A 143,723-nucleotide genomic window follows, 5' to 3' on the forward strand; every position below is an offset into this window, starting at 1 on the left:
GAAGAGGAGAGACTGGATTGGTACCCATGATCCCTCTAGATGTCTAACAGGAAAGGCCATATATTCCAAACTAGTGTGTGCAAAGAAACCCATGTTGGAGATTCAGTAAGAGTCAAGTTTCTTGGATGTCAATCTTGTTTTTGACTGGAAAAACCCAGCAGGTACTGAAACTACAGCAGTTTGGGGTCTCTGAGAACTAACTGAGGACGGAGCAGGTTATGACCCAGTTTTAGCTCTTGGAGCACAGGTCTTACTTAGATCTGATTGCTTTTATCTTTAATGCAGAGTATCTAAGCACCAGAAAAATTGTTGCCTTCAGTGCACGTCTCTCTTGCTGCATGGAGTGAATGTTTTTTGTTAAATGGAGTCTTGTTAAATGGGCTGCTCTTACTTCCCTAAATACAGACACAATCGTGGTAAGCCTCGTAGCTGTGGCTTGTATCCATGACTGATCTTAGGAGAGGCTCATGGCCCTGAAAAAGCTGTGCATCCCCATCCTTGTGTGTGTGCTAAACTGACCCATGGATGCCACGAGGACTTGTTTGCTGCTCTGCTTCGTGCAGGTTGCTGGGAAGGTCTGTGGCCCAGACCTTGCAGTCCTCTTTCCTGCTGTTAACCTGGGAGCAGGCCATGAAAAAGACAAATTATTCTGGCAGTGGGAGATCCCTTCTGACTGACATCTATCCCACGGAGAGAGCAGGCTGTGCATCTGGTGTGTTACAGGAGCGCTGTGAGCTCACGTTCACACCCAGTGACCTGACTGTGGAGCATTATTAATTAACCCCCTTGTGGAGCCATGCAGGGATTGGGGTGCACATTGGTTTTCTGCCATGGGGGGAACGCTGCTCTGTCTATCCCAAAGGGTTCAGCCCTGATCATGATTGTTTTCTAGGGTTCGCATGCTTTAATTCTAGCTATCTGTCTCTCCAAGAAAGAAACTAAAGAACTCTGTCTCCCTCATCCTGAAAGCTAACATGGGTCTGTTGTTGCTGTTCAGCTCTTTATCCAGTGGTGACTTGTTTGTGGGACTTTTGCTGGAGACAGTATGTTGGTGTGTCCTTAATGTCAGTCAGGAAAAATAGTTTAACTCTGGAGGTGTTTTCTCCAATGGCCTGGAGGAAGCAAACACAGCTTTAGAGCAGGGTGCAGGTCTGTGGTGTAGTTGCTACTTGGTGTGACCAGGTCTAGACTGATGATGAACTTATTTGGCTCTGTCTGGGCTCATCGTGAACACCCAACCTTTTCCGTGAAGCACAGCAAACGATAGCATGGCCTAAAATAAATATTTATTTCTGCCTTCCGTGCCTGTTTGCCCTGTCTTTCTGCCTTTGGGCTTTAGAATATGATTCAGAACCTGTTTGCCTGGCATTTTACAACTTTGCTTTTGTAACCAATGTCTCAATGCTCTTGGTTTCACTCTGCTTTCCTCCTCTTCCCAGCCTGGCATGTCACTGTTTTTTTTTTTGGTCAGGATTTTTGACTGGAAAAAGCAGGCTGTGCCTTCTCCCTTACACACCTGCCCTCATCTGCGTTGGCCACTCTGGTATTTTAATTTCTTTTTCATTGGCCCATTGCACACGTGTTGATTGGCTTTGCAGCTGAGGTCAAGGAATTTCCATGTCGTACTTGGAGAGAGGGTTTCCCCTTCACAGTCACTGCCTCAACCAGGCACTGGTTTGTGTAGAAATAGTTTGGCAGCTCTTGGAAACAGGTCTGTGTGAAATAATATTGTCTCTTTGAGGTCAGGAAAAAAAATGCCCTTTTATAGAGTCATGCATACACTCTTAAAAAGAATTCCACAAAGCTTGGTCTGTTCCCCCCTCTCACACTCTCCTCCTGCCTTACCTTTTTCCTAAAACACTGGAGAATCCAGTCTTGGAGTCTGACGGCATCGAGCATACAGCGTGTACTGTGCCTCTTGAAATGCTGGCTACACATAAAAGCCTTGCTTAACACTGAACTCTGTTGCTTTATTATGTTGTGTGCACAGTATGTTGGTGGTGGGGTTCCCCACTGGGTGGGGAAGGAGGGTGGGTGGGATTGGGAGTAGGAGGTGTGGGGAGAAGCAGCTGGAGCAAGGGGTGATGTGTGCTGTGGCTGCTGTGCTGGGGCTCCTGCTTCCCAGGCTGGAAAGGGAAGCCAGGGACAGGCAGCTGATGTCAAAGGTTGTACAAGTAGCCATGGGATTATTTGTGTGTTTTGCATCATTGTTGATTTTCTTTCTGGTTGTGATGCTCTCTGCTTCCTGGGAGAAGTGTAGGTAGAGGGGAATGCATGAGAAGGAAAGGAGGGAATAAAATCCCACTGCCCCAGGACTATAGGGCAAGTTCTTACTCATCTGCTGTTTCCAACGCTAAAGATTGGCAAGAGCCATGCCTTTGGGGATGCATGGTCTCATTCCAGGACTAGGACTGCTGCTTGATGTGCATGTGCTGGTGCATCCACTGCCATAAATCTGTGTGATTGCTTGCCTGGTGATACATTTCCAGTTGAGGCCCATGCCTGGCTAGGCATCCACACTACAAGTCATGCACAGTGCAGCAAAAAGCCCCAGTGCCAGGCCTGCAGAAGCAGAGAAAAGCCGGCAGTGGACATCCCACGGGAACATTGGTGGACAGAGGATCAGGTGGCCTCTGTGAGCAGTCTGGATGGGCCCAGGTGATGTGTGATGTTGTGCTTTAATGCTTCCCAAGTGCTCATGTTACCACCCTGACTGCTCTTGTTACTGCAGCTGGGGAGAACTTGAGTGAAATCCCTGAACAAGAAGGAAAAATTGCTCTATTTCAGTGGCCATGAGGGTCCATGTCTGCTGCTCTTATCCATCTGCTTGCTCCTGAAAAAGAAATCAGAGCCATGTGCAGATCAGGATGACCCTCATAACAAACATACTGTCTGAAGAGGTTTGCTGGCCCTTGTAGTTAAGTACCTGCTTGGATTGTGCACAGTGATGTGCAAACTTTGCCATTTGCTGAGTTGCAGGCACCTGATGAGGTTTTGTGCTGTCATAAGTCCCTGTGTGGTGGAGAAAACCCCAGCTGTATACCTATTAATACACTTAGACTGTAAGGCTCCAGGGTGGTTGAGCTGTAGGCACAGTGGATAACATAGGAAAAAAAAAATTATTTTCCTCATGCTGCTCAAAACATGCACCACTGCAGCTGGTCTCTCTGTGCCAGCCTAAATCAAATCATGGACTGAAAATACTCAATGCTGCCTGAAATTCCCCATCTGCAGGATATTCAGATGTTTATTTTGGAAGTTTGAATGGTGAACTGGGTCGCAAAGGGAATGCAGTGCTTGGGGATGGACTGGGGTGTTGATGTTTGGAGCACAGGCTTGAATAGGGTAGCTCTTCATGGCTTGGCTGCTCTGTCTGCAGCCCAGCTGGCTGCAGCTGGTTGCAGCTGTAAACATTCACCTGTGGTCAGCAGCTTCCATTTTTCCTTTCATCAGAGGACAGGAGCAAATGCTCTGACACAGCCTAGCAGTACCTTAAAAAATTTCCCCTCTACCGCTTGGAGACTGAAAGATTAAATCCCACAAAACGACCCCCTTAAACTTACTGTAATAATCTGGAAAAAGGTTATGTCCTGTTTTCCTTTTCCAGACACCTTTCTCTCCTTAACCTCCTCCTTGCACTCCTGCTAGTATCAAGTTCCTCCCTGGCTTTCTTCATTGCCATTGGTTTCACTGTCTCTTCCTAGCCCAGGAGTTCAGTGCCTGCCCAGGCACGTGAGTGTCCTGTACATTTAATTCACTGTTGTGTGACGGCAGTGTGATGAGAGGTTAACTCTCTGGCACCTTGTGGCATCAAGCTCCATGTGTTAACTGGGCTATCTGCAGAATGTGTTGATGGGCTTTCTTTTTCCTGTTGCAATAATGCTTTCATAGTGTTTTTAGGTGGCCACCATTTCTTTAGCATAAGAAAGTGAAGGTTTTCCCATTTGCCCTGTCTCACTCATCATTTTATACACTCCTAGTGCAAGCTATTGAGCCATTTGGACCTTGATCTTTCCTCCTAACAACCTTGGAAACCTTTCTGTGTTCTCTAACGATTTTTTGGCATTCTTCTTTGGCCTCTGTTCCTATTACCCCTGCTCTGAAATGGGCGAGCAGGCTTCAGCTCATACTCAAAGTGTGAATGTGTCATTGATTTATGTGGTGGCATTTATAACGATTTTGGTATTGTTCTTGATCCTATTCAACCTAACATTTTTTGGTTCTTTTTTTCCTGATGGCCTCTGTGCACAGAGCAGATGTTTTCATTGAGCTGTCCGCAGTGACGCCTAGATCTTTTTCCTGAGTGGTTACAGTTAATTTAAAACCCATCAGCATATTACCTCAGCAATCCCTTGATGTCACTGGTTAGAAGATCCCAGCTGGCTGCTGCTCTTAATTCTATTGCCTGTCTGTTTCCTATTATTTTTTATTATGCTTACGTTTACTTGCATGCTGCGCCAGCTTTTCAAGCGAGGTGGGCACACTCCTTTACAAGTGGCTAACACAGACTCTCAAATTCTGCTGTTAGTGTACATAAAAGTAACGTTCGTGCTTAGGTGTTTGCACTACTGACTAATGCCAGTACAAGAAAACAAACGTGGCATGTATTTGCACATGTCCATTTTTGAGAGCTCCCCTCACTGCCTGCATGAAAGAGCAGCTTGTCTGCTGTGCCTATCTGGATCGTGCCAATGAGTAACCCGTGCTGGGCAGCCCTGAATATTTGGCACCACGCTCTTTCATGTAAAATTGCGTGGCTTCAATGAACTAACAGGGAAGGGGAGGAATTCTGGATGCATGGCAGGTTGAAAGCTGTCAGCACAGGCTTAGGCAGCATAAGGGTGCCCTTTGAGGTCTCTGTGTATGTGTGGTTTCATTGTTGATCTGTTGGACAGTTTTGAAGACCTGTAAAATACTGTGTGGCACTTTCCAACGTGTAAGATAACCTAAATAATACAAGGAGTCCTATGGTGCTGAAAGTAGCACACCGAGGGGTTGCTGTGGTCTGCTGTGGCTCCGGTGAAGTCATACAGCCTGGAATAGGGCATGCAGGGACATTGCACCAGGTTTGCATTAGAAAGCTCCAGCCAGCCAGAGAAATTTCACTTGGCTCCCAGAGGAGCAGTAGTAAACCGGTGTTAATGAGAGATACTGGGAGAACTGCAGGAAAGAGCCAAATGCTATAACTCTGCTTGCTGATTGGAAACATTGTGAAGTCCCCTCTTGCTTTGAATGGCTTTGCAAATGACCTTTGGCAACTGCCATCTCCTGTTTCAGAAGCCATGTAGCTCCTCTGCCACTGAGGACAGAGTCTTAGGAAGATGGGATGGTTTAAACAGGAAAACAGAGACAGCTGCAGCATGACCAGTTTCCTACTGCGAGGAAGCTGAAACCGGTCTAATTTTGCTGAACTGTGACTCGGTTCAGTCCAAGGATTCCAATACCATGCAGTAAATGTTACAAGCCCTTTGAGGAAGGGGAAAAACCCCTCTGATTCAAAGGCAAGGGGAGGATGTGCCCAGCAAGGGCCAGAGATGAAGTTGCCAGTAATGATGGATGGGGAAAACCCAGGAGGGTACTGCTGAGCAGGACCTGAGAGCCAAAGAGATGAATGGCCCTCAGTGACCAGGCTCCACTGAAGTTTGTGGTGTGGATAAGAACAAAAGGCAGCCACACTTCTTGCTGTGGGGAGGGGATGGTGATGCACTGTTGCTGCACTCCACAGAGCTCCTAAAGGCTCAATTTATCGAGCTCCTAAAGGGATGATAGGTGATGTTCTTGCAGGATGAAGCTGCAGTAGATTCTTCAGCTGCTGACACCAAAATTCAGCTGGTCCCCGCCTGCAAAGGCAGGTGGCTTGTCTGGCTGCCTTGGTGAAGCTTGTGCCAGAAGTGATTGTGAGCAGTGTGCTAAGCCCATTAACCTCAGTGGAGAATCACTCCTGTTGTTGTCAATGTAGAGCAAGAGCAACAGGTCTGTTAGGCCAGAGATGAGCTGAGTGCAATCCTAATGAAATGCCACATTGGAGATGTGAGTTCCAGCAAAATTTCTGAATGTGGTGGTGCTAAGCACCCTAAGTTTCTAAGAGAAACAGGTGCAAAAGCTTTCTGCAAGCCCTTCAGTCCCTGATGTGCCTGAGCACATAAATGGTGATCATGGCAAATGTGGCTGGTTTGTAATAGCAGCCCAGCAGGGTGGAATATCCTTTCCCAATGCATTTATTTCCAGTAAATTTGACAAGTGGGTCAGTGGTGAATGCAGTGAGGACATACAGAAGCTTATTGCCTAAGCCAGGTCTTAGATGGTAAAAAGCTGAAATAAAAGTGAGGGAATACCTCCTACTACAAGGAGTATAGAACTACAAGGAGCAGGTAAAAAACCTCATGCAATTCTGATGTGGCAAGAATGTCACTGAAAAGCTGTGTGCTAGGGAGTTAAGTTTTGTGGTCTCCTGCAAGGAAGGAAAAAGAATGGCCGTGCCTAGCAGGTAAATGAGGAAGGAAACCAGACTCTGGCAGCAAACAGGTGGGCCAAAGAGCACAGAAATGATCAGAAGAAATCCTCTTTCTCTACTTTACAACCACATTTCCCATTTTTTCACTGCCTGAAGAAAACTAGGTTGAATCTGTAGTGGCCTGAGCCAACCAGGCTGTCCATCAACAGGGACAGGGGAGGAACAGATACACAGTCAGGCCAAGTGTGTATGGGAAGATAAAAGGTAGTGCAGAAACTTGGATGCAGTGCTCTCTTGTAACTGCACTGGAGGGAATAAATTGGCTTCCTTGCTGACAAAAGGCCTCCAGCAGACCAAGCAAACCTATGCAAGAGATATCAGGCCAGCTCTGGCAGTGATGAGGCTGAGTTACGAGGACACAAAAAGCAGCTGAAACTCTCCTGCAGGCCTAGACTGTGCAGTGGGAAGCACTCTGCTCACTTCCAGTCTGAAACTGGAATAAATGGATGGTCCTTTACCAGCTTCCTTTTCCCACAGACATAACTGATTTTGCTGTGGCAGTTGTTTTGCAGATATTACTGTACTGCAGCATGCTTTCCAGTTCTTGTATTAGAACATGGGCTCATTTCTCTGTGAATCAGCTCTTTGCTAACTGCTTTGTAAACTGCAGCAGAGCAGACTATGCCTAGCACAGAGCCAGACTCCTCAAGCAGTTTTCTGGTTGATGACCAGATTCAGAGGCTATTCCTTTCCATAGCCACCAATCTCTGTGACACCACAGCATTTACTGTCATTTGCTTGCTGAGGAACTGCTCAGCAATCCATTCTGGGATGGCAGGAGCCATTTTCAGCCTGCATTGCAAAGGTAGTGTAAAAAAGGTCTTGCTGTGCTGTTCATGGAAGCAACTTGTCGTTTTAGGATTTCTTTATGAGCCCAAATCCACAGGAACCTCTCTTCCTTCCACACCTTTGCCTTCCTCAACCCCCAAACTGTGTGTGTGCTTAGCAAATGAGGGCTTAGAGATGCAATACCAGTGGGAACAATGTGAACCAGGAATGTACTAAAGCCAGAGGCATTGTAACCTAGAGCTGCACTGAACAATGTGGAAGAAATGCTGTCAAATCTGTGTCTGTGTGAGCTATTATATCCCCAGCTAGCCCCCCTCCAAAAGTTTGCTCAGCATGCTGACTTTCCAGGAGCTTTCTCAGTGCTTGGAACAAGTTAGCTATCTCCTGCCAGAAGTGAGAGAGGAACACGACTGGCTGACGAATACCATATGTTCCAGGCTGGCCAGAGGAAACCTAATTGTGTTTTGTTTAGCTTGTGTACTTAACTGGGTTTCTGTAACAGGGCTGAGATGCTTGGGTTTGGCTATTTTTTTTTTCTTTCCAGATTAATGGGGCTGATCCCTTCTACACTGTCCTGTGACAGTTCTGTATTTTGCCCTGGAAATGCAGGGCACAGCCTTCTGCCACTTCCCTAATGGAAGGGATCAGGAGAGAGCTGAGCAAAGGGAAAGGCAGTTGCCAGCTGGAGTGATAGAAACTGCAGGACTAAAATCTTGTTCTAGGCAGGGAGCATGCAATCCTGAGGAGGAAACAAAAATGCTTAGGCTGACCAGAAGGTTCCCCATCCCTTTTTACTGGTTGTTAAGCCATCAGAATGGGAAAAATGTGCCTGTGACCTGGCAGTGGGAGCACAGAACTCTGGATGTCTAATATCTAAATGTAGATTTGCTATGTCAGAAGTGGCTTAAAATTGGAGGTGCATCAGGCTGCAGAAACTAAAGGCTGATCCCTCTTCTGAGACCACCAGGACAGAGTACTGTCCCTAAAAGGCACAGATTGCAGCTTGCAGAAGTTGAGGTTGGACTGATGCTGAGCAAGCTTCAGTTCCTAGAGACACCTAACCCTGGATGGAGCTAGAAGAGAACTTACTCCCACTTCTTCCCTCTGTTCCATTACACCACACCACTTGGAGGTGATAATTCCTCCCTGATGTATTTTGTTCCCTCTAGGTGTCCTAAATGCTGAGGAGGAGGCCTCATATCACACGACTGTCCAGCATCCAGCACAACCTCGACTGGAGGAGGTGGAGGGAGATCACAGGGGCATTGTTGTGTTGCATGTAACAGCTCTGGCTCTCCTAAGACAGGAGCTAGCTGGAAACCTTGTACCCCGTCATCTCCTCCAAGTTGTTGGAGCATGTAGGCATGTTCTCCTGTTTCCTGGACAACCCCAGCTGTGGTGTTAATGGGGCATGCAGCGAGCTTTGCATCAGCTAGGAAAGAGCTGTAAGTGGTAAGTGTATGCTGGAGCAGAAAAGGGTGGGGGCCTTGATTTCTGGCTGAGCAGAAGAGGTGAAATGAAGCTAAAAAGCAGCTACCACTTTAAATGGATGTCTTCCCTCCCCACCTCTTATTTATCTCATACCTTCCTGTTTATACCGTCATTTCCCGCGGCTCCCATTCTGCTCATTTAGAGGTCGGGTCAACCCACGGTCTGCCCCATTTCTGAGCACCAAATCAATGCAAGTGTCACCACCTGATGCCACCAACGAGACACAGGCTATTGGCTGCTTCTCCCAGTGAGCAAAGTGAGGGAATGTTCCAGGTTTAATGGAAGATAGAAGCTGGCACAGTTCTTGACTTCTTCCTCCAATCATGTTCTTGCTCTGCTGTGTCCTTTCACTTGACACACTTGTTTATCCACAGGCTGCTTGTGTCCTGATATTCTGCCATGTGCTTTGCTGCCCACACAGGCATGCTCAGCTGCGTGCTCAGCGACCCACCTATCTAGATACTCATATGTGCTGAATCACTCTTCCATGTACACTCACAGCCACGCTCACAGATGGACTCTGAGTCTTGTGAGCCAGACTGAAACTCCCCTTCAATCTGCCACCCCTGTGTCTTCCTGACAGGGGATGCTCTTCCCTCTTGGAGGAAGCATAGAACTCTGTAGTGTGTTTGTTTAATTGTCTGTTTATTCTCAGGTTCTTAGGGAAAAGGTGGTCATGCCTCCAGCCATGTGGAAGGAAAGGAGGAATGTTGACACCTCGTTTCTCCAGCCTCCTCATGCTGTGAGACCTGCTCTTGAAGGGTTGGCAATATGTTTGAGTCCAGTTCCTCCTTTTGTCTAGGTAGAAGACCATCTCATCACCTTTTCATGACTGAATTATCAATGTCCTGCTTGGCCTGCTCCCGGCTACCATCCTAAGGTGTGAGATGAGCACCATGATAAACTCTGGAGGCTGTCTGTCCCACACAAGCACCCAGGGCCATGCACGGTCCTGCTGATGCTCCAGCATGAGCTTGTTGGATGAGACGCTCCCCCATCAGAAACATCTTCAAAGCAAAACATCCTGTTGCCTGAATGTTCCCTGTTCAGTGTGTTAGCTCCCTCCCTGCCCCCCACTCTGATTCCACGTTGGACCATTTAAGAATTAATGAAGGCCAGATGCATGTTCTGCAAATGTAGGATCTCTGCATTTTGGCATAGAAGCTGGCTTGATGCCTCGGTGTCCTTCGAATCCTTAGTACAGCTAATAACAACCAGAGGCAGCCTCCTCAGTCTGAGGTAGATCCCACCTCAGCAGTGACGTCCCTGTGACCGCAAAGGATTTCTCAGGGACCTGGAGGGGGACCAGCTCTCGGCTGTGGAGCCCCAGGATCTGGTTTCATCTCTCACCAGCATTGGCGGGATGAATTTGGAGTGACTGAGCTGTCCAACAAGAAGGTGGTGAGCTAGGCCAGCACTGGATTTCTGAGGGGGAAGGAAGGAATTCAATGTATTTTGGTGGATGTAAAAATAAGGGGTGGATCATACTAGTGGGAGCTGTCCATGTGTTGAGATAACAGAGCAGATGTGCTGCACGACTCTTGCAGCCTCGTGCTCCCAGGCCTCTTGTGCACTGCTAACCCTCCAGGCAGGGATGAGTCAAGATGGAATGCTGCTTTCCAGACTTGGATCTGACCTGCTGAAATGCCATTGCCACAGCAGCTGTGCTTGCTTGCTGCACAAGCAGAGCTTTTCTTCTTGCAAAGTGCCTCAGCCATCTCTGCTGGCCGATGGATCCTGGAGCTTTTTGCACAGTTGTTCCCTGGATGTCTTCATGCTGGGGGGGTCTGGCTTGGTGTGGATATCTCTGTGCCTGTGTGTGAAGACACTAGAAATAGGGTGACTTCTACTGGTTGCAAAACTGATTTTGTTGCTCCCTGGAGTGACAGAGCCTGTAAGCTAAGTTTTCAGCCCTAACATTTGTTCTGATTTGTTTGTGGAACAAGTTTTGCACGTGACTGTTTTACCCAGAAGGATGCCCCTTGGCAGGAGTGGGGATTGCTGGGCATGGATAACCAGCAGTGGAGTGTGATGTTGTGAATTTATTCATCACAGCTCTGCCATGGTTGGGCCATGACCTTGTTATATATTAATGACCCTAATTTGAGCTTGCACTGATTTATAGAAGGCCCTGTGGCTGCTTGTAGCCATTCATGAAAGATATTTCCATCTCCCATCAGCCTCTGGCATTCTGGGACTTGCGCAGCTCCCTAGTAGCGGTAGGGATTTCTGCAGGAAAAAACCTCATCCCCAAACAAGCCCAAACTTCTCAGATCTTCAGCACAGAACCTTCTCTCTTTTCCCCTTCTCTCCCCATCCCCTTCAAACATACCTGTGGGTAGAGGTAGTGTTATTGGAGCAGCCTGTTTGACTGCTATAATATTTTCCACTCAGATCCATTGACTTCTATTTAATGTTTTCTTTGGATCAACACCTTTTGAGAGCAGTTGAAGCTGCTTGAATTTGAATAGTTGGCGACAACGTGTCACACTGCTATCTCCTCTTGGTTTCACCTCTAGAAGGCAGTGATGATATGTCTGCATACAGTCACCCAACTGAGGTGTATGTCTCTGTGTCCCTCTCAATGGGGGTCCTTTGTCTGTGTACTGCCAAATGTGCCCCAAAGGAACACAGCATGATTTTAGAGTGTGTTTACAGCAAATGTGTAAAGAAGGCAGGGATCGCCATTTTTCTAAACCCTTTTCTAAGGGGGAACTTTGACTACTCTGATGACAGAGAAAAAAGGAAGTTTGTTGTTCTAAATAGTTTTGTGGGTTTTTTTTTCTCATTATCTGTGATAGCAGGGCAAAAAAAAAAAAAAAAAAAAAAAAAAAGAGAAAATGAAAAATAAATGTTTTTGGCAGTGCTGGGAACCCTGAAGATTCCTGCTAAAAGCACTGTCTTTGTCTCCCCAAAGGTAGGGGGGTTCAGAAGAGCTTGGGGTTTCTCCCACCCAGGGTCTCTGTTTCGTAGGAGTTTGGTTTCCATCTGTCCCTATATCCATCTTCTGTTGGTTCAGGACAGAACAATTTAAGGGCACACAAGAGCTGATTGAGCAGTAGTAAACTAACAGGAAGGCAACTCTTGATGCAGTTTTTCTCATTAAGACCACTACTTGGGATTTTTCTTCTGTTGAATTGTTTGTTTTCATGAAGCATCAAGGACTAAAGAATTTCAAAAGCAATTAGCTGATAGATAGGATTACACCCTCTGATGTATGGGAAGAAATTGATTTGTTTGTCTAGAAATAGAGTCCCTACAGGAACAGAAAAACAGCCATTGAATTTGAGGTGAGAAAAAGAAAATAGAACCAGATCCAGCGAGGTAGGAATTATCTTTTCATGCTTCTAAACATTGGCATCCCTTGTTGAATATCATCGTCAAGCTTATGATGTTTGTGGATTTTATTTGAGACTTGTGGTCTTTATTTGAGCTCTTGGAATCAAGAGGCTGAATGAGATTCTCAGCTTTCTATTTATTTTTATTTTTTCAGACTAGCATTTCCAGCTCTCTTGATCCTGGAAGAAAATAACTTCACTTGAAAATATGAAGCCTCAAGGGTCCAAATAAGAAAACAGATGAAAAATACTCCAAATACTTTTGGGTTGGTTAAGTCTTATTATTTTGAAGCCTATATCATTCTGTTCTAGGGCCACACACAACATTTTTGAAGCTGAAAGCTGGCAACACTCACGCTTTTAATCCAAAGCATTTTAGAAAGTGGGTGAATGTTGGTGGCTATCGTGAATGAGAATGTGTGGGGGTGATCTTCTCGCAGGGCTGTGGGCTCCTTGTGCATGGCAGTGGGAAGTGTCTGCCTTGCAGAGTTCATGAACTAGTCATGGCAGGCAAGGCTGTCTAGAGGGGTGACTTTTCCCCTCTCCTGTTTGCAGTTATCTGTCTGGAAGGAGGCAGTAAGTGGATTGCCCGTGAAGCCGAGGAGAGAGGCAGGAATGTAAATCCAATTTGCCACAGTTAGTTACACACGTGACCCATTGGCAGCGTGCTGCTGTGGCTGGGGGAAGAGTGGGAAGCATCACCAAGGGAAGGAGCCTCATCCTGTCCTGGGACTGGACATTGTGTGGGGCAGAGCAAGGCTGAGAAGGGCTCCTGCAAACGGAGAAAAGCAGTGTCAATCGCAGCCTCTCCTCCTCACTGCAGTGGTTGCTGTTGTTGTTGTTTCTGCTCTTTAAACAATATGCAAGGAACCATCCAATATCCTAGGGCTTTTGTTTATCTAGATTTTTATGAGGAAAAAAAACTGAAAAGAGGAGAAAAAGAAACGAGAGGGGAAACACACACATTCCTTCCAACCAGAAAGTCATGAGTTTTGATTCAGTCTAATTACACAAGTGATATTTTTATAACCTCTGTGAAGTCTCCTTGCTTTCTTGGTGTGTCTCCATTGTTTATGTGAGAGTGGCCAGGTAGCCAAGGCAAAATAATGTTGCGAGAAAAATTCCCTTGGTCTTGGAATATGCTGCACTCTCTCTTTGGCTTCATAAACAAGCCTGTTTTCCTGGTTTCAGACCTCTCTTAGGTTCTTTTGTTGCCTCTTCCTCTAAACTAGGGTTACTCGTGTTCTGCCCAGCTGTGGGCCATGTTGGCAGCTTCATAGCATCCCTTAAATATGCACAAAGTAGTACATAATGGGGCCAGTAAATGAAATCACTCCTGTTCTCCGTCCCCTTCTGTTTGCAGCAAGGAAACAAAGCCCGTGGGGGCCCCTCTGCAGGCTGGTAAGGGCAGCCCCTGCCTAGGTCTGGCTTTCCCCACTGCAGGCACGTGGGCCTGGGGATCCTGGTGGTCCAAGCTGTCCATGACCCATCAGCGTGTCCTTGTGGCCAGGAAGGCCAATGATATCCTGGGGGCATTAGGAAGAGCACTGCCAGCAGGTCAAGGTCCCTCTGCTCAGCCCTGGTGAGGCACATCTGGGGTACTGTGCTGAGCTCTGGGCTCCTCAGAACAACAGAGACATGGAGCTCCTGGAGTGGGTGCAGTGGAGGGCTACAGAGATGGTTAAGGGTCTGGAACATCTCTTCCATAAAGGAAAGTCTAAGGGAGCTGGGCCAGATGAGTCTTGAGAAGAGATGACTGAGTGGTGACTTCAGCAATGTCTGTTAGTATCTGCAGGGAGGGTGCCAAGAGGATGGAACCAGGCTCTTCCCAGTGGTGTCAAACAATGGGCAGGAACTGCTCCCCAGAAGTTCCACCTGAATATGAGGAAGAACTTCTTTGCTGTGCAGGTGACCAAGCACTGAAACAGATTGCCCAGACAGGGTCTGGAGTCTCCCTTGCTGGAGACACTCAAGAACCATCTGGACACAATCCTGTGCCAGGTGCTCTGGGGTGACCCAGCTGGTGCAGAGAGGTTGGACCAGATCACCCCTGTGGTCCCTTCAACCTGACTCCTTCTGTGCTTCTGTGAATCCTTGTATGGGTGTGGCCAGGCTGTTTGGGAGGCTCCAGGGTGCAGGGAAGGTGTGAGGTGGATGAAAGCCAAATGCTGTGCTCTGCAGTGGCATGTCTTTCTGAGCAGTCAGAGTGTAGCCAAAAGGTAGGAGTCCAGCTTCTGCTGTACCCACCCCAAGACTGCATTTCTCACTCAGCTGAGCAAGCCTCAGTGCTTACTCCTGTAGTAATAAATAGCCCAGGTGACAGCTGCACGCTGTTGCCTCCTTTGGAGATCTGCTGTGGTGTTTTTGGAGATTAAGGTTTCCTAAGACAGTTGTCTGTGCTCTGAGTCAGAATTTAAAGATGCAGAACTAGTCAGGGCTCCAGTAGTGGCCTGGAGAAGGCATCATGTGGAGGAAGGAATTGAAGAAGCAGCAGCTTGGGCACATGGATAGACCTAATGGAAAAGGTGGATTGAGCTGTTGAGTTGCCATGTATTCTGAGTGCTGGAAATCAGTTTTATTTGCTTTGACTGGTCCTGTTTTTTCATGGTGTTCACCAGTACCATGAATAGTGCTGGCAGCAGTTGTGAGTTGGTTCCAGCTCTCTGGCATTGTTTTTTACCTTCCTGTAGTACAGGTGACTTTGGGATGGGGATGTTCAGATGACTGGTGCTGCATTTAATCACCACAGGGCCGTGTAACTCTATGGATATACTGGGGGTTTCAGAAGACTTGATACAGAGGGTCATTATCCCACAGGCTGGCTGCTGCTAGTGTGATTGTAGAGATGTTGCAAGGCTTTTGTAAAGGGTTTAAAAAACTGGCCTTGATTTTGGCCAGCAATAAGTTGCATATGCTTGTTGCTCTTGAGATGCTGCCTCTTGCCTTGTTAAAAAAGACCTTGCTCAGAGACTGAAATTCATCCCTCAGTCACAGGGATCCATCTATTCCTCAAGTATTTGAGCGCTGTGGTCACTTAGGTGATGTGCTTCTTGGACCACCCTGGTGGTGTAACCATTGTGCTGCTGGGAGATTTGGGGAGTTCAAAGGTGAAATGTGCTGTCTCCATGCATTTGTATGCATGGCTGCCTTGGTAGCACTGCTGTGCACCAACACCACAGCAAGCCTCTCTGCCCCTTCCAAACCCTGTGAGAAATGAAGCTGAGGTCTCAGCTGCTCAGTGATTAGCTCTGGTCTCTCCTGTGAGGAGACTGTCGGTTCCAGTCTAGCACTCATGAACTCTTCCCACACCCGTGGATGTTTTTGTGATGGGCTGTCACCCATACATTTCGTGTTTGGAACAAGCGGTACTAACTCTCCTCTTGGGTGGTGCTTTGGATGATGTGGAAATATGTGCGTGTTCTCCAAGTGTAATTTTGCCAGTGGACTGCCCGAGGAGTGACCTGAAGCTTTTAGCAGAGACATGGGATGCTCGAGGAAGAGACTCAGTGGTTGCATAGCTGATCCCCACTCGAATGGTGGGCTCAGGAAAGGGACAAATAGGAGAGGAGAAAAGAGATTGGGAAAATGCCAAAGATGACACTTGGGTTCATGGGTTTAGATGTGAGATTGAGGGGGTGTGTGAAGGAAGGCAAGAGCTCACTGAGGAATATGGCAGAGGGAGACTGCTCACCTGGGAGTGAGAGTGCTCCCTGTGAGGAGTCCACAAATAGAAGATTTGAAACAGGCCATGGTGGGAAGAAATGGAAAGATGGTGTGAGTCAGAGGCAGGGACAGCCAAATTCAGCACCACTTTTAAGCAGAGGAAAGTCCGCTGACATCTTACAGCTTCAGGCAAGGACCAGCAAAAACATCTGGGCTGGATTTTAGGCAGTGTAAATCTGCTTGGGGCCACTGCCTGCAGTGGTGCCACACTGATTGATGCGCATGAAAGCTTTGGGCCTCTGCTTGCCTTCCTGCCGTCAGTCCTGCCTGATTTTTGGGTCCCGCAGAGCTCTCTGGTTGAATTTGTGGGTGTCAGTGCAGGGGGTTCCCTGGTAAATGAGAGAAATGCTGTCCTTCCATGCTGTCCTTCCATCCCGCTTCATCTGCCTGGGATTTCCAACAGAAAGGCACTGACTAATTCCATCTGGCAGGCTGACCATGCTTCAAAGACTGCAAATCCTGAGACTTTTAACTTACAAACAAAACCATGCATTTAAAAAAAAAAGGACAAAAAAAAAAAAAAAAGACAGCTCTCCCCAGGGATAGTCTCTGCAAAATCCAAAACAAGGTCTCAACGCCTGCCCTGGTGCTCCAGCTGACGCCAGTGTTTTTTCTGTCCCTTTTAAAACCAAGCTGGAGTGTTCCCGACTCCTCCGTTTGACACCTCCAGCTCCCTTATTCCCTTCGGTGAGTGGGGGGGTGGGGGGAGGAGGCTGGAAGGGAAAGGCCAGAGCAGAGGAGGAAAGAAATGCCTGGTATTGATCCACCAAGGCTGGCCAGACTGCAAGAAATTCCGGTTTGTGAAAAATGTTGCGGTTTAGAGCATTTGTTTTTGTTCCACAGTGGGATGAAACCAAGACTTTCTGGAAGGGGGGAGGAGCGGGGGGAGAAGAAAAATGACCTTTTTTTTTTTTTTTGGTGGTTGTTGTTGAGGAGGAACAGCCTCCCTGCGGTACAGATGGCACACTGCGTGGCTGGGGAGTCCTCTCCCGACAGCCTCTCGTTTGCAGCCTGTGCTCCTTGAGCAGGGAAGTGCAGGGATTGGGATTAAGCCCTGCAGGAATGGGTAGAGATCTCCTTCTGCCTCCTGCTCATTGCATGCTCTGGACAGAACAGAATCAACCTGCAGGACAGTGACCTCCCCTGTGACAGTCATGGTGGAGCTTGGCTGCAAAACTCCCCGAGATCCCCTGCTTTGTGACAGTTCTACCCTTGCTGAGTTTGTATCCACTCAGCTGGGCAAGTTTCCCAGCTGGTGTGGGGAGAAAGCTGCACAATTTCTGGAGGATGAAGAGGGGGTCCCCGGCTTCAGAGATGTGAATAGGGAGGCTCTGACCCAGAGTTTATACAAAGGGGAGTTTGGAAAGGTTACCAAAAAACCCAACACCTTAAAGATGTTGCTCTTGCCTTTTAAAATGAGTGTGTTGGCTTTTCCCACAGCCCCCTTGTCTTGCATTATGACAATTCCTTTCAGGGAAGTGCAGAAGGACATAAGAACCAGAGCAGATCTGGGAGGGGAAGGCTTGAAGATGTCAAAAAGTAGGACATAGACACAGCATGTGGCTCTTTTGCTTCCAGACAACTCTAAAAGCATGGGGAAGGGATATCTGGGCTTGCCTTTAGGAGGGTGCCTTTGAGCAAGGTAAGTGGTGATCTAGCCTTTTTACATCGCTCCCAAAGCCAGGGAGAAAACTGGCCAGCAGAGTTGGGAAGAGGCTGGACGGTGCTGCCCATGAAAGCTGTGATCTGGAGACACCCTCTTGGTGGCCCTGTGAAGTGTTGGTCAGGTCCCAGATCCACCCATGTGTGCCTGCATGTGCCTGCCAGGCACAGGCTGTGAAATCTGTCTTTGCTGTCTGCAGAACAGCTGTGGTATTCCGGGGATTTCCACCGCATCCCCACACACCCACACCTTGTCACTGGCTGTCGGGACAGGAGTGGAAGTTATCCCATTCTTGCAGCTGGCAGCCCTTGGGAAATGCCCTGTCTGTTTTCTGGGAGGTAAAACCCCTTTTCTGAGTGTTAGTCAGCAAACAATGCAGGGGAAAAGAAAGAGAAGAGCAAAAGAAGTGTCTGCTGTGAGTCAGAAAGAGGGTTCCTCCCCAGGCTGTGGGATTACAGGGAGGGTGGGGAGAGGCTGCAGAGCGTGGCTGCTCTAGGCAGACCTACGTTCCACCAAGCCACAAGCATGAGGTGTTGGACCTCACAGACCCAGGAGCACAGTGGGATCTTCATTAGCTCTTTCCAACACAGGAGGCCTTGCAATAAAATGTGAAGTGTCTGGTAATTTGATTGTCAAAGGCCACATCTTCCAAGACAAATGCTTTGGACCAGCCACAGAGTGTAGAGCCAAGGTTGCTAGGGGAAGGCTGCTAAAAGAACAGGTTTATTCCTCCAAAAGGGATTTATTGGCAAGGTTTATATCCAAGGCTGTTTCACTCGTTGCAAGATTGTCACGTTGGCAGGTGTTCCTCTCTCCCTGCCATCTACTGCTTTCACCCAACACAGCTCTCTGGACTTTTACCCACACACCTGTTGCTCTGTTACTGTGAAGCAGAAGTGTTTCAAACCTGCCATGAGCCAGCATCTAAGGATTTCCCAGGATCTCTGCCTTACCCTGTGATGTTGTTGGGTCCCTTCTCACAGAGGAGACTTCGTGGGTCTAAGAAGAGCTGAGAAGGATGGTAGCTGAGTCTTGGCTGCTCCTAGGCAGCTGCTGTTGAAGGTCAGGGCTGTCCTGCCTTGGCAAGGTGTGTGTAAAGCTCTCTGATATTGTCTGGTAACATCCAGAATCAGCACCTTGTGGACTTTCCATTTCCTACTGGTTACAAGGGATGGATACCCAGGATACATGGACAGGACTCACCACCTTGGCTGGGTGTTTTCTGGGTTTGTGCCTGGTGCCATCTCCGTGCCCAGAAAGGCACCAAAGTGGGCTCTTTCTTGCTCTCTGTCTCTTTTGAATTGATTCTAGGTGTAGGTCTCCCATAGCTTCTCCTGGTTAGTGCTCGTGTTGCCAATGGGACATAGTGCTGCAGGGAAAGGCCAAGTATCTGGCAAAGCCATTGCCAACAAAAAACCTGAGGTTAAGGCTAGAACTCCTCTCCTGGTGAAGCTGAAGGCAGGGGTGGACCTGCAGTGTTGCATTTTGTTGTTGTACTGACCTAGCTCAGAAGGAAGTAAGGAGGAATGTTGTTTCCTTGGTCCTACTATCTTTTAGTTCCATAAAAGAAACAAAATTCACTCTTTCCCCTATGCTGAAATATGCAGATGTGCTGTGCACCTCTGCAGGCTGTGCTGGAAGGAGTCACTGTGCTCTGTTATAAATATTTGACAACCCTCTCATTAATTGTTGGAAAGACTGCCTGATAATTTGGTGGAGTCTGGAGCCTGCAGAATGTTACTGTGAGTGATATGTATCTGTGTAAGTCTGGAAGAACTGTTGAATTCTGTGAAGCTCTTGGCTCTGGAAAGTCGCTTTTCAGGCACATTTTTTCCTGTAACTGAATTGCAAGTTTTTTAGCAACTCTGCCTCCCCTTTCTCTTCCCCATCCCCCTCTCAAAAGGGACATTTAAAGGAAGATACAACCATCCTTACACCACCTTCTCTCTGAAGAGAAATGGAGGTGACATTGAAGAAGGATTGCAAATCAAAGCTAGGGAGAGTGGCCTCTTTGTATCCTACCTGAGGTGTAAATGGGACTAATATCTCTTGGGAAGCTGTTCAACACTTATCATAAGACCCTGTATTCATTTGCTCATGATTTTGCCGATCTGAACTCTTCTCACTGTCATTTACAGTGCTACACATGTGCCTCAGGATAGATTTTTTTTTTTGGGATGGTGTAATCTGAAATGGTTCACTCATTTCCAGGAATAAGATGAGGAGAAATTTCCATAATTTTCCCTTCTGTGTTTGAAAAAAGACAAACTGAAATATTTTGTTGTTGTTGTTGTTTTACTTCACTAAGGCAGCTGATTTCTTTCTGAATGAGTCTGAGATGTCATTGAGGAATCACTAGGAGGTAGAACTCACCTCTTTTTTAGTGCTGGCTGTTTCTTAGGCATTCATTCCACGTAATTTGTTTGAACTAAGCTTTCTCCATCTTCTGTGGAGAAAGATGAGGGTGTTCAATCAGTCAATCTGAAAATAGGTACCTAATAGTAGTGAAATGGATTGCATCCTGGGGGTTCGTGACAGAGGTAGTTTAGAAAAATTGTTTTAAACAGACTCCTCATTTTTAGACAGATGAGTTCAACCCTCTGAGACTGAGGAAGAGCCTGCTGTTTTTCCTGTGAAAAGCTGATTGTTTTCAGCTGTGTTATACATTTTGGAGAAGAGAAAAACCAAAAATATTATCTCAGTCTGCTCATGGTGGTGAGAATCTGGTAAATGCTGTGATGTGTCCACTTGACTAGTACATCACTGTGGTGCTTATCCCAAAATCAAGGGAGTGTATTTCATCCCTGAACCTTCCTAATGACTCTCATGGCACCATGATTCTGGGGAGGTGTGAAACAGCTGTCTATCTTTCCTGCAGTCTTGGTGGCTTCAGTTCTGGTGGTGCCCAGGAGGCAGGGAGGAGGTGTACAATCAAACTTCAAGTGCAGAAGGACTTCTGGGAGCTGAATGTGGGAGAGAAGGCAGCAAAGGGAGCAGCTGGACACAACAAGTGTGGCCTGGGAAGACAGAGGAGGGAAGTGAGGACCAGCAGGAGACCTGGGAGTTGAAAAGCTACTGAAAGTCAGAAGGGAAAAGGAGACTGGTATTGGGAAAGGAACTGTACGGATGGAGAGTGAGATGGGAATTGCACATGTGAGAAGAGAAGGCAGCTGAGGCTGTTGATGTGACAAGGAACTTCAGGATGATAAGCAGAGGTTCAAAAGTCAAGGAAGACCAAATCCTAGAGGATGAGAAACTAAGTTGTGGAGGCAGCTGCACAAAATGAGGCAGAACAAAGGCTGTGGGAGACAGGCAGAAAAATTTGGACTTGGATGGGCACCAGGGAAGAATGACTAGGGATGTCCTGTAGAAAAAACTGGCTGTGTCACAACCATGTTCAGGGCAACCAGTTACTGCTACGTGAATAACCTGCATTTTGGCGCTTATGGGACTTCTAGCTCTTGGGATATAACATTCTTTGTGGGTGTAATACTGTGTAGACTGAATGTATCTTTTCATCTGAATTTTTCTCTCTGCTCTATTTCTTGTGCTAACCTTTCCTTGTTTTTCTCTACAGATCTTTCTAGCCTTTCATGAGCAAACTTTGGGCCCAAGAAATGAACTCTCTAACATATGCCATTCAAATGGTTCAAAATATTGAGTGAAGAATGTTCATCTTTCACTAACTGGAGTAAAGGTATGTATGAAAATGATTTCCAGGAAAAATATCCTTGGAAGTTTCAGGAAGAGCCTGTCACCTCTTTGCTAGGACACAGTCATTTCTTTCCAGCTGATAGCCCTGTGTTGGGTGTCAGCATTTTGCCTGGACCTTCACCTAAATGATTACCATGCAAATATCAAATCAAGGGGGGATTAAGAGCAGAAGACCTGCCCCTGATCATCCAGCTCAACGAGACCAAGTGCAGTCTGTTACAAGGTCCAAGGTACAGATGTTGATCTTAAACATCTGCTGAAGCGCATTCGTACTTTGAGCTGCTGGGAAATAGTTGCTGGCATTCCTGGGTGGCAGTCTGTAATTCACACGCTTGCAAGGGGTCAGCAGGAATGGGGCAACGTGCTTCTGCTGGCCTTGGAGCCGGCAGCTCGTTCTCGGTGTGTGTCTGGCCGCGCGTTCCGAACCGCAGCCGACACTGCGTGTGCTCCTCGGACAATCCCGCCTTTTTACGCACTTGCTGTTCCCTGACCCGCTGGCAGAGCCGCTGGCCCCCATTATTCATCCTGACACGCCTCGCAATGCACAGAGCCAGCCTGCGGCATCCAGCCTGCAAATCTCCCCAAGGCTGCAGAGGGGGAAACAAAAAATAACCTGCAAGCATAGGACACGCACGCAAACGCACTTTTCGTGTGTTTTCACGCACTGCGTGTGTGTGCAGACGTTTGTGCATGCTCATCTGCACACACACATGCATTTTTGGGATACTTGTATCCCACTGGATGAAAACCCGAGGGTGGAAAATGTGTCGATAAACATAAGGGAACTTTTCAGGGCCTTTGGTTTGAAGCTGCATCTTGCAGTAGCTTTCCAGCATTAGGATGGGATAGGGTGAAGGCAAAAGGGAAGAGGAAAAGGAAAGTGAGAGAGAAATGTAAAAGAAATAGAGCGAAGGGAAATGATCAGGGCTAGAAAGAAAAAAGGAGGGGGGAGAAAGGAAAAGTACAGATAGCAATTCTGCCAGAGTTTGTATACCTTAAAATCTGAAAGGTCCAAAAGTTCTTGACCTATATTCCTTGTTGCAGAAGTGCAGCACAATAACACACAGGGGTTTGTTTAAAACATGGAAACTTGACTTTATTCTTACGTTTTGGAGAAAGATTTCGCAATGGTGCTGAGGAGAGAAAGCAAAAAGATTTAGCTGTTCCTCTTTACAATCTCCCTCCCTCTGCCTTTTGGCATGCTTGAAATCAAACCCACTTGTTCTAAAATATTGTAGCATGGCTGTTTTGATGGAGCTAGGCTTGAATTAAAACTTAAAAAAAATCAACCTCAAATCCACTGGGACAGGATGCTAGTATTTATAATAAAGCGAGTTTATAGACTGAATGGTTTGACATCTCATATACAGTCTGGTGGAAGCACATGCTGCAGAGTGGCCTGCAAGGGGACAGCTATCACATGGTGTTCTGACTCATTCAGATGGATTTTGGTTTCTCTTTGTTGCCTTTTTTTTTTCCCCCATTTCTTTCATTTAATTTGGAAGGAACAGAGTCAAGTGCTCCATTGCAGGGTCTGGTGCACTAATGGAGTAAATAGTATTGTGGACATGTTGGCAAACTCTCAATTTGACTTGGCTTTGCTGGTCTCCAAAAAGTTATATTATTGGTTATTTATGAGAATGTAGATGACCTGTGTGCCGCGAGGACAATGTTTATGAATCTAAAAGGCTTCTCAAACTTTAGCACGAAAGCATTTTTAGTCCAAAAAAATGTGAACTGTAACTTCTTCATCATTCAGCCTTGCTTGTTATATTAAAAGTCTTTTGTCATCCATTTGTGCTGTAGAATCAAGCCATGCAGTGCAGGTGAGCAGTCGCATGCCCTGAATAGCAAAAAGTAAAAATCCAAGTAAAAAAGGCATGTGAGTAGCTCCAAGAGAGCAGCTGGGTTTGTTCAATGGGCTGGTGAAGGCTGAGTTATTCAAAGAAGAGTTAGGTGATGCTGACCCATTATAGTTGTGGACCTCCTAACCTGCAGGGATATAGTTTTGAATTTTGTAGATTTACTTGGGAAGAATTAGAATCTGTTTGTGAACAGTTTGTAAGTGTAAGAAAAAGCCCAGCCACTGGCTGAATTTCCAGTCAGTCTTGCTGATAATGAATAACTTCTGAAGTTCTGCTCTCTGAATCAAACTTTGGGTTGCCCATTTTTTTTTTTTTGCATGTCATGTCAGGAAATTGAAAATAGATGGGGAACCTCCCCCTCATTCTCTTCCTTTTGAAAGTCATCAAGGTTATTGTGTCCTACCCTTAATTTTGTCAGTGTTTTTTATTTTTCTGTTGCTAATGCCAGCATGATTTGAATGCTGTTCTAGGGTCAGAAATTGCAGCTAGAAAAAGAACTCTCAAGAAGCAATTAGTGCATCCTACTTGCAAAAAGTCTGATTCCTTTTTGCATGCTTTCTGAGTATGCTGTCTTTGCCCATTGTATTGAAGCCCAAAGTATGCCACACTGGGGATTTGTAGTGTTTAGTGTTTTGCTCTCCCCAGTGAAAGCCAAGAAATGCTGGCTGTTGAACTTCCTTGCACCTGGCTTCAACTCTCAGAATAAATCAGAGCAGCCTAAAGCTTATTATAAATTACTCCTGGTTGCTGGTGACTCCTGGAGAGTCAGGCACAGATCAAAGAGAAATAAAAAACAGTTCAGCCACGGCTTGTTTTCTTTTCTGTGGCTGATACTAAGTTTAGGTACCACAATGACTCTATGCCTTACTAGTTTCTATTTTTTGGGAGGTTTCTCAACCTATGGAGTAAGACAGCATTATATGTCTGTTTTGTGCTATCTAGGTCTTGTTACAACACTTGTCTCTAAATTTCTGAAAATGAACTGCCAAGTTTAAGCAGTGCCTAATCCCGTTTAAGACACACGAGTGTCCTGTTTGTGGCCAGGTTTAGCAGTGCTATCCAGGGCAGAGTGGATTTTATGCCCATTGTACCAGTGCAAGACTGGACAATTTGTGGAGCTCTCTGGTAGGACAGTGGTAGAAGTGAGAGCAGAGTTCCATCTTGATTCCTCCTCTTATCTGAGGTGCCACTGCAAAGCTGAGAGGAAATTAGGCACACCCAAAACTAAGAGGATGTATGCAGGGTACGTAATCTTATCATGCATGATGTGTCTTGAAATAGCGGAAGGAGAGATACCCTTTGGGTGAACATGTCAACTTTGTTATTCTGATGTATGTCCATGACTGTTCCTCTTCAAAACCTTGTCCCAAATGCCTTCCCCTCCTCGATAGCTGTGGCCATATGATTAGAGCAACCTGTGACCTGCTGTCAAAAAGATGCAAAAAAATTTATTGGGAAGGAAACTAGCAACAAGGGTTGTCAATTCTGGGACAATCTTCTTGTATTTGATGTTTTTTCTTCTCCAAAGACTAAGGTCCTGGGGTCAAAGGATTTATATGAGATCTGTACGTTTGAGTTCAGGAAAAAAAGCAACCAAACTGCGCCTTTATACACGCAGAGTTTGATGACATAAATCTTAAAAGCTTAGAAAAACAGATGGCAAAGAAAGGAAGGTCTGTCTTTTGGGGTTTTAAATAAATAAAGGGCTTGTGATTATTTAAAGCAGATCTCTCAATATTTTGAATGTGTTTTGTCACATTTGGATGGGTAGAACTGGCCATGCTGACCAGACACCTATAAAATACCTAGACTTTTCCCTAGAACATGCCTTGCTATAGGCAGTGTAATAAACCCCAGGGTATAACTCTCACCTATGTTTCAAAACTAGATTAAAAAACGCCTCTTATGTTCAGTCATGCTTTCCATGAGGGAGTCTTGCTGTAAAGCTATTCAAGCATTGGGATGGCTTGTTTTCCCTCTCTTTTAACAAACCATCCACTGACTTCAAGCTCTGAGAACCAGAGCAGGGAAAATCAAACAGGGAGATGAAAGAGCAGGAAGAGCCAGTGCTCCTGCCTGCTCAAAGCAGAGGGTGGTTGGAGGGGGAAAGTGCCCTTTGCAGCATGCCTTGGGGCTTGTGCCTTGGGGCTTGTCCCAGGGGAGGAGAGCCAGCTTGCCAGGACACAGGGCTTTGATCTGTTCCTGACCACTGAGATATGCTTCTGATGAGGAGGGGGCAAAGAAGCCAGAAAGGATTGGAGGGAAAGGATGGATGTGACAATTTCTCAGGGTTGCTCTGGCTTCCCACAGCTTCTGCAGTTGGGCTGCCCAAACTTTCCTCCCTTAGCCTTCATCTGGCCACAGCTGGGCTGTGCCTGCCATGGGTCTGAGGTCTGGGACAGGAGTATAGATCAGAGCAAATTGGCTGATGATTTTAGGCTGGTTTTAGTGTTGCCTAGCACTGCCATTATGTCGCACACAGGCTGCCCCTCCTAGCCACTGTCCCCACCTCCAGGAGACGGGCAGCTCCTCCTCTGCTGGTGGCACCTGGGGGACAAGGAGCTGCTGGCTGCCCTGAGTGAGAGGATGCAGTTCTGTGAGCCTGTCCGTGTGCTGTGCAGCTGGCATGAGCTCCTAGAGCATCTCTTCTGCATTGCTGAAGTGGCTCTAGCCCCACTGGTGGCTGGAGAGAGCAGAGCTCTGGGCTGGCAGCAGTGCTTGGGAGTGTGCTGGGCTCACAGCCCTCTCCTTTTGCCCGCCTGGGGCAGGAGCACTCATTGTCCTGACAAGTTTTCCTGCTGCTTGCCACTGTCTGTGCAGGTGCTCCTCGCCAGGGAGGTCTCGTGCCACTTGGTTGTCTTGCTTCATGTTTGTGTCCCATATCACTACAAATAATTTAGAGGCTGCTCTCTGCCTCGTTGATTTGCTGTCATGCGTTACAGTGGCATCGGGTGTGGATTCAGCAGAATTCATTCCTCTTTTCTCCCTGGCAGATGCTGCTGAATGGTTTTCAAATGTTACACCCTGGGCTGTAAACTTGTAGTGTGATGGAAATGGCTGTTGTCAAGGCTTTTACTCTATCTGACTCTGTCAAAGATTTTCTGCTGGTAGTTACTCAGGAGAGCCCTGGAGGAAACCATCCCTCACTTTCCTTTCAGCCCCTTTGTAATTCTGGGTATAATAAATGTGTTAAATAGCTGGTGTCCAAGAAACATGACATTTTAAGTGCTTAACTTAACTAAGCCTGCTTCATGATGGCAAGGTCTTGCTGCATCGTTTGAGGTGATGCTCTAATACTGGTGTGACTGTGCCAGGTGTCACACAAATGCCACGGAGGTGACCTCTGCTTGATGCTGAGCTGCATGGTCGTTCAGGGGAAGATGATTCAAATGCAAGAGTCTGAAATTAAAGCACTGGCATTCATGCAAAGCTTTCACAGACCAGGAGGTGTCAGGACCTCAGATTTGCAAAGACAGGTATGCCTGCCCTTCCTGACCACCTTGCACACAGCACTACAACCAGGAGGAGATAGGTTTCTCCTGCAGCAGCCTGGAATGGCTGTGCAGCAGCTGGGGAAGCGATCTGTGCTGTTTGCAGGCGAGTGAGGGATGTGGGTGTGCGTGTGTCTGACTGGCTGCTGGCGAGCGCATCCCTTGGACTGCTTGGCGGGGCCATCTTTGCGCAACATGCTTTTCAGGCACAACTCTGCTTTTTATTAGAGCTGACTGGCCGGGAAGGAAACAGGCATGGTGTGTTATGTGTTACTGGGGTAAGGCAAGGGAACTGGTGGCGATGCTTTCTTTAATAGAAACCAGCTTCCCAGCAGACAGAGAAGACCTTGATAAAACCTGAGGACTCTGTGCTGCTCTCCTCTTGGATCCAACCCCAGGTTTTGTTACAGTTGAGTTCTGGAGGCTGTTTTCTCCTCCATCCACCAGGTAGCTAGCCTTGTTCTTCACCACAGGGAGTGATACCAAGGAAAATTTTATCTAGCTCTACCTTTGCTATTTAAACTTCAGAGCTCAGAGTTTGTTGTTTTAGTATTTCTCAGGATGGTTTTCTGCTTGTGAAGTTTTGGAGAATAGCAAGTCAGGTATCTTCAGGCAAATGCTTTGTGAGCTTTCTGCATGGATTCCCATCACCTCCCTCAGTGCTTGGATCCCCATGGCCAGAAGTGATGGCAAAGTCTGATCATTCAGTCTGACACTGCAGCACTGATCACAGAGGTTTGTGTTGGGATCAGACAGTCTTCCTTCTGTTTCTGCATTTGTCCCGGGCATTTGACAGCTGGGCCTGACAGAAGGCTTTTTAAACCTCACTCTTTGGGATCCTGAAGGAAGGACACTGTGCTGTTGTAAGGTAAAAGGGAGAAAGAGGCATGGCTGGATAGGTTACTGCTGCAGAGATGTTGAGATAAATCTGGGGTGGCAGGCACCCCTCTGCTAAGAGCCAGCATGGTTGAAATCTTTATAGGGACCTCTTCTGTCAGGGCTGCATGTCCATCCCTTAACCTGCTACCAAATCCTCTCCCTTTTCCCTCCTTTTCACTTCCCAGGGTTCTTTTTTTTTTTTTTTTATTCCTCCCCTCTGGGAGCTGTATGCAGCTGAGCAACTGGTGTCTCTTTCCTGACCTCAGGCAGGCAGTAGCCAGAGCAGGCAGGTGAGCCACTGAAAGAGGGATGGAGTTGTTTAGTCTGGGATGTTATTAGTGGAGGCAAGCAGGGAGGGTGCTCAGGGGCTGAGGAAGGGGAAATGTCTGTGTTAAGATGAAGCAGCTTAAAGGAATGGGTAGAACTGATTTTTAAAGTTTTTTATTTTTCTCTCTCGAAGGAGGAAAGTAAAAACAAGGGCTGACCTGTTTGTCACCTGTCTACCACTCTCTAGGGTTAACACTGTGTCAGAAGCTTTTTGGAGGGATTAGGACCTGGAAGTCCTAACTCTCTTTTTAGAAGGATAGAGGAAAAACAATGAATTTCTTTTTTTTTTTTTTGTGGAGGGAACTGAAGACAAAAGGGTCTCTAGGAAACCTGTTAGTGGAGAGGGGAAAAGGAGGAGAAAATTGTCTTCGGTAGGGACAGGGAGAGGTGAGCTACTATCCAGCTGCCATAGTGCTGTCTTGTTTTTCCTTGTTCATTCCAGTGGGAAATGAGGGTTAACAGCACACAGGGACAGCACAAAGGGGGACAGCCCATTCGATGGAGTGGAGACACTCATCTAAACCTGACAGCTGCCTAAAAGGCACTGTTCAGTAAAGACAGCTGGGTGGAGAATGCAAAATCAAGCAGGAAAGGGCTGGAGCTTGGGAGGGGAGAAGTGGAAAATGCTTGAGCTAATCCCAGCTTCACCACTGGCTGCCTGTGGGATATTGGGTAAGTCACCTGTGTGCCTTTCTAGTCTGTCCTCCCAGACCTGTCCAGAGAGCAAATCGGTCTCTCTGCTTTTTTGGGTGACTGAGTATAGCATGAATGTAAGTTTTTAGAGATCTGAGGGGAGAGTGGGGGGCAGAGCTAGTGTGAATTTCAAAGCAAAGTTGGTGCCCTGAGATTCAGGGTCACTAAAAGGCTAATTAGTTATAATTGACAAGGGGTTTGTGTTCATTGGGGTACAATTTCACCTACTTCTGCATCTGAGCTCTGTCTGCACCAACAGACTAAATGCAAGATCTGGCCCCGTTCTTAAACTCAGGTTTGCTTTGTGCCAAAGCTGCAGCTGTGAGAGTGGAGCATGAGGACATTGGGTACCATAGAATTCACTGAAGTCGTGTACCTCTGCAGGCAGGGGAGCATCCTGGGAGTGGAGTAAATCTGTGTGTGCTTTTTTCCCTATGGTCTTTCCTCCATTCCTGTCGTTGACCACCATGGAAGCTGGAGATGTAGCTTAGGGCGACCTGTGTGCTGAGCCAGTGTGGCTGTCCCTGTGCTGTCACAATTGTAAAAGCCTCAAGCATCCTGGACCCTGCACACCCCAAATCTCTGAAGTGAGTCTGCATCCATTGATCCACCAAAGGGTTCTGGCAGTCTTAGTTGGAAGTGTAGGTTTTTGTATCAGAACCTGAAATTAGCTCTGTATGTGTCTGCCTTTCCAGAGCCCTGCCAGCCCTACTGGTGGGCTCAGGCACATGTCGTGTTCCCCTGGCTGGGTTGCTGGGCTGAACTGGCCACCCATGTCCAGACTTTGGAGGCCCATCTTCCTTGCCGTGAGCTTGCAGGGTCCATGCTGACCTTCCAAAGGGTGCTGCGTGCGTGGGGCTCTCCTGCAGCGCAGGGACTGAGTGTGGGAGAGATAATTTTGGGAATGCTGTCCCATGACTGCAAAGGGTTTGCTGCCCCCCTATGGATTTGACTGGCGCGGCCTGGGCCAGGGCACCAGGGTGGAGGAGGTGGCAGCTGGAGGAGCCAACTGCTCCGTCCTGCCATGTCCTTCCCGTTTTGTGCAGGCTCTCCCTGGGCTGCTGGCAGGCTGGGGCTGGGCTCCCATTCAACTGATTGCATCAATGCAGCACAACAGCAAGGTTTCCCCAAAGCTGCTCCATCTGTGCAGGGCACTTGTTCCTCAGGACTCCCTTGGTCACGCTGTGCTTTGCTGGAGTTTGTGCCAAACCCAATACCCGCCGTTTAAAAATAACATTTGGGTGTGACAGCTCCATTATTTACCCAGGATCCAACATTGTGTGGTAGGCAAAGCCAAATGGCTGGGAGGATGGGGCAAGGCATTCTCTTCTCTACCACTGTGTTGCACATTACCGCCTGCTGCCTCAGTTTCCCTGCTGATGAATCAGGGACAACAAAAAACATGATAACTTTATGATAACTTCTGCAAGGCTCAGGTACTTTAAAGATCTCAATTTGAACTCTCCTCCAGAACCCATGAACAATATAATGCCAAGGCAGAATAAACAGTTGCACTTCTTTGTTGGTGACCAAACTTTGAAAGAAGCTATTGACACAGAAATATGTAGTAAAGGACATCCTGGAAGGCCTGTGAGAGTGGCATTGATATGTTGCTGGCTCGCCCTTCACCCCTGGGAAAAAAATCACTGCACACTCTATTCACCTTAATTTTCAACACTGCTGCCTCTGTCTGTGCTTTCACTTCAATGACAGCTCAATGACAGGCACCTTTCTTCCTGACTCTGTGCATTCATTATTTCTTAACTGTGCAAACAACCATAACATTAATGGAGAGTCACCTTGTATAGTTAGTTGTTTTGTCTGTTGTTTGTTTATTTTAAGGAAGTCAGACCTTAGAGATTTTCTTTAGTGTCAGAGAGTCCTCATGGAAATAACCCTTCCCATCATGGAAAAATGTGGGTTAGGAGACGAAGGTTGTGACAGCTTCACCGGGGACAGTACAAGCTTTAGGAGATATGAAAACGGCAAGACCAAAATGCTTTGACCTTTGACTAAAACTGTAAGTAACACAATGTGATTGGCACAGTTCTGGCTTAAAAACAGCTGCCTCAAAAGCCTTCCTTACTCCTCTACAATGCCCTTAAGGAAATGATTCAATATCATGGGCACAACTTGTTTGACAGATCCTCAAGTCATGCTGCTGATACAAGGTGGGGGGGAGGTTTCTGTATTTCTTTGCTTCTTTATGAGGTACAAAGAAACGTCCTGTAAATTAGGTTTTTCAGTTTCTGGGGAAGAGAATCTACTTGCTCTCTGCTGGAGACACAGTGAGCACCACAGGGGTTGAGCGCCCAGATGATGTGCCTGGTATAAGTGTCAGGAATTTGAGCTTGTTGGAGGCCTTCGTGGAGCCTCTCATGGCTACCAGGAATATCCTCCCACTCTAACCTGAAAGCATAAAACTGCTGAATTTTAATAAATGGCAAGATTTCTCTTGGCTGTCCATTAAACCCTGGAATGCCATGAATTTTCTGAAGAAGGCTAGAGTCTTTGGTGATGTGAACCCAACCTGGTTTTACTGATCCTCGCAGCTAAGCTAGTTTTCTGCCAGTTGGGAAGCATCCTGAAGAGCTTAAAGTAGCCTGCCTACAATTCTCTCCAATTACCCCCATCTTGTGATGACAGGTTTCCACTCATATTTCCATTCTGCAGATGGCCAACAACTTCTGGGCCAGACAAAACTGGAGTTTCTAGGACAGCTCAGATCAGACCTTGACTTGGAGCCAAGTCCTACAGATGTTTGGGGCTTAGGCTTGGGCCATCCATAAACAGATCTACCTACTCAATCTGGAAGAAGCAACACTGTTTGAAGGGGTTTGCCACCTGATGGACAAGCAGGAAGAGAAAATACTACCCTGACTTGTCCATTAACTCTATAGTTACAGACCTGGGCATGTCCCTGACATGACAAGAGATTCTTGAGAGAGTATATATATATATTTTTTTCCTTTAATGTTTTTCTGGGTTCTCCCACTCCCCTTTGTTTTTCTTGTAACTGAGTCAAGGAAGAAAAAAAAAAGAAGGGGAAAAAAAAAAAAAGAAGGAAAAAGAAATTTCAGAGTGAGCAGGAAACAGCGAGTAAAATTAGCCAAGAATCTTCCAAACAAATGTGTGGCTTGCACTTAAGAGAGCTTGGTTTTGTTTACTGTTTGTTTTGAATTTCCACTCTTTGCCCTCAGATCAAGCCCCAGGAGAAGGGAGAGCCTGGAAGGAGGCCCCAGCTGTCTGCACAACTCTCATATCTGTGAAAGGAGCCCTGATGAAAGGTTAAGGCAGTGGGATGGATGATACCCAATGAAAGGCATGTGCAGCACTTCTGACTGCTTTTTGCTGTGGAATCCTTGTTTCCAGAGACTCTAATCCTCCTTGTGATGGCTAGGAAAGGTGCTTGTGAGGGGAAGGCTGATGCCTGTTAACCTCTTCAGTGCTGTGTTCCCCAGTGTTGTCACCTGCACTGTAGGGAACCTGTGCTGGCTTCTAGGGAGTCTGTATCCATCTGTACTTTGTGTGAGAGGACTCCTCATCTGGCAGGTGTGATAGAAACACAAAAACAGAGGAAAGCGCAAGATCTCTCTCACTTGTTAAGCAGGATCCTGACGAGATGTCTTAGCAATGAATTGAACTTTTAATACATTAATTTTCCCATTGGAGCTGGCTGCATATGTAAAAATAAGCATAAGCTAAATAAATACTTATTAAGTGCTTTGCTCAGTGAGGAATTCTCATGTCTTAAGGCATAAGTCAACTCGGAGAAGACTTAGAAAAAAGCAGCCTGAGAGGGTAAAATTTCTTAATGACTCCCACAACACAGGATTTTTACATCTCTTTTTGTTTACAGACTGCTTAGTTTCTGGTCTTGATGACTGCTGAAACCAGGTTCCTCATGTTGATCGTTCCTGGTTTGGAGCCATGTGGTTGTTCCAGTATTCTCTGTCCTGTAAACATCTCCTAGAACATGGCACAACACTTTATCTGTCTCTCGTTAACTAGAGAATGTGATTGTTATTATGCAGGGGATTGTCAAACCAATCTGGTGTCTCCAGACTGCACCAAGGATCAGGCAGTTTCACCAAGATGCCCATCTTCTTCTTGACAGGTTACATAGAGAATGCTAAGAAACTTTAAAAAAAAAAAATTAAAAATACTGTACACAAGCAGAAGTGCCAAAATGCAGGCAGAGTGCATGTCAGGGAATTATTTACAGTGGCTGAAGTTTGAAATCTATTGAGGCTGAAGTTAAAATATCAGCTGGGATCCCAGCCCAAGCTTGGTCACAAATGGAACGCGTCAAAAAGTGCTCAGGAAATGAGCAGAGGCCCTGCTGAGCAGAGCCAGCTCTTCTGTGGCTGCTCCTTCCCTCCTGGAGATCCAGCAGAGCAAGAAAAGCCCTGGGAAGAGAGTGAGAGCAGCTGAAGGGAACAAGTGTCATTGCAGTGCAATGTCCTCTGGAGTGCACTGCTCAGCAAGTGCACTCGGGCAGCGATGCCCCGAGGAGCTGAGGGCCATCACAGCACAAGGGAGGAAATTTGTGGCAGACCCAACGTCTGTGTCGCAGTTATTGTGGGTAGCAAGAGTGCAGCAGGAGAGTATTGCAGCTGGTGTGAATTGGTGCTTCCCCGCTGGGTGTGACAGTTCCATGCTGGGACACGCTGGGTGATGACCCGGCTTGTTGGCAGTGCCCTGGAGAACAGCTTGGAGCAGGTGGGACCACCTGAGGACAGGCAGTGCAGGAGCAGAACTGAGAAGGGGGTGTCACCGTGGTGGCAGGGCCCTTGGCACAGTGGTTGGTGTGTGTAGAAGTAGCTTTACAAAGGCACTGCACGGGTGCACACCAGGGATGTAGCTCACCAAACCCAAGCAGGAGATTCTGTAACTATTGCTTGTGTGAGAGCGTGAAGCAAAGGCTGTATGTTCACCTTCTAGGATGCCTGCCTGATGTTAAATTGGCAGAGAAACACACACTGACTTGTTGGTCCTCTCGGGCTTCCCTTTCCTTTTCTCAGCTCTTACCTTTTCTCTGCTCTTCAATGTGTGTCCTGCGAGAGGCAACAGCAACGCTGTGTTTGGCTGCTGCTGCTGCTGCCTGAGCTTCTGGTGCCATCCTCCTCACAGATACAACCCCCTTTCCTTGACAGAAAGGCAGAGATTGATACTGACCATGGACCAGCACGTGTTCATGGAAAGAAGAGTGGGACCTTTTTCTTGACCACAGCATGTCTGCAATTAGACCTTTCCCTCTGCAGAGTTAGGCAGAACGTGTGCAAAGTGCCCCTCATGCACAGCTGCTTGAGCTCACATCCTCCTGGGTCTGGCAACATTTCTTCAGGGCTAGTAAAGAACAAAGGTGGGACTGTCTCCATTTCCTGGTCTGCTCTGGTCACCCAACACATGTACATCTTTAACTGACCTGGATAAAGAGCAGGAGGTGGTCCATTCATCCCATGGACCCAATGGTGACTGCTGATGCCTTTCAACCTGCTCCTGTCTGGCAATAAAGCTAAATAGAGATTCCAAAATCTCTGAACTTTACCATAACACCTCTGATCCACCCGAGGGCTTTTCCTCTGTTATCTTCACCTGGAGTTGGAGAACACTCTGTGTGTAGGAGGAGTCAGAGATACCTCCCCATCCCCATGCATGATGCCTTCCCAGGAATGCTAGAAGGAAGGTCATGGAGTGCAGTGCCGTGTGATCTGGTGTGGAGCCCTGCAAGCTAAATGAAGCATTTCTTCTCCCCAGGGAACACTCTCATGCTCTAAACAGCAGCAGCACTGTGAGGATAACCCCAGCGTGGGCAGGGGGCTGACTCATCTCTCCAGAAGATTAACACTGTTTATTAATCACTGCTCCTTTGAAGTGAAAAAATGGAGAAAACCTCTCGTGGCCAACGTTGTGATTAGCCATCTAATTGTTCTACTGGTATGCTTGCTTAAGGGGCTTTCTTTGCTCTGTGTACATGAAGAAATAGTTTCTCATCCTACCGTTGTTCCACCCAGATGATAGTCATTAGCAGTGTACCAGACATACCCATTGTATGGGCCTTGTCCTGGTCTTTTTTCCCCCCTAAGTCCCTGTGTCCATCTTCAGTGTTGGCAGAAGAATGACAGCTCTTCCAAGTGAAGTCCTCTGTTTGTTCCCATAACATGCTAGGAGTCAATTTATGGAACAACCAATTCCATGTCCCTTCCAACTGACCCTCCAGTCATCTTTTTCATCATGGGAGATGGTGCCACAAGTGATGGAGAATGTCTGAACATCCTTTCCTGGGAGAAGACCCAACAGGCTGAGCTGTGAGCACTTGCTGAATTGCAAGATCCCAGCCTCTCCCCCCAGCTCTGGGGATGCACATTCCAGATATGGCTGATGTTAGATTTTGGGGGGAAGCTGGCACACCTAGCCCTAGCTGTGGGGATGTCGTCTCTTCAGTGCACTGGGTTTGCAAAAGGATTAAACCTTGTTGATGCTCTGTGTCTCCTAGACTCTGCTTGTCTTTGCTTGAAATATGGGACCAGGCTTAAGTGTTGGGACCTGGAAGAGGACATATGGGTGATCTCCAGTACAAATAAGGAAAATATCACTTTTTCTTTGCCTGCTTTGATATTTATGTATCAGTGAATACGGGAAATCAGGAGAAGTGCATCTTGGCTAGCAAAATGTGAAAGAAAATTGTATCAGTGGAGGACAACTAGTTCTGGGAATTTGTTGTCTAATCGTGCGTTCCAGACCAGGTTCAGCTAAATGTTCAATTTCAGGTACAGATTTCACAAAAATGGATTTCAGTAGCATTTCAAGCCCTTTATTACTATATCCAACAGAAAAAAAAAAAAAAAAAGGAAGCTATGAACTGAGAAGTAGCTTAAAGCTAGGGAAGACTTACTTAGTCTCACTGACATTGCTGTTTCCTTCCATGTGCCAGCACACGTGGTGAGCTTTGCAAAAGCACATATTTCCTTAACCCTGCTCCTGTGAAAGTCTATGCAAGCGGCGGTGTGTTTGGCACCAGAGCGCCTCGGATGTTCCTCTACGTGGTGCACAAAGCAGTGATTGAATTCAAAGGTGTTTGCATGCCCTGGGCACCTGTGTTGCAGCTCAAGTGTGGTGAGATGCAAGCACTGCAAGACGTGGTGTCCTGTGCGGTGCTGCGAGGCTGTGGGCTGCAGCTAGAGGGGGTGAGCAGGCAGAGGATAGTTCCAGCTAAAATGTCACACTCAAGAGTTTCTCATCTTGCCCCTCTCTTTCCTCTCTCCCCTGATATCGGGTGGCACCTGTGTACCCGCCTGCAGTGGACTTGTACACATGCAGGGCTGTGTCTGTACGTGTGTGTGGGAATGTGTGGTGTATCTCAAAATTATCATGACTTAGTCTGGTCTGTTGCCAGCAATAACGTGAGGTCTCAACTGGTGGCTGAGGCTAAAGTGCATGAGGTGCTGTGCACATGTCATGAGTAAATGGCCCTTTCCTCAGAGATCCTGTGGTCCAAGTGTATGGTTAGGAACAACAGATGGATACCACAAACACACAGGCGCCGTGGGTGGGGGAGGAACACAAAATAACACCGAGATAATTAAGATGAATGATTAATGACTCGAGTGGGTAAGAAGGGGCCAAAACACGCTCACTGAATGTTTGCTGGTGATGCTTCACAGGAGCCTTGGCAGAGGTGGACAATAGATGCACTGTATTTTGGACTTGCTCATCATTCACACTGCTAAATTTCTCAGTTCGTGCTTGTGGCAGTTCAGCTGTAACATTATGTTGTAGCTATGCCATAAGGGTGGTGTGAGTCTGCTGTATTCTGTATGGAATGCAAACCCAGCACACTGAAATACTGGTCCTTAAAGGAATTTTGATCTCTCAGGGTTTGGCCCAACACCCACTGAAGTCATTGAGCTCTTGACCCTTAAGGGATTTGAGACAATCCTAGAATATTCAAGTGGGCTCCAAACTGGGCAAAACAATTGAGATATGCATTTAAAATAATAAGAAATGTTTTGTATGAAATGCATTTAATACATTTCTGTTTGCATGTACACATTTTTACTGTATGAAATCAGGCTGGGTTTATATCTGCTGCATCTATCTAAACATGTGGTGTATGTTAAATTGGACTGATCAGTTACATTATTAAAATACACTGTAAATACACAGAGTACTTAGCATTAGCATGGTTTTGAAGTGATTTTTACCCCAATCTTTTTGGTTTTGTTGATTTTTTTTCCTGAGTTGGCTCGGTTTGTCTCATGAAGTTCTTTCCATTATTTTTGGTGGTAGTTGAGTGGGCAGCTTGTCCTAGAGCTCACCCAGCTTTGTCCCCACTTGGACAGGTTGGATGTTGGTAGAAGAGGATCACGTGTGTCAGCTCCCCTTGGTGTGGATGAACACAAAACCTCGATGCTGCTGGGCTGGCAGGTCCACCACCATGGCGTTCCCTCAGAAGCAAAGAAAGCAGGGAGAAAACATGCAGAAGGTGCCAAGGAAAGATTTCCTGCTTCATCACACACCATTTGGTTGTGTGTCTGCTCTGTGTGAAGGCTTGTGCAGATGGGTGGCCAGGTGGGATTTCTGATCATTTGACTCTGCTCTGGAGAGGGTTGTGTATGCACAGCCTTGGACTGCTCTCCCGAGTAAGCTCAAATTATTACAAAGTCATTTCCAGTAAGTCTCTACCTCTAGGGCCAGGGTTGCTCTGACAACCACTCTGGGTGGATCATCTGTGGGAACTGAACCTGGAGCCTATGGATCTGAAAGGACAAGACTCTATTGTTAGAGCTGGAAGCTGAAGTCCTTTCCTATGGCGGCAGCAGCTGCCTCATTTGTGAACCCCTCTGAAATTCAGAAGGATGAACTCTCCACTGGGCAGCATGAGTTATGCTGCAACAGAGTTCACAGGGACTGGATCCAGCCTGATGTCCACAGATGCTCCATCTGTGTTCACTGTTTGGATGGCCAGTTGTGTCTGAGGTGAAAGCTCTGTGTGTAAAAGAGGCGTGCGTCTTCACAAGGAGCTGCTCTGACTTGCACACTTTCTTCAGTGCCTAGGTGTTTGTTGAATCTATTATCATGGCTTGTATTTTCACATGTCTGGGGGTCAGTGCAGATGGATTTGTGTGCATGTGATATACCAAATATTTACAGCTGTTGTCACACACGTGCTGAAGAATCTTGCGCTCCTTTTCAAGCAGAGCTGTTCAGACAGCCAGACTCGACATGAGGATTCAGAGAAGGATGCTGGCTCTGATGCCAAACTTGTGGTTTCCTTTAACTCATTTTGCAGGGCCTCTTTTTGCTGGCTAGAAAGCCTTCACTTGAAATGCAATTACCCAGATGCAGAGAAGAGGCAAAGTCCAGCCATACCAGAAAAGGGGAAATTTCCTCACATTACTCCTTCACCATCAACAGTGGCATATTTTCAAAGCTTTCCGGATACAGGGGAAAGCCTTGGTCTGGACAGCTGTATAAATGCTTAGCTACAGATATCCATTGACTTCAACAGAGCTTTGGTCTCAGTCCTCTGCCATAAGGAAGAGTAGGTAGATATAGGGTAGGGTATAATCTCAGTGTAGTACAAATCAGTAGTTTCATTAGAGTCAATTGAGAAAAAGCAGTGGAGAACTCCACTTTTTGTGTGCACCTAATTGATGGTAAAAGCGTAGTAAACTTCCTCCTAAAAACTGCCTGCTATTGTTAGATCTTGCATTCATTCTCATCTGCTATCCTTTGAAAAAATTCTAAAATAATCTATTTTTTGTCATGCACTCAGAGGCTGGTCTCTTTTGAGATGTTTTCAGCATTTCTGGTCCTTCCTTTCACTTGTTCCATTCATTCAATACTTCACCTGTGTTGCCTCTTCTTCATTTTTCCCCCCGCTTCTCATGGAACTCTTCATTCTTTTACAGCATTCAGAAATGCAAGATTCTAGAATTAATTGAAGTGATATATTTCTATAGAATGGACCAACACATGAATCTTTGTAGTGCGGACTTTTTCTTAATCACATCATTTCCACCCTCTGGTTCCTTCCTGGGTCTTCATTCAGCAATAAACACAGTGGTTACTTCTTCACTGAGGCTAAGTGCCCATCCCCTCTCAGCCAAATCTTGAGAAGAGGCTGTTGACAGTGGAGAGCCATGCCAGGAATCTGGAGCCAGGGTATCACTTTCTCCTTTTCAGTCTGGAGATGCTAGAAAATAAGTACTTGCTGTGACGATAATATTGAATTCTGAATATGAATCAAGAACACCATGGAGCTGGAAACAGTGATTTTCCTTCACCTGTAAACAAGGAAATCAGTTTGAGCTGCCAGATGATGGAGTGGGTCTGAGCTGGATGATGGTGTTCCCTGGTGCACAGACAGCAGCTGTTAGTGGAAGTAGAGCTGGTGTCACTTGTCCTCTTCCATTCACAGGGGCAGCTCTGAAGGCCATGGTGCACACACACTTGTGCCTGTTTGCCCAGGGAAGAGGTGCTCTGTCACAGAGGGTACTGCCACCTCTCTGAACCCTTCACTCCCTGCCCCCATGGAGCACTTCATGAGACAGAGATACTTCCTTGTGAGAAAGGACTGTTCCCATATATCATCCCAGCAGACTTCAGCTTTGCTCGCCTTTTCTGTGGCAGTAGGAGAAAGATCTGGGAGCCAAGGAGAGGATTAGGAAGCGGTGTAATGTTTGGGAAGGGGGCTGTGTGCAGCTTGCTCTTGGGAACAAGGAGACCACCCTGCTTTAGGGGGTTAGACAGGGCTGTCACAGCTCTGTCTGCCAGGTCTTTGGAGGGGGACAGCAGCCTTACTAGTGAGGGACTACTTTTGCTCCTGAAATGAGCTCATTTAAGCGGTGGAGCTGACCCACACTGACGTCTTTCATCACTAGCCAGGGATCATTGAGGGTTTGTGGCTATGGGAGCAGCAGCTGAGGAAGAGGATGATGTGGCTGTGCCTTTGTTTTTAAGAGAGGAAGTTAATGGTTATTTGGACAATTGGAAGGCTGGTGAAGCACAGGGTGTAACTGGAGGAAGGTACTATGGATGGATATCATCCTACTGGGGGTCTCTGGCAGAGGCCATGGAGACCTGGCACAGCTGAAGTGCGTGGAGAGATGATTTGTAGGCTGGAGCTGCAGCTTAGAACAATTGTCTTCAGCTGATGTGTTAGGCAATGAGGCTGCCAGTGTGATGGGGTTCTCCAGACAAGTAGAAGACTACACAGGGTAGGTGTGCACCTTGGATGATGGCCTGTACTCGTGTGATTGTGGGGGAAAGGGATTGCTAGTGGGGGAGACCTAAACATAAAAGCTGGTTTTGCTGAAGAAATTAAAGAAATGGAAATAAAAGAGATGTCACTAGAGAGGAGCAACTAGCCCCCACTAGAAGATATGTATCAGCAGGCAGAGCGAAAGAAAGAACTGATGCTTATTTGCATGGGTGATATGTAGTAAAATATTGCCTGGTCTGTTTGGGATATGGAGCTGGATCAGCTAGAGACAGCTGAAATAAACCTATGTAAAATGTTGTGAGTCTGGTTAAAAAAAAAAAAAAAGTAGGAGCTTGAATTAATCATATCAGTTGTAAAAATAAGCATCTTGGAGTAAAAGAAAGAAGGGTGAAAAATAAATATTGTTGAAAGTGATTGGTTGTTGAGGAAAGGCAGAGATGAAGCATACTCTTATCTATGTATGTAGAAATATTGCCATATTTCAGTGAAGAAACTGGTAAGGGTGGCATGGATGAGAACTGGACGTGTGTGGGTCAAAATAATTTTGGCTATGAGTTTCTGGCACTGAGGTTGTGGTGGCTTTGATTTCTCAGGTATACATTGAAAGCCTACAAGAGACTGTTATCAGTAACGGCTCATTAATTATTTCTTCAGATTGTTCTTCCTCCTTCAGTCAGTGTTGGCACTGCTTCTTTTTGGTGCAGAAACTAGTAAACTATAAAATGGCTAGTGACTATGAGTTAATTGATTTTTAAATTAAATGGAAGAGTAAATAAAACTATCCTTGCAGCTCAGTTTATTGATTTCAAAAGGATGAACTTCTCAGAGAGGTTAATGGGCTCAGCTGGGTTAAGGGATCAGCCACTCAGACGTGGAGGTGTTCTTTAAGTACAGGGTGCTGCAGCTATTGGGAATCTGTGCATCAGGAAAGGGCAGGGGGCCAATCAAGCAAGGGTTTCTGCGCTTAAATTAACAGAAAATAAAAAAAAGCATGTTAGCTGGTTAGCTATGAAGACTATTTGCCCAAGACAAAAGGATATGCATGAGTTTCCTAAACAGTCAAGAAATCAGTTTCTGGGATTGTTTGTTGACACCAAAACCAGTTTTTCATTTGTTCTTTGAAGAAAATAAAAATCAGGGAGGATTATATGGTAGTTGGTTCATACAATAGACTTCATACAAAAGACAGAATTTAATGACCCAAGACCAATCTGTCTGTCTGTGGTCTTGAGATGAAGAGATGTTTGCAAATATGCAAGTTGTATGGTTCAGGATGGAGACAATGTTTAGGCTATTGTGTACAAGGGGGAGATGAAAGCAGACATGCATAAATAAAATCTGTTGGGGGGTCCTGGCTGAGCATTCCCTGCTTCAATCATTCCCCAGCCGCAGGCAGCAAGGCAATGCTCAAGACTCAGAAGTCTGCCTGGCTAGCAGCCATTTATTAATAGACGGGGCCCTCAGCTCTACCCTATCTGCACAGATTTTTTTTTTTTTCTTGATCCCCTATTTGTCTGTGTTTGCTGTGTGACTCTACCCCACATCTGAAATGGCTGCAGGTGCCCCAGACACTCTGTGGCTGTTTGAAGTCGGGCAGTGTCTCAACAGATTATACAAAGATGAAGGCACTTCTTTAACAGAGAGCAGTTTGTTCCCACTCTCCTCACCACAATGGGGCTTTCCCTCTGGGAGGAGATTTAGGAGAGTAGTCCTCCTGTGACGAACAGGTGATGAGTTGTCTCCCATGAATGTCTGCAAAGTGGCATCTTCTGGATTTTTTTTGAGGAAGGCCTTTAATGTGACAGTGATGCACAATGTGAGATGGCAGAATACTAGAGGAAGCTGTTAGCCAGTCACTGTTTGGTCTTGTGGTCCCTGTTGTCATTGTTTATTCACACATCAACTTATTTTGGGTGAAGAAAGATCTAACTCATGTGAGTGCAACATGTGCCAACAGAGGAGCAGAAGTTTGCAGTGTATTTGTGCTGGGCTTGCATTTTAACTTCTTGCACTAATCTTTCTTAAGAAGTTTCTATTCTTCTCTGCTCCGTTTTCTGGTTCCTCAAGGAGCTGCTTTCATAAAATACATGACCCAGAGTCAGTCCTACATAGAGAGACTCTAGTTGCTCTCCATGAAAATCTTCATTTCTCATGAACTGTCAGCAGGGGAGTGTGACAGATACATCTATCACAGGGAACTGGTCTGCTTTTGGCAGCTGCTGCTGGTGCCTGCCATGGCTTGGGTCAAGTTCTTGTTCCTCTGACTTGTGCACCCACGTCTATTGTGTAGGTGTCTTCTACATACTCAAGTGAGAGTCAAACTGCTTCTGGTAAAGAATTATGAGAATGGGAAATAATTTCTTCGGAGAATCCATCTTTTTTTTAAGTTTTCCTGGGCTCAACTCAAGGTATTGCATCTCTTGCAGTTGTCCTGTAGCATTATTACAGAGCTACAATGACTCATTGGGAGAGATCTTGGTGTTTCCTGGTCCAGCTTCTTTTCCACTAGAAACCATGTAGAAGGTGAATGGGGAACATGTGCCAAGTATCCAACTGTATCCAAGGTGATCACTGATGGGGACAATGGCCAGTGTGACTTGCCTGCTATACCTAAAGCTCTTGTGGATTTCTGGTTTAGCTTGAAGTGAGGAGGCTCTTCAGGCATGTGCTTTGGGCTCCAAATTGGTAGGAACTGGCTTTAAGCAACGAATTTTTGCAGTACCAAATAATGGAATAGGTGCAGCAGAGACCTTACCACTGTGTGAGAGTATTCAGCTAACAGCTGTGACTGTGTGTGCCCTAGAAGTAGGTCATGAATACATCTGCTGACTTGAAGTCTCCCAGGAACACAGATTTTTGTGCTGCTTGCCTTGGAAGAGGTGAGGTAATGCATCCTCTTTGTGTCAGCCAGCCTAGCTGTAACATCTACCATAGCACTGGGGTCCAGGTGTCCTGACTGGAATTCAGACTGTTCTTCCCTGACAGGTCAGCAGCACAGAAGCATAGTTTTGGTCCTTGTCATGTGCAGAGAGAAGGCTGTTGCCAGAAATTGATTATTTAAAGCATTCTCCTGGGTCACTACAGGCTGCTTTTGCTGCAGCTCTCTTCTCCTTTGGCTTTGAATAACATTGCTTGCAGTTTTGCTGGCCTTCACCTTAGTGCTTCACAGACTGTCACATTAATGCTTGCCCTTTTAAAAATAAAAAAGTAAAGTCCCTCAGTGTTTCTTTTTCCCTTTGATTGAATTCTAACTAAAAGTTACACTGCAAGTTTAACTGGAAGAAAATGTGGGTGTGTGTGCTCGTACAAAAAGATGGCAAAAAAATAGCATTATTGATAGATTTGCCAACTGTCCTCCTCATGTTAAGGTTGCATTAGCAATACTTTGTATCTTTAAATCAATGAGGAGTTTGAATGCATAGTCCCAGAACAAACCTGTATTCTACTGCCAAAACACTGAAATGTGGAATGTATTCCTGCCAGTTACATGATATTTCTTTCTGTGTCTTTGAGCTTTATGCTATCTCTCATTGTCACGATATGGTATCCTGTTCAATTCCAAATAATTTGGCAGGCCTGTAATCACTGGCTTTTCCTCACTCTTGGATTATAGTGATGTTGCTTGGAGAATGTGCTATGTCTAGTAAAAGTCAAGTACTCCCTCATTTTAGTTGGTCTCCAGATGTGATAAGAGATGTTTTTTCTTTTATGTTCCTGCTTGAAAAGTCATTCTGTGTGGAGGTGTGGGGGACACCACTGAAAGGGTTAAGTGGCTTTGAGCACTTGCTGAGATCCCAATTCTAGGTTGTTCTAAGTGACGAATTCTGGGTCACTAACAATGGGAATTGTTCTGAGTAATCTGATAATGTTCTCTTCGGTTGTGTTGCTTTGTTTCAGGGTGTTGTCACTTCATATCTGTCTGGAAGTGAGGTAGTGGAAGGAGTTCTGGAATAATTCAAAACTTTTCCTTTGCTCTTTATCCGAAATCTTTGGCCTGTGCTGTTGTGTGCTGGGATGCCCAACCCCCCTGAAATGCAATGGGAATTCATTCTCCTCTCTCCCCTCAAAGAACTAAGGCATCTGAGTGTGAGAGGTAGATTTTTATTGAACTTTTCATTTGCATGCATGTGGCCTGTCAGAGTAGTCTGTGAATGACAGTGTTCTCAGTGCCAGAGAAACATCATCTCTGGGAAGGAACATGAAACATGTGGTGAGTGCCACAAACATCTACTAGATCAGGCTATTTGTATGGCATTCCTTTAGGGAATGCTTCTCATAATTTGACTCAAAAGAATATGTCTTTGTTACTTGGAGCCATCTGGTACCTCCTTTGATCCAATGATTGTTTTAAACTTTAAAAGCTCTTGTATTCCACCTGTATGGGAAGGGTGGGAGTTTAACCTTTTTTCCTTTGTGCAGCACTTCAGGATAGTCAAAATGTTTCCCCTGTAACCTCACTGAAACCATGGGCTCAACCAGATGCACCTCGAGTCTTTTATTTATTTTTAGTTCATGTGACCCTGAGGCCTGGTGGCTTCACAATGGGCAAAGGTTTTGGAGTTCAAAAGGCAGACCTATGTCTAGGAAAAAAGCTTGTCAGCTGGAGGCCAGATTTTTCCCCTGCCTTAGATGAGTTTTGCACAGTAGTCACTGTCAATTTTCACAATAGAGTTGGATCTGGGACAAGTTATTAGCCATTGGACTCAAATTGCTGTGAGCTTTTGCAGCCCTTCATGGAGTGTTTTCAGGATATATATCTGTTTTTTGATGTTCTTGTCTGGGTGTACGTCTAAGAGAGTTCAAGTTTTGCAATGGAGGGGGAATTACAGGAGAGGCAATGTGATTTACAGGTGCTTTTGGCTCTTCCAGACATGCATTTTGAGTGCAATGGAGTTATTGCATCTGAATGCTTTATTGCTTGTCAGCTGAGCAGAGGTAACTGGGCGCCAGGGGTGAGGTTGTACGCCCTAGCTCAGCTCTCACCAAAGCCCCTTTCCTCAGAGTTCCCTTTGGGCTTGTGTTAGAAGCTCTAAATCTTTATGGGTCTATCTGCTCTCCCCCTTCTGCTTTATGGCACTTAGAACCAATTTCTGCCCTTGGTGCTACATGTGAGCTTACTGCCAACCTAAGTTTCTCTTAGCTTTGCTCGCTGGAAGCTTGGCAGATTACGACCTGCCAAGAGACAATGTGAACAGTCCTCAAAGCTTGGACTGTGCTTTTTTTCTTCTCTCAAGAAAGCATAGAGTATGGAAAGACAAGGGGGAGTCAAGGATCTCATAAAATATATCTCCCCTTTGGCTTGGATTATAATAACAACATGTCTGAGTCACCACATGGTACACTGATATGAAGCAACTGCCTGCAGGAAAACCAAAGCCATGCATTTTTTCTGAAAAATGAGGGGGAAAGAAGGAGAAAAAAAACATTTATTTTCATTCTTTTGGCTAGCCTAATTTTCTTCTATTTCTCATTAACCTTTAGAAAATAAAGCTAGCTTTCCTGAGGGAAAATAGCACTTCTTTGCCTCACCCCACTAGAGCTGCCCTTCAGCAGCCAAATTTAGCTGAAGGCATGCAGTGGTTTCTAGGCCCACTGAGCTGAATCTTGCTCCTGGTCTGCAGGGGTCCTGCCTGTGTGCCCCACAGAAGCTATTGCTGAGACTGTGGAAAATTGTCCATCTCTTGAGCCGGATGCAAAGTCCCCTGGAGGACAATGTGAGCAGTAGGAGTGCTGAACGGGTTTCTTGTCCATGATTGCTGCTCAGATCCCAAGACCATGCAGAGATATCGTATCCCTTTCAAATTCCAACACGGAGTTCCGTTCTGGCCTCAGCCTTTGAAGTTGCTTATGTGGGCTCTCTGCCCTCTGAGGAGAAGGTGATGAGCACCCCCAGAGGTTGGTTTGTCCCAATTTACATGAAGCATCCAAGCCAATTCCCTTCTGTTGGACTTCACTGTGACAGGAGACTGTCATAAATATTTTTGTCACCTAGAGATAGATGTGATGAATGCCATACAAATTAGGTGGCTTCTGTAAGTGGTTTCTCTTGTGGTTTAGTGATCACAGGTCTCCTTATCTTGTATCTTCACAGAGGAACATAGATTTTTTTAAACTACAGTTTCTTTATCTCCAGATAACCACAGATGTGCAACAGATGTCTGGATTTTCATCTTGGGTGAAGCAAAGAAATCAAAGAGTAGAATCACTTGGGTTAGAAAAGACCCATAAGGTCATTGAGTCCAACCATTAACAATACTGCCAAGTCCACCACTAAACCTAAATGCCACATCTGCGTGGCTTTTAAATACCTCTAGGGATGGTGACTCCACCCCTTCCCTGTGCTTGATGACCCTTTTGATGAAGAAATTTTCCCCACAATTCAATTTAAACCTCTCCTGGTGCAACCCAAGGACATTTCCTCTCATCCTATCACTTGTTACATGGGGGAAGAGTTTGATATCCATCTATAAACTTTAAAGGAGGCCATTAGAAACATGCAGTGTAACTGAGTTTCTGTATAGCAGTGCGGATGAGTCTGTATTTTACAGTTGAGATTGTGTAGAGAATTTCTCCCCAGAACAAAGCAACGTGCGTTTTAACAGCCTGGAAAAGTGGGAACGTGGCATGGAGATGTGCCAAATTGACACTTTAGATCTATGATTTGGTTCTGGTACTAAGCCATTGTAATGGCTTGGTTAAAATGTGGAGGGCTGCTTCTGTGAAGTACATGGAGAATGCAGCCTAGAGTTAAACTGTGTCCTGTGTTTGCTTCAAATCTGGCCTTGCCTGGTGGCATTCAGTGCCATGCACGTGTGTCTGAAGTATGTGGTTGCATGTGATATTTTAGGAATGGCCTAGCACAAAGATTTGAAGAAGTGCTTGGGCTTGACTGTGGTCTAGGAGCACCACAGCCATGTTAGTGGAAGACCTCTGGGGTGAATAGAACTTTCCAGAGGTACCCATGTTGATGTGTCTCTCCATCTTTTCTTGAAGAACAAGATGTAGAGCTCATCAGAAATATTTCAGCAAACAGAGGTTTTGTCAGAAATTGCAGACCTGTCTTTCCATTGAGGACTATTTCAGGAATATTTCAACCTGAATGATTTCCAGTGAGGCAAATGGAAAAGGATTGACATAGGCTATCCCAAGGGGTGCTCACTGGCCAAGCTTTCCAGAGGCTTTCATGCTTGCTGGGTAATTGGTTTTCCAGGCTGTGGGATCTCATAAATAGGGTTCACTCTACCTGTCTTCCTCCTCCATGCAAAATTGTGGGATTCATCAATCTCTTGTATTTGTCTCCTTACATCAACTACAATAGGAATTTGCCTGGTTTACAATAGGCACCTAATTTCTGGGCCTTAAAGTAAATCACAGATTCCTCACCACATGCCCAAATCCTGCATAGGCGAGATGGAGAAAAGGGAGGTGAGGAAGAGGTCAGTGTTTGTTTGCAGGGAGGGATGAACCTCAGTTTTCCGTGAGTCAGAAACTTGTCCGTGGCTGTGGTTGTGTAGGTGCCTAACTTGCTTAAGAGCTGGATGCAAGAATAATTCATAATATGCTGTAACAAGAACTTTATTGGTCATCAAGCTTGCAGATATATGACAGATGGTATCTTCCCTGTAAGCCACTAGATGGTGATCTTTATATTTGTTAGCCACGTGCCTAGGTAGGCGAAGACACTACTTTTTATAGAAAACTGTTTTATTTATTTATTTTTTTCACCACAAAGAGACCTCAGTGCACTCCCTACAGGGAAAGTGAACATGGACCCGTTTGGCTGAAACCAAAACAATTTGCTCTGACTGTAAGAATGGAAAGTGAAATTGCTTTTGGTCAATGTTTGAATGGAGAGGAAACTGATCTGCTCCCATCCTTCATCTGAAAATCAGGCTCTGCCCATTTGGAGTGCCATCTGAAGTGTGCTGGTGCTGGTCTGCTGGGTTCAACCATCTGGACTGCCCCTCTGCAGGGTCTGGTTGCTGTTGGGTGCATGCAGTGGTTGTAGGCTCACAGACAACACCTGGAGATTTAATGTGTTCAGAATCTCTTATTTTGGCTTGCCTGCATAGCTACCCATGGGAAGCAGACAAGTAGAACTGAGTTTGTTTTAATCAAAAGGTAACCATGGCAATGTTTGTATTGGAAACACCTCAACAGGGGTGCTGGTGTTTGTACTCAGACCTGAGGTGCTCTATGTGTCTTGGGCAGGTTCTGACGTGGTCTTCTTGCTCACAGACTAATATAGGTTGGAAAGGACCTCCAGAGGTCATCAGTTCAAACCCTGGCAGAACAGGGCAAAATTAGTTCAGGTTGCTCAGGGCCTTCTTGTGCAGTCCAATTTTGAGCTTCTCTTGAGGATGGAGATCCTACAACATCTCTGAACAGCCTGTTCCAGTGCTTGACTGCTTTATTGGCCTTAAATGTGAATCTCTTTTCTTAAAATCTAGCTAGATTTTCTCCCATTGCAACTTGCATGGTTTAAACAGAAAACTACCTTTGAGTAACCAATGCATAAATTTTGGAGTGTCTGATGTAAATGAAATGACATCTCATTTCAGTACCATAGTCACTTAAGTTTAAAAGTAATGTTGAATTATTGGCCCTTCTTAATGAGATGCTGAGGATCTAATTTATCATCACCCTGTACCTTAAGGTATCATTTGCAACAGTTGAAAATATTTGTGGTGGCAGATTTTAAATGCACCATGTGTCAAGGAGACAGGGCAAGAAGCCCTGGGAGAAGCCCCTGCATCAGTTGAATCCATACCAAATTTCACAAAGGCTTGGGGTGAGGGGAATTGAGGGATCCTTTGTAGATCAAACAGCTGTGCTGTTTGCTGTATTTTTCCATGATGTCTGCTTTCTCTGGTTCTGGTCCAGGCTGTATGTAGAAGTTGCAAAGTGTAGCACAAATGGGCCCCTGTTATGATGCTTCTTTCCCCAAACTGGTGGCAGACAGTAAAGGGTCTGAGAAGGATGGTGCCAACTAGTCCTGTAGCACAAGAGGACAGTGAGGTTAGCAGCAGTGCTCCTCTGGGAACCCTTTATTTCAAGGGAGCAGCACACAGAGCAGTAAGCACTTGGATTCCTGTCTGTAGACCAACCTGTCCTGTCAAGCACTGCCAAGGGTGCTGAAGCTCAGCCAGAAGTGTGGCTGCATCACTGCACTCCCTTAGGAGGTGAGAGCCATGGTTTGCCAGGGCTTGCAGCAGTGGCCTCAAGATTTGTGTTGTTTCTTAGAGGGGAGGGCAATTGCTGGAACACTTTAGAGAGAACACATCAACCTGCAGGATGCCTGACTTCTCTGGGTGTGAAAGGTAGTGGAAAACTTGATGGGCAGCCCAAAGAACAGGCTGGCCTGATCCTTTTAAGGTACAATGTCTCTCCAGCAGCTTTCCAACTGCATTTCTGCTGAGGTACATGGGTAGACATCTATAAAGGAGGGTTTGTTAGCCTTTCCCAGGCAGATGGATGTTCCAAAAAACTTGCCTCTCCCTTCCCCCACACAAAGATGACTAACCTTATTCCAGTGAAATCACGGTCAGTGTGACCAGAGAAGATGTAACACAGCCAGAACTGAGGTGAGCCTCAGCCAGCACCCAGAACCAGTCTGTGTGAGAAGGGCTCCTGGACCAAACTGCATCCAGTTTGTGCCCTGAGCTGTGACATACAAAATATGTGACCCTCCAAAGCACCAGCCAGTCGTGGCTCTGTTTTCTCCCATATTGTCAACCCAAGAAGCTGGAGGAAGGCATTAGCTTAACATCAAACTGCTTCAAGCCTAGTAAGAGCATGATTTCTAAAGCCAGCTGACAGATAAGCCTAGCCTAAGTCTCTTGTGCCAGCTGGGAGAGCATCAGCCACTGGATTTTAGTCAGGGCCCGCCTGCCACTTTCTTGTCCCTTTTGGTTTTGAGGATGCAGGTCATGGCAAGGCTGGAAGAGCTGCTCCTAGACCCTGTGGTTTTCCTTCCCTCAGCCTTGAGAGAGGTGAACAGCTACGCTTTGCCAGCTGATTAGAAATGCTCATAGATGTACTTACACTGGGATGATGACTTTGCCCCCAAAACCTGCCCTTTCAAGCTCTGTGCTGGACCCCAGGGGATGGCTCTTGAAACCCTGGGCTTGCAGCTTCATGCCTTCCTTCCCTTGCTGTAGGTTTGCCTCGCTCACTTTCACACACGCGTGCGCACACACTGTGTGTGTCTCTACACACACCCCTGGGTTTTTTTCCTTTTTGGCTTCCTCTCACTGTATTGTTTTAAGTTGGTGCCTGGGCTGACCGCCAGTTTAAATTTCATCTGCCTCTCTTCTCCTCCTCCTCCTCCTCTCCCCCTCCATCCCCAGAAGTGATACTGTTTACTTTCTCTGCTGCTTTCCCAATGTCTTTGTACGCACTGCAAGGGATATAATCACCAGCTGTGGAGAGCTTTCTGAAACTCGAACTTATTCCTCAGTGCCCCGGGCGAGCGACCTCGCCATTAAAAATAAATAAATAAATACAACAATGCTGTATTTAAAGACAAGAAAATGCATGTTTTACATCTCGTGCTGGATCTTGAACAATCATGCCTGTTTTCTCCCTCCCTCATGTGCAATTGGTGGGCTTATGTATAGATGGACAGCAATTTATCTAGGGGGAAAAAATGGCAACCAAAGAAACCCCCAACTTCCCCTCCCCCCCAAAATAAAAAATGAGAAATCCCAGCACTTAAGAGCAGCATTTTTCTTTTAAAAATATTCCCCCACCCCATTTTGTTGTGCTGCTGTTTCACTTTAATTTTCTCCTTGTGCAAGAGGAGGAAGAGTCCAGCATGGAAGTGTCAGACTTCGAAGGGCACTTTGTCTGCCGGACAAAGCCTCTACAGCACTAAGGCGAAGAAAGATTAGAGGATAAAAGTGTTTGCCAGGATCCCCTCTTCCTTTTCTTCTTCCTCTGTGTGTGTGCGTCTCTCCCTTTCGGGGAGGAGGTGAAAGGGAGGTCAAACCGTGCCTACTGACCTCTGCCCCTTGCCCCCTGTGAACCAGAGGGAAGCCTTTGAAGTTGTAAAGTGCCCACAAAAACAGCAAACCAAACATGCCGCCGGCTCTTCCCTCCCCTTCTCCTGGCCGCCAGCTGCCTAATGGAAGGTGACAGTGGAGGCAGCGGGACGGGGGCTCCAGCCCAGCTCAGTGGGCGCTTCATGGGAACCCCAAAATGCCACACACACGGCAGAGGAGGCACCCCCAAAAGGTGGGAACAAGCCCCTGCCAGCTCTCCTGCTTGGCACTCTGTGCAGCTACCATGTGGCTGAGGGAGAGCTCGTGCTGGATGGATGGAAAGAGGTGGGAGAGGTTCCCTAGGTCCCTGCTGCCCCTGTTGTTGCTGCACCCTGGTGCTACTCCTTCTGCTGTCACAGCCATCATAGCAGAGTCAAGGTTCTATGAGAAATAGGCACAAGAAACTGAAGAACTACTTGCTCCTCTTTCCCTTGGAATTTGGGCCATTTCTGGAAGCAAGTCCCAATGCCAACAGCAAGTCAAAGCTGTCTCACGTGGCAGTAAGTAGGGCCCCCAAGCACAGAGCATATTAGCCTTGAAGGAGAGGTGGGGTTTTTACCCCAATACTTGGAGCATGGTACCTATGTTGTTTCTGTTGTTGTCTTTGAGGTCTTCATCTTACCTCTGGGAGGTGTAGCCTGAAAAGTTTTGGATGCTTTGAAAGGATAGGGAGTTTGTTTTCCTTTGAGTGAACACTTTCTCTGTTTTTTCCTGGACAGAGGGCTGTCCCTGTTGGGATCTGGGTGGCCAAGCCCCAGCTGGTGGGGGCTGTGTGCCTCCACCTGAAGGAGGCTGAGTCTGGCAGAGTTTTGCTGTGAGCCCTGGTCTTCATTGCAGCAAACCCGTGCCTTGTGTGAGATGCTAGACTATTGCTTTGGCAGATTGCAACTTGCTTTTAAAAATTTCTGGCTTGTTCACTGTCCAACACCTCTTTCTTCTTTCTTGTTTGCTGGGGATTGCTGTTGCCCCCACTCACATGACACGGGGGTCCTGCCCCAGGTCCTCAAGAGCCTCCTCCAACAGCAGGCAAGTTGTTAAACTTGCTTTGTGCATAGGGTAGCATTCTCCAAAAATGATCCCTAAACCCCCAAAAGTCTGACCCTAAACCTCAGAAAACAAGGTTGGCTATTAGCTGAGGGAAAAAAAAAAAAAAAAGCAAAAAGGAAAAAACCCAAACCACCCATCAGCCAGTAGTTTTTACCCTTGGATGCTGGGCAGGAAATCCCAGCCCAAATGAAGTCAAGCTGAGATTTGTCATTGACTTTGTGGAACCTGGGACTTTGCTCCTTATCTACAGCAGCAGCATTCAGGGATTCATATAGAATAAAACTCCTCTGGCTCTCGTTCTTCCTACGCTTCTGAGTGCCCAGATAAGCCCTGTGGGTTCCAGCTGGCATTTCTGATCTCATTCATCTGGGGTCTGATAAGGTGTTACAATGTCCAATGTACAAAATCCTGTTCTGCAGTTTTACCTCCTTTTTTCCTGTATATACTTTTTTTTTTTTTTCATACTGGAAGAGAATGTGGCATTCCTGGCTGATAACCTGTAAAGAATACAACAATTAACTGTAGTGAAATAATTAATGTACTGTGTGATATAGTGACTGATGCTCAAGGCATCCAGAACTGAAACTGCTCTTTTTTAAAATTTAGATTCAGCCATGTCCACCACAAGTTGTATGGGTTTAGTCAATACCTTATAGTCCTTGTGAGCTCAGTAAAATCTTCTGTTTCTCATGTGCAGTTATTGTATGATCACTCTATAGCATCTCTACAGAGGATCTGATCTTATCATCTGGTATAGCTGAGCTTTCTCTCTTTTGAAAACAGGACTCTGTTCTATGTGCATGTCTAGTGATATAGAATCTAGAAGTAGATTCTCCCTCTTCCATCTTTAATGTGTGCTAGACTTCATCCAAGTTCTAAAACAAGTTTAAAAAAAAAATAAAAGTAGTGTTTGCTACAGCTTTGCCATTCCAGTCTATGAGGCAGCATCAGGTTCCCCATCTCAGATTCTGTTATTTCCCTCTGGGCTCATACCATGCTTACCACACAGAGAAGATTTCAGGAATTTGCTGTCATTGTGTAACAGTCACCATTTAGTGTAGGGAACCTATGTCCAGCTGCCTAAACATTGAGTGTGGACTAAGAAGAGGGGAAGGCACCTCTGGGGGTGGTTTGGACCACATAAGTAGAACAGGAGCTAGGTTCCTACCCTCTGGGCTCTGAATCATGCTCAAAAAATGACTGCCCCTCTCTCTGGAGTTTGCAGGGAGTCTCAGTTTCTAATTTGGATATCTCAGTGCGGTCCACATGGTGAAATAGTGTGAGGACCCCCCTGCGTGTTTACTTGAACATCCATTAGAATGAGGCTGAGCTCCCAGTGTCCCCAGGCTCCTCTTTGAGGGGAGCTTCTCTAGGAATGACTGCTTGTTAATGTATTTTTCACCTCAAGGTCCAACTTTGAAGTAGGACCTGCTTTCACAGATTTGTTTATTTGTATTTGTGTATTTGTTTATTTATCTTTTCTGTCTCCTCTTCAGACTTGATTCTCCTTGCACATGATGAAGAACATTTTGTGCTTGAGTGAGTCACTGCTTTAATTTCTGTAACTGCCTGCTCACTGCAGCTTTGTCAGGAGCCAGTGTCTCCATGGGTCTCTGCTCCACGTTTACCCTTGTGCAAAGTTTGACTTTGCATCTTGAAGAAATGTCATGCTTTAGTGCCAGGTGTGTTTGAGTTCCTTCCCTGCTTGCCAACACCTTTGTTTAAGGAGGACAGAAGCCCTCAGAAAGTTCTGCCCGTGGAGAAGCCTAAGTCCATCTTCTGCAATAACTTGGTTTGAGCCTGACTTTGTGTTACAGCACAGATTCACATTTCTAAAGACTATTCCCACTTTTATGTCCCTAGATTTGTGGGGATTTGAGATGCCAGGAGACTAAAGGGGCACATTTTATTCTTTGATCAGAGTATCAAAGCTCCTCCATACTTGTCTCTGTCACTGGTTTTGCTGGGTGCTTTTAGGTAAGACAAATTCACCCCTGCTGGGTGCAGTGCATAGCAATGACATTTCCTTTGCAAAATCCTCTATGCATTACAGCAATGCAAGGATTTCCCCTTTAAAGAGTTTTCTAAATATTATTTCATAGTTTTGCCTACTATGTCCATATTAGAAAGTGAACATTCCTGTGAGTAAGCTAACTCCCCATCAAGAGAATGAGCCTTCTTGTTTTCCAGATATCTTTGGCAGCCTGTGATCCCCTCAATTGTCCTACAGTATGGACACCACTGCACCAGGCTTAACTCCTATGCCAGTTCTAGTCTGTGTGGTTTCATGTAGCACTTCCTTCCATTTGCTGCCCTTTTCCCACCCAGGCATTTAGGCAGCTTCTCTTGTTCCCTTTTTGTTGAACACTGATTTCATCTTGGTAGCCTGCAAAATAAATAGAAGTGCTGCAAATAACTTGCCTTTGGGGGACATTTTTTCTGGGAGGAGGGCTGCTTGACCAAGCACTGAGCTAAGGACATTAATCTCAGATAAAATCTCTAAACCTCCTGCTGGTGATCGCATCAGCATCTCCTGATTCCAAAATACTTTGCATAGTCTTTGTCTTTGCTACTTTTGAAGAGTCTGAGAGATGAAAACACAAGCACCAAAACCTTCTCTTTTGATCTTAGTTCCTTCAGATATCTTTTCTAGTGTCCTAGAGATGGTGAGATGCTGGAAAATGCTCAAAAATTATCCAAAATCATGAAGACCACATGGCTGGGGAGGCTGGATGCTGATCTAGTGTGCAAAGGCATTTTGTGATGGTATTATTTTAGCAGGTGTTTCTCAGCTGCCTCTCACTTACCATTTTGGTACCTGTGGTGTCATGAGAACGTAGTGGGTGGGATAATGTTGTCAATGCATAGTATGACTGCAAAATCCCCAAACACCAGAGGTTTTATCTCAGTGGACCAGTGAGACCCCTGGTAAACAAAGGTCTGGCAATCTGTTTGTCCTGCCTCATACACATTGCAGTCTACATGGCATGAGTCTTGGTGTTGTCACGCTACTGTGTGATTTGTTTTTCTTCAAATTTGCAGCTGGAAACCAACCCAGAAAAGCACATTTATCTCTGCTTTGTGTTTTCTCCTGCAGGTGACATTGAATTCACAATTGCCAGCCTTTGAAAAACAGATTTATTAAGCACCAGATTTCTCTATCTCCTAATTTATATCACCATCCTAAGGTAGACAACAGGGGTTGTAACCTCAGCAGAGAGCTTATATTTCAATATCTAATGCTGGAATTCTTGTGCACCAGACAAACAGTGCAAGCTCTGGGACCAGCTGTAACGAGCACAATTCTGGGAAGCATTGACTGCACCATTTTTAGTGTCCCTGCATTTAAAGGGCAGGTTGATTTCTGCTGCTCGGCATTTAAAGGGCAGGTTGATTTCTGCTGCTTGACATCTATCAACACATAATGTGGTCAGCCAGTTCTTTGCTGAAACAAACATTTTTTTAATTTCAGATCTTCTCTAAAGAGAACTTCAGAGTATGCAGACACAACAATGGGTTCACTGCCACTCAGGTTCTCACTATGTGCCACTCCTGTGCAGAGCACAAAGCTTTAATTCCCCTTCTAGGAGGGACCTGCGCCAGCCAGAGCCCTGTGGTTGTACAAACATTCACACACACAGTCTGAAACAAGCCATCAAGGATTATTCCTGGAGTGATTAGGGACAAGTCCTAACAAGCCTTCATAATAATGCAGACTATTTAAAGCTTCTGAGGGCAGGATCATATGGCAAAGGGCAGGGTAAATGAAAACAGGGTAATTTCTGATGCCATGAACGTGCTAAAATGGGAGGTGGGGAATGTTTCTGTGAGTCTGTGGGGGGAGTTGACTGGAAGGAGGGGAACATTATAATAATAGTTAGCATTTATGTAACTCTTCACGTATTTAAACCACTGCACAAACACTGACTGGGGAGCAACTGGAATGCACTGCATGATACCCAAGGCAGAGCTATTTTATTTTTTTTCTTTTTTAGTATTGATCTAGGGTAACAAGTAGCTCTAGAGGGGAGCAGCAGCTTGGCTTGCCTGGCATGTGAATGGGTGTCACTTACTGCAGCAGGGCCAAAGGGATGCAGAAAGAAATGGGTATGGCTGTGGTGAGTAGAGTATTCCCTGGGGAGCAATGGGGAGATCTGGTTCAGTCACTCCTTCTTGTGTGCCCTTACAAAGGTGTGGAAGCCTTCAAGTGCCATGTAATTCTCCTTGAGGTGACCACATTTGCCCTTGGCTCACTATTAGCTTGGCAAAACATGGACAAATAGGTGCAGTGATCAACAGCTGTGATTTCCCTGCCTGTGGGGTCAAGGCCAGGCTGGGGGATTTGCAGTCAGATGGAAAAAGGCATTTCCCCATGGTTTTGATGGCACAATGACGTGAGGACAACTGAAGTCCAACCTGGGAAGGGGCAGCAGGGTGCTTGGCCACCCTCTCTTGGGACATGTGTGTGTGTGGTCCATCAGGCTGTGTGCCCTGCACTGCTGGGACAGAATCTGTGATGGTACAGCCAGGGCAGCAGCAAATCCCAGCAGCTGCAACAGGCCTTGCTTGTGCCTCATCTCCCAGCCTTAACCCAGGGTTTCTTTTTGCTACCTGCAACTTACACATTTCCCAGAAGGTTTCTTTTGTCTTGTGGTTGAGAGGCGCTTGTGGGGGCCTCAGTTCCAGGATGCCTGGGTGCAGGTGCATCTGCTTTTGAAGTGCCTGAAATGGCAGGGAACATGGGAGGAATCAAGCAACTTTTTTCTGGCTTCCCTGCTGAACTGAAAACTTTGAAAACTTCTTTTTAAATTTTTTTTTCCCATGCAGAATGAAGTATTCAAAACACAAGCAAAAAGAAAAGTGTATGACAGGATAAAATCTAATTTCAAATGGAAAATTCAGCTTTTCTCGGACAAAACAAAATTATTTTTGCTCATTTATGTTAGTTTTCTTCCAGAAAGAACCAAATCACCAGAACCACTAGGGTGGTTATTTTCATCCACTGTTTAAAACCTTTGGTCAGTGAAAAAATTTCCCTGAAATATTTCTGTTAGTGCTCCCTCTGAGCATCTCAGTGTTCATCATGCTTTCTTAACGCAGGATGCAATACTGGGCTACCCACTCCTTCCAAGATCCTTCTTTTGGTTTTGATTTTTCTGAAAGACTTTTCAAAGGACTGCCAAAGGAATTGAGAGAAGTCTTCTCAGTTCCACTTTCTTCAGTGGAGAGGATAAACCATCTATTTAATTTTCTGTTTATAGCTCCTGTTTCTTGTGTTGTCTCCAGGGTGGAGATGGATTGAGAGGGTTGCTCTGGTGTCCAGTCCTGGGTGGAGGTTCCTGTATCCCATGTGCCTGGATTAATGGCAGATCTTGCTTATTCTTCCCAAGTGACATCTGAGTGCTACTTTACATAATGTTTCCTCTTCTCATTCAGGCTGCTGTGCAGCACTTAGCTGTTCCTGCTGACTCTCAGTTATGAAATATCTTCTTCTCTCTAAATGGAAAGGCCTCTCTTCGTTCTTGAGAGCTTCCTGGGGTGTTCCTACTTGTGGATTTTAAGTGCTGTGCAAAGGCCTCGCTTTCTGTAGTCCTGTTTTTGGCTGTTGCCAGAGAAGAGCTGTTGCCTCGAGGATTTTCTCGTGCCAGTGCCCTCGGCTGTTGCACACACGAACCGAACATTTGCGGACCACCTTTTCTTGCCTTCTCCTGCGTGCTCCGCTGTTTGATACCCAACCTAGTGGCTTGGAATCCTCACAAGAAGTGCCTTTGTCTTGTTGACAGACTTGGCCCAGGTTGCAAATGTCAACCCAAGGTGTCAAAGTGAGTCACTGCACGCACACACATCGAGAGAGGATTTTCCATGCAACACGATGAAGTCATTGACAGCCGTGTTGTGCAACTGTCCATCGTGAATCATGGGCATCAGTGACTGAGGAGGGCTCGTGTAATGATCTCTAATGACATGAATATAGAACAAATTAATTAATAACTGACATGTTCTTTCCACTCACCAGTTGTCCCATTGGGCAGCCTAATGTTTTGTGTGTGTTGCTGGCAGGCTCTCTTAGGATTCCACTTCTTTTGTGGGGGAGGTGAACGAGTCTGTTCCTTGCCTAAGGGAGATCTCGATGAATCTGGCTACTGGCAGGTAACTGTGGAGCAGCAAGTCTTCCTAGTGTGAACTCTGCTTTCTTGTTGCCCTCTCTTCCTCCTTGCTTCTTTGTTTTGTGTTTTCTTTGTGCATCAGTTTCCTAATCCATATTCCTCTCCTACTTTTTGTCCCCTTTCTTTCACCCTGCCCTCACTCTCCCACTTTCCCTCCTCTGTTTCCTTTCCCCTTTGTTCTGCACAGAAAAAAAAAAAAAAGTTGTGCTCAAAGATAGTTTTTGTGTTTGTCAGCCAAAATTTTTTGCTCTCTTCCTGTAAATATTTCAATTTCATCATGAGACAGCATTAGTTTGTTAGCATTTTTTTGACTGAATGGGCAACATATTCTTCTAATGTTTGTTTCTTCTGGGAAGTTTTTCTCGGTGTTTTTTAAAGTCTTAATGTTTTATTAGCATTTCCTCTTGCCAATGTTTTGCTGCGGAGTGCCGCCTGGGCTTACTATGAATGTTTTGGTATGAGGCAAAGAGAATTCATATTTCTGGAGGATTTATTCCCTTGGTATGTGTTTTGGGCAAGACCCTGTCTCCATGAATATGCCAAAGGCAAAAATTCTCATGGATTCCTTTGAGGAGCACCACTGAGCCTTGTTTTTGCACCCGTGGAGGATTGCTGTGCCCCACACAAACCCACGAGGGAGAGAGCTGGCTTGGACAAGAACAGTGGGACACACAACAGACCCGACCTGCTCACAGCACTGAAAAGCTCAGCATCACAAACTTAAGTCCCCACTTTCTGTGTAGTAAATCATCAAAAACTTCTAAGAGCTCACAGTCAGTAATGCTGGCCTTGGCAGCATTAAAAAATCATGAGTCAGGTCTTGAGAAACAGTGATGCTGAATGAAAACAATCACGGGACTGAAATATGTACCTGCTTCTTTACAGCTGCTGCCTGGTTTGGGAGCTATAAATGCATTCAGATGTTATCTCCGAGTTTTCTTTAGCACGCATGAAGGCTAGAAAAGGTTTTTTATTAATAAAAATTTTGCCTTTCCCCTGATTTCAAGACCTGGAGTGTGAGAAATGGATTGGCTCTTGAAACAGTTGGGGTGAAGCAGGGAGGGCTGCTGTATTCTGGGTGGAACACCAGCAGTGCAGGGAAGTGATGAGGAGATGCAAGACCTGGTCTTCACCTGGTTAACTTGGTTCTTTGGGATGGAAACCAGGGGGCTGAGTGTGAGTTTCAGCTGCTGATAAGTGAGAGAAATGATGACTTTAGAGAGAAGGAGACTGTGGAGACTTGAGGCTGAGCATAACCTGTGCTGAAGCTGCATTGCTCTGAGCAGGGTGACCACGACAGAGGTAGGGCTGGTACCAGGAGCTTGTGCCCACGTGTTACAGAGACTGATGGCTCCTCTGAGATTCAGCATTAAAATGTTTCACAGAAAAACAGATTGCATGTGATATTCAGTGAACTGAGCCCTTGGACCACATGTGGGCTGGGTTTGAGATTTGGCAATATCTGCAGGTAGCAAGAATTTCTGCATGGATTGTGTGTGTTTGTGTTAACCTCATCTAATAGTGTTTCCTGCTTTTGAGCACAGCTCAAAAGAAAAAAAAAAAAAAAAAGGTTCAGTTTTCTCATTTGACAATAAAATGCAAGCAAGGCAAAAATTGAAAACCATCTAAGAAAATCTGTAGAAAACAGCTCTGGTAACTTCCAGTTTTAAGAGGCACAAATGAAAATATTTGGTGAAAGTATTCTTTATTTTCCCCCACACCTTCTCATCAGCTTTTATTCTATTCTGCCATGGAAAGGAAGGCAACAGAGGAAAAATGAAGAAAAACAAAGCTGGAGAAGTTTCTTGTGTTTGTGGGGTTTTTTTCACTTAAAAAATAGAAAAATTTGAGGAAGGGTAGGAGAAAATGCTCATAAACTTATTTTCTTTTGAAGAAAAACCACTGTTCATTAAAAAAAAATGTTTTGAACAATTCAGTTGTTATTTGAGTAATTCCATGCATGGAGAAAGAAGATTGGTTTCAGAATCCAAATTCTGCAACTCAGAATTCCAGTTTAGGGTCCTTGGTTCTTTTGGAATACGAATGTAGGTAAACATATATGAGCTAGAGCAGTTCCTGGAGAATAATGAGGCTATTTATTTGGAATAGCCCTTATTCCCCAGCTACTTATGATGTGTTTAGTTTTCAGTGCCTTACTGGAATGATGATTAAAACCTCTGTCTGGACAGCAGCCGCTTGCCTTCAAGGGTAGTCTAACTTCCACCTCCACCATAAATAGCTATATACAGTTTGCCATGTTTCTTCGAAGAAGTTTTTTGGACAGTCTTAACCTGATTTTCCAGGAATTTCCTCTCCCTTGTACTTGGAAAGTGTTATTAAGTGGTGCCTTTCTCTTTCCATGCCTATAACGCATCCCAAGGGTCCAGATGAAAGGCGAAGTCCAATGATTCAACACTGAACATAAGCACAGTAACATCAAAGAAAAGAGAGGAGCGAGGAAAGAGTTTATAACCAGGAGGCTGCTGAACAATGTAGACTCCTTCATGTGCATCCAGTTGTGGTGCCTCTTCCTAGGTCACTTTGGCTTGGAGCTAAGGGACAAATCCATGGGATAAATGAGCCCTGGCTTTCACTGTGGTGCCGGTGTGTTGGTTTGCAATTTGGGAGAACCAAGGTGGAAATGGAAGCCAAACTTGACTCTTGGGTGTCTCTCTGGAAGCCAAACGTGGCTCTTGGGTGTTTCTCTGTATGATAAACCAGGTTAGAGAAGCATCTGCTTCTGAAGCCCTCAAATAATCATCCTCTCCTCAACAATTCTCAATTAATAATCCTTTTCTTTCTGTCCCAGTGGGGTGCACTGTGCCATTTCTCAACAATGCATGCATTTTCTTTCCATTGAAATGCTATGGTTGGTGTAACAGTTTTCAAATTAAAAACGGAATGTGTTTGAATATTTTTTCCCACACAAACATTTCTTTGACTTGCAAAATTCTTTTCTGTTAAAAGTGTCAGAGTGGATTTTTAACCCATTCTAAGAAACTTTCTGCTGTCAAAAATGACTAATATCCTAAACTCTCTTAAGAATTGTCTGTCCTCATTTTCCTTGCTGAAAAATGATGATTTCTGGAAGTTTTTTTTTCTTTTTTTCTCCCTTTAGTATTATGTTTGTGTCTCCATAGTTTTTTCTCATCCCTGTACAGCACTAAACTTTGGAAAGAGTGATTTTTCTGAACATGGAAAGTAAAAGAAATGGCACAGTAGTTCAGCTGGGATTAAAGAAGCGATTTAAGCCAAGCCTGATCTATAGGGAGAACTTTTCTGGAACCAAAATGCTCCTACGGTGGTTTTTTTTTTTTTGAACCTAATAACTTTGGAAGTTCAATGTACACTTCTACAAGGACTTCCAAATGGATCTTGTTCGCTAATAAATTCCAAATAATTCTTGCTGGCTTTTGGGCTTTTTCTCCACTAGTTTTTATTATAGGACTTTTTACATAATGGGAGAACACAAACAGGAGATTTGGAGCCACAATTTCAGAGCTCTTTGTTCTGAGGTTGGGAAATCGGTTTCCAGATGTGGACCGTGTTGGCGTATTTTTCCTTTTTTTTTTTTTTTTTTTTTTCCCTTTTCTTTTGTGTGTGTATGTCTTTCTTCCTCTTTTGGCCAGAAGTGAGAGAAGGAAATTAAGATGATGAATGAAATAATGAAAATAATAAAATAACAATGGTCAAAATCCCCTTTGTTTGTGAGTCGTGACTCAGCTGAGGGCAGCAGCAGGAGTGCTGCTCTGAGCCTTCTCTGATGTCAACAGCAGACATCACTACAGGACACATTTAGGTACTTTGAGTGGAAGAGGTGGAGTCTGGGGGATGCATGGAGAAATATGCTAAGGACTTAGAAGGATTCTTAGGTTCCTCTTCTCTCCCACGCTCTAATTTCTTTGTGCCACTCTGCAAAGACAACAGATCTCCCCAGCTGAGGGTTTTCCCAGCATGGGGTAGTCCACAGATGGCAAAGTTGGCTTCTAAATTAACTTCCCACAGCGCAGGGTGTGGAGGGGGTGGGCTGTCACCAGCTGATGGGGAAGAGAGCGACTGAAAAGGACTCCCAAAAGTCAGGACAAACCCTTCTCGTGTCAGCAGCACTCTGGTGCTGGCTCTGGAGTCAATGCTCCAGGTGTTGGTGTGAGTCAGGCTGTCTCCTTTCTCCCTCCTCCTTCTGTCCTCTCCAAGGGAAAATTCCCCACCGCAATCCCCGTGACTGGCCACCAAAAAGGCACCCCCAGTCTGGCTACTGCACAAGAGCCCAGGGCTGGAGATGTCTGCAGGACAAAGCCCTTTGCCAGGGCTGCAGGGGTGAGGACACTGGGAGTAAGATATATGAGTGCTGTTCGTGCTACTGCATCCATCGAGGCGATCGAGTCCTCGTCGGTGCCATCGCCTCTATTGTTCCGCAGGCGTCTGTTCCATTCCAGCAGGGGGAAGGAAGGACACCAAAATGACTTCTTGTTAGATACCCATTAGCAGGGCTTTAGCCAAGGATCTCTAGGAGTAAATTCTGAGACAGTAAGCTGAGACTGAGGCTTTAAGTGTAATGGGGAGAAGAGGAGTTGCATTGTGTCTCTAATCCATCCACGTGCAGATGCTTCCGTGGGGAGCTGTTGAGTCCTCTGGAAATGTTTGGTGTTGCCTGAGTTGATGACCTGGACCAATGCTGAAGGAAAGGGAGGAGAAGGGGGACTTAGCTCTGCTAGCTCTAAAGGTTTTTTTCCCTTCTGAAATCACTGCTTTCAAGTTGTGGACACATCTGGAAGTAACAGCAAACATGTGTAGTGTGTGTTTTTTTGAGGATAGGGAGATGAGATTCATATGCAAGGGTGGGAGGGGTTTTCTGTCCCTGTCCTGGCAGTATGACCTTGGAGGCAATTGGAGACAAAGTGGAGGTGGAGGAAGAACTCCCCAGATCAAAGAGTGGTGTCCATCCCTCTCTGCCATTCCCTCGGGAGGAGCTGGGAGGTTATTCTTGAATGTAATGGACATGCACAAAAGTTGTAACACATGACTCACTCTGGTGGTTATAATGAGATTTGCACCCCTACTTAGGTGATGAGACACAAGGCTCAAGTCAGATGGGTGATGGATGCCCAAAATAATCCTGACTGTGTCTTTACAGCTGTGGTTGCAGTTAGGATATTTATCATAGCCTGGGAATAATAAACTCTTTTACCTAAACTGGCCATTTAAGAATATGGCCACAAAGAAAGTACAGCTCTGAGCTCATTCACTGGCTGTAAAGTTTGTCAGGCTAGAGAGCTTGGGAGGTATCAGGTAGCTTTGATTTACCATTATATTTTTTGCTTTAGTCCTTTGTGGGTTTGGGTTTCCAGGGTTTGAACCAGATTTTGGCCATGACCAGACTGCTGATCTATCTGCCTTTGCATTAGTTTGACTTGACTATCCATCTTTACATAGTGTGAAAAGTTTTCAGCCTCAACAGTGGGATGAACTCTGCACTGGGGTGTTTAGTGTGGCTTTTGGGGGATTTTAAACTCTGTTTTGGAGAAAAATTTATTAGTATGCTAACTTTTTTTTTTTTTTAAATACTTCTATTTAGATAGGCTTTTTTCAGGAGGTGTCTTTAGGATTGTAATTTTTGTGATAGAGGAGGGAGTGTGAGCAGGACATCCTTGTGCTTGCAACAAAATATTCATTCAATAACAAAGTTTTTTCTGGTGTCTCCTCCTGATGATTGAATTAAAGAGGGCACCAGGATGGGGTAACAAGTAAAAGGGAAGATAGTGTGTTTGATCTTTCTGTCCCAACCTTTCCTTTGATAGGGGTACATGCTGTCTCATGATAAGATGGACAAGTATCATGAAATGGAGAAAATTTTTCCTTTAAATGTTTCTGTCAGTATAGCAAGAGAATGCTTCTGGGTTTGGTATCTCGGTGTCTTGGGAACAAGGAGGAACCTGATTTCTGCTGTGTCAACGTCTGTGTTTATTTGAGTGTTCTTTCCTTGACGTTGTTTCCTTTTGATTTTCCAATGCTATGAGAGAAGTCAAAATAGCAAGGGAAGCAGAAGTGACAATTCACGAGATTGCCGCTGGTTTCCAGCTGAATCTCTGTGCCTGGTATTTCTTACTCCACAGGCACTTCCGAAGAGCTGTTGCCAGCAAATGGGAAACTCTGCTTACATGGGGTTTGGTAATATTTAGGCAGGCTGAATCTGCATTTTCATTTGTGAGGATGAGCTGACTCCTAGAACTGGACTGCTGTGACTTTGAAAAGTTTTTGAAAATTAGACCTTAAAACCCAGGAAGAGATGCCAGGTTTCCCTTGGTGTCTGTCTTGGTAGTGCAGCAGTCAGAGGAAGCACGGGTGATGTTACAAACCTGGGCAGGTAGGAGTAATTCTTGAGCTGGGAGAAACCAGAAGGTGTCTGACCAAAGATATCGATGTGGCATGGGCCTCCTTGGATCTGTAGCCAAAAAAGAGTCATCTGCATTTCATTTGTGTCATTTGTATCCCATGGGGACACATTTCCTGAGGATCTGAATGGAGAATAATTTCTCAGAGGAACTACTATTCCTTAAGTCATATAAAACAAGACACACAATCCCTGTCGATGAGCAGCCCAGCTTGCCCTTTAAGCATTTTCATGAATCCTTTGTATCTTTGAGTTGAATAGCTCCAATTGCATGGCAGGACAGAATGCCAGAATGAATGAAGAGGAAAAAGGAGGAACAATAACCTAAACCAAGCGCTTATATTGGAAACAGGACCCATGGAAGAGCAAGTAACTGCTGGGCTTCGTAGGGCAGCTCTGTCCCTCCTGCAAATCTCTTTCATTGATGAGACAATGCAGGAGTAGAACAGAAGCATCTTTCAGATTGCAGACAGCATGTTGGCAGAGGGATGGACATAAGTATCAGAGATTACATGACTGGTCTTAGCCTACAAATGTTACCTCCAGGCTCGTATTCATAAACAGGCTTCTGGTAGTTTGTTCAAGCTAGGAAAGTGAGTACATTTGTCACTCCACCAGCAGTGCAGCTGTGCAGGGCTTGCACAGGGTAATTGTCCTAGCACACAAATCCCAGATGCTGTCAAAGCCCTGTGTTAACTGACTGAAAAACTGTGGTAGCACTGCTTAAGAAAACAGAATGGGAAGCGGGGGGAAAAAAGAAAAAAACAAGAAAAACGAACCAATTGTCTTTTAAAAAGATAATTACTTTTGATGTCTGCATGGCCAGCTGTGACATCCGTCTGCTTTTCTCCTTCACAGCATGCTCAGTGCTGGTGAAGGTATGGGTGAGAAATCCATGTGGTGGTTTCAAATTCAGCATGTGCCTTGAAATGAGAACTCAGATGGGCAATATCAATGTGGTTGTAGAAGCATCGTTTCTTTAGCCTCAGTAATGGGAAGACAAAAACCTCATGTGTTTCAGTAACCAATTGCTAGTTAACAACTACTCACAGTCTTATTTAATCCTCGAGTGCTACTAGAGGAGCAGCGACATGATTGTTAAAAAACCACAGTCTTTCATTAAAAATATTTTCTGAGGTTTATTAATTGAGAAACAAATGTATCTAATGGGTCATAAATAATGAATCTGGGCAGACAACATACAAAATAAAATGTATAGGCCAAATACCACCTCTGGTTATATTGTGTAACCCAATGGAGAAGATACGTGTAAATGAGAACAAGACGCAGCCCTGTAATTGTAATTATATAGAATCATGGAGAGCTCTGACCACAAAAAAGTCACTGAAATTGTCAAAATCCTGACTTCATGCCAGATACCTTGGGGCTGAATTTGACAACCACTGTGATGTGTTGTTTAGGGAGAGGACTCAAAGGAAGAAATGTACCTCTGTCCCGAAAACCCCTGCCTTGAGCTGGGCCAGCTGCCCAAAAGTGGTGTGCTGTATCACAGCATCTCAGTCTATCCACTGCATTTGTGCTCCCATGGTTTTTATTGATGCTTCGCCCTTTTTCTTTCTCCCCTCAGTGTCTCGGTCTTGAACCTACTAAGATGGTTTTACCGCCTTTGAACTTGAAGAAAGTCCTTCTTTCTGTTAGTTCAGGTGTTTCGTGCACAAGGCACCCGTGGGTTTCATGCCAGTCCGGTGCTTCCTCTGCCTGTTAGGACACTTGGAATTTGGATCCCTGAAACCACAACCTTTGCTCATTTGGCTCAGTGCAATGGTAGGAAAAAATTTGTGGTGCTACTCCCTTGAAGGCTGATGCTGGCAATGAAAGGAAATTCCTGGATTTGAATGCTTGTCTGTTTACTTATTTATTTACTTTTGTGTTCAGCAGTGGGAAAATATTTTCATCTTTCTCCTTGTCTTGTCAAAAACACTTTATTCATCACAGTGGGCAGCAGAGTACAAAACTGGACTGCAATAATTTCTTCTTGTCCTGGACCACTCTTGGTCCTCAGTGAAATGCTGCAAGGCTGGCAGAAGACCCGTGAGGAATTTCTGTGCAAGAAATGGCCACCCTCATTCTGCAAGGCCACCCCAACCAGCTCATTCCTCCCATTGCCTTGGGATGTGGGCTCCCTGCCCCGGGATGCTGGTGTGCCACACACGGTGGATGGAGCTGCCAGCGCTTGCCTTGCCCCTCTGAGTGGAGAGGGCATGCCCTGCTACTTCTCCTGCTCGTCCTGCCTTCTGCTTTATCCTGTCTGTGAACTCCTGACCTTGATTGCTCCCTCTCCTGCCCGTGCTCCCCTCCCTCTTCCAAGCTCCAAGACGGTCTCGTGTTTCTTGGAATTCGGCAGCATGAGGGCTTCTTGTTGATTGGTATAAACAATCTTAAAGGTCACATTTTCCCCCCCCTGCAGAGGGAGTTGGGGTGTGTGTGTGTGTCTAAAATAAAAGGCTTCTCTCAAATTAACAACCACAAGGATGTAAACATGGAAGCCAAAGGGAGCTGTTCACTACCAGTGTGAGCTGTGCCAAAGAAGCCCCTGAGGGCTTCCTTAGGAAAGAAAATGTGGGCACAAGATGTGGCATGCTCTTGCGGCTGGCTGGGAGGGAGAGGTCAGGGTGCCAGGGGATGGTGGCAATCATGCCCTGCGTGAATGGTGACATTGGATTTGAGCAGCTTTGTTTGTGTCAGGGCTGGCTCTGGCCATCCTGCTAAGCTGGGGGGGAATGCAGAAGTCAGGGTGGCTCCGAGCTGCAGGGGCAGGGGGCCTGGAGCTGTGAGACATGGATAGCATTTCACTCCGGCAGGCGCTGGGTGCCATCCAGCTCCTCGAGCCGCCCGCCTGCCTTTGTGGGCTGCAGCGAGAACTGGGTCACAGCCCTGTCTGGGGGGAAGCTTGTGGAAAACAGGCAAAAGGCAAGTGTAGGTGCTCAGAGCTCGTGTCTGCTTGGTGGCTGAATCACAGCCAGGTCTCCACTCCAGAGGTGTGTGCGCTTGGTTACGTGAGCTGAAGTACAGCGGGGAGTCGCGGTTTCCACCAGCTTGGTTGTGCCAGGAAAACGCTTTATAGGTGCAGGCTACACTGGGATGGGAATCCTTTAGCTGCTTTAGGTTGGTTAATCCAGGGAGAGAATTTAAAAGCAAAAGGGCAGCACCTATTCACATCTTCATAAATTGTCAAGTGTCTAAAGGCTGTGTTGGTTTAATGCTTTCTAGTCCAGTCCAGCTTGAGAATTGTTAAAGCTGCTCTGCTCTCTGCTGCCTCTGAGACTTTTCTCCTGTGGTGTGTTGCAGGAGAGCAGGAATATTTTGGGATGTTGCATGGTAGCTGCTGCTTCTTTGCCAAGGCTTCCGAAGTGAGCAGGCTAAACAGCTGTGCTTCAAACTGGCCCGTGTCTTCAGGAAACACAGCAAAACTTCATATCACAGCAAACTTCTCTGAATCACAACTTAACATAAGTTCATTGAAGAGAAATCTGTAGAGATTGCTGTACGTGCAGCAATGTCATTCTTAAGAAGTTGGTGAGTAATAATTGTTGGAAGTGAACATTGGAGAAAAGTACCAAATATGTCTGCTGAACTTTATTCCTCCTTTTGTGGCCACTGCTAGAGACAAGATACCCAGTTAGATGAACTTACTGTCTCAGTAAGGCCACTCTTTATTTTCTACATCTACCTCAGCTTTTTGATCATGGGCCATATCCCTTTCTGAAGGAGATAACCAGGAACAACTCACAGCAACGTGCATTAGTGGGCATATTGATAACCCTGTCACTTTGGGTGGTGGATGTAGGCAAGCAGGGCAGATCTAATTCCAGCATCCAAGACCTGAGGAAGTGTTTTGCATGTTTTTACTAGCCAGTTTTCTAAGGAAATAAGTTTAATGTGAATGTGTATACTGTATGACCTCGTGATCCTGCTTGCTCCTCTATATCCTTCCTAAGGACTCTTTAGCTGGTTCCATCCTAATTTGTGGAGGGAGTAGAGATTTCAAGGGTAATCCAATTTCTGCAGATATAATGGAATTTAGAGCTGGTGAGGAGACATTTCCCATGAACTGGCATTAATCTCAGAATTTACTCAGACACAAAAAATCATGGAGAGAAGATGTTAGGAAAAAACTCACAGGAAAAGCTTCCTGGGTTCAGCAAACATACCAAGGACGCCATGTTTCATTAGATCTTTTGCTTTTTTCTCTTATTTGTGTTATTTCCCTGAACCTCTACTTATCCCTGGTCAAGTCTTCAAGTCTCAAATGGAAGCAGAGTCTCAGAAAAAGCAGTAAAACTTTTTTTTTTTTTGACTGGTATTACAATAGATCTTAGATGCCCAGAGATCAGGATCCCCTTGTTCTTGAGTGCTTTGCATCTCATACATGGTAAGAGACAATCCCTGGTCTGAAAGGTTTAAAACATCACATGCAGGCTGATGAGTGAAACTCATCACCAGTTCACACTCTTGGTGTGCATCCAGGCTTCAGGGCTTTGAACTTGCTTCCTCTTCCTGATCAAGAGTCCTTGGGGCCATGTGGTTCCAGCTGCCCTTCTAAGAACTCCCCAAAATCTTGTCCAGATTGTAATTGAACTTATGATGATCCTGGTGATGCTCTCATCAAGTTAATGTTTGAAAAATTACATGCTGAGTATTTACCTCCATGTCTAAACCAAAAATTATTGCCCAAGTACTTCCTTCTGCTTCACACAACTTTTATTAGATGACAAATAGTCCACTTTTGTCTTCTGTGGGGTGGGAAAGGCTACTTTGTTGGTCTGTTGCTAAAGGGCAACAAGCTTCACTCCTGTTCCCAAAAGTTGCATGACTGGGAGATGAGATCACACTCTAGGAGAGTCATTTGCTGACATACCACCTTTGTTTAAATTCCTAGAATGTTATGTTTCCTAACAAAAAAAAAAAAAAGAAAAAAAAAGAAAAAAAAAGAAAAAAAAGTCCCTGAAAGAGCTAGTGGTGGCCCAGAGTGATTGTAAATGTTGAGTTTGTCTCAATGCAGGTTTGAAAACTGGGCCAAAATTCCTCAAATTTGAAGTTTTGCTACAATTTCAGGCCTGACAAGGACTTTGTGGGTTCATAAATGATAAACTTTTCCAGTACCTGAAATACTAACTAACCCCAGTCACATAAGCACATGCCAAAATTTGAATTAGTTTTAGCCAAGACTGCTGAAGGGCTTATTATGATTTCTGAGTCAAGCCCTTGTAGGATTCTCCAAAGTGAGATCCATAAAACAGCAATTTTCCATGTGAAGGAAAAAAGAGGAGAAAAAGACCAAAACCTGCTTTTGTGAAGCACCAGTATATTTTAAGAGATATAGAGTGAGGAAGACTGGCCTGAGATCCTTCTCCTAAAGGATATGCTGGCTCTGTAGAGGTCAGAAGGAAAAACTTCACGCCCAGATGATATGAACCATTGTGGGTTTTTTTGCCATTATTAGAATCTTCAGTTTCAAGGAATCAGGATAGCTGATACTTTCTGTGACACATCTCATCTCATCAAACACTTTATTTTCTTCATTTCAAAGATTTCCACAGGAAATCTCCAGCCAAAATGTAATATTAGGCATGACTCTTTCCTCATTTCCACTGCACTAACATGGTCTGAGTGGCAGGGCTAAATCTATTTTTTGTTAAAATCTCAGACTGTCAAGAGCTGGCCCTTCTGCCAGAGTGGAGCGGGAAGCAGTTTGGAGAAGTCTGCATGCATATTTTCATAAGAGATGTCACGCTCAGGGGGAAGTTTGGATCCACAGGATATGGAGGCAAGGCAGTCCACTTCCCCCATGGCAAAGCTTCTCTTTTTTCAGAAAGTGTCCCTCCCCTGTGTCCTGGCAGGACTTGGATCAGGCTCAAAATTCCATCCTGTCCCTCTGCTTCCTGCCCTTTCACCCATCACCAGTGATAAAACACCGATCCGAAGGCACTGTGGAGCTGATTGCTCTGTTATATTTTCAGAAATTAAAAGTAACATTGCAAAAGCTGGTTTTGTGGGGAGTTCAAAGGGACCGCACTGGTGCGAGCTGCCCAGCACGTCAGGACTTTTGGTGTCTGAAATCTTTTATGACTTGATGAAAATTTCAGCCTCAATGCTTAGATTTTGATTTCGCACACACTGCTGTTTAGCAACGTGAGGAATGGACAGAACTGTCGTGTTTGCACTGACAAAAATGTCCCTCAAGGAACGGATCCTTCAGATTTGAGGTTTGGGAGTGATAGGCTCAAGCTGAGAAGTTGGAGCAGAGGATGCTGTCCCTAGGAACAGATCACCACTCAGATACAAAAGAAGCCTGCTCACTTTGAACAGCTGTCTCTTGAAGTTCACTGTATTGTTCTGGGCAACCTGCTCCAGGTAACTCTGCTTGAGCAGGGTGGATTGATGCCTTCAAAAGGTCCCCTCAACCGTGCTGTGATTTAGCCTCTTAGCTTGGAGTGTATTTCTTAATCTGGCTACTGGAAGCAGTGTGTCTCCAAGAGTACCACAAAACTACCTTTATTAGCCTTTTTATGTCCTACCTACCTAATTTGTATGTAATTCCGATGTTTCCTCATGCTACACTTCAGTTCTAGACCAGGTAGCTGAGCAGAGTTAGGAGGTGATGTCCTGCAAACCCCTCTGGCAGCCGCCCCTTCCAGGCCATCCCTCTGGAGCAGCTCCTGCCAGTTTGTCAGTGCCATCCTGTCTGTGGCCCTGGTGGGGCTCAGCATGCCAAAGGAGACAAAGCCTCCTCCTGCATAGCTGGGGCATGGCTCAGCCACATTCTTCAATGAGTGTTTTTCCCCAGTGACCTTACTCTACAGCTCTGGTGGTCAGTTGACTATTATGCTGCGAGCTTGCCCGCATTCCTCCACCCACTCAGGCAAGCTCTGCTCACTGGGAAGGGGCGGTGAGGCAGGCAGGAATCCGACCGTCTGGAGACTTATTCAAGGGAAGCAGAAATTTCAGGCCTCTGGGGCTGTTTTGCCCATCACTTCTCCAGCAACAGGGAGGTTGGAGTAGCCGTGTGAAGAGGGGCTGACCGCTGTGGTTGCCACACACCCTGCAGTGACAGGCATTCCCGTGGCAAGCCAGCAGGCTCCGCTTCTTGCCACACCGCTGAGAGGAAACACCAAGGAAAACAGCCTGGAGAAACCTTCTCAAGAGCAGTTGCCACTTGTCATGTTTGTGGGAGCCTTGCAGTAACAGGTTTGGGTCCTCAGCTCCTCCGCTTTGAAGGCTGTGAAGATTGCTAAGCTCAGGATCTTTAGGCACAGTAAATCATGCAGCTTGTCGGTTTTGAGAACCTTTTAATTTTGACCACTTAATGTGCAACTTCTAAAATAACAGTTTCAATTTCTTATGTATGTGTGTGAGGGAGAAAGAGAGACTAGACATGAGCTAGATAGGGAGTTGCAATGCAGATGATTTTTCCACTCTGGAGCCAACTCAGACAGATTACAGTGGGAGAAAGGTTTGTACAGTAAGAGGAGAAGGTTAGAATCCTGCTAGTTTATTACTGCCATGGTTAGATTAGAAATGTTAAGGATTTGTGAAGAAGTGACTGTCAGGAAAATTTATGATTCTCATCGCTCACTCAGCCACTCTGCACATCCTGTATATTTTCTGACATACTTCCAACTGCATAAATATTAATAGAGTAATACTGACATTTAGGCCTGATCCAAGTCTCATTAAATTCAGTGGAAATGCTCCCATTGTCTTCTGTGGAAGATGGATCATGGTCTTGAAAAGGAACAAAGGAGGTGAAAATACCAAGTGGGGCTTCGTGGGGCTAAATAATGTTGTTATTAAATCAGAACTCCTCAGCTTCCTGACTGAGCATTTCACTCTGTGACCTTTAACGTTAAATTATTGCCAAAACAGGAAGAAGAAATTAAGGCTTGATAAGGGTTGAGATGGTCACAGATTTTACCAGCCTCACTGATGGAATGTGACAATTTCTTCAATGGGAATGAGTTGGGCGTGAATTGTTCATCAGTCGTTTTGATTTATTCAACCTTTCAGCCCCAGAGTTTGCAGCGGCAGGGATTACTAGAAACTCAGCAAAACAAATTCTTTCTCCCATTTAGTTTATAACCTCTGCAGGTGCATGAAGAGTTACAGAGAGAGGATTAGGTATTACAAAATGACTCCATTTACTTCATTGACGAGATAGGCCAGAATTGGCTGTGTGGATTCCATGTGAGAATCTATTGCAAAAGCTTTTTGGCATTGAAATATCTCTCTCCTTTTCTAGATCAAAATCTTCCCCCCAAACCTTTCTGCACAGCAATTAGTTACAGCTGTGTTTTGCAAAATCACCTAGGGAATTTGGATGTCCAGTTCCCATAAAGTTTAATGCAAATTAAGTTTCCAAGCAGCTTTGAAATTTCAGCTGAGTTAGGACTGGAACCTCTTGGTTTTGATACAGTTCTGTACATGGAACCCCTACATCTCTGGATGACAACAAAAAGGATATTTTGAGGTTTTTTTCATCACCTTGAAGAGCACAGGCCTCAGTGAAAGAGCTGCACTGGAGCTTGCAGGATCTGCAAAATCTACACTTTGTGTCAAAAGAAGCAGAAATAATTTTTCCAGAGTTTTTCATGATTGTTAAGACCAGATTTCCAAGAGTCCATCTTTGCAACAGAATACATTCCAGGTTTTCAAAGGATCCTTTTGTGAAACCACAAATATTGCATCTCAGTGCACTGAGCCCTCCTGAAAACCTGGTCAAGGATGAAGGGATGCAGAAGACTCTGTGCTCAGGAATACCTGGCAAATTTCAGGCCAGAACTAGCTGTAGGGTACGTTTTCCTGGAGAGCTTATCAGTGAATGTGTGAACTTTGCCAACTGTGGCCACCCCCAGAATTTCCAGTTCTTCCTCTTGTCAATTAGGAGTTTCCTGTCTGATCTGTGAAGTACAAGCACAGGCAGACAGCCTGTCACATCTACTGCTTGAGGAAAAAAATATACAGGAAGTAACAAATAGAAGATCCAAGTGAAGCAGCTCAAGAGTTGCAAAGGTGAAAGTTTGATTTGCTACCTTGCTACCAACACCTACAGAGGGGACACCTTCTCTTGTCACCAAATCATGGCTCAAGAGGACAGAGAGGTGGGAGGAGGGAAACATGAGAGGAGCCACTTTAGTGCAACTAGCTGGTGCAGAAGCCTCATGGAAAGAGACTGGTTATTTAAGCTGCAGATTTCTCAGAAAAGGAACACTTTAGAAATATTTCCTGTAGCTACACCAGGGGTCTACAGATCTTAGCCAACAATCTGGAGCCACACTGGTAAACAAACATGTACTGAAAAAAAAAAACCCAACCCAACATATTTTGAGAAATAGGTCCAAGGCAACTTGGATGACTAGCTCTCCAGTGCTAGTACTCAGTGGCCACAAGAGCAATAAACCAAAAAAGATTCCCCTCTTAGTTAAAAACAGAAGCAGCTGTTTATGATCAGTCCTGTTTGGAGCCTCCAACACTGTAAAACTAAACCTGCAGTGACCTGAGTGAATGTAAAGATTTTATGGGGCCACAAAATATATGCATGTTTGCAGTGGTGTAATAGAGAGGAGAAGCCAAACTGGAGGATTTGAGACAGTCTCCCCACGTCTTCTGTTTCAAACTGCGTATTAGCCCTCAAAGAATAGGAACAGAATGCTACATTTTTTTTGAACTCTTGTCCCACTGTCTACAATATTTTTCTTCCAGGCTTTTTACTTTGCTGTATCTCTACCCCCTGAGCCCTGGAGAGTTCATGGAGTTCCTTGGCTGCTATGAAATCAGCAGGTACTGAAGAAAATGATGTTGGGTACTCAGGGGCGGTGTTCTGTTTGGGCATGACCTGAGTAAAAGGATTTTATGGTGCTGGTCGGTCAGATGATGTACAGCAGACAAAGCAGAAGACTTGGATTCCCATTCCTGTAATTCTTGATGACACCAAGCTGTCATCTACTGATACTTTAGAGGGAATGGTTGCCCTCCAGAGACACCTTGAGAGGTTAGAGATGTGGGCTTATGTGAACCTCATGAAGCTTAGCAAGGCCAAGTATAAAATCCTGCATCTGGATCAGGGCAGTCCCAGAAGTGCAGGGCAGGCAGTGAGTGGATTGTGAGCAGCCCTGCAGAGAAGGACTTGGGGGTGCTGGTAGATGAAAAACTGGACATGAGCTGGCCATATGTGCTTCCAGCCAAGAAAGCCAACAGCATCCTGGGCTACATTAAAAGAATTGTGGCCAGCAGGTCAGGGGAGGTTATTCCCCTCTCTGCTCTGCTCTCATGAGTCACCACCCAAAGCACTGTGTTCAGCTCTCGGGTCCCCAGTGCTAGAAAGACGTGGACCTGTCAGAGTGAGTCCAGAGGAGGCAGTGAAGATGACCAGAGTGCTGCAGCCCCTCTCTGATGACAGAGCTCGAGAGAGTTGGGGTTAGTTAGCCTGGAGAAGGAAAGGTAGGCCTCTGGGGAAACTTCAGAGCAACCTTCCAATACCAAAAGGAGATCTGCAGGAAAGATGGGGAGGAACTCTTTATCAGGGAGCATTATGAGGGGTAAAGGTTTTAAACTGAAAGAGGGTAGATTTAAATCAGGTATTAGGAAGACATTCTTTACAATGAAGGTGATGAGGCATGGGAACAGGTTGTGGATGCCCCATCCCTGGAAGTGTTGAAGGCCAGGCTGGAAAGGACTTATAGCAAACTGGTTTGAAGGTGTCCTTGTTTGTGGCAAAGGGTTTGGAACTAGATGATCTTTAAGCTCCCTAATCCAAATAGTTCCATGATTTTGATGGCTTTCACATAAATAATGATGGTTGGACGCTGTCAGCCAAATCCTACTTTGATCACTTGTGTTATCAAACATTGCCTTACCCTTTAGCTCTGAAGAACATCTTTTTTGTTCCCTGCAATTTTATTTTTTTCAAAATTCAATTTCTTTTTCTAAAACTTTTTCAGAAAGTTTGGATTTTTTTTTTTGTTTTGTTTTATTTTTTTCTCTGGAGTGCTGCTTTAATGTGATCTGGATATTGTCAGGTGGGTTCAAGTGCTTGTAAGCCTTGACCTACCACAGGAAAAAAGATAAGTGTGTCTTAGGTAAACACACATGTCTAGCTGAGGGATGTGGTGCTCAGTGGCTATTTGCTCAGTTTTCCTCAACTAGGAAGTCCTTTAGTCCTTAAAAACCTAGGATGGAGAAAAATAAGCAGAGTGGTGTAAGGAAAAGGTGCTGACTTCATGAAGGTGAAGCTCAGTACAGCCCAGCAGAGGTGAGCTGTGGCTTCATTTGCCATGCAGCCCTTTTCCTCTGCATGAAATAAAAATTCCCTCTCCCCATCCCCCTTTGCATTGTTTCCTCTCTTCTCTTTTTTTTCTCTTCCCGTCAAATATTTAAGCAGATATTTCCTTTTTGGTGGTGTGCCAGGGAGCATTCCAGCTCTGCCCCCTTTGAAAATAAAAAGGCTGACCCCCATTTCCATAACCAAGGAAGGGACAGGTAGCCTTTGTTTGTGTTCCAGAGCATGACTGTTTTTCTTAGATTTGCACCAAAAGAAGAGAAATGATGCTGTTATTCAGAGGAGGAATTGGTCAGTGACCCCAGCAAATGCAGTAGCAACGGCAGCAAAATGGGTGGTATGAGCTGAACGCTTTTTGGGGATGAACCTTTGGCTTTGGCCAATTCCTTCTCTTGCCCTCTTCCTCTCCTCTCCTTTCTCTCACTCTCTCAAAGATTTCCCTATTTTTTTGTGTTTAAGGCACGTCAAACCCTGGAATAGCCCTCACAGGCATTACTCACCAGTGATTAAAATAGCCACCAAGCAGGCAAGAGCCTGCAATGATTTGTGCTAAATTGGGTGTATCACTGTTTGTAGCAAGGGTTGCTAATTTGCAAACCTCCCTTGTTATTATCGTTGTTTTTATTAATAGCGCCAAGGGGCTCCAGCTGACATTAAAATTCCATTTCATCCTCTGCTGTACAAAAGTAGGGAATAGAAGAGTTTGTCACCTCGATGGGCACTGTCAAAATCAGGAGAGATGAAGGACTCTCTGGTCCATGCTGCTGAAGAGCAGAGGTCCAGTTGGAAGAGAGGGAGAGGGAAATGGCAGACCTGAGAAATGAGCTTGGGCTCTGAGCAGGTTCTCAGCTGGGTCACTGCTCACCAGCTCTGCTGGCAGCAGGGGACTGGATGGCCTGGTGGTGCAGACAGAGCAGCTACCAAATGGATACTGTGCTGGGACCGGAGGGGGTACTTCTGGGATGCCACAGAGTGTGCAAAGATGGAAAGAATTCAAAAACACCAAGCAAAAAGGCCACTTTGTTGGGGATTTGTGACAATAAACTCAATTGAAAGGCTGGAAATTTCACCTTGGTCCAGAGAAACTGCAATTGTAGTTGTGCACTTGCCTTTTCTGACTTACAGATTGATGACATCCTGCTGTACAACCTCACAGGGACTGTGTGTGGTTTAAGGGTCCAATTTGATACGTGTACATGACCCTGGGCTGCTCCTGGTGACCTGAGCGCAAAGTCCATCTGCTACTAAGGATGACTGCTGTAATATAGTGACTGAACCTGGTCATTAACTGCATCAGGCTCCCCTCTAGTCAAAAGTATCGTTAGTGGTTATGGTTTTCACTTCTAGCATCTAGAGGAAGCTGTGAGGACTTACCCCAGTTTGGAGCCCTTTAACTCCAATAGCAGAAAAACCCCAGCCCTGTGGTTTTTATTGCTCGAAGTCTTGAGCTCTCTCCCTGCCAATGGCTCATGGATAATACATGTCTTTGATGCAGAACAGAAACTGGAAATCTTGTAAGAACAACTTGGGTCAGGCTGTGAGTATATCAGAAGGGTTTTTCCCTCTGTGTATCTGCTTCCAGCTGAGAGGAAGTAACAAAGAATGTGTTTAAAATCAACGGAATTAGACAAACTTCTTTGACGCATAATAAAGATTTGGATTTTTGGAGATTTTAAGTGAAGTCTTGGCTATGATTTTGTTTTGTCTGCAGTAGTCACATATCTCTAACTGTATAACAAACTACAAGATCTAAGCAGGATTGCTAGAGCTCTGTGTTGCTCTGCAGCAAGCAACAGTCCAGCTGCCCACACTGACGGTAACAGTGGTGGCTTTACAGACAGGGCACATTTTAGGTATGGGCTATCAAGTTGTGTGTTAACCTGTGGTGAGTTGAGTTAAGCAGAGAAATCAACCTGCAGTCAGTTTTAATACAGCAGTACATAATTTGAGGCAGCTGTCACCAGATTAAAACTGTGAGCATTTTCTCCCAGTGAAGGGGATCCCTGGTTTGGGAAAGCTGCTAATGAAGCATTGAATGCTGTGATGTGATTAGTCTCCTTGCCATTGACAAGGCTCGAGCACTGAACTTCAAGTGAAGTGTGTTTTCGGAGTGAGGGGAGAGTGTGTGGGAAATGTTGTACCAAGCTGTGAGTGTGGAAAGCCAAGGAAGTTGAGTGATGAGGTTTAGGAAGGTTTCAAAGTGGCTGCGGATGGATGTGCAGCAGAAGGATGAAGTGAGGGTGAGCTGTGAAAATTACTCTCAAACATCTCTTGTCTGCAGTCAATTTATTTTGGTTTTCCTGAGAAAATGTCATGGAGATAGAGAAAGGACGTTTGGCTGCTGGATTCTCCAGCAAGAAGCGTGGCTGTTTGGGTTTGGTAACTCCAGGCAGCCAGAGGTGAAAGTGGAACTGTGGGGGTGGCTCGTCCCAGCTGCAGGATCTGGGGGGGACAGTGCTTTCCAAGGCACTACCCTGGTGTGCTGACACTCTTGCCAATTTGTGCTGTTGAATCTTGGACTGTCCCTTTGGGGTTTTTCCTGCTTGGTGGTTTTACCTCTCACTTGATTACCAAGAGGAAAGGATGCACAGAATCTGTGGAGCAGCAAAGCTACCTTTCATTTTCAGTTCCAAAGAGACAACCTCAAAATATTCTGAGAATCTGCCCTGGGGGAAGGAACTCTCCAAACCTCCTGTTAAGATACCACCACAGCACCTCATTTTAGCGAGGTAAGAACTCTCATTAGATCTTTCCCAGTCCATGTCTGAGCGACAGCCTCTCTTCTGTGGGTACCCTAGATGGAGGGGAGAGGGGAGAGGGAAAAAAAAAAAAAAAGAGAGAGAGAAAGAAAAACCCAGCCCAACTAATTTTCCAAACGCTGTTCAGTCTGCACTGATTATATAACATGATTGATAAAGTTGAGGAGTGAGCTGAGGTCAGAGCCCCAGGATGCCAGCTCCTCACTCCATGAAGGAGCTTTTTGTGTGTATGTGTATGTGCATGGAGGACGAAGGTTGTGTTTGTTTCTTGAAAAACCTCAGACACTCTCCAAAGAATTCCAAATTTAAAGCAGTGTAAAATGCTCCATCAAACATGTTTTACAGTCTTGACATTGCTGCCTGTGAAATCTACTCCAGTGACTGTTTCTGAGACTTTTTGAATAATCTCTTGATTGTGCTTTACTTGCTGTTGGGCAGAGTCATCATGGAAAATGGGGTAGTTGTTTTATAGTCCTGTCTGGATGGGGAAGCCTTGGAGGAAGACTGTTTCACCCAAGGTCACTCAAGACATGTAAAATATATTCTGCCTCCAAAAATAAACAAGATAGATACATATGGCTGGGCTAGGGGATAAAGCAGGAGTAAATGAGGCCTCTGGGGCTGAGGACTTGCTTTCAAATTGAACAGAAATCACAGCATAGTGGTCACAGAGATGTTTTTCTGAAGCTTTTCTTGTTTCTCCATAGTGCCCAGGAGTGGGACCAGTCACGGTGGAAGCCACAAGGGAGATTTCTGTAGATCAGATGGGAAATCACTGGATGCCCTCAGGACTGGTGAGTTCCTAGAGTCAGTAACAGTGCTGTTAGCTTACACTGAGCTACTCCATCCTGGGCCTTTGCCAATTGTCTGCTGTTCGTGTAGTAAAGTGACTCTCTGGTGGCCCATTAAGGGCAGCTTCATTGTATTTCAAGCATTTTTATCACCTGCTTTGGATCGTGTATGAAATATCTAAGACTAGGACTTTCAAATCTGCCCAAAAGACCAGGGAGCAGAGCTGCCACTGGTTGATTTGGTCTAGGTGTGGTACTGGTACTAGCAGAGTTGAAATGTGCCATAGGACATGATCTCATCATCACCAAGCCCAACAGGAAAATAAACATTTGGTCTCTGTCTTGCTATTTGTTCCAGCAATACCTTGACTCTGACTTAGCCTTCATGTAGCAGCACAAGCCCATTATTCTGTGACATTTCTGCCTTTCTACAAATAAACAGAACGGAAGAGAGAGGAGGTATAGCCAAGCACTATAATGTTAGGAGCAATAAGACAAAATTAGACATGTCAAAATTGCAGCTCATTCTGAAGGAAGAGGAGCTGTGGTGTGTAACACCTGTGGCTAGGACCTGACAGTACTGTGCTCATACAGAGACAGTTCCTGCCTTGAATCATTTACAGTCCAGAGAGATGGCAAGTGATATGTGACAAGCAATCCTTCCTTTTCAGAGGAAGAATTTGGGCACACGGGGTTCATTGTTTTTCTTTGTAAGTCAGCAGGATCATTGCTGCATCCAGGAGTAGAGTTTCACTGGTAGCTGCTTGGCCAAAGTGTGAGTGGCAGGTTTGTCTCAGTGCCTTATCCCTCCTTCTGCAGTCTGGTCTTCACCTCTAAAGTGTGAGTGGTCATTGTAAAGTCACCTAAAACGAGGTAACCCAGGCTTGAGCGTTGTGCCTGACCTTGTGCATTTCTGTGTCGTCTCTCCTCCCTTTGTGTGCTCAAGCACTGCGGGCAAAACCGGTGGATGTGCTGCAGCTGGCAGCAGATTGTCACTGCAGGGCAGAGACACCCCGAGCCACCCTCAGCTCTGATGAGCAGGACATGCTCTGGGAAAGCCCATGAAATATGGGTGCAGAAGTGCAGGATGGCTCTCGCACTTGGGGCCAATTCAACCCTTATGTGGTGTGATTGTGGTCAAGTCCTTATGCCAGGGAGCAGGCTGTGAGCAGCACAGCAGCTGTTATCCGAATAGTTTGGGACATTTTCGTGGAGAAGTGTCTGGTGGGAATATGGAACTCGGATCTTGTCTTTCAGCACTAATGCTCGCTCCCGGGCTGGCTGGCTTGAGGCTGGAGCCAGACTGCAATTGCCCAAGTTATTTCTGCAATGAGGAATATATGCAGAGTCAAGCAGAAAGCATCTCGGAAGAAATGAATTACCAGCCAAATATAGATTATTTCATTTTGAGGGACGTCATCCAATCTACTCAGCTCCTCAGTCATTCAGCAACTTTTAAAGTCTATTAATGCCTATATTTATTATAATCATGCATACTAAAAGCTCAGCCTGTATTACATCTTTATTGCTTGTTCCTGGCATATAATGTTAGACAGGGCAATGCCTTTCCTTTTTTCTTTGAGGCACTGAGTGCACCAGCTCCTCATGTACAAGTATTTCCCAATGGATTTTAGCAACTTTTTGTGTAGCAATAGGCTAGGAGAGGCTAGGGACACTGGGGTAATTCTCAAAGGGGGCTAGTTTCTTTTAAATGCATTTTCTGTCACTGGTTCAGTGAACTGTACATGTATTTATCTACGATAGCTTTGATGAGATTTAAGCATGTGCTTGGACTTAAAGGTAAGCTTTGTATTTTGCAGAGTAATTGTCCCAATGCCCCATTTGATGGTGCAACAGTCAAATGGCACAAGTGTGCACTCTGCTTGGGCCAGAATGGTGTGGAAGAAAAAAGACAGCTAAACTCAACTAGTTACAAGCTCTGCATAAGTACAGCAAAATTCACAGGCTCCATAATAAACTTCTTAGAAACCTCGTTGAAAATTGGTAGTCACCAAGTGATAAAATACGGAAATTTTTTTCTGATAAAGTTAAAACGTGGTGATTTTTCTTCTGAAATACTCTCGCAGAAGCACTGATGAGATAAATGTATTTATGTCATGAATAAAACGCCCGATGAAAACTAATCTGAGAGGCAGAGCAAGTGATTGAAGAGGGCCAGGATTGTCAGTGCTCCCCATCTGCTTTGCATCACTGAGCCGGGCAAAACATCAGAGCATATTGGTGAATCTGGCAGACGTCATGTTATTTTTATGTCATCCTTATTCTTCCAGGGCCTGATCCAAGCCTCACTGAAATCCATAGAAATGAGTGGACTTTCCTTTACATCAGCGAGCTTTGAATTGGTTCCTTCCTCGCTCACTGGTAACGTCAGGAGCCTGAGATGGGTCTTGGAGGCCTTTTGGCAGAGCACTTGGGCACAACCGCGCTTTCCTTTTTAATCCTGCCCTCTGACGATGCTGTCGTTGATGTATGGTGATGGCTGGAGCCCCGAGATGGAATGGAATGGGGAGCATAACAAACTGGAAAATGCACACTGATTTAGGAGTGAATGAGAGCGTTCCCAGAAGTGCTGAAATTCAATGGGATTTAGAATCCCAAGGACCCTATTATTTTGCAAAATGGGCCACATGCTTTCAAGACATTTGGGCAGCTCTGAAAACTTCATCCATCACTTCTATGGAGAGCAGTGTAGACCTTATGTAATATCACAGGCAACAGCCAGAACTGTTGAGAGTAAAACCCACAAAATGGCCTGATCTTCTATTGTTTCTGAAGGTGTGAATTCCTCTTTTCCTGATATTAAGTAACTTTTGGGTGTTGTCCTTTTTTGCTAAAAGAGGAGTCTGCTGTATATTGCAAAAAGATGTTTATAAATTCCCTCACATGCCTGTCAATCCAGACATCCCTCCTTATTCCTGTTATGTTTATTTATATAGACACATAAAAAACCTAACAATCTTACACTTATTAATCAAGGTGATTCAGCCATGCCTCCCACTGTCTTCCTCTGATTCCAATCTTATTCCAAAATACAGCCCTAAATGTCACTGGGGTTACTCATAAAACACAGTGCTGCTCTGCATGAGTAAGGCTATTTGAATCTGGCCTGGAGTAAAGTTACTAATTCTCAGTGAGGAGCAGAGCTAGACAAAGATTGCAAAATATTGTCCACTAATCTGTTCTTGAATTTTTAAACATATTTTTTGGTCTCTGTTCACTCGTGGATCTCTGAGCTAATGAACTTGCTGACAGGAATGTTCACCATAACAACCCATTTACAGCAAATATTGCAAGATCTTTGCACTCTTCCCTTCATTCAAAATAATACCAGTCTCCCTCCCCAAGAAATGACCTTCCTGTTTCAGAGTTTTGTCACTAATTGTGAATATTCACATTGGTGAGATGTTTTGTTTGTTTTACTAAATCCTCTTCCAGCAAGAAAACCGAATTAAACCAATTGAAGTCGAATTTAACAAAGAAAGACCTCCGAGCCCCGATGCCAAGGGAAAGGATGGTCCTAAAGCTGGAGCTGCAGGGAGATGAGGAGGTCAGTCCTCAATCCACCAAGGGTTCTGCTGCTCTCCATCTTGCAGCACGCAGAAATGTGAACAGCTTCCAGGACCTCAGATACGCTGGGGTGTGCACGAGGGATGCATAACACTGACAAATCATCCGCTTGTGACCCATCTATAAAAAAAAAAGGTGTAGAAATGATTTAGTTACAAGTTCTTTACCTAAAGATGTCCTTTCATCTGCTGGTGGATATGTTCTTCGAGGAGATTATTCATGGAGCAAGGTTCTAAAATAAAAATTGAGGAGGATGGAGCAAAGCTGGGCTTTGGTGAATACATCTAAACCCTAGACACATTGCAAATAAACTGAGCTTGTTCCCAGGCAACTCCCAAGTAGAAAATAGGCACAACTGTTCCGAATGATTTTCTCTACGATTTGTTTACCTAGCTGTAGGGTCTTCTTCAGTCAGGCAAAATCAAAGGAGAGACAGCTATTGACCTCAGCTTGCTTTGAATCTGGCTTGTAATGAGAGCTATACCCACACCAAGCTTCAAATTCCAAGCAGCTTGATGTGGCCTTTTACAGAGAAAAAAAATGGTTAGAATTTTTATTACAATAAGAAAATGCAATTTTTCATTCTCTCCTCATTTCAGAAGGTCTGAAGGGATTTTACTCAACTTCCTCTTCTACCTTCAGGCAGAGACCAAATCTGAGAAATTGCAGCCCAATTTTGGAAAGTTCTCAGGATGTGAAAATCAGGGGCTCATGATGGGAAGCTGCTGTTCAATACACTTTGTTGTCATGAGTGCTTCTGGGGATCCACTGCTGACCATGTGCCCCCTTCACCCTCACTTTGTGCTGTTTTATATCCTTCCACCATCTGATCAGAATGATTTAAAAACAAAAAAGTGTCTGATCTGAAAGAACAGTAGGAGGCTTTGCCCTGTTGGGACCAACATGGTTAGGATGTAGTCAAGATCTGGTCTTGCAGAGGCTGGGAATTATCTGGCATCTTCTAGAGTGTGACATCCAGCAGAAAAACATAAATCTTTTCGCTGCCTGAAACTCGGCAAGGTCAAATGCAGTCTTGCTGTTAATCTGGCACTGAATTTAGCTGCCCCAGACAAAACTGCAGGGGCAGCTCAGGAAGGAGAGAAATGACAGCTAAATTCAGGGGTCCTTCCTTGAGACAAAGTCCTGAAACTGTTGTCCGGGATTTTGATGATGAAAGGTGTAATAGAGTTAGTATTGATCTGCTTTTGCAACGTTCAGTGTGTGGTGTGCCCTTATCAAGAGTAAATGTGAACCTTACAAATATCTGAACGCAGTTGGTATTATTTTTGAGCCCAATTTAGGTATCCTTGTTAGACATTTTGGCAAAATTCATCAGCAGTATGGAAAAGAGTCCATAGAACTGGAAAATTTTGCTGTAAATTTGCTGTTGTTACATCCACCAATTTGGAAAAAGTCAGTGCAAAGGCACAATCCTTAAAATAAATAAAAGAAAATGTCTCATAGCTGCCAGCAGGCACTGGAGCTCCCCAGCAGAGGCTGCCTGGGAGCAGCACAAACTGTGCACAACTCCTCAGCCCCAGTAAACAGCAGCTTGGTGTTCTCCCTCCCTGGGAGAGATGTGCTCTTTGCCATTGCTATAGGTTGCTGATACTTCAATCTCTTCCCTGGCTGCAGACACCTACTCCTAATTTGCCATCCTGGGCTAACTCCAGGAAGAGCTGGAGGAGACAGAAGGTGTGAATGGACAGCCAAGACCGAGCAGAGCCAAAGGACTGGCTTGGCTCTGGAAGGCAAAATGCAAGCTGAGCCATTGGAGCCGGCTGTACACAGATGAGAAGGAAAATGCACAAAGTGATAAATAACTTTGCTTAGGCTGCCAGGAAGGGCTGCCAGAACATTCTCGCTTGGCTATGCTCTGACTTGGCTCGCCTGCCGCCGCCAGCCCCCCTCCTGCACAGACGAAATTCCGGGCCAGAGCCACACATGCATCTCAGGGCAGGCTCACCACGTCCACCCCCTGGCCAGCCAGCCCCTCGGGCAGCAGCCTCTGCCTGTGCCTCTCCCGCTTGGAGCCCACCCTCCACCTGCATGGGCACCCCAGAGGTTCACCTGGCAGGAGGGCATGGAGGGACAGAAGCGTGAGGTGTGCCATTAGCTTGGGTTGTTTTTGGAGGAGCCACCTCTCCCAAAGCTTCCCTGACAATCTGGATGGCATCTGCCTCTAGCATCACCCTACAGTGCTGCCTCCACAGGCAGCAAAAACCCTCTTTATGCAGGGTCATCTCCGCACCCTTTCCCTCCAAACACAAGGAGCACACACAGGTGATACGGATGGTTTCACCAGATGTGGTTGGACACTGCATTCTCACCCCAGAGTGCCTGGCAGTTTGCAGAGCAGCCTCAGAAGAAGGGCTGGAGTCACAGCAGGACATGTGCAGAGCAGGGATGAGCTGCCACCGCCACGCATGGCAGCACACAAATCAAAGCAGCGCTTTCTCCAGTGCTGTGGGGTGCTACCAGCTTCATGCCTCACTGGAGTGGAAGGAGAGATGGATATTTCAGAGGATTTATCAGGCAAAAAGAAGTGTCGGCATTTCTCGGTTTCATCTGGCAGCTCCAGCTTGAGGAAAGCTATTGTTGCAGGATTTCCAACGTCTCGTTGCCTTTCTGATCTGTGGTGCACATTGAACATATGTCTCTGTTTAGTTGCCCATTATTTAACCTAGATTTTTTCCCCCCTTGAGAGATTACAGTGAATTCAGGGCACATGAATGGTGTAATTTATCATTTTCCAATATAGACTGTCATGCACTTATATATAGTGAAAATAATTTGTTGTCAAGTTATCCAGTTGTCACCTCATTTTATATGCTTCATAATAAGCTATTTGTAATGATCCATGCTCGTCAGAAGTCTAAATAACCAAAATATTGCCATCTCACTACAGATAACTACTAAATATTTCCAACAGCACTGAATCATCCTGATCCCTGGGAGAGCTACGTCCACATTTTTACAGAAACAGTTTGCTACCCATTCTTGAAAATCCCTTTTTAAGAGTGTCCAAATTTCTTTTGAAACCCTATAGAATTTGGAAAAATTAATTTTGAGGGGAAAATGCTATTTTATTGGAAATTTTTTTAATGCTTGTTCCAAGTTACACTTATTTTCCTGTTTTCCTCTTACTGTCATGTATCCCCTTCACAAAGGGTACGTTTTTTTGTTGTGTGACCCTACTCATAGCACTATCACATTGAAGCACATTATGGGCATGCCCTTGTGGTACGTGCAAGCTGTTTTTCTAAAATGTTAAAATGCTTAGAGTACTCTGATTAGCACCCATTCACCCTGTGTGCCACCAAATGCCCAAAGATTCTTACAGTCACTGAAAAGAGAGTTGTTAGAAAGTGGTTCACCTGCTCCAGGATCCTGATGAGCCTTGGCTGTACCTGTCCACCTCCTGACAGCCAAGGTATGTTAGCCTCCTACTTAGAAGAAGCCTTCAATTAGGCAGATCAGTTAGGTGCATAAAAATCTCCTAGGCTGAAGCTGGCTCAAGCCCTTCTTTTGTTCCTGTGTTGTTTGGTGTTAAACCATTTCCCTCCTGCGCGAGCCAGAGACCCCAGCACCATTTGTTGTGCTTCAGCGTCTGTGTTCTAATCTGCCAGCCTGATGGGGTAGCTGCCCTCAGGGATGTAAAACCTAAGTTATTTCTACTGTTATTTTATGGCATGACTTGGCACGATGTGACATCCCTGTTTGGCTTGAACGGGGACCAGTGGCTTGGACTGCCTGACAGACGATAGTCAGAGACTAATGACTGCCTGCATACTGCTAGGAGGAACCCCCTGGGGCAGCAGGGGACCGCTGCCAGCTCTGCTCTGAATTAACATCTTCACTAAGGAGCAGGCAGGGAGATTAGGCAGCCGAGGAAAGGACAAGTAACACCAACCCCCCTGGTGTTCCAGCTGCAGAGAAGTCAGCCTTTTGAAAATACTGCGAGTAGGTTGTTCAGGTCGATCAAACAGATAAATAATCAAGGACCCACACTGTTCCCCAGGGGATTTTAATGTTTCAGAGGGATGTAAACATGGCAAGTTGTTATCAGAGAAATTGCAGTAGCTGAAACTGGGCTGAAAATGTTTGTACACAGAAATGATCTCTAGAGCATACAGTTAGGATGTTTATAAAGTGATGAGCTGCTAGCTGCAGTTTCTGTGGCTTCCTAAACAAAATGATGGGCTTAGGTAGAAAAATCACTGCCCTGCATATTCTCAAGCTGCTAAATCAAGGCTGCAGAATAAAACAATAGTGGAGAAAAAATTGGGGGGACTGAAAGCTTCTTTGAAGCAGCTCTCTGGAGGAGGAACACCTCAGAAAAAACCCCAGGGGACAAAAGAGCAAAAAATTAACACAAGATAAATTCTAAACTTGAATCTTTCTGGTTTTCTAGCTCTTCTTTGGCAACTGTATTTCAAATCTTGTAATAAAAAGAAAAGAAAAAACCTTGTTCCATTAGAATAACATTGTTTTTCTTTTTTAACCTTGAGTGGGCTTTTGAAGGAATTCAGATAACTCTGGAAAGCAACAGGAACACTGGTTTTTAGAAATATTTCTGAAACCAGAAACACTTTAGAGCGTTTGTCTTTGCAGAATACATCATTATTCAATTTTATGAAAAATGGGTCTTTTGAACTCTTTCGAACTTGCTGTTGTATGTTGTTGGTTTTTTTTGGTTGGCTGGCTGGGTTTTTTTGCTTTCTTGGTGAGTGAAGGCCCAGATATCACAAATTACATAACTTGACACTGGAGGGGGACACACACAGCCCTCCAGAGGTTTGCTTTGGGAACCTGGAGTACATTTTTGAGGAGTAACAAATGGCAATACAAATGAGCATAGGAGATAAACCAGGAATCTCCTGTTGTTTGATCAGCTGTGCAGCACTGGCACAGAGCACCAGCTCAGGGGCATTGTGGCTTTCTTGGGCATCAGTGCCATTGGACAGGAAAACAAACTTGATTGGAAACATCTTCAAGAAGTGCCATGGATTTGCTGTTTTGCTGATATTACAGAGGAGATCATGCTCCAGCAAATCAATGCTGAGGCTTTGCAAAATGGTGTCCTGGAAATTTGGGCTCTTTTTGTCATTTTGCTTCTGTTTTTTTTCTCTGTCCACAGTCCAGCTACTCCATCAGCTGTGGGTGTGGTTATCTCTGTCCTTTCTTTGGATTGCCTGACCAGGAAGTGTTCCTAAACTCTTAGTTCAGGGCTGGCAATGTTTTGGAATGTCTTTGAATTGTAACATCAGATTATGATGCTTAGGAAGCTGCTGGATTTTTACAGGTGGTAGCTGGGTTGTTCCTAATTTTGTCAGGTATTATTCCCACTGACTGCCCACGTCCCATGCCTTCCCTCAGTCCAGCCCTCCTTGCAGGGTTCGTGAGAGGTGTGGGGTTAGGGATGCTGCAGCCCCCACCTTTTCCCCAAAACCTTCCTTAGGAAGACAGGTACTGTAGGTGAGATAAAGGAGAGCTGTCACACAGCTGGCCTGCACCTGCGAGCCCTACTCAGTCTCTGTGTGTTCATTTTAAAACTGTAGCATTGTTTTAGCTTGACTTGCCTTCATTTTCAGGCAGAAGTGCAGCTAACATGACCTCTGTTAAACTGAATGTGGGTGTTATTCACATATCAAATTGCACTCAATTAATGAAATCACTGTGAAATAATGTCTTGAGTGATAACGGTATGAACTGGGGTGGCCCCAAAGTGATGTGAAATAACCATAGCAATAGTTCAGAATTCTGTGCTGTTGCCGTGGCTACTAGCCTATTTGACTTACCATTGCAGTGGAAGAATATTAGCCAGGAGACAACTCATTTCTGAGACTCCCACATGACAATAATACTTTCTGCCAAACCTCCCTCCCTCCCCCCCACCCCGCTGGATTGAAACAAGACAGACATCAAACTGTTACTATTGTTGATTCTTGCAATGTGCCCCAAAGGGGAAACTAGATTTTCAAATGTCATTAGAAGGGGTATTTGAAGACATATTTGAAAATTTTCACGTAGGTTGCTCTTTTCTTAAAAAGAAAAAAGAGTTTTAAAATAAATTGGTTAGTTGAATATGAGAGAATTTGTTAATTTTCTACAGAACCTATTTATATTTTCAAAAATATAAACTATCCCAAACAGAACTATTTTAACCAGAAACTTTAGCATATGTTCTACAAAACAGCTCTGTAGTGCCCTTCTGAAATTCAGGCTGAACATTCCTCTTATCTCTCATGCATCTGAACAGGTGATCCCAGGAGCTTTCCCAAAGTACACTGAGATCTGGTAGTTCTTTATTCACACTGTCAAATGGTTCCTGTTAAATTACAACCTAGAAAAATGTCCCATCTGCTCCAGTAGTTCAGAAATCCTTGTGGTTCTGGTGGCTTTTTGGTTCAAGATGCCTAGGAGGAAAGCTGTTAGCAGGAAAGCACCCAGCATAATCTGAAAATAATGACCTTTGGATAAGTAACAGGGAACCCACTCAAACCACCACCTGCTCCTGAAAACCCAGACCAGGATGTTTTCTTGTCTGTCTGAAAGTACTTTTCTTTCAAGAACAAGTCACCAGTGCTTTGGACAGCAGTTATGGGGGTTTCCTCAGATGATATTTGTAGAGATGATGTTGAATATATGTAGCTGAATATATGTAGTTAATTTTTTTTGGCGTAAGACCATGTGTGTCACTGTAGCTATAAAGCCTCGCAAAACTGTGGAGCTGAAGTTCCAACAGCAGCATTTTAGGGATTTGAAAGGAAGAATGTGAATCACATAGCATCCTAGTACCCCAAAATTTTTACCACAGGTAGGTGTTGTGCTTTAGATGTTTTTGCTTGGCCCAGCTTGTGAGATATAGGTACACAGCCATGGAGTCCTGCATCCCAGCAGTCAGAGGGCTGGAATTTGTACAGAAATGCCTCCAGCTCAGAGGCATCTGCAAGGCAGCTATTGGAAAAGACAGCAGTCTTCAGCTCTCCCCTTTCTCACCGCTCCTGCTATGGACACCTGGAGCTGAGGTGTTCCTTGCTCTGAGTGAGGCTGAAGCAGGTGTCTGGTGGGGAGGCAGCAGCAGAAGAGCTGCAAAAAAACTCCTCAGTTAGCCACTCAACATATCCAGTGCAACTTCTCAGGATGCCCGGATCGAGAGCCTAAGGACACTGAGTACATTTGGATGACTCACTGAGGTGGGACAGGGTGGAGAGGCTAATCCCTGTCTGCTCCTAAACAGTACAAAAAGGAAGATCCAAAACAAGCAAATCATCACCAACCTCCAAGGAGTCAAGGAGACGTGCTGGTGGATAGCTGGTGTCTCTCCTCGTCTGTGTCCTCGCAAGGGATCCTGGACTGGGCACTTGGAACACACATCTTGATGCCTGCTGATGGCCTGGCTGCTTGGACACGGTGAGTGTACAAGTGTGGGGAAATAATTTTTACTTGAAAATGCCATCATTTCCCCCTCCTTCAAGATCCTGCAGTGAACTTTGCTGCACTGTTGCAACACTATTTCCTACATTTGTTCAAAGAGGAAAAGATAGCTCAGGACCCTGCTTTAACCCTAATATGAGTCAGTTCAGTGTGCAACCTCGGTCACATCCAGTGGTGAATCCAGACCAGCACTCAGGGAGCTTGGAAGAAGGGAGTAGTTCAGGAGGGAGCTGAGAAGAGAGGATCTGATAGGAGGATAAAGCTGCTCCCAGCACTCGAAGTGCCTGCAAGGAGGTGCGAAGGTGAGAGATGCTTAAAATCCAGCGGTCAGCTCTCTGTCCCAGTGATGGCTTGAGAAAACTGAGATGCTAGGGGTGGTCTCTGCTACAGCAGAGAGCGTGTCTGGAGCCTGCTGAGAGGAAAGGCAGCTTGCATGTAGATTTGTGTTGTTGTTGTACAGCTGAATGAAAGCATAAATCAGCTCTCCCCTCACCCTGCCTCCCCTCCTCTTTCCGTGTCCCTTAATACATAAAAATAAGGATCCTTTATGTGAATAAAAGTGGAAGGCGCCTCCCCTAAGCGTGTTTTAAAAAAGCCAAAAATAGTCCCGAAGTCTCAACCAAGAGCGAACATAGCCAGAATTTCTGTGGAAAATGTCTGTAGCTGAAGTGGGGTGTGTGGGGGGGAGGAATTCACATCCAGACAGGGGCTGCCTGTGCAGCTGGGCATTTCTGGTGCCCCCAGCCCGGCTGCCTGCCCTGCCCTGCACCCAGCTCGGAGCCAGGACTGGGTTCTGGGGCGGGCAGACCCCGGGAGGCAGCAGAGCCTCCGCTGTGGGCTTCCCTGTCCTTCGTCTGACAGTTCTTGGCAGCTCTGGCGCAACGTGTTGTTAACAGCAGTCCTAATTAATGGGGAACATGTGTGTGTTGCAGAAATCTTTTTTTTTTCTTCTTCTTCTTCTGTTTGGTGGAAATACCGTAAAACTGTTTATATCCACTATAAAAGGGGCGGGGGAGGGGTTTACTATCTTCCTATCCCAAAGGTTTCCTTTACCTCAGATCAACCCATTTTGGGAACAGGCACTTCTCTAATCCCTGGGTGCCTTTTCCTAAATGCTTTCACACATCTGCACCACTCTGTCCTGCATTCTTGCCATACCATCATCTTGTCCTAATGAAAAATAGCAGACTTAGACCCTGCCAAGTCCTTCTTTTTTTTTTTTTTAAGACAAAATCCTGTTTATCAAAAAGAATTTCAGAAGTTTGTTGATTTTTTCCATTCATTAACTTAAATTTTTGGAAAAAAAAAAAAAATAAGAAGAAACTTTTGCTTTCCCAACTGTTTTCCCTTCTTGAGTAATAAGAAAACAAATGTTTATATACCATCTGCCACCAGCATGTTCCACAGATGATCTGGCAGACTCATGTCTTCAGTTCACCCCAGCTCAAAAATAAGGGTCCCATGTCATAGGTGACATGCTCTGCAGCACAAAGAGTGTTTTGGTTGGCTTGGGAATAAACACAGGAAGAGCAAAGCAAAGCAGAGCATAGATCTGTCCTCAGCTGGTGCTGAACACAGAGGACAAGTGAGCCCAGTGCAGTGCAGAGTGTCCCTCGTGCCCTGTGGGTGCTGTAGGGCTCAGGGGACACAGGCACGGTGGCAGGGCTGTGCTGAGATGGTGTCCTCTGAGTGAGCTGGACCTTGGCAGCTCTCTCTGGTGCCCTGTTATGCAAAGCACACAGACCCACACAGTTTATTGCAGCCAGGCCTGGAGCAAGGACCACTTCCACACCTCCCCAGGGTGATGCTGCAGGACACTCCTGTAAAGCAGTGCCTTTCCTTGGTGCTCAAGCTACAGTGACACCTGTAGGAATCCTTTCAGAAGGGGGGTGAGTAAAATCTAAGACATGGCAAGAAAGCCCTAATGAATCTGATCTTCTCAAGGGAGGCAGATATTCCTGCTCCCATTTTATAGATGTTGAAGAAGAAGGAGAGATGGACAAAAAAAAAACCAGCCCAGCTGGTGGAAGTTGGAGAACTCTATAGTGCACACCCATCTTTTGAAGTTTCCTACTGCCAGGGTGAGGAGAAGCAGCTGACAACCTCCTGGATTTCCCCAAGATATGGAGAGGCTTTCACATCTCCAGAACTGGACAGATGAACCCACCTGGGTGGGTTCTCCTGCAGCTGGATAGATGAGGTGGGCTGCAGGCTCAACAGACAGACAGCACAAGGACTGTGGAGTTGTCCTTTGGGCTTCAGGTTGTGTGCATGCACTGGTAGCTTGGAAAAAACCTGTCACATCCTGATGAGCCTGGAAGGAAATATTATCCTAGATTGTAACCAGGTTCCTGAAAGTGTTTGCTGAAGGTCCTGGGAGACTGGATATCAACAAAGAGCAGCTGTCCAGTCTCTTCTGGAGAAGGCCATTTCCGAACGGAGATGTGGGGAATACCTGTTTTGGAAAGAGTGGCTTCATCCAGATACTCCTTGAACTTTGATTGCTGTGGTAAGCTTTTGGAGATGTATAGAGTACATAGGAGGGGAGCAGAATGATGAATAGCAATCAGTATGCAATTTTGGCTTAGGGCAAAGTTAAATCTTACATTTTCCAGGATAATGTTATTTCTGGTGGTTTTGGTGTTTTGCGTTAAAGAACAAGTTCTGAAATTCCATAGATAACACTTTTTCCTATATTTGCCCCAAAAGGGGGAAAAAGGAGAAGGCCATTTGTAAAACCTTGCCCTTTGTTTCTTGTGGAAGACAGCAGAAAATTTGAGACCAAAGCATCAAATGTTTCACTTCTCATCAAATCCATGGAAATGTCATTTTTTCCAGGTTTACCAGAGCCACAAATATGTTCACATAAGCTGATACTACCAGTACAGCTAATGGGCAGGTCCACAGCCAGCATTAGTTGGCACTGCCCTGGGGTATACTTGTTACCTTTGCAGCTTGCCAACCAGGGGATCATTTTCCAGATGATTTGAATGGAACTATGACAATTTGTATCCACTGAGGACCCGGCCAGCTTGAGTGATACCCACCCAGGAGGACTTGCGTTTGCAGAGCTTTACCCTTATCTTCTAAACCAACTTGAAGTGACTCACCTTTTTGTCAGGTCCTCAGCTGACCAGACGTTTCCTCCATGAAATTGTATATTTGTATACGTGACATTTCCTCCATGGCAGTGCTTTGTGTGACTTTGTGACATATCTGGCAAAGCTCCACCGGGAGGGTCCAGTCTTGGTGAAACTCCAGTGAAGGGACGTGGCAGAGGATGCAGGATGAACAGAGAAAAAATGAAGCAAGCAAGTGGATTAAACTAGTGGAATCCTAAGATGAAAGAAGAGATGGGGTCATTGCTGAATGACTATAACAGACCTCGGCTGAGGTTACTGATCTGTGACAACCTTGAAATCTTATAGATACTCTGTTTTTTCCCCACAGTCTGCCAAGACCTTGCTGACACATTCAGCATGAAAAAGGAACCAGCATATGCTGGTTTCTGGATAATCCTCCTCTAATGTATCTGGTGTTTTAGAATGCAGAAAGAGATGGCTCCATCTTTTTGTCTTTTATGAGAAGCTGGTTAGTCCTTCTTACCCACTTTTGGTCCACAGATTGAACCTATCCAGCTCCTGTCCTTTGTGCCTCCAGGCAAGGGGGAGCTTTTCTAAGGGTGATGCCTTCAGGGCCCATCCCAATACACATCTACATGTAGTCTGTAACAGCTCTCAAAGAAATACCCTTACCAGCATGACCCGTGGTTTTCTGGACACTGGTATCTATGCAAATAGTGTCGCCAACTTCAGGTAGCATAAACTGCATTTACTTTTAGAAAAGCAAGGCAGGAACCGTTGCTGTAAAGTTGGGAATTAGAAGGTGAGAAGTACCACTGGTGGGCTGAGAAAGCCACAGCATGCTAGTCCTCAGAAATGTCCACAGCCAAGCCTAGGTCCGTCTCAAAGAGGGTAAAAATCCAGAATGGGTGGATCTGGGGAGGTGTACTCAAAGAGGAGAACAAACCCACCCATTTTGGGTTTTCTCACAGTTGAGAGTGTGTGCAGAGTTGGCTTCCCATCACCATCCCACCCAAGCCTGCCTGTCCCCTTGATGCTTCCCTTCTCCATCAAGGAACTTGTGCTGGGGCTGAGGAGAGGCTTGGTGGGGTGAGGGAGCTGCTGTTCACAGTGACCATGCACACCAGGGGCTGTGCTGTACCATTTTCTCCCCAAGTCTGGCTGGTTTCAACTATGCTTATAGCCATACATGCCCTTTTTGTTGTTGTTTTTTTTTTTTTTTTCTGGACACTGACTTTGAACTCCACATTATTTTTCTACTTCAATTCTCTTGACAAATGACTGTTCAATCTAGACCTCCCCATACCCCCTCTCTGTTTCTCTTTCTCTTGGATCTTAGCCACTATTGGGGTTTTAACCAGGGTCTTTGACAGACATCTTCAAAGCAACCTGTCTCCATATTCAGCTGAGATCAGTTGTAAGTTATTCTGTGGCCAGCCTTCTCTTTATGCAATCTCTGCTTTAGAGCATATTGCTTATATGTTTCTTCTTTGTGGGTAGAGAAAAAGGCATTCCTCTGATTTCTGGCCTGTGGTATCAGAGCTAGATTTCTCCCTGCCAAGCACCTCAGGACTAGCAGCTGTCAGACATAACTTATGTCAGACATAAGGTTGCCAGTCTGACTCGTCCCACAGTGATCCTATAGCTTTCTAGGTACAGCACGGAGCACGATAAAAACTTTCCATATTGTTAGTATTTCAGCCTTAGTGAAACATCCAACTACTTTGTGCAGCCACCAGCTATAGCTTATTTTTTCCCTTCCCTTTATTCTGGTGTTCAGCAAGCACCTAGCACTTTCATGGTCTTTAGATAAACCTGTCTCAGCTACATCTGCAAAAAAAGGCAACAGATCTTGCAAGGGCAGCTGCCTCTTTGAAAAGAGAGGTGCAGGGCCCCTTTGAGAACCTGGTACCTCCCATTTGGACCTGTTTAGGGTGGTGACAAGGGGTGGCACTTGGCATTAATAAAGGGTGGAAGAAGCACTCAGCAGGGCTTTTGGATGCCAGTGTGATCTCCTGTGAAGGAGGGTGTTAGAAAAGGGGTAAAGGAAGAAAGCAAAGGAAGGTCTTTGCTGGGAAAAGGATGAGGGGTGGTGCTGTGTCAGAGGTGCTGTTTCTCTGAAAGCTTCCACAAATCAGGGCTGAAGAAGACCACAGTCAGTAGAAATATTGGTGTATTGCCTTCCTAGCTTCACATAGGCAGGTGAGGAAAGGTAGGGAGGAGATCTCCAAAAAATGCCTATGTGTTTTTCTCTACCATGAGAGAAAATATACAGGGAGAATGGATGTTATAAAGAATTAAAAATAACGAGGGGCTCTTCCATTATGTCTTTCATCCAAGCCCACAAGGTGAAGGCCCTGCAGGCAATCTCTAGGCAAAGAGATCAAGGAAATTGTTGTAGGGGAGAGCTGAAGTGACTGATGGCACAAGAGATGGCAGATGAATTTGGGAGATAACAGGAGATGTTAAAGAAGTCAGCTGTGTATCTTAATGCACACCAATTGGGAGTTAAGTAACACAGGATACCGAAGTACCACATTCCTGGATGAGGGCTGTCAGTGCTCCTCAACAGCCCAAGGGCAAATAAAAATCTCTGATTTCCTGTGCTGAGAGGGAAACTTGGGACAAATGGCAGGAGGGGTGAGAATTGCAGTAATTCCAGCAGTTCTGAAAGCCAGGTGACCTAGGAGAATTTGAGAGAAGGCAAATTTCTGAACCTCTAAAAATCGATGTGATTGCTGATTTTCCTTCATAAGTCTGATTCAAATCTGCTCAAGTTGTGTTAGCTCTTGTTATTTGCAGCCTGTAGCTTGACTTACAAAAAAAAAAAAAGGAAGAAAAACAAACCCTGAGGAGAAGAGGAACAGACCCAAATCCGCAACACATCAAGTGGCCGTGTAATACCACATTGCAAATGGGTTCACCATGGGCTTGCAGATGACTTAATAGTATATATAATAGTATACAACGGCCCACAATGCTCCAGTGACTCATTGCATGTGCTATATCTGTTCAAACTCACCATCCTGAGTAAGAGAGATCTGCCTTCCAAAAAACCTCTAATAAGTTCTGCTGCTTTAAAATATCCCTGGTGCTTTTGAGAGAATCATGGCATACTTCATGCTCTGAGAACACCTCAACCCACTCTGTGGGGCTCTGGTAGGACATGCAGGCAATTCAGCCTCCTTCAAGCCAGGTTAAAATGCACATTGAGCCAAAAGGGACTCGAGAGAGTTCCCCACAATCTTCCTGAGGTGAGCAAAATAGATGGTTTGGGACACAAACATAGTTGAGGTGTACTTCTCACCTCCTCCTGCTAGCCAAGGGATGGGAGATGCTGCATTTGTTGATTCTGGGCCCTGGGCAAGGAGCTGTAGAGCAGTCCCGTGCCAAAGATGCCTCCATGCCTTGCATGTGTGAGCCATCACCAACATCCCCTGCAGGGCTTCCCAGTGCATTGCTTGTGCTTGATTTCCTTGGACTTAGACTTTAGTAGGGTTGTATTGGTACAGCCTAGAGCAAACTAAGGTCCTAAATTCCCATCCTTCCTCTCTACCTCATAAATCCATTTACCCATGTTTATTGGATGTACAGCAGCAGCTTAGTGCTGTCAATAAAATAATTGCACTGGTAGCATTAGTGGAAAGAGCACAAGTCACGTCAGTCCCACTGTGCATGGTGCTACAGATACATGCACAAGAGGTAGGATGCCTTGATCTGTAAGATCTTGGCTGTGGAAACAAACTTCCTAAAATCACTTTTAAATGTAATGTTTTATTTTTACAATTTAGCCCAGACTTCCTTCTGCCAGCTTGTTTTTTTCCCAGTGAACTCTTTAGCTGCTCAGCTGAATTAATTATCACAGCTTACCACAGGTTCTTAGTTTTTTACTAATTACCAAAATTGGCAATTTCCCTCTGATGTCAGTATGGGTTTTGCCTGTGGAAGGACTAAATGAGACCCTCAGGATTACAGGTTTAAGAGAGGGGGCTTTTTATGTTGCTTCAGTGAGGGTGTGTGAGAGGGTTTGATAGAAAACTTTCTAGCTCGGCTCTCTTTGGTTACTTTTTCCATGAAAGGCAACAGATGGTCATTGTGACGTGAACGTTATTCCAATATCCACAGAGGAGGAAAAAGGACCAGCGTGATCCAAACTTACAGGTTAGTTTATTTTAAGTTATTTTTTGACGTCAATAGGCAATGATATATATAGCAAAATATTTTTCCTCCTTACTGCAGGGCCTCTAAAAGGATATCTTTGTTGTCTTAGTTGCCATAGCAGTGACAAATGTGGATATATATCCATATGCACATGTATACATGCGAGGAGGGATTCCCCAAGCCTGGGGCTGATTGTGTTGGCTTCTGTGCTTGTATTTCCTCTTCCTTCCGCTGCTTGAGGTGCTCCAAGGCACTAACACAGCTTGTGAAATGTCCCCAAGTTGGAAAATCAGTATTTTCAGTCAACCATCTTGAAGCGTGGGCCTTATCATGTTCTGCAGGGCTCTGTTGTTTAGTGCTTATCTCTAAAAACAGGTAGCAAAGGCTGGGCAGAGCAGAGCTCCTCTGGTGCCAGGTGATTGGTGTGTGAAGGAGATGACAGAGATTTGCGGTCTGATGGGGCTCCATAAATAAATTAGGAGGCTATTAGTGGTAAATGTGCTGTTTTCTATTTAGGTGGGTTCACATGTGCCCAGATTGTGCTGAAAGGCCTTTGACGTGTTGAGCTCATCCTCACCTTGGAATAGATTTTTATCTCTGTGCTCACGTTTCAAAACTGTTCCTCCCTTTCAGCAACCTACTGACATACTCCAGAGATATCCCCTCAGTGCTGTCTGTCACTGGTTTTCCCTGCATCCTGTAAACAGCAGGACTGTGATCCAGACCTGGAAAGGTCCCCTGGTGCAGCCCTTAGGAAGTGAAACACTCGAGAAAAGTTTCTTGGTCTCCTCCTGGCCAAGTTCAGTTGTCACTTAACTTGAGGCCCCCCTGTGTTGGTGAAGGGAGAGGATTAATGCACAACACCACCCCAGAGAGCAGAGGTAGGGGAATCTGAAAACCTAGCCAGCATACTTTTTGGTTTTAAACTCTTGCTTCATAGTGTTTCTATTTCCCCAGTGATTTCCATACTGGTCCTTTTTCACTTTACCTATCCAAACCTACGCTTCTGAATGCCCACAGCCTGCCAAAAATCAGCTGTTCCCTTTTTGCCTGTTTTTGTTGTTACCAACAAGTACGATGCTGGAATGAGAACTTGGCTGGCCATTGTGTTGATGACAAATGAAAGAGAAGCAAACACAGCTTGCTTGTCTGCAGCTTCAGTGGTTCAGCAGGGCTGGCAGCAGTAAAGACATGTTATTTGTTGATAAAACACACTGCACCAAACTCTGAGGAGTATCTCAGTGCAATCGTCTGCTTGCACCTTTGGAAATCCCAGCTTCTTGTGCTGGCTCAGCCTGGAGAAGTCATAATGGGGCACAGCTCCTGCTGGGTCAGGTCAGGAGGGCTCTGAGTGCCTGAGGTAGCACAGGGCAGATCACAACGTGCCACTTGCAGCCCTGATGTGTGTATGTGTGCACTTTCAGTCTTTCTCAAAGTAGCCTGTGTGTCCACATCCATCTTTACACTTATATAAATGTACACACACATATATAGGTGTGTGTGTCCATGTACGTGCATGGAAGTGCCATGCAAGGAGTGCCCCGGTGTGCAGGGCAGCTAACTGGGGCTCTCTGAGTTTTAATCCCACCTTCACCAGTTCTCTACATGGTGACCTCATCCATTCTGTTTAATCTCCTCCCCTTTGTGTCACTTCCCTGTTGAGGCTGAGAAGCCTTCATTCAGGGACTGTCCTTCCATGTGTGTGTGCGCCCAGCATGGGAGGCCTTATGGGATAATTTAGCAGCTACTGAGCAAGCTGCTGCCTGAAGGCATTTGAGGGTCAGCCTTCAATGAGATTTTGCAGCAGAAGCAGGACCTGTGCTCTTAGTGGTGTGGTGGCTCCTGGAGTTAGAGCAAAACAGGGAAGAAAAAGGTCTCATATTTTGTTTGTAGAAGTCCTGCCTCTGGCACAGCAGAGGTTTAGCCCCTGTGAAGAACAGAGGTGCCACACCCAGACATTCTCTTGGTGTTTTGGGCTATGCTGGTCATGAAGAACCCTGTGACTGCATGCAGTGCAGTTCTGCTTGTAAAAAGGTTGCAAAGTCAAGGGATTGCCAGAAAGCTCAGCAGCCCTCTGAGGTCAGGGATAAACCCTCACCTTCCTCAAGCAGTCATGACATGGGGCAGAGGTGCACATACTTCTTGTCCTTCAAGAGCATACCTTTGCATGGTCGCTGCTAAACAGTGACTCCCTGGGTTGTTGTCCCTTTGGGGCTGGATGTTGGGGTGCTTCTGGTGGGTGATGGGGGCAGATTGTCCTTCACAGTGCATGTGTGTCCCAGGAAGGGATGGGAGGAGCTGGCATGGTGTCTAACAGAGATCTGTGGGAAGGGGTGCTGGAATGCAACATGTATCGAATTCTCATAATTATGGTGGTAGCTAGAGCAGTAGGAGACAGACTTGGACCATAAAGCTGGCAGCCTGAATAGCCAAGATGGCAAGGAATGTGGAACCATGGAGGGGAAACGTGACTTTCCAAGGTTACACGGTGGGGTGGTGGGATAGCCAAGAAGAGTGGCCTGACTCCTAGGCCACTATCTTAGCAACATGACCACATTGCCCTTGGTAATAGGAGCCATGCTGAACCTTTGCCAAGAACCATCTTTGCTCTGCTTTGAATGGTCACCATTTTTGAGGGTTTTTGTGGGGGAAAAGGATTTGGACAGTAAATGAACCCATTCTTTTCTACTTCTAGAGGTATTAAAAGCAGTAGTGTTGGAAACCAGCAGTGTTGTTGGTTTTCTTCATTGCTCCAAACCTTCTGGGAGGCAGAAGACCTTCACCTCTGTTGGTGTTCCTCCTAAGGCTGCTGACTTTGCTTTGAAGCATCCCAGTTGCTGGGTGCTTCTAGAAGACATATTTTTGCTTTTTGGTTTGCTTACTAGACTCAGTGGTGGAAAACAGCACCATAACTAACCTGGCTTCTCACCAGTTTAAAAACTTGCTTTATAAGTCAAGGCCCTCCAATATGCAGCAGTCAGTAGTCCCCATCCATCCATCCATGCAATTTTATTGACTTGATAATACACAGCAACGACCTCTACCTTGAAAATAAAGCATCAGACCCTCAGTTACTTTTAGATGAAGATAAATAGATTGGTATGGAGTTTATGGGTGTTAGGGACACTGGTTCAGGCTCTGAACAACAGAGCCCATTTAATTTCAAGAGCTGAATCTCCACAAAATGTTCACAATAAAGCCCCAAACTAGGTGCAATAAACCTAACACCAGCCAAGTTTGCAAACCCAAGCTGAATTGCAGGGAAGCCCAGGGCCAGGTTTCCAGTCAGCTTTGAAGCCACAGTTTTAAAGAGGCTCCTGATCAGGATTTTGATCTTCTCACAGGCTGTGCTTCAAGCAATTTCCACCAGCCAGGATTTGAGCTCACTGCTGCCAAATCCCAAACCTGCTTAGGATGGAGCAGTGGCAGTGTCCAGAGGTGAGGTTTAGCCACTCCTCGCACGCAGTTTGGTGTAGGACTGGTGCCCCAGGGAAGGTGCTCTCAGTCCAGCCAGCAGCGTGGGCAGGGCTGAGTGGCAGGCAGCTTCCCCTATAGATTGTAATGGTTTCATTTTCACTGGGTTTCAGCACTTGGCATTTTGGGCTGAATTTCACGCCAAGTTTTAAAATCCAAGAGGCCCACAGGCCTTGTGGACATGCAAAACCACCAATGTAATGAAAATTGGTTTAAAATTGATTTAGTCAAAAAGAAAAAAGAAAAAATCAAACCACCATGTGGAAACATTTAGAAGAGTCAGTTATGAAGTTTAACCAAATGGAAGTAAATGCCTTTGAGTGTGTCCATACAAAGCACTGGCACTGGAGAAAGGAAATCTATTTACCATGAATTTTAATTAAACCGGTTGAGCTCTTTTTTAATAAGCAGTATGGAGTAAAATTTAGCAAAATACCAATACCCCTTCTTAGACTTCCGGAAATGCATCGGTCTCGCAGTCACTTTTGTAAACTTTGAGACACTTAATGTATCTTTTTAGGGGGTGAGCATCAGTATTTCAGTCCAGGTCCTTGAATATATTTATTAAAATGCCCAAGCACCACTGACTTCTAAGAGGATCTAATGCCCTTGAGGATCTTGGCTTGTAGACCTCATGCTGGTTAATCTGAAGAGAGGTTTCTTGGTCCGCTGAAAAACTGACTGGACTGCAGGATCCTAAATGTCCAGCTGCAATTTATTCTGTCTTTAAGGTTTTGAGGCTATGAAGGACTGTAATCAAAACACATAAGGCAGGGAGATGCACTGTAATCCCAAGGTCTCCAGCCTCTCATGGGCTCGTGGAAATCATCTCCAGGCTTGGCACTTAGTGGTCCTTGCTCAATGTCCAACCTGTTTGGTCAAGGCGTAAGGTTGAGTGAATATTTTGGGTGGTTTCTGTGCAGACTGGGTAATTTCCCATTGAATAAAGAGCCCTCAGCAGTCCCTGTACTAAGTTTCAACATGGCAAAGGGCCAGCTTCGAGTTTCCAGGTAGGTTGTCCTGACAGCAGCATGGAAGAGATTTGTGGTGGATGTTGCTGAGCTCTCACAGCAGCGCCAGTGGTCTTTGTCCCACGGTTGTTTTGTTCTGTGTATTTTGCTTTCTTGTTGGGTCTTTTCCCTTGTTGGGGTTGTGCTGCCCACAAGCACAGGATACCTCTGCTCCCCGTCTTTCCCTTCAGCAAGTGCCCATGTGCACAGCTCTGCACATAAACACAGCAGTCTCAGACGGGATGTGATCAAAAGGTTTTAGAAGGGCTCTGCATGTTATGAAATGTTTTGAGGCTCAGAGCCCAAAGAGGGAACTCCATCATGAATTCCCCATGTATAACTAATTTGGGAAAAGAGATTAAAATGGGACAGAGCCTCTTGCTTTTTCTCCCCCCTCCTCGATGGCCCCTTTCAGAAAATTAGGGGGCCCCTCTCCAAGGAGAAACTGTTGAAAATTGCACACTGCTTTCCCTTCCCCTTCCTCCTGAACATAGCCAGAACAGCAATATACATTTCTGAGGTTTGGCAGCAGCATCTGAAAGCATGTTTTTTTGCCAGAGAGGACTGGCTGATGGGGGCCAAAGTGCATGTGGGTTGGGGGGACACTTGGAGAAGAGAAGGGAAGGCACCTGTACCCTGTCTTCCTGCCACTGCTACTACAGATCTTGTTTCCACCATTTCCCAATTGGTACCTGATGATCATGTTTATTCTCTGGCTCGTATCATTGGCTGCTGGAATGAGACCCATCAGGCGAGATTTGTGCCTGAGCTTCAGTTTCATAACAAAAGCAGAGACAGTTGTTCTTGCGACAGACCTCTCTTGGACTGAACAAAAACATGTACAACCCATGTGCGGTCCATACAACTGAGAAATATGTTAGCTGAGCTAGTGATGATCCTGTTTTATGCTAAGCTTTCCTCTGCTGCAGCATCACTGCCTTCCTCCTGCCAGCCCCATCTCCATCCTGCCAGATGCAGCACCAGCCCCAGCAGCTTGCTCAGAGCCCCCTTGGTCTGCTTTGGTTCTGGTTGCTGCGATGTCTAGGCTGGTATCTAGTGCTGCAGGACACACACATGTTTTTAGCACCATGCTGAAGTCTAATGATGTCATCTCTTATGGCTCAGAGGAAGAAATTTCCATTTCATTTCAGAATTTTTATGGAAAGATTTGAAGAGTTTGGAAGGGGGATGTGTGGTTATTTAGTTAGAAAGAAGTCTTTATTTGACAAAAACTCCAGACTATTTCCAATTATTAATATTCATTTATGGGCACAAACATGCCTTTTATTGTGCATATTTGATGTGGAGGTTCCATGCTGCAGCAATATGCGTTTACAAATGTTTCCTTATTGTCTGTCATCATAATTAAGAGAATAAATACGTACATTTAGCTTGTCACCTTCCTCAGCTTGGGATGAGAGGAGGCATTCTTGCTCCAGTGATCTACTGTCCTGTGGTTAAACTCTGCTAAACTTCCTCTGCCAGTCCACAGCAGAAGGGTAGATGGAGCTATTCCTGCTGCCCCCAGAGTTCAAGCCCCCATCAGAGGATCTGCAGCCATCAGCGTGGGAGAGGAGAGAGGGGCTGCTGTTATTCATGTTTTTACATGGCTGGGTTCCACTCTGGCAGACGGGAGAGACTGAAGTCTGAAAGCCGTGGGCTGATAAGTGGTTTTTGAGAGATAAGATATGAAAGACTCTGTAATTCTGGAAGAGAGTGTTGAGTAGTTTATATGTGTAAGTCCAGATGTTCAGTAGAAGGAGCTGTTCCAACCCTTCAGCTGAGAATGTCTGCTTGCACGTGTATGGTCTGATTTGCTCATGGCAATGGCCAAGCAATATGGTCCCCAGGGGCAGCAAATGGAGCATTGAGTTCCCTGTGGAGCCCAGGGAAACCAGAGGGCTAATGCTCAGGTTGTGTCCCATTGCCATTTTGCTTTGACACATGTACTCCACTGAGAAGATGAGGGTGCTTCGGTCTCAGGGGCTGCCCTGCTGGTCCCATGGGACACTAATTTACTACTGGCCCATTAAATGCCACCCACACGTGGCTGGTGTGGATGCCTAAGTCTTCCAGAACAGAGAGAGACTCAATTATAAACTCCCTGATTTCTCCCCTGAGTAATGAGCAAAGTATAAAGTAGTTCTCCACTCACATCTGATGGAACTGAGGTGAGAGTGGCCCCTGTGAGGCAGGAAGAGAGTCTGTGCCTGCCTCTAGTGTCAGGCTTTGGAGCACAGCTCTGGTATTTGGTTACATAGCCTGCTGACCAACAAAGCTATGTGAGTACACCTCTTCCAGAAAGTGCTTTTCTTGCAGAGGGAAGGTTTGTGTCCAGAACAGCTGGACCACTTAACTGCTCTTGAATTTGAATCATAGCTGAAGGAGGGCTGCATTTAACTAGAAGCATATCTTATCAGCAGCCCATGTCTCAAACATGCAGTCACAGGGTAAAGGCTGTTTGAGTCAGAGAGAGATTCAGGGCCAGGTTCCCAGGATCTGTCAATTGGGGATAGCTTCCCTAAAATGGTTATAGCTGTATTGATTTAAATAGGATGGGTATTTAGCCCTGAATATTCTGCAAGTACATGAACTGTCATTGGCCATGATTTTTCCTAGGAGGCGCATCAGTTTTTGTTAGGAGCAAGATCATTGCAGACAGGGAAACAGATAAGCAGTTGGATTTTCCTTTGGGCCATGATTTTTGGAATAGAGGCATTGGTTCATCTAACATGGGCTTGCTTAGCTGGTGTTTGAATGGAAACTGAAAGCATTCATACTTAATGAAGCCTCTTCAGAACCAAACTCCCATAATTTATCTATTTGTCTCTAAGAGGAAATTTTATGTGGGGCCCTTGGACATTTTAATTGGTAAGCATCACCAGGTTTTTCATATGTGCTCAAGGGCAGGTTATCATTCAGCTGGAGGATCTAAGTGAGGTGGTGGGGATCCCTCTCTTCTCTGCAGGGTTGGATGTCCCCCAGGGAGCCCTTTCTGAGTTTTGCATGCCCAGCCTGCTGACTCTGCTGTCCCCAGTGTGGCACGGTGACCCTGACAGGGTGTGTGGTGGGCAGTGAGAGGCCATGGCCCCTTGGGCATGCACTGTGCTGGGCACTCACATGTCATGTAGTGGCCACTCTGCCCGTGGGGATGCCCTGCTGGGAGCCAAGCAAAGCATGGTAGGCTCACGTGGGAAAGAGATGTGCCTGCAGGAGCTAAGGAAGGAATGGCTAAAATGGGATGGGGAAAGACCCTTGGCCCCAGAGTGACCTGCTTGTTGGCAGCACGAGCAGCTTGTGGTGCTGTGTCATTGTGTCCCTGTACAGCAGTGTTCTACCTACCTCCTAAAGCCCTCCTGGCCTGCCACAGGCCTTCGGGCACCCCCAGCTGCTCCTGCAAGCTGCAGCCACAGACAAGCATGACCACAGCACTCTTCTGTTCCACATTACAGCCCAGGATCCACCTCTGCTGCCATTAGCGTGCATTCCTCACTCTGATTCACAGTGGCATCTCTCTCTGCTTCTTATTCATTACCCAAACATCTTGGCAAGCAGTGGCCTGTTAGTGGCTTTGGTCACTTGGCACAGACATTGGAATCTCATGGTAAACCCAGAGACACTTTATGGAGGTGTAATATCTTGGTTTTGGTTCCCATTGCATTTTTGTAGCACAGAGGCCAAAAACACATCAAAGAAGCGAGTTTGGCAGCGAGCACCAGCCCTAAATTCATTACACTCCAATTAGGCTGTTAAGAAGAGATAAAAGAAGCAGCAAAACTGAATGTCCTCCTCAATTTTTGTTTGCTGAGGTTACTGCTCTCTTTTGTGGTCTGGGTCCCTGGGTATCTCAGTCCACCAGGACCAAGTGTTGTGTGCTTAGGGACAGCTGAGGCATCCTTCTCATTAAAGCCATGATTGGATCAAAGTGCTTTGCACAGTCCCCGAGGAAGAGCAAAAGGTTTTTCTTTTTGTGCCTCCCTTTGGGATGAACAGCTTTTTCACTCTTTCACCTCATTGTCCTGGGCCCCTTCTCTCTGCACTTTGTGATGGATGTGGATTCCTTGCTGCAAAGCATGAAGGCCAAGGCTCTGGGCAGCTGAGGCAATGGGCATTGTCTCTTGCAGCATCCTTTGCTTGGATGGAGTGTCTACAGCTGTCCCTTGGTCAGGGTCATTCCCCTGAGCACAGGAAAAAACCAAAAATTACTAAGATATGGATAGCAAGAAAGAAGATCAGTAGCTTGGTTGCATCTTGGGGATTTGGGTGATGAAATATTGCATTCCAGTATCCTCTCTCAGTGGTTTATTAAATTGGCAGATCTCTTTAAATTGTGTACCACTGCTTCCCAAGGCACCAAGTACAGGAAGAACCAGGGCTCGAGTGGCAACATCATCCATGTCAAAGGCTGCCCTTGCTGTTAGCTCCTGGCAGAAGTGGTTGAAAATAAAGTAAACTTTCATATATTTACCAATATTTTATGTATGATCTAGATGCTTAAATAATGTTAAAGTCTTCTAGAGAGAATCAAAAAAGTTTTACAGACAAATAAAATTGCATCTTTTAACAAACATTGATTTTTTGCTTTTGAAAGTAGTGGCAGTTTTCCCCCACATCTCGAAATTTGAAAACTCCCTGTAGTCAGACAGAAAAATGAGGATTTACAAAAACATTCAGGAGTTATTTGTTCAGTTCAGAAAACCTGATAAAACCTTTCTTGACAGCTTTATGGATAACACTGACTCTATCCTCAAATGCATCTGGCTTTGATGGATAAAGAATATTTCTGTTTGTTAACATGAGCTAAAAGCGCCTTTCCATAAAAAGTGGAAAACATCACAGTAGGGCCATGGTCTCTCCGTGGGACCATCTGGGATGTCCAGAATTTGACTAGGACAGGGAGGAAAGTGCAAATGCAAATGGTGCATCCAGATAAGTCTCTCTTAACTAGAGGGTGTGTGACTGTGCCTCAGCTCCCTGACTTTCCTTCAGGGCACAAACCATCTTCTGCACGTGTCCTTGTGGTCATGGGAAAGACACCTGTGCACATGGGTTAGTTTTCAATCATATCCTCTCTCCTGGATGTCTCTGGTGGCAATGACCTCAGGCATGAGTCTGCCATGCAGTTTAGATATGGCCTCAAAGTACCCATCTCTGAGTCCAGTCTGTTCTTTCTGAATACTGTGTGACAAAAAGGTAACAGATCCACTGCATGGGTAACAGCTTCCTTAATGGCTGGGACAACTGTCAGTTTGTCAGATCTTATTAAACAAAGAAAATGAACTATCCTACTCTCCTTTTCTTTCTCATCCTTTCCTTTACTGTAGCCTTGATGACAAAAGCTGGCTTTGTCTTCACTGGGAGAAAATGGGGTGGCCCATGCTAATCTTGTGCTAACTAACAGGTAAAACCAAACTAAAGCTGTAATTCCAGAGAAGTCACAGGAGTTGGTTTTATTTGCTTTCATTTTCCAGATCAAGAAAATGCTGTCTTTGGCCTGGCCTGTTAGCTCATCTGAAAATGTGTAAACCATTCTGTCTTTCCAAGGCATTTACTTGATCTCAACCACACTATTTTGTTTTCAATAATCTTAGCTGATGCTCTTTATGCCCAGTAAAGATCAGTGCCTATTGTCCTTCTGGCTGGAGACCACAGACGCCAGCAGGCATGCAGGTGATCCTTCTCCCTGCAGACACAGCCAGCTCTTCCTCTGCACCACAGCAGGTTTGTGGAGAGCCCTGGGTCAGGCCTTGCTCACCAACAAGTGGGGAAACCTGTGCCCCCATGTAATAGAAAGCAGTTGATGTCTTGTAGGGAGCCAGCATCAGCAGCTTCCTCTTAGCTGTCTGACAAGGGAGGAAAAGGCTGCAGGAAGCCAAGAAGCCTCAAAGAGATCCCTCAGCACAGCTCAAAAGGGATTTCCTAAGCTCACCGCAAAGCCACGGGGGAGGACAACCCTTCAGATGCTTTTGATTCAGCACACTGGTCCAAATCCCACTCCCTACATGTGCTTTTCCCAGAGGAGCACTGAGCTTCTCCACAGTGTGTAGAGCCTGCCCTGCCAGGACAGGCCTCTCTGGTAGCATCAAGGCTGAGGAAGGGGCTTTGGGGCACCTTTCTCCTCACTGAGGAGGGAGCAGGGTTCAGAAATGGGATTGAACACTCTCTTGGGTGGCTTGTGGTGCGGCAAGTATCTCAGATAGGACAGGAGCTGCTGACCAACTGATAAAGGGGAGAGGAGGGAGAAAACTTATTTTTCCCCTTTATGCCTTGGGCCACATGATGAGCTAATATCCAAAGGCACACTCTTCTCCCTCATGCCCTGATCTTTGCTGGGCAGGGAAGGACAGCTGCTGTGAACAGGCACCAGAATATGTTCTGGGTGGGTGGGGGCCCTGGGCCCTCATGTGGGAAAGGGCATTTCCCCGTCATTCAATTTATTTCTGGCTCTCTGAAAGTCTGCAAGATGGGAAAGAACTTTTCTCTTCCACCCCATGATCTTTTTGTCTTTGAAGCGTTCAGCTTTGTTGTTGTTGTTGTTTGTAAAACTGGTCTCTGAAGGATCTCCCCTCCACATTCACACACATGATCAATGAAGACTTCCAGAAGAAATTTGAGTTTGGCTGGAAATTGCATTCAAAACCTCTCCCTGTGGAGGAAGATGAAAAGATTCCTGCAGAAGGTTTTCACCTCTTTTTGCCAGGAACTGCAGTTCTTTGGATTCACTTGAGTGACCCATCAACTTCCCGTACTCCCTGCTCAATCTGTGTCACCGTTTCCAACTAACAGGCATCCAGGGCTCCAAGAAAGAGTTGTCAGCTGGGTTACAGCAATGTCAGGAACTAAGGACAACCCCTTATTGGTAAGGCATTTCGAAATCTGTGCCCCACATGTTGGTAGTTAGAAGCTTCCTGATAGGCCCCTGAGGCAGCTCTTCTTTCTGCATGTACCTTCATGGAGCTGTGCCTGGGGAAAGAGGCACCAGGGCATCTCCTGCCCTGCCAGCAGCAGCCAGCTTTAGCCTCAGCAGTGATATCATTAAGCAGGTGGAAGCCTTGCTTCTTCCCATTTGTAATGTCTATGCTAGAATATTTCATTAATGAAATCACTGATGTTTATTACCTACCAAATGATCTCTCCCTCCAACAATCTCTGAGGGTTATTACCACAAAGACTTGCACAACAGATGTTAAAAGCCATCACTTTAAATCAACATATACTTTTATTAAAAACAAAACCAAATGGTTTTTTTTTTCTAATCCCTGCATTCCAGTCACTAAAGCTGAGATAATCTTCTGGAGGAGCTAATGGATATTGTTAATATCTGGATTGAATTTATAAAGAGCTAGGAGAGAACAAACAGGAGAGCAAAGACAACCAGCAGCAGCAATGAAGACAATCTGCTGTGCTTTGCTAGCAGAGCTTTATTTGTGCCAGCCATTTCACCCATTCAGGATGATGCACAAGATGAAGTGGGTATTTGTAATTATGCCTTGCACTTTTTTTTCCTGACTCAGGATCCCAGATTTAAGGAGTTAAGCAACTGTAATGTCAAGAGTGCCTATTTGTTGTCAGCCATTTTTCATTCCTTGTGGTTTGCTACAGAAATCTAAACAGGCTCTTGTTTGTGGTCAGTTTAATGCAATTTGAAACTTTTGTAAAGGTGACTAAAGGTCTGACATCTTCAGTCGAAGCTTATTTTTTTCCCTCTGCTCATGAATGGAGCCAAGTCCAAGCAAGAACAGCCTAGGTTCAAATCTTTCCAATGTACTGGTGACTGCTGAGGATGAAGGATTTGCTTAACTGCAGGAGTGGCACAAGGAGAAGATGAAAAGCTTTGGATCCTGATTGCATGGAGTGGATGTTGTCACTAGTGAGCTCTAAAAAGTCAACAATACCTCACGAAATTGAAACAAATGCACTTTACAGTTCCAGTGGTGGTGCATAATCCATGTGAATGGTGATACAAGATAAGCAGGGCAACATAAATGATGCTCCAGGTGTGGCCTTGCTTTCCAGTTTCCCCAAAAAGAAGGTTTCCAGTTCAGACTTATTTATGTAGGGGACTTTCTCAAAGGTCTAAATGATCTCCTGTGAATGGACATGTTTCCAGTTGATCTAAACTCAGGAATCAATTCTAGCATGTAGACTTCAGTGGAAAATTGTGTAATAAAACACATCTTGTGACATTTCATCAGGTACTGGAGAACTTTCTCCAAGAGACAATTTCCCTGATGCTTTTTTTTCCTCACATTGGGTAATTTTGTTTTAAGACCTGCCGTGAGTCATGTCCATCGTAGTGGATTAGGAATGGTGCCTTTGGCATGTTTCAGAGTACTTGGTTTGGAAACAACGTTATGGTTTCTGCAAACAGTGTAAACTGAAGATGTGCAGAGCGCTCATTCCTAGAGCTTCAGAGTGCCCCAAGGGATGGCAGGGCTGGCAAACATGCCTGCCTGATTTCAAAACAGAGGGGAAGCAATCTAAACCCAGGGTGCTCTTCCCACCACTCTATCCATCCGTAATCACCTCCCACTCTGACTGCCCACCATTTGCAACAGCCACTCTGCCTCTCAAGGACCTCCTTCATTGTCTTCACCTTTCTTAGATTAAATCATAAGTGGCAAACACCATTTCTCTCTTTTTGCCCTCTTTTCTTTTCCCCCCCTCTCCATGCCTTAGCACTGCAGAGCCTGATGTCACTCTCTCAACAGATATGTGGGAGGTTCGCGCTGGGATTTTCCTCCCTGGGATAACGCACAGTGTTTACTGTCTGTTGGCTTTCCGGTGGTCTCCCGGCCTCCAGCAATGGGAGTCACGAGGTCCTTTCCCCCCCGTCCCATGGTCTGTGGTATCTGTTGTTTTCCGAGCGCTGGAATCTTTGTCCCCGTTACGTAGCCCCAAACCTGACCTTGTCGGAGACCACACACGGGTGTCTCTGGATGAGAGGGGAATGTATGGAATGTTTTTCAATGAGCAGTTTATGAAATTCCTTTCCTATATGTTTCAGAAATTCTTTAAGTTAAAGAGCACAAACATTTCTCCAAGGAAACTAGAGTTCGCAGGAGCTCAAACGCAGGCACTTGTTTTTAAAAACATTCTTTATTAAGAAGGGGGGAAAAAAGGAGGGGGTGAAAGAGAAAAGAGAAAATGTAAACAAGAAAGCCTAATTCCCTCTCTGTAATGCACAGGCAGGAATAACAGCACAGTGGGGCTGCACTCCTCTGAGGCCTGAGAGCAGGCTGTGTCCCCCACCAAGCGATAGAGCTGAACACACTGTGTGCCATAGAGTGCAAGGGGTGAGACCCACAGAGCCTCCTCCTGACCCACAGGATGTGGGGAAAGAGGAAACAGGCCAGTGCTGATTGTGGAGGTGCCCGAGATAGGCAAAGGCAATGCTGAGGACAAGGGGACGCCTTAAATCCCAAAGACTCTCTTGAAGGGAAAGTATATGGCTTTTAGGCCTGTTTTCCTCAGACAGTGTTTTGTATATTCACACATTGAAAATAGCAAAATCATGTATTTATACAAAACTTGACAAAGGAAACCAGGGCCAAGATATTTTCTTTTTTTCTTTTTTTTTTTTTTTTTTTTTTTTTTTTTTTTTTTTTTTTTTTTTGCATGCAACTGAAGTGCAGGGGGAAGAAGAGGGAGGGCTCTGGCCAGGGCACCCTCTGCAGTGCAGGGCTGAGTCCTCACGAGCTGAGGGAAACCAGCTCTGCCTTGGGTGTGTGCTCCAAGCCCTGAGCTATTGTAAGATAAGGGGGTACCACCTCTTCCTCTGTTTGTGTTTTGGAAGAAAGTGGAGTTGCCATTGCATGTTGGAAGGGCCCTGGCTTTGGTGGCCATACTCCAGGAGATCCTGGGGAGGTGTGGATGGAGGTGAGGAGGGGACGTGGGCATGGACCTGCGTGTGGAAGCTGAGGTGCTTTCAGGCGTTCTCCAAAGCAGAACTGCTAATTTTGAAAACCCAGTGGTTTCCAGGGACTGAGGAGGACCTTTGTCTGGGCCTCGCATACCTCAGTCCCACTTTAAGTACCTAGGTCCCTTTTTGGATCTGGGCCTAATCTGCTAATTCAAATCCAGCTTGCATGCGTCAGAACTGTAAGCCAATATAGAGTTGGCAGGAAATGGCTTTCCTATCCTGTGAACATTTTCAGGATTTTTTTTTATTTTAAACCGAACCTGGGTTTAAAACTTGGGCCAACAGCCAGAATTTTGAAAATTTTTTGCAAAATGAAAACCCGAGTTCTGAATCCTTTTCCTCTAACATCAGCTAAAACATTTGATTTCAATATTGACTTCTGCTTTGTGTTTTGTTCTTTTATTACCAGTGGTTTAATTTTAAAAACAAAAGTGGAATTTAAAACTGGAGGGAGTTGGTTGAACTCTCTCGCCCCATCAAAAGTCTGGGGTTTGACGGATTGGCATATTCTGATCTGAAAAGCACTTCATCAGAAACAACCGTAAGGCGATGAGCTGCAGCTGTTGGCATCTGATGGCAGTGGTCTGTAACAAATGAGTGTGTCAGTGTAGTACAACAGATGAAAAACATAACAGCTGGTGTGCACTGGCTATCTCAGCAGAGGCACTGTCTCATAGACACAGGAGATGGTTTTCCTTCTTATGAGGCATAGTTTCTTATCTCCTGGTTGAGGAACATGTGCTGTGACTTGTAGTATCACTGTATGAATCGTGGTGTGATGGACAAGGTTTGGATCTGGGACATTTCACCACTGTAGGCAATTTACACAACAGATCCATAACAGTATCTTTCAACAATTTGCAGTGCTGCATATAAAAGTGAATTTTACTTTCTGTGCCTTCTTTTATGTTACCCTCGATGCCTGGCGCCACTTCTTCCCCCCTTGGTTCTGATCCAAAGACCATTGGAATCAACCTAAGTCCTTCCAGCAGCTTCAGTGGGCTTTGGAGCAAATCCTTTGCACGCTAAAGAACCTTCGTCTCACCTTTCAGAATCACAGAACATTCTGAGTTGGAAGGGACCCACAGCATCAGAGTCCAACTCTTAAGTGAATGGCCCAAATGGGGATCGAACCTACAACCTTGGCATTATTAACACCATGCTCTCACCAACTGAGCTAATCTCAGGCATTTCCTGGAAAATACACTCCTTTCACAAAGCTTTTAAGCACAGCTGATCCCATGTAACTTTTGCATTACTTTGCAATAGACTTTCGTCCAGTAAACTGTACGTGGGTCAACTGGAGGAAAACCAGAATTTGCTGATCGGGGTTGTTCTGTGTTTGCTCTGTCAGAGCACACAAGCAAGAAAATAGGTTGTTTATTAGTACTGAGGATGAGTTTAAAAGTGTGATAAGTGCCATCTAGAAACATGTCTCATGTCATAGCTCTTTCACAGTTTCTTCCCCTATAATTATGAGAGACTTTTGGAACTAGACTATGGAAATGTAAAGTGGGTGTGGGGTGTCTTCTTGATTCCAGTGGCCAATAAATTAGAAATATATTGCAGTTTAAAAAAAATCCTGCATGCAGTGAAAGCCAGAGAGGTGTCAGATCTGTAGACTTCCATCATACCAGGTGTTGTCTTTCCTTGGAGGATAGTGAATGCTGCTTGTCATACAGCAGTTCTTATCTGTCCCTGTATGACACTGTGCAAACAGACCCGTTCAGGCTGTGCTGACAGAGTTTTCCACCATGTCTTTTCCATTATTCTCTACCCTTGTCTGTTCTTAATCCCACAGACGCTCACTATGTGTGCCATCTTTTTCCCCTCTCCTCGTCTCTGTCCCTTCTGTCTCCACAAGTGCTAATCCTACAACGACGTTTACCAACCTAGAACTGCCTTTTTGGGTAGCACAGATGGCATGCAAACTCAAAACAATTGTCCTTGCCCTGAAAAGACTAGAAAGCTGGACAAGATGCATCAGATTCAGAAAGGTGCTTGTTCAGGATTGAATGTGCGGTTGAAGAGAGAAGGCAAACCCAGTGATATGACCACCTTCTTTTACTGTTACCCAAGTGATGGTTCACCTTGCCATGGTCAGTAGAAATATGGATCTTAAGGATTCTTACACCTGGGGCCAGCCCCTTGCACCTTCATGGTGTGTTGAGCATACATATGGAGCTGATGTTCCTGCCTTGTGATCTCCTCAGTGAACCACAGACAGTGGCGTGGGGAGCAGAGCAGGCAGCTGTTGGTGGTATCGTGGATGGTTAGGGTTAACTGTCCTTTGAATCAGAATTGTGGGGACCTGTTGAGGAGGAGGAGGTCCAGGGAAGGTGTGGAGAAAGATAGTTATTCAGAGTTTCCATAAGAAACAGAGCTGTTAAGAGGACTTTCAGGAATGGGAGGAGGCTGTGAAGAAGGTAAGGAGCCTGACCGACTGTATGGAAGTAATGGAAGGGGCAGAGAACAGAGACTGACACTGTCTGGGACCCTGCTGAGTTTAGGTTCCAAGACCAAAGCAGAACATCCTGAATTATTGAAATTTAGTGTAGTAACTGATATAACTAGATTTGCTGGCTTGAAAAATGTTTGGAGGTTTAGAAATTCTCTCTCTACATGGCAGGATGTGTGTGTGTGTGGTGGTGGGGGCTATGAGGAGAAATCAGAGATACTGGGAAAAAAACCCACAACCTACTGATCTCACAGAATAACATCATATTTGAGGGTGACAGAAATCTTTGCTCTCACTGAACTCCTACCATACAAAAGTTAAGCTTGTGGACATTGCAAGAACAGGAAAGGCAATTGAAAAAGCTCTGTCCAGACTTGCCTCTCCTCTCCATCCTAATTTGCTTTCAGATCTAGCCAGTTTATCCTCAGTACACCCTATGTCATTGCAGTGGGTTTTTTGCTGCACAATGAAGTTGTGAACCTGAAGAACAGTGACCTCCACCCAGTTGTCTCTGCAGTTTTCCAAACCAAAAAAGAACAAACAGAATGAGACCATCAGCCTATCTAAGAGTAGTGAACACAACTTCACTTTTAGAACCATCTGTCAAACAGCTGGCTTCAGAAGAAAAATTTACCAAGCAGGAGTGTGGAGGAACTCATGATTATTGTTTTGTTTTTTCCCTTCCTTTCATCTGGCTAGGATTAAATATTTTGTTTTTCTCTTCTACATGCATCAACATGCCTCCATGGGACTATATTACTTCATACACAGATGAATAAAAGTAAGAAAAAAGAGTCACCAGTGCTCATATGGAACATCAGCTGGGTTGAGGTAGAAACTGCTCAGGGCTGAAGCAGAGGTGTGAGAAGCACAGCACTGTGTCCTAGGCAGGGGAGTGAAGGCAGCAGCTTTCCCTGCGTGTTGGGGGAGAATGTGAAATTTCAGGTCATTCCAGAAGCATGAGGGTGAATTTAGAGAAGTGTTAGAGAATATGGAAGAGAAATTTCACTAACTGATTCAAGGTTGGCTTATTACAAAATCATGGGAATCGGGGCTAGAAAAGAAAACATGTTCTATTAAGTCATTTTATCCGGTCCCTGCAACCAACCAGTGTACACTTCCTCCCATGGGCTTTCCAGGCAAGGTTAACCCTTAGAGAATAATGAATGATCATTGCTGTAGTACAAAAGGAAATTGGCTTCTGGATTTCTTCCCCCTCACTCCTGTGGAAAGGTATCCTTTCCTCTTTCTAATTCGCATCTCCTTTGCCCTTCCCACCCTGCTGAGAGCCCTCAGACAGATATCTTCTCCCAGCTAAAAAAAAAAAAAAAAGTCAAGAAATACTGGTATCAGAAAAAGCAAAGATTTAGGAGTCAACTTAAAAGATGGATGGTCAGAGAAGTTCTTAATCCCTTAAGAGAGATGTTTCTTTCCCTTCCTACTCTAAAGAAAGCTCTTTCCTGGCCCCCCTACCTGCCTTTGCAAACACTTAGCAAAGATGATGATTTACCAGTTGTTATCTAACTTGGAGCTGTCGGTTTCCTGAGGACGAAGGCCCAGTGCACAATACAACAAGGTCTTACATTTAACTGCTAAATCCCTTGACACTGCAGCATTCCAGCACAGCAGGCTGGAAAATGTGTTGCAGCTCTGTATAAATTGAAGTGGGGGGGGGAAGGAAAAAAAAGAAAACAAAAAAAGAAGAAGAAATGTAATGAATTAAATATGGAAATGAATAATACACTCAAGTACAATCTCCTCTGTGTCATCTTGGTATTCAATTCCATTTATTTTATGTTGTCCCTGCATGATCGACTTGCACAGATTTATGTGTAGTGAATGTGGAACTGTTTTGTTGAGGCTATCCAAAATGAAGCTGGAGGCTCAGCCATGGAGGAAGAGAATAGGAAGGGTTTGTAGGGCTTGGGGGGGGCTTAAGAAGCAGCCCAAGAACAGAGGGAAACATGTAAAACTGGCATTTGTTGCAGGGGTAATTACAAGGATGCACCAACTGCCATTGAAATAGATGCCTTTAGGTTTTGCTAGACCACTGGCTCAAACAAAGGAGAGATCCCAGCCATCAGAGCTGCTTCTTCAGGCTGACATTACTTTAGTGTTTATGAGAATATCTAAATCACAAAATGAAGTTTGAGGTTTTCAGAAGAATGTAGAGCTTTTCTGGTGCAGAAGACGGAGCCTGGAGTAACGGAGCTGTCCACCCTCGTCCTTCGTATGTGACTTTTACTGCTTTGACATAAAGATGTGAAGCTTGTGTCTCTTCTTAATACCCCATTATTTCTAGAGTAGGCTTCTATTTCTTTGTTCCCTAGGTAAGAACAGACTGTGGTGAATCTCTGTAGTTTTCCTCTTGGGTATAGTTAGGTTGCAAAATGTTTTTATGGGTGTTGCTGTGGAGTGAATGTTTTTATGAAATATATTGATCCAAGAACAGGTTAACTTCAGCTGATGAGTTACCATGCATCAGCTGCTCTGCAGTAACTGTCCAAGCACATGCTTTTAAACCTAAGCACTCCCATGTAATCATGTGTGCCAAAGTGCTAAAATGTCAGTTTGTGTCTGACAAACTCCAAATGCTTTGTGATTTCATTACATGTCTAGTATTAACTACCCGCACAGTGAGGAAATCGTATCCTGCTTCACAGTTGAATTTGTTTAACATCAGCCAGAATTCTCTCTGAATCTTTTTGTGTGTGTTGGTGAAAGACTTGAAGAGTCTGTAAGGCGTCTTTTCCATGCAAAAGTACCTACATATAAAAATATCAAGTCACATTTTGAATAATTGCAGCAGATTAAAGGCTTATACTCCTAGCATTGCAAGACTTGTTTTCTCTTGCAAGGTCATTTTTGTGGCTTTACTTGAATGCTGAGATGTCCATATCCTTCCTGAACTGGGGATGCCAAGACTGAAGATACAATTCTTCTAATGAGTTTAATAGTGGTCAACTCACTTCTCTGTTTCTACTTTTCACACCTGAGTATCATATTAGTCACCAAACACTGCACTGAGATCTCATGCTGAGGTGGTTAATTTTGATGTTCTTTATGCACAGATTTGCAAGACAGATTTTTCACCCTAAACACAGTGCCTTGGCTTCAACCCTTCAAACTTCAGACAGATTTTCCTGCTGGAGGTGCCATCTTTTCTTCATTGGCTATAGAGGAAGCACAGGCCAGCTATGCTCTTACTTTAAATGCCTTTTAGGGGCAGGAGATGGGTGGAATTGACTGTTCTCTTTCTTTACTATCTCAGTAATTTGCATACTACCTGCAAATCCCCCTATCAGAGATTTTGTGTCACCTAGGTTATTACTGAAAATACTAAACCTTATTGGACTAATAACCCGTTTTTAAAAGCATCTTGCTAATAAGTGGTCCTATTTGCAATAATACTTCCCAGTTAATAACAATATATTGAAAGCTGTCACTGAGGCATGTTGGTAGGTCTAGTACATGCCTTGCTATTTCCATACGCTGCAAAGTATTTGTGTCTCAACTAAGGTCTCGTGAGATATCAAATTACACGCCTTGGAGCAAAACAAATATTCTCTACTAATGCCATTGCCTTGACCAAGATAAACCTTTGTTCAAAGAGAGGTGACAGTCTGTGCTTCTCATGAGTATCAGCACATTTTCACACCTCTGTAGGTCTGTTTCTAAGAAACACTGAATCTGCTGGCAAATGAGGTTTAGCAAAAGTCCCATGGCAAACCTCTGGAACTCAAATTTACTGCCTCTATTCCCTCAGGACATGCTGGCATTCATGTCCTGTTGTTGTTGGCCAACATCTCTCCAGTTGTCCATATCTTGCATTTCAAAGAATGTGACCCTTTCTTTGAGGAGGTATCATATTTCCTTGAAATCAAAGACTGTCCCTCTCTCAAGGTCTTGAAAAGTTCAGCCCACGCTTCAGATACTTGTGTGATCTACCACAATTCCCAAAGCTGAGGGATTTTCTTATTTACTTCCAGATACAGTGCAGGATGTGTTGGCAGAGGACAACCTGGGAGGGCAGCTTGCTCCCTCTAATCAGTGCTGGATGTATTTTACCCCATGTAGAGCCATTACTGTTCTTCAAATTGATGCACAGGCAATAAGGAGTTATCTATGTGTCTTCTGTCATATGTTGTTGCTCTTGGAACCCATCTTCCCAGGGTTTGCCTGCCTCTCTTTGTCACGGGTAATTCTTCTTGCTAAGGGCTTTGGGACAGGGACCTGTGATTATTTTTTTTTTTTTCTCATTGTAATTGTAAGGGCCCATAAAGTTGCAGACCTCCTCTAGTACTGAGTAAATAATAAACAATGCTAATTCTTTTCACTCAAAAACTCAGTCTGCAGATTCTGAAGAGGGAGAATAGTGTCAATGCAATCGCAAAAGTGCACATCATCACCAGATGGAAATCAATACATGGCATCACTATGAGAGTCCACATGGTAGCATTTGTCAGTAATTCTCTTCCAGTCTGTCAACACAGTACTTCATCACACAAACAGGAGGAGCATGTTGTGGGTTTATGTATTTGAACCTCTCTGGGGACACCACTAATATAAAAAGCATTGCCACCAGAGGCTTCTTCTGCACTTAATGAAAGGAAATACATTTTCCTTCATTCTCTCCTTGAGCTTGTGGGGGACTCACAGAGCACAGCTGTACTCTTCTTTTGTGGATAGCAGCACTGCAAGAGTTACTGGCAACTGTGATAAGAGACTCCTACCCCTGCAGGCTGAGCTAGGACCAGACTCTTGGTTCACATTGGCAGCACCCATACAAAACTTTAATGCCAAACCTGCAAATCCAGGTGCTGGATCAATGGGATGATGTTGCCCATGCATAGGACCTCCAGACCTTGCGTGGTGCTCCTGTGCTTCACTCCTTGGAGGAGCAATAACTGCAGGATGTAGTGGCCCATTGGGTCACAGCAAGGGCCCCAGTGCTCAGCCAGCCGTGGGCACACAGCAGTGGGGAGAGGCTCTGGCAGCCCACAGCTGATTAGTCAGCCATCTTTCTCCACTGGTCTCCAGTGGGAGCTCTCCACAAGGTGGCAATGTAACACCACGCATCCCACCATTTCCGCTGGCACGTGGCTCCTGGTTGAAGTTTCCCTCATCCCAAGAGTGCTGCCCTTGGTTCTGTGCACCCCTTGGGGGCATGAAGGCAGGCCCAGCTCGGACTGAGGTGATTACAGGTGGCCTTCCTGACCATTCTCTGCCACGTCTTCAGGGACAGAGAACCAAGTCCAACTTGGTGGCTTTGGCGCTCCTTGTTGGCCATGGGAAAAGACAAGGCATGAGCCTACAGAGTCACGAGACTTGGAGAACTGTGGCTGTGCTCTTTGGGCAAAATGGCAGACTTTTGAGACCAAATCTGGTATCTTTGTCTTACTAATTTTTACTTAATTGAAAAAGTAATCTTGATGCAATATGTAAGATATCTGTGAAGCACAAGATGACCTTGACATGAATGAGCAAGCCAAAAAATGTCTGTTCTAGCTTATGCCTGCTTCCTATTAGTTTAAAAGCAGCAAGGAAACATGTTAGCTGGAAATGAGATGCGATCATTGTTCAGTTGCTTCTATCTGCTTAAATCTAGCAGCAGTAACAAAAGAAATACAAATTATAGATACACAACACTAGTTTCCTTCTGCACCACAGACCAGGGTTTTGTGAATTATCCCCAGATTTCAGTACCTCCCCTCCAGCTTCTGTTCTGTCTCTTACAATAAAGATTGGCTTGCCAATTTCTTTGAACAGGGAAGCGAGCCAAGCCAGTCCTGGAAGGGGTTGATCTGTGTTTGTTGTGCTACGTTTTGGGAAGCCCTTTTTTGATATGTGCCAATGTACTTTGTCCCCCTTAAGTCTTTTTATCCTTGTGGGGGGTCTCTGTCCTTTAGCTGCTGCCTTGAGAAACCCTCTCGGAAAACCTGGGGCAGTTCAGGGTGGAAGTGGATGCTTTGTCATGCTCCTCATAGAGAAAGCACACTTTTTAAAGCTGAAGTCTCCTATAGCTACTGTGCAGTTGTTTTGTCCTCTGAAGCAACAGGTATTGGTCATGGATGGCAAGAGGAGAGCTGATTAGATGGATCCAATGAACTCATCTGGTATGGCAGGCTTTAAGCAGTTTGAAGCCTACAAGGGCATTTCCATTTCCAAACCACAAATTATTTCCAGAAACTGGGAAACAAGAGGAGGGAAACAAGAGGAAGGAAAGCTTGCACATGGCAAGCTCAACAGAGAAGAAAAAATCCTTTGCAATGAAGTCATTGGACAGAAAGTAAACTGCCCACAAGCCCTTTTACCAGAAGAGTTTGGATCAGGAGTCCAGTGAATAGGAGAATTATATGTAACATGCAATATATGAACTGTCTGGACAATAAAGAAGTATTGTCCATGGATTGGTCTCAAAACTTCCACTGAAGCCTTCAATTCATGAGTCAGTCCCAGAGAAGATTGGTATCTATTACCAGAGCTAGGTTAGAGGAAAGGTGGAACTTTTCACAGAAAATAGTTAACGCTTTGCTAATCAGGCTTGCTAAACTTTGCTTAACTTGTGCAATGATTTCTGGCTCCTCCATATGGCCTTCACCTTTGAGTACTATTGATTAACTAATACCTAGTTTACCATATGATCTGAGTTCCTCTTAAACACCTTTCTCTTCTTTATTCAATGAAGTTTGTTATTTTAACCCTTTGACTGGGAATTTACTCACTCAGTAGGTGGCTGGTACCTCTTCTGAAAAGCTTTGTGTTAAGGAAGCAAGTGAGAGAGACTGAAGATCCTGTCAATGAAAGCCAAACTCTTTTGAACTGTTTAGGCTCTGAACCCTTTGTGTTGTGGTAGGATCTAGCAGGAATTCCTCAGCTAGGAGAGGGGGGCCTGCTCTGAGACACAGGACCAGCATGAAACGAGAGGGCTGCTCCTGCTCTAAAGAACTGCAGCCTGAATAGAAAACACAAAGAATGAGAGGGAAACTAGAGGCACAAAGGAAAGAGATTACTTGGCCAAGATTGAACAGTAAATCAGTGGCAAAACTTCGAAGAGTTCCCTTGAGTCCTAATCTGGTGACCTTTCCAGTGGGGCAGGCTGCCTCTGGCTTTTCACTGAAGTGTGCAAAGCATTGGCTTTTGATTTGCAAATAGATTAAAGCATACAGCACCTTATGCCAAAAAACTTCAGCACAAAGTTAACATTGCCTAATGGTGTCTCGTATTGTTCCAGAATGCATAGAGGATTAATCCTCAGCACAATGTGAAAAATTAATGCAAATTTAGACTTCTGAAAAGTAGGAAATTTGACAGTATGCTGTCAAAATGATCTTAACTCTACCCTCTTTGAGAATTGCTGCTATATTTGCTTGTACAGATCAAGTCTCTGGGAAAATTCAAGAAACAAGGCACATGAAAACATCCAGCACAGATTAATATTGTCCTTGTCAAAGCATGTCCCATCATGAGAGATGGAACAGGCAGCAGAAGGTTCTCTTAAATTTCTTCATAGCCATTTCCTTTTAGTTCATAGACTTTAAAGCCAGGAAGACCTCCCTAGAATGTCTGACCTTATCTATAACAACTTTCAGACTCCTTTTAATTCCTCTGTATTGAGCCAAATGTACTGAGATTGTCCACAACATCTCCAACAAAGGCAGGTCTTGAGTGCTGGAGTGGTTTCAGACAGAGAACCTATTGTCTGGGGGTCTTGGCTCAGGTCCTCCCCTGCACAGTCACCACAAGGCTGGCTTGCTAACCTTGGCATGCTCTGCAGAGAGGATGCATTTTGGGGTGTTGAGGCACGCTGCTCTGGGAGTGCTTAGAATAGTCCACCTAAAACCAGAAAGTGATGCTTGGTATTATCTATAGCAGAGCTGGGATTCCTGTAATACCTGGATGAATTTAATCTAGTGCCCCTTTTCCTTCTGGGGAGAAAGGGGTCTAGCAGTGACACAAATAGGTTACAATTTAGAGAATGGTTTGGCTCTTCAGGCCTTATGATCCCTCCCCATCTATCAGCAAGGTGCTAACAGCTCAACTTCCAGCATCAAGAGCAAATAAACACATTTATTTAGTCAGGATGGTTTCCCACAGAGGGAAGGGGCTAGTAGGGCTCTGTAGATCCAGCAGCACCTGCAGAGATGCTGTTGGTGCATGGCTGCAGGGGACCTGGTGCTGGTAGGGTGGCCAGTGCTCCCACCATGGCAGGGAGGGACTGGGTGTGGGACCCCCAAATCTCCCTTGTTGAAGGCACTGAAGCCTCATGTATGCTTCAGCTCCTCACTGTGCAACACTTCTCCCTTTGCCTGTCTTATTCAGCTTATAAGCAATTCGGGCAGAGCCTGGGGCTCACTCCATATGCTCTGGGTATTACATTTAAGTGTAAGATGCTCAAGTCTGGTAGGTTGTGTATATAAACCCTGGTTTTATTGAGCTGGGAGGAAGAAAAATCCTCTTTTCTCATCTGCAGCACACCTAACTCTTGTTACCCAGTAAGTAAGAGCTGGGTAGGGAGAGCTCAGATTCTTGTGCCATTTAATCACATCTGATCTTACAGCCCAGTGAAATGTTTATGGGGGGCCATTTATTAGATGTCTTTTCCCTCTACGTGCTCAGGTGCTTTGAGGAACTTCCTGAATTTACCCTTGTGCACACTCAGTTGAATCATTCTTCCAGACAAATTTCAGCCCCAGATTAATAGCAACTTGAGGCCAAATATGATTCACTCTTTTGACTGGATGCTGAAAGTCAGGTAGTCCCTTGCCTGGACAAGGGCAGCTGGTTTTATCTTTCTTAAATTGAAGAAATAGTGAGTAAGGGAAAGGAAATAATGTACCATGAATGGCAGCCAGGAGTTATTTGTGTAATGAACAATGTCTTTGCAATGCTTCCACGACACTGGGGCTAAAATCCAGACGCCAAAGGGAAAGTGGCTGAAAGGGGACGCCAGTACAGCCTACCCATTTGGAGTGGACCCATCTGGTCCTCATCCCTCACACCTCAGGATTTGTCAGTCATGACATGGTTTCATTTTCTCCATCCTGCAGTGATGCAACATCTCTATGTCATGGTGGGAACCGAGGCACAGGCTAGATGAAATGTCTTGCCCCGTGGTTAGTGGGAGGCAGACTCCAAGTCATTTATAATGTTTTCTTCACGTCCACTGGGCACATTCTCCCAGTCACTTTTGGTTTTTTAATTTTTTTTTGCAGGGTAGAAGGAGGTTCCCTCATGTGCCCTGGTGTCTCTAAGGGACACAGACACCTATTTTCTTTGGTCTCTATACTGCTGTTTCCTAGAGGCTGAATATCAGTCCATGCCCTGTTCATTCATGCCATTCATCCTTGAATTTCTGTTGCCAGTTACTGTCACATCCAAAATACTGTGCTGCTTGGGCAATTGCTCTTATGTAATGTGGCATTCATGTTCCTATGAGAATTGGGTACTCCCCTGTTTTTCATTGTGGTCTCCACTGAGCAGGTAGCATGCAAAATGACCCCAGAAAATTTGGTGTCAGTGTCTCTTGGACATTTTCCTTTCCATGCAGTCCTGCCTCCAGTAGGGTTGGCAGTTGACTGAGTTCTCTACCATTCCCCCCAAAGGTTTTTACCAGATATATAGTTTGTGTCCCACAATGAACTACTTTTCCCAATAGGTAAATAGGAATTGTGCAAGCAAAACATGTCAGATTCAGGAAACCTGATTATTTGTAATGGCCCAAGAAGCTCCTACCATCACAGAACCTGAACTTTCAAACCAGCCTGAAAAAGTCTTACCCTAATTGTTGCTTTGATCCCAGTCACTCTTGATTGTGGGTGAGAAGGCACACGGATGGCTCCTGAGCAGTTGGCAGGAGATGGGATAGGTGTCTGGCACGGGAAAGGGCAGCAGAAAGGAGTAGAGCCAAGGTGGTACAGTAATGGCCTTTTGACAGGGATGTGGTTTCCAGAATGTCTCTCTATTTCTGGCAGAAGATGTCAGGGTCAGTGAATCCTGGAAGCTCTCAAGTGCAAGTCTGGATATGTTCTGTCTACATGTGCCAGCTCTGCTGAAGGAAAAATGACTGCCACACCACTGTCCCATCCCTCAGCAGCTATTTGGCAACCTCACCCCTGCATAAGCACAGCAGCTGGCTCGCCTGCTATCTGCTGACCCTTTTCTTTCCCTCAACCCTTACGCCCTGAATGGATCAATTTTTGGAATTTACAGAGTCAGATGTATAGTTGAGAACTGAACACGGATGAAAAGCTACTGGAAAACTGGGTGGGGGTTGCTGGGAAGCAGCATTATTTATCCCCCATGGCCAGTGTCAGGTCAAGCAGCACCTCTCCTGGCTGCCTTGCAGTCCTTTGAGCCCCTGCTGAATCTGATGCTTGTTCAAGGTCACCTGGCCACTTTTGGCTTCTGGCTGTGTGCCTCAGCCCCTTGATGGGTGTGTTCTGCAGCATGACCAGCCAGGAAAGAAGGGGCAAACCTCACTTGCTGGTACAAGTGGTTTTGTACCGTTCAGACCCTCTCTCTTTCACCCATCAACACTCTTGGATCCACCAGCTTCTTTGACAACATCCTTGGCTCCAAGCAGTTTCAGGGGTTGGGCAAAGTCAGAATATTATTTTGGTGCATCTCTCACCTTGAAAAGTGTTACAAAAACATGAAGTCACTGCTAGAAAGGGTTGGAAATTTTATTTCGCGCTTTTTTTTTTCTGTCACAAAAGACAAATATATTCAAACTGTAATTGTTTGTGGTAAATGGGATGGTTTTAACAAATTTTCCAGCTTACAAAATTGTTACAACTCTTCTAAACCAATTTTTTCTTTTCTTTTTTTTTTTGGTTTTTTTTTTGTTTTTTTGGGTTTTTCGTTTTTGTTTGGTTTTGTTTTTTTGTTTGCTTTTGGTTTTTATGTTTAGAGGTTTGGATGTTTTCTACATTGAAATAGCATTTCATTTTTATATTTAATTTATAGTAGAAGAAAGACGTTAAATAGCAAGGAAAAGTCCAAATCAAATATTTCAATATTTCAAAATTATTTTTATCTGTACCAATTTTGGTTCAGCCTTGCTTTGTTTTTTGTTGTTTTTTGGGGAGTTTTTTGCTCGTAGTCTGTGAACAGTTCTGAGATTTCACTCCAGTTTTCTTCTTGATGTGGAGAAGAACATCAACTGAAGTTTTGAAAACTTTTATAAGAAAGGAAAAGTCTTCTCTGCCAAGCTCTAGCTACAGCTTGGATATGTCTGAAAACACTGACTGTCAAAAGCTGTGATGTGATTTTACCAGGAAGGGTTTTCTTATGTTGTCACACCCCTGTGTAGCCTCTGAAGAGTGAGTAACAGGGAGCTATTCCTGACACTTTCCACCTGCGTGAGCTCTTAAACTTTTCTAAAATAGAGTATATCATGTTTTGGGGATGGAGATGTGTTAAGATGCTTGGAGACAGCCAGAAGGATTTGTAAACAGAATTATGTGAGGCAGGAGTCAATGAATAAGAATAATGACATGTAGGAAAGGATTGGGAAATAAGTTAGGGATGACTCAGTGTGAAGGTACACAGCAAACAATCGCCCATCACTGACAGAAAATGCATGGGAGAGCTTTGAAGCAGAAGATTATCTCCAGTAGAGACTCCAACTTCTAAAGGTTTGCAGCTCAGAGACTGCTTGAGTAAGGAGCTTCATCCCTCTGTTTAAAGGCATGGCTAGGGTGTCTTGAAATACAGTGTGAATACAGATAAAAATATAATAATTGTGATTTTTTTCAAAGTCGAGTGGAACTGCTGACTGGAACCAATGGAAAAGATCCTGTGGCACCTTGTTTGTTAGAGCATCTTTCTTTTCCCCATGTTTTATTTATCCATGGTTTGATTTCTAGAACAATAGTGCCAGTCCTGTGTTTCTGACTTTTACTTTTGCCTGATTTTTTTTTTTTATAGTAAGCCTTCACCCTTTCTTCCAATGAAGTTTCAATTAAAAAAAGTCAAGCTGCAATTTAAATCTCTTATTCCATCCCACTTTTAACCTTATCTCTCTCCCTAGCAGAGTAGTTAATTGGAGAGATGAAGCACTGGGTGGCTTTGACCCTGAAGAACATCATCTACTCTTTCTTCTCCTGCACATAAATCTCACAGGTGCACCTTGCCCTTTGCAGCACGATAAGACTGAGTGACCAGCACACACTCAGCAGGGATGAGGAGGGTGTAAGTACAGATAGTTTCCAAATGACTCCAGAGAAGTGTACAAATCATATTGCTAACAAACATCCTCTACATGGCAGGGATCCAGGGCCCTGCAATTAGATGTGAATATCACAGTTGGCTTCGAAACACTATAGAAATAAGAAATTGCTGTCTTTTGGGGAATTAGAGCATCTTTTTACTGGATGTGAGGGGAGCAGATTGGTGGCAGACTCATTGCATGTTTTCGTATTCTAGGCAGTTTGCCTGCTCGAGAGGAAGCTATTTATTGATCTCTGACTGTGAGGGTTAATAAATCTCTGTTCAGACTGGTTCAAACTCTGGCCAGGTCAGTCTGAGGTAGATTATAACTGCTTCTTAACCAGAGGCACCCTGAAGCTGGTCTGCAATAAGAAACCAGGGGTTTCTTGATCTTGCCTCAAGCCTCCAGCATTCAGGTAGTTTGGATTTAATTCACATGGAGTTCTATTTTTTTTTATTGCATGGCATTGAGACCAACAGCATTTTTCCCCATCCCTTTTCATATTCCATGATACATCCATGCCACCTTCAGAGGGGGTGAGTGTCTGCTTGGCAGACAGACTGGTTTCATTACTCTGTCTCCTCCCCTCCCCTCCTGAAGGACGTCTTCATTAGGAATCTCTGTGTGTGGAAATCAGCTTATGCTCCACACAATATGTGAGAGCCCCCTGGAAGGATTTTATGAGAGGTCACACGCTCGAGCCTGCTGTCACTGCCCACCCGGGGGTGGCCACCCCACCCTGCCGCCTCCCCGGGACTTGCCCTTTGATTCCTCACCCTGAGCAGCCAATGCCTCTGCTTCAATAGACCTAATTTCCAATTGTCTCCATGAGCTTTGGAAGTCTCTCTATCACACCCTGAACAAATATGCCTTTTTTTTTTTTCCTCTTTTTTTTTCTTTTTTTTTTTCTTTTTTATTTGTTCTTCTGAACTCTCTGCTGAATAATCGGTTCTTTTCCCCACTTACATGTTCCTGCTCTAATCAAGGACAGATTCTTGTGAAAATAGGCTGGTCTTCCCACCCCCCAATGTGTGTATGCCCTTTTTTTTTAAATAATTTCCTAGAACTGGTAGAGTTGGCTGGCCCTAGGGTCTCTTCTGCTGTAGGAGGGTTAAAGGGAGAGCTGGGTGGCCTGTTTGCTTTCAACTTTAACTATTTCATCATTTTCAGAGAAAACTCTTTCCCCTACTCCCCTTCCTTAAGAGGGTCGATCTCATGTGGTGTAGGAACCCCCACAGAAACCTGTCGGCAGCTTTGGCCTCAGGTAATGCCTCCTACCAGCTGTGTTGAGCAGCCCTGAACTTTGGGCTGATCCTGAGCCTGCTGGATGCTGAGTGCCCTTGGCAATCACTGGAAATGCCAGGGCTCAAGACAGGAGCCCTTTCCTCCAGGACTGTAAGCACACCCTGAGGTGTGGAAGCTCTTGATGTTGAGTTTCATAATTGAGAGTATCACGTTCCCTGGAGTTCTCCATTTCCCTGGCCTCCCACTGGGTGTGGAAAGCACCAATTCCCACCTTCCCTCAAGGGTGCTGGATGCCTGGCAGTGGTACAGCAGGGCCAGATGCAGTCTCACATCTAGAATAGGGTGAACCTTGCATCCAGAGGAAGGTGAACTTCTGCAAAACCTGAGGAGGGCACTAGAGAAGTGCAGAAATGTCAAGATGTGGACTCAGGCAGGCAGGGCATGTGGCTGCCATCTGCAGAGCCTACCGCCCCTTCTGCTGGGCTTTTCCTGGGAGGGTGAGGTGAAGAGGCAGGGGGGAAAAGGGTTCTCAGGCAATTTTTTATGTTGTGGAGCAGCTAAGGTCTTATCAACACTTTCCTCCTGGTCTGATCTGTGATTATTGAGCCTTCACGTGTGCACACTGGTTGTGTGTGTGTATAAAAATATATGGCCGTATAATTAGAACCAGCCAAGAATATTTGGCTGAAATGGTGGTGAAGGGGGGGGAATCGGGGGGTGTCCAAATATACCGATTCATTGGAGCCAGAACTCTTCATGGGAAGTGTCAGGTTTGATGAATTTCCTATTAAAAAAAGGAAGAAAAAAAAAATAAAGAAAAATGTTTTGACATATTTTAAACATTCCAATGCAGCGTTTTTAAACCATCACCTCCCAACCTCATATTTTTTCGTGCTTGCAGAGGTTTTTGATATCATTCTGAATCAGGCAGAATAGGGATTTGAAGTGTGGTCATGTCCTAAACACTAGCTAAACAGCATCAGTGTGTCTCTTTCTCTCCTTGCCACCAAGAAAAGCTTCCTTTTAAAACTGGCTGAAGCTGAAATGGTCCACAGGGATATGTCAACTTTAACCAAATAGTCTATTTGACTAGATGGGGTGATAGCCACCTCTAAATTAGAATGTTTCCATTGTCTGTGTGGTTTAGTGACTCCCACCTTCAAGATGCACCTACCTCCTACCTTATAGCAACTTTTTTACTGAGTCCCTTAACAGCACTGGGTTTTCCTTACTCTCCTCATTTGCCCATATCTTTCCATCTTCCCAGAAAGGCTCCCTGCTCCCTTGTTAGAGTCCCAACCTTTCCACAGCAACAGGAGCTCAAGGGGATGGCAGCCCTGGCAAAGGCAGAGACTGCCATACATCAAGACTGTGTGTGAAAACCACGTAGTTCAGAGCAGCTCTGAGGAACTGGGACCCACCTTCTGAGGATCTAAGCCATTATTAGAACCACACCCATCAGGAGTTGGCCTGAGGGACATCTGGCCAGTACTTTTGCCCAAACTTATGTTCATGCTCGTCTAGGTAGAAAGTCCTTGCACTGGAGCCCAGATCCTCAAAGGTTTGGTTTGACCAGAGAATCAAATATCTAAATACCTTTGAGGATTGCAGCTTTAGTCACTGCATCAACAGCCAGTTTTAAATCCACTCTGGAGAACTTATAAATGCTTTTTTATAAGCCTTTCAAGCTGTACTCTGACCCTGACTGTCTTTGTCCTGGCAACACTGAGCACCTCGGCTCCCCTCCTTGCTCTCCCTTCTCCATGCAGCAATTTCTCTGGGGTCATGGCCACAGCTCTTCCTTTCCTCCAAGCTCTTGAGCAAAGCAGACACCTGAGCCACTGTTTCAGTAGGTCACTGTGGCTTGGGCTAAGCAGAGGTTGGCAGCTGAACCAAAAGATAATGTAAATTTACATGTCTGTTCATATTTAAATAATACATAGATAGCCCTGTATGTTTATTTATATTTAAATATACATGTTATTCTCATGCTGGCATTCCAATACCTTGAACTAGTTCAAAGCCAGCTGAAGAGCTGGGGAGAAGGGACCCATTCCCAATGTGCTTCCCACATTCTTCTGTTCTGAGTGACACCATTGTGGATGACAGCAGCTTGTCACTGTACCAACATCTGCATTTGGGAGCAATGGGAGGGATACTCAACATCTGTTTCCTTCCTTGGGACATTGGAAAATAATTACTTCTGTGGATCACATAGGAGCTGCCATCTGCCAGGTTTCCTGCACTTTTCTTACCACCATCAAGCAGAAGGTCTAGAACTCCAGATTTAATTCAGCTTGAATATATATTTCTCTCTTTTCCTTTTCTTTTCTTTTCTTTTCTTTTCTTTTCTTTTCTTTTCTTTTCTTTTCTTTTCTTTTCTTTTCTTTTCTTTTCTTTTCTTTTCTTTTCTTTTCTTTTCTTTTCTTTTCTTTTCTTTTCTTTTCTTTTCTTTTCTTTTCTTTTCTTTTCTTTTCTTTTCTTTTCTTTTCTTTTCTTCTTCCCATGTCACCTTCAAAGGCTATTTATCCCCCCATGTTCTTTTGCATTAGTTACAAAGGGCAATCTTGTTAGATATGGTGATAAACAGCAGGAAAAATAATGCAAGCAAGAAATTATGAACTGTTAAAAGGGAATTACACTGTAAAGCATTCAAATGGCAATGGGATACTCATAAGTGTTGACAACACTTCACAGTCTTGGGGGTATTTGAGATCAAAGTTTGAATTTATCTATTTTATATTGTGGCAAATTCAAATCTCAGCCCAGAGGGAGGTCAGAGGACTGATCTGGTGCTATCTGAATGAGAGCAAATCCAAGTGCTGGGGCGCATTCCCACAGGGGTGCCTGGCTGAGCCCAGCAGAGCAGAGCTTGCCCCATGATGTGCAGACAGTGGTGATGCCTCCAGGGGAGCCTGGCCACCAAACCTCTGCTGCTCCCACAGCCCTAAAGAGCTCAGCATTGCTAATTGTGCCTCCATACAGGACTTAGACTCAAGGATCCATGTGGATCCCTTTCCCACTCAAAACATTCTGTGTTTCTGTGATACATCCCCCTAAACACCATCAGTCTCTGACCCCCTTTTGTCTCCAACAAAACCTTTTCTATTCTTATTCTTTCTGCTCTTTGCCCTGGTTTTCAGCTTGCTTCCCATGCCATGCCTCTGCGTGTACATTCAAGGCTTATACAGCTTTTATTGATGTTTTCCTGTAAATATGGGTCTGGGCTGCAACCCACCCATTGCACATTCAACGGCGCTTGATTGACAAGTCTCTGCAAATCAACAGAAAAATCAGCTGCATGCTACTCTTTTATTTTCTTCTCTGGAGGTCTGCTTGGGCTCCCTCCTGTGCTGTGCCAGTGCTCAGGCCTGCCTGCTCCCCACAGACATTTAGGAGAGGTTTAAGGCTTCCCTGCATTGATTTTTATGTCCCATGAGCTGTGTGAAGCAGAGGGCTGTTGCACCTTACAGTGGGGATGCCCTGGAGCTCTCCTGTGAGATGCCTGGTGGGGCTGGCTGTGCCAGAGGCCATGCAGCAATGCTGTTGGCATAAATGCAACCACACCAAAGAAAACACTGCAGCCAGCTCTGTGTCCAGAGCAGGAGAGCATCCCCTGAGCCAGCAGAGGCAGCAGCTCACATCTGTTCAGGCAGCCACACGAGCTGCACAGCCTCAACACTGCTGCTCCTCATTTATTCACCTGCCTTTTTTTTCTTTTTTCCCCTCCACCCTCCTGCAGACGGATTTCCCTCAGACAGGACCTCCCCCCGGCTGTCTCTGCTCGTGTTGTTCCCTCTGCTGAGTTCTAGGCCCTGCATAGGGGTGGGCTGGGGGCTGAGTTTGCCCGAAGGGCATTGCTTTGTACCTACCAGATGTGCTGAATTTCTCACTCTGGCTCCCTCTGAGCAGCCCCCTGCTTCCTATTGACCTTGCTGTAATTTAGATTCTCAGCCTTTTGCCAGTCCCTGCAGCTGATTTATTCTCCTGGTATTTAATGTTGGATTTTCCTCTTTGGAGAAAGGTTATTACCACCTTGGAAATACTTGAAGAGCCGACCTTCTCTCTTTTTTGTTAATTTTTTTTCTCACTCCTTGAGAGCAAGCTCCTGTTATGGTATGTGGTAGCCTGCAGCTCCCCAGCTAACAAAATTCTCTGCTGGTCGGTCTCTATGTGAGCATTTGCGTTCTATCATTAAGCCTTTAGAGATCTTGCCAGCCACTGGTTTGGCATCCAGTTACTCTCAGCAGGACTGGTTGCCTGTATCCTGTCTTTAGCTAATGCTCTGTCAACCACAGGGGAAACTCAGCCAACAAGATCTCTATCAGCCTTTCAAGGACCAACCGTTCTGCCAGGTGGACTGAAGTCGTATGCTCTGGCCTGATCTATTTATTAAAGAGCTCTGCCAATCAGCACACCTTGTCAAAAATAATGTTTCCCCTTATCCTCTCTCTCCTTCCTGGAAAATGTTGATGTGAGTGACAAAATGTTTGTTTTCATTGACTTATTCCACGGAAATTTACAGGTTCTGTTGGAAAATGAAAGATACGTTTTCAGCTGCTAAAGATCTTTCACTTAAAGGCTTTTCAGATTTCCAATAGAAGAAAAAGAATTGAAAATTTTCAAGGAAAGGCACTAATCACTTGTTAGTTAAGACGTGGATTTCACTGAATCTCAGCTTTCCTGCAAGACTGCTCTTTGGTTTGGTTCACTAGTGGTTGAATGGTTTTCCTCTCCCAGAGGTGCTCCTGTGGGATGGTGCTGTGGACACATTGCCACCTGCTCTTCTGGGCAGTGCTGGCTACCTCTTACCACCCCCATTATTGTCCTGCACTGCTGGTTGACTTGACACATGCAAAAGTGGTCTTTTATCTTGATGGAATCTGCTGGCTGGCTGATCATCTAGATGGCTTTCAAGCTTTGCTTCAGAAGGAGTGGTTGTTGTTTGGAAGACATGTGTAATTGTGTGGCTTAAATTCTTCTTTGTGTGGCAAAGATCTTGATCTTGTTACCATTTCTTCCTTCCTGTATATAAGCTATAACCAGAGTCTTGTTCATTCTTTTCTCTTTGGAGACCATATCTGAATGGAGGGGAAACTCTCCTAGACACTTCAGACCCAAGAGAAGGTTTCATTTCACTTAGTCTTTAGATGTGTACAAATCTGTGACAAAACCAAGCAGTTCACACAGGTACCTTGAATTTTGATAACTACATGGTCCTCTCTTGCTCATCTGAATGCATCTGGTCCTGCCTTCCCTTCCCACCAGATATTTACCTACTGTTAACCTTCCAGACCTAAACACACATGGGATGATGTGTTTGTTTCTATCCTACTTTATGGACCAGAAAGTGAGGCATTGCATCACATCCAGCTCATTAGGCTCTGCTCTGCTGTACAAGCACGAGGGAAAGGGGAGAGGGTTGACCAAAGAAAGCCTGGATCTACTCCATTAGTGAAAAGTGCTCACAAAGCCACTGTGGTCACCAGAATTAAGCTTTAAAGTACTCTGAGCAAATGCTGAGCTCTGGGAATTGCTGTGTGTGCACATGTGTGTGCATGCACACGTGTGTGTTTCAGCCAGATGTTCTCAAGCTCAGCCTCCTGGAGCTTGGCAGAGAGCTCTTTCCAGAAACTTGGACTTGTGACTTCAGTGCTGGTGAGTTGATTCCTCAGTGCTGAGTGGATTCCTCCAGCTTGTCTGGCACATATTGGCCAGCCATTTAGCCACAGCTGGATTGGTAGGAGAAAGCTTTGGAAACCAAAGAGCCTTGCCCATCCTTGCTGGCTTGGGGAGATGAATCTCTCCCTCCTGCCTGCCCAGCTCTGGAGGTGCTGTCACTCTGACACCTCAGTTGTACCACATAAAGAAATCACTAAACAGCTGGTAGGGGAAACACAGGAAGAGCAGGTTTTCCTCATCATAAGAGGTTAGGCGGTTTAGTCGTATTCAGGTTTTATCCTGGCTTTGAAGAGGAAACCCTTCTGCTCTTGAATTAGTCCAAATTACAGTACCCCACTTCTTTTGTGAAACGAAATACTGGTGCACAGTGAAACTTAATGGGAAGATTTTTCTTTAGGATCAAGCCCAATTTATGCTGCACAACTGAATCCTTCAACTGGAGTTCTCTTACAAAAGCCTCAGTTCCCCACCTGGAAAACAGGAAAAGCCCCACGTAGTTAACGTGACCGATCATGACACTGAGTAAAGCATGATAGCAACGAGGAAGAGGAACGACCCTGTGGGTAGGGCAGTGGTCCCAGACATGAGATCTGGGTTCCCTGTTCCCCACAAGCCATGGCCCATCACCTGAGGTCATTCATCCCTGTTAGATAGCATTTATGGCTCTCCATGTGCCATTAGGACCGATCAAGTGCACCGTGTGCGCAAAGCCCCGGCCCGATGACGAAGGTGGCCCGAGGTGATGAAGGTGATTTGGTGCTAGCTATCAGCTCCTTGATTATAAGGAAACATGCAAACCTTTTTCCCTCTTGGCTTCTGTTGCATTGCATTTTCCTCTTGGCTCCTTGAGGGGAGCCAGAAAAATGCCACATTTAGAAGTCTGCTGGAAGCTCACCAGTCGAGGGGCTGGTGGCACACAGGACCTGGTAGATTTGGGAGTGAATAGGAGTAAACCCAGCAAGGGTTAGGTGAGGCCAGCAAGCTTTATTTTTGAAGCGGCACAGAGAGAGAGAGGGAAGAAAGGAAGGAGGAAACAGCTGTAAGGACATTTTTGTTGCTGACTGGTCCAAAGGAATGTGTATAAACAGCTTTAGATGTATTTTCCTGAGCATGCTAAGTGTATTTACTCCCTGCTCTAATTGGTCCTGCCTGAAGTTAGCCAGGACTAAGAGTTCCCATGGGAAGTACGCCTCACTGACTCAAACTGCAGACTGACTGGTGCTCACAGTGCAACCTGTGTTTGTGATGGCTCCAGAGCTGTCCTTTCTCACAGCCTCCTGCCGGAGTGCCCAGGGCCAGGGCAGCTTTGGCCCTGCCCAAGGGTGCCCAGGCCAGGTGGCTTCACTGCAGGGCAGCAGCAGGGCCTGGCTGGCACCAGTGCTGCATCTGGCAGCACAGGAATAAAGGGCTGCCTCTCCCTCCCGAGAAGGCTGGTCCGCATGGCTGAGGCAGAAGATGCTTGAATTTATTTCATGAGCTGGCCGCAGCTCAATTCTTCACTCAGTCCAAGCAAGCTGCAGGCAAAGGCTCCATGAGCAGGAGCGTTTTCCTGGTGTTTGCATTGCCATACAGGCAACAACAACCAAAGGCATTTTTTGCACGTGCAAACCCCCCTGGATGCACACAAAGAGCTTGGTCCCATTAAAACCCAGACGGACACTTTTTCTTCAGAAAGTGCAAGCAGTCAGCAAAAACGGGGGGGAAGCATAAACCAGTTTCTCGTTGCAAAATGTCATTTTGATGGAACTGACATTTTTAGCAAAGCCAGTATAAATTTCAATGTTTTGTTTTGTTTGTTTTAAAAAAACAAACACAGAAAATGTCCAAATATGTAATATTGACATTTTCAGAACCAAATGTTTTCCTATTCCATCCTAGCGCAGTTCTTAAAATTCGAGTTAACTTTTTCTTAAAAATACTACAAAGAGACCAAAGGAAAAAGAAGGTTTAAGTTCTTCTGAAGTACGTGGGCTTTCCACAAATATTATCTTTTCATTCTGACTCAACACTTGAGCCCATCTATCAAAGTGAAAATGAGATGCCCTCTTTTGGGAAATGCATGTTTTACTCCACTATCTAAGCCAGTTAGTGGTGAAAATGTTTCCAAAGAGCCCTGCCCACGACTGGTGATCTTTTGGGCTGCTGGCATCCTCCAGCCAGCAGACACCTGTAAAATGCATCCTTGGCAGGGTCCCAGCACAACTGCCACAACTTCCCGTGCAGGGAGCGTCAAGGCAGCAGCAGGTTACAGCCCAGACTGCCTCCTTGTCCAAGAGAAAGATAAAAAATCTCATCCAGCTGCTGGATTTCTAAAAATTGCTTTCCCTGAAGGTGCTTGAGGGCAAGAGATGTTGAGGAAGGGAGATATTTGAAGCGGAGGGGGTAGTTCCTGGGTGCAGAACCATACAAAAGTAGGATGTGGGAGCTGCCACTGCCTTGCTGTTGCCAAGCCGTGGAGCCAGCAGAAGTTGTTGACAGGAAGGGAAGCACTGGTGTGGTTCTGACAGTTTTTAAGCACCGTGTAAACACTGGAGATAAGGATTGATTATGACTGCAATTCTCCTTCATCCATTATATTGCTTTGGATCTACAAAGAGAACCCAGAGTGAATGAAAAAACTGAGCAGTGGGTTTGTCTGGTGACCGTGGATGCTGAGTTGGGCTCGGGATCTCCAACAAGGTTTGTTGCTTAAACAGGCTGAGCCTCTGGTTTCCCTTCTCTTTCACTTCCACCTTTCCTTCAAAGCTCTCTTTCCTTCAGTGTTTCCCAAATCCCACCAGCCTCTGATGTGTTGGGCACAGCTCTCAGGACCTGGCAGCAGGTTCTCCCCATGTGCCAGGAGGACACCAGTCACACCTGTCATTCAGAAGAAGATATTGCCCACAGATTTACCAGGACCACTGAAGGGAACCAGAAGCTGAGGAGAGATGGAAAAAATGAGTCCCAAAAGAGACCAGATTGCTCCCAGAAGGAACACTGACCTTCATGGGGTGCAGGGTGTCAAACACCAACAGCATGCGATGTCATGCACAACGTGTCATATACATGCCAACTCTTCAGGAGTTTTCCAAGAGCATTTCCAGCTTCCAGGAGGTTTTCCAATTGTTATCTCATATAGAAGTTGATGCTCTGAGCTCCAAAGGCCTCCTATTCATTCTCTCGGGACAGGGGCTTGCTGCTCATAGCCCAAAAATTCTCAGATTTTACAGCTGGCTGGAGGGGTTATGAAAACCTGGAATAAGTTCAGTCTGCTTTTGATTTCTTTTTCCTTGAGCTGGCTCTTTCCATGGCTCTTTCTTTATCTTGCTATCCATCCCATGACATCTCTCTCCCCCTTCTCTTGTGGCCCCACACCAGAACCAACTCCACCCTTCCCTGAGTGTCCCAGTTAGGAAGCAAAGAGGTAACTACGTGCCAGCTAGTACCTTCTTATCTAGTCACAGTATGTTCCCCTAGGGGAATTTTTGGCCTGGGATTGTGTGTGTGTGTGTATGTGTGTGTGTTTTATATGCTTTATTTTTATCACAGAAAGGATAGACAGTACATTATGTCTTCAGTCCAGGAGGTTACACACTAGATAAGAGACAGACAGACTACAACTGCTCCAGCCCGTGGAGTTGTGCTCCTGAGATAGCCCTGGGAATGTAACAGGTAAACTGTTTCCAACCCCCCACATTTGGGCAGTGGATTTTGTGTCAACAAATCCAGATCCAAGCAGAGATTTCAATGTTGATGTTCCCGCAGACAGAGAATAAAGTCCACAGTGCTTCCTCCATTTCTGCCACACTTGTACCTTCTCATAGGTCTCAGTTTCTCATCGTCCCCATTCTATCCACTCCTCCTCTGGCTTCATTCTCAACCCCTCTGCCCATCCCCAGATTGGGTGTGTTGTGAGGTTCAGTGATCCCCTTGGGCTCCTCCAAGAATACATCCAGATTGAAAAGGAAATGGGGGATGTGTACATTTAGGCAACAGTGGTGTTAATGACCTTATAGTAGCACCTGTTAACCAAAGTTGGGAAAGGAAATAAAAGCAAAAAAAGGGTATTTTGGTATTAAAAGCTAGAATCAGAGATGGTTTATCTGTGACTACTTCTTGCATCTTTCTTGAAACCATCTGGGCTAATTATAATGCTGAAGACTGTATACTAGTTTTTAAAGGATTAAGAGTGAGCCACAATAGTGGGTGATCCCCAAAAGAGTGATCCCTTTTTACTCTATCATTTCAATTACAGTGTCCTTGGCACTGAGCCACAGCTGTGGCAGGCTCCAGTGGGCATCGAGGGTCTGATTCACAAGCATCATCACTCCTCACAGCCACTTCCACGAAGCCATTCAGCAAGGGAGGTGTTGCAGAGCCTTTGGGTCATCCCACAAGCTCCTGTCCTCCTTCTCCTCCCCCACAGAGCCTTCATCCCATGCTATGAAGGTTAACAGCATGTCACAGCATCACGGTACTCCTTTGGGGATGGTGATGCTGGGTTTGTTTTCTCAGGAGAAACGGGTAAAGGTGGCACCAGCTACTACCCAACACTAAAGCTGAATTTATTGTTCTTTCAAACCTGAGGGATGTGGCAGGGACTGTTTTGCATTTTGATCCAAAGATTATGGAAGTGGTGACCTTTGTATCAGCCTTACAATGAGCAATTGTGGCCGTGCTGCCCCAGCATCCATCAAATGCAAGGATTTGGTGATTTGACTGGCATTGCAGAGATAAAAGTCACTGTCCCTAAACAGTGTCACAAGATGGATGTCTCCCAGTTGGAAAATATTGTCTTAACTTAGGTTTTAGTTTCTGGGTGTTTCTGTGAGAGTCTCATCCTGGTGTCTTCTGCATCCTTTGCAAGTATTATGCAGATTTTAATGAATGTATCTTCGTGGCTTACCTGTGAGATAAGAGCAAACCATAATCCCAATTTCAGAGTGAGGGAAATAAGGCACCAAGAGATTATCAGCAGAGTGTAACTACTGCTTGTGTTACCTAGCAAGAACCATATAAATTTCAATTTTCCTGATTAGCTTTTTTGTAGGTCTTTATGCATATCCAGCATGGCTGTGGCTGGCCCCAGGTCCAGTCCCAAAGGCTGACAACCTTCCCACATCCAATCTCTCAGGTCTTGCACTTGGCAACTCAAAATGAGACATAGGCAGCACACATCTCAAAGCTCTAACTCCCCAACCTTTGAGGGCTTGACATTGCCTTTTTGGTGTCCTGATGCTTCTGTTCATGCCATAGATATTCGGTATATGCTGAAGTTTAAAGGAAAGCTGACATCACCCCTGCAGTGTTATTTTCAAAGACTCCTGTGGTAAGGCTAATTAGGCCATTATACTATCTTGCAAGATTTATAATCACAGGCTATATCAAAGGAATATATCAAAAAAGTATCAGATTAAATTGTACCTACCTCTCCCTCACCTTCCACAAAACTCTACACTGATTGTTCCAGTGTTACTCATGCAATATAACTGTGGGGCAATGTGTTTTCTCAAGGTTTTAGATGAGGAAAACCATAGCTGCCAGAGCCCAAGCCAGCAAAATCCATGTAGCTCTTACAGCCTTCTGCATCTGCATGTGTCCTCAGTGTCAGCCATCTGCTGGGAGTTTGCAGGTTGAGGAGTTGGGACAGGAGGATGGTCCCTGCCCCATCACACTGCTGGGTCCAACTGAACTTCTCTGCAGTAACTACACTTCTACTCGAGCCCTTTAGCAGCTTCTCAGCTCCACCTCCAGGAGACATGGGCAGAAGGGACAGATTTGTTTTGATTTTTCCCTCCTATCAAAGTCCCCCTTTCTGGTTCAGCTTTAGGCACAGATTGTCGTCGTCTGATGATCAGCTTGGATACTAGAACACTTTCAAGGTACAAATGAAGTTCTGAGCAATGACTTCTGCTACTCTTAATGCCTGGCAGCTAGTCAGAAGCTTCTCCCAGGTCCCCCAGCTTCCCAAAGACCCTCCTGACCCATAGTGAGGTTCCCTGTGACCAGCTCTCACTGTATGGCAGGGCTTTGCTGGGGCAGCACTGCAGAGCTGGCACAGCCACAGCCCAGGCAAGCCTTTCTCCTCAGCACTTCACAGCTCTGAGACTTAAAGCTTGCACATTCCTGAGGCTGAGCATCTCACAGTGGTTTTGGGAACAGGTTATTCTGCCTGCCTCCAGCTTGCTTTTATATTTCCAGGTCTCCCAGCTGCTCTGCATGGCCAGTAGGAGGGCTGGGGTCTGCTTCTTCCAGTGTGCGTGGTGGGACTGGGTCCCTGCTCTGCCACACAAGCAATAATTTGCTCTCCTTGGTGAGGAGAGACTGGCTGTATGCCTAGGCAGTGGGGCTGCGACCCAGTGGGTGCCCCTGCCAGCCAGTGTCAGGCAGGGTAGCAGAAATGCTCTCGTTCCAGGTAAGTGGTGTGGGAAATGTGTTTTCTTTTCATCCTCTTTCTAATTTTGGGCTCTGAACTCAGTGCCCAAAACACACATACACCCGAGTCTAAAGTCCAGCAGGCCAAGATACATGTGTCATTATGGGGACTGTGCAAACAGGAGCAGGATGGGAGGGAAGAAGAGCCAAACAATGGAGTCTCCCTTCTTTCTGCCCAATATTTATTGTGATTTTCATGTGTCTGTCCCTGGCTACCCTCAGGCTTGTCCATGGCAGGCAGGGTTGAGCTGCACCTTCCTTAAGCCAGACCTCCTCTATCCACTCTATTTGACTGTTTTTCCCCTTTTAAAATTCATTTGTCAGATTTTCCATGATGGAAGACAACACAAGGAGCATCACTGCGGCTGCAACACAGCACACTCCTGCCTGTTTGCAGGCTAATGTCACTTACACCCATCGTTTGTGCAGCACAAAAACAGGACCAGAAGGACAAAAACAGCACCAGAGTCCTACGTGGGCATGAGATGAGGCAACTACCTACCCATCCACAAACACAGCCACTTCTGCCTGAAGGACATGGCCCCAGGATAGGATGAAACCAGGCAAGTAGAAAGCCAACAATTCATGAATATTTTGCAGACAGACCTGAAGGCATTTTTAAGTTCTAATGGAAAATAATATTTGATACTTTGCAAGTTAATAATAATGCACTTTATCTATGTGACTTTTTCTGCAAGGCAGGCAATGATATCACATTATTGATGGTGTTTTTTCTGCTCTGGCCAATGTCCTTATTTGCACTGTTTCCCATTTCTTATCCCAATCACTCATGAATTGATCACTCATTCAGCCACATAGTTAATTGGACAAGAATACCAATCAGTTGGACCTTGAAAATCAAGGTGTTAGTATTTAATAGATTTTCACCTAAGAAGCAAGACAGTGATATTGGCTGAAAGTGGATGATTCCACTGTGAGGTTCTTCTCACACTTCCCCAAAGAAGAGACCCCTACCCACCATATTTCACCACCTTGTGTGTCTGCACAGGCACTGGCTACTGAACAGAGGCTGTACTTGCAGGAGTGCACAAAATATTATATTCAGCACATTAATTTTTTAAAAAATTATCACATCCTGAAAAGTTCCCTAAACATTCTTAAAATAGATTTTTCCATCATTTAGGGTCTCGTGCAGAACCCTGGCTGATGAGATCTGGGAGTCTGCTGTTAATTTGCTCATTGGGAGGTGTTTTTACAACAGCTTTCAGCACTCATGAGTTTTGTGCTCTTCCTAAAACACTCACTAAACTTCCAACAGCAAGCTGCATGAGGAGATGAATGCCTTCTTGGTGGATCCCATTGATCCCTAAAATCAGCACTAAATCCAGACTCTCCTTTGGTCAATATAGTGCCAAGGCAAGGATCGAAGGCGTTCACGTTCCCAGCTATGCCATGACTGAGTATCTGGGCTCAGGACAGATCTGAGGGAGCTTTACCTGTGTGTGTCAGGACAGCCAGCCAGCCTGTGTGTGTGCCAGCACCGGCTCCTGGCTGTGACGTACACGGAGGAGCAATGTGGCCGGGAGAGTGCTGGGGAATGCCGAGGATGCCACAACAGGAAACACGGAGACATAACATGTCCAAGTGGGGTAACTGAGGCAGACGGAGCAGGAATGCGATTATGTGACCCCCGAGGGATTTGGCTGAGGTCACTCCCCCGTCAGAGGGAGGAAGAGAGAGTGGAGCAGCTCTTGCTGTTTGTGTTTTATCTATCACAGAGAGCCCAGTGGCATCAGCAAACATTGTGGTTTGGGGAAAGGTGGGTTCCAGCACATTTCCCAGCTCCTGCTCTGTGTCCCAAAATACAGCTAGCAGAGGGAGAGAGAGCAAGTGAAAGTTTCCAGGGTGTAGGAGAGGGAGCCACCTGCCAAGGCTTGCCAGGAAGCCAGCAGATCCCAGAGGGTCAGGTTAATTCAGTGTGCAGGCTACAGAGCCCTTTTATGAGCTCATTCTTCAATGTGATCAGGAGTTTGAAAGAGTTTCAGGTTTTGAACTTGAAAATACCACTTTCTGCAAAATAAAACTGTCTGTGGGGGGACAAAAAAAAAAAAGTTTCAGTGTCAGCTAATGCAAATAGTCCCTTGCCAGTTTCAGCTCTGGGGAATCCTGCACCAAAAATATTTTAGGTTCAGCAGCAGTGTTATGAATATAGGGAACATGGAGTAAAAAGACCTTGAGACCCTATTAATAAATCATCTGAGTGTTCTTTTTTAGGTTTTGCAGGTATCTTAAGTGCTTTATGCGAAGCTCTGAGAAAACAAAACTACCAGTCCATCTGTGTAGCACGGCTTGCTCATTCTTCTTTCTCAGCCCAGTTTGGGATTATTCCTATCAGCCCCTTTGCATTTCATGCACAGCTTCCCAAGCTCCATCACTTCATCAGGAAATAACCGTGTCCAGCAACACTGGCAAGAGTAGGAGCAGATCTGAGTTGGTTGCAGAAAAGCTGGGAACAAAATTTTCAAAAGATTGGAAAATAGTTCTCATAGCAACTGGTTTGGGCCAGTACCTGGAGCACACCTCATGATAGATCAGAATCAATAAAGGGGACCTCATCAAAACTACTCTGCCTCCCATATATATTTTCTTTGAATGATTCCTGCTTTTCCCAGGTTGAACAGTGTTTATAGGTTAAATCAAGGTGGCTTTTTTCCCCTCTACCTGGCAATACAGCAAATCTCATATGAGTATCTGAGCAAGAAGTGAGATTGCTTCCAGTCTTCTACGCAATTCAGACGTCAGGATGTTTATTTAAGTTTCTAAACTATATGGACCATGTCAGAGCTCTGAACTCTGTTGGAATTTCTGAAATGGTTGATTATGGGTTTCAGTTCACACTGGAGAGGAGGATTCAGGTGACTCTTGGTGCATTTGGTGCATTCATATTCCTGTCCTTTTCCTTCCTGGTTTTAAGCTGTCACCTGCCAAAAACATGCTGAGGTCAGGATTCAACTGGTGGCCTGCCTGGTGGGAGAAGCAAAAACTTGCCTGAACTTCCCTCTTTTAGCTTTGCCTGATCTTGGGAGTGCTGACTTTAGTGAAAACTTGTTTTTATCAGTCTTCAAAGCTGCTTGCTTGTTACTCAAGCAAGAGAGAGGCAGTAGACTCCAGCTAGTTAAAGACACTTCTGTGACCACAAACTTTGACCCCTCCCCAAAATGCTAATTTCTAGTGCCAACCCAAAAAGGGTTGCTCAGCCCCTCTTCCCCTATCCCTACCATTGCTCTTTGACAAATGTAGATATTGCAACTCTTTTTTTTTTAATCAATTTATGCAACAATCTCTCTTCTCTTGTTGTTATGTAATGATCAATACACATAGAATTCAGAAATACCTCAGAGCACCTTATTTATTTTTCTTTTACTAACAGGCTGACTTTCCTGAACAGATGGCTGAAGAACAAACCCAGGCTCCATGCTTTAGTGCTGAGTTTTACTGTATGGAGACTGGGATGTTTCTGAACTGGTTTTCCTTGAGAAATGAGGGAAGTCCCAGGGATGGTTCTGCTGTGAGCAGTTCTGCTGGCTGTCCTCCTTCCCCTGCAGCCACAGCCAGGCAGCCAAAGGATCAGCTGTGAGTATCTGAACCCTTTTCCCAGGAGGGACTGACCCAGGGGGAGGCGAGGGAAGGCAGGAGAGGCTGCAGTGTGCCTGTGTCCCCAGCTGAGTTCAGCTATGCAGCTGGGTGTGCATTACAGTAGCCCTGAAATCTCTCTCTGCTGACAGCTGAAGCCAGCACTGGGCCAGACATTGCCTTTGCCCAAGCACCAGTCGGTTTGGCCAAGATCTAAGGCAGGCCTTG

General features: G+C 45.3%; 1 long non-coding RNA gene across 3 annotated transcripts; it reads left to right on the top strand.

The window, feature by feature from the left end:
- The first annotated feature begins 12,296 nt into the window (after window positions 1-12,296).
- Window positions 12,297-85,855, top strand: LOC116997213. 3 transcript variants are annotated; one of them, XR_004418132.1, is made up of 7 exons: window positions 12,297-12,398; window positions 21,096-21,215; window positions 74,085-74,162; window positions 76,786-76,980; window positions 78,288-78,389; window positions 79,127-79,213; window positions 81,502-85,855. It is a non-coding gene; the product is annotated as an uncharacterized LOC116997213 (long non-coding RNA). The 3 variants fall into 3 exon arrangements; XR_004418131.1 differs by lacking the exon at window positions 76,786-76,980; XR_004418133.1 differs by lacking the exons at window positions 74,085-74,162; window positions 76,786-76,980.
- The last annotated feature ends 57,868 nt before the right edge of the window (window positions 85,856-143,723 follow it).

Source organism: Catharus ustulatus, chromosome 6, assembly GCF_009819885.2.
Source record: "Catharus ustulatus isolate bCatUst1 chromosome 6, bCatUst1.pri.v2, whole genome shotgun sequence".
NCBI lineage: Eukaryota > Metazoa > Chordata > Aves > Passeriformes > Turdidae > Catharus > Catharus ustulatus.